Source organism: Engraulis encrasicolus, chromosome 24, assembly GCF_034702125.1.
Source record: "Engraulis encrasicolus isolate BLACKSEA-1 chromosome 24, IST_EnEncr_1.0, whole genome shotgun sequence".
Lineage (NCBI taxonomy): Eukaryota > Metazoa > Chordata > Actinopteri > Clupeiformes > Engraulidae > Engraulis > Engraulis encrasicolus.
Genome location: NC_085880.1, coordinates 1490108 through 1615107, shown reverse-complemented (window position 1 = coordinate 1615107; position 125000 = coordinate 1490108). Strand labels below are relative to the sequence as shown.

Below are 125000 nucleotides of genomic sequence, written 5' to 3'. Positions count from 1 at the left end.
CGTTTGAGAATCAGTGACCTAGATAAATGAGAATCTTCAGACACGTTGTTGTTTACCGTCCGTTTCTGTGTTAACCGTTTCTCCTGTGAATGTCTTCCAGCTGCTGAGAAGGTGGTGGTGGACTCCGTGGACTCTCCGCTGTACCTGCCCTACAAGGCCCTGGTCTCCACGGTGAAGAGCATGATGTTCAGCGAGCAGGAGGCCCAGCAGCTCATCGAGGTCCTGAGCGAGAAGGCCGGAGTCGGCACTTGGCATACGGTACGCAAGGAGCGCATCTCTTAACCCATTTCAGCCTTAGCCCTTTTTGGGAAAGGGTGCCCTCTGCCTTTTAAAACCTAAATATCTCAACCTCCGAAGCACATACAAACATGAAGTAAGTTGCATTTAAAAGCTAGGACCCTCATTTTGCATTAGAATTTGTTCATTCAGCCCCAACATACCCACATTTTTAATAAAAACCCCTCAAATCTCAAGAGTCTGAATGCCGCGTATACGTGTCTCCAGGCTAAAATGGGTTAAATGGCTAAAGTGTAGAGCAATGCTTCTCCCTTATCATCATAAGCCTGCCCCCAAGGAACCTGGAATACTTGTATGGAAGAAAGTCACAATCAATCAATCGATTGAATATGTTGCAGTGTTTGTTATCCTGCACACATATACTGTGTACAAAAGTACTTGTTTTACACACACACACACACACACACACACACACACACACACACACACACACACACACACACACACACACACACACACACACACACACACACACACACACACACACACACACACACACACACACACTCACACTATTGCCACAGAATAACTCTCCACAGAGTTACATTCTAAACTAGACGACCTACAGTACAGGGCTACACAAACTACCCAGTCTCCGCTAGGCCTGGGTCGGTACAGAAAAGTCACGGTTCGGTATGTGCCTCGGTACAGACCCCATGGTACGGTACATTTTCGGTACAGTACAGGGTAAAAAATAAATAAATAATAATAATTAAAAAAAAAAAAAAAAAAATATATATATATATATATATATATATATATATATATATTATAATTATTGTTATTGAGCGTAGTCCTTGAGTATCTTTTTATTGAAAGGTGCTTTAAATATTTTAGACTACAATTATTATTATTATTATTATTATTATTATTATTATTATTATTATTATTATTACACACAATCAAAAGCCTATTAAATGCTATTAAAACAACAATCATTATATAGAATTCCCACATCTTGAAAAGGCCAGAAACACTTGTTGTCAGTGTAGTTTTGACAAATTACTTCTTTGGTAGTCTTATATAGATCTTCAAGGACAGTCTTTACATAGCTTTAAGGACCTAGCCTTTCTGTCACAGCTATGAGCACAATTCCTGCATTTGGAACACGGCTAACATTTACATTGCAATGACGAACCAAATAAAAAAGTAGCCCATCACTTCGTTCTACTCGATTTTTCTGTCAAAATATTTTATATAGCGCAACAGCTTTGAGAGCAGCTTCAAGGACAGCGGGGATGCCCTCGCGCGACATTGAAGTTAATATTTTTCAGGCAGAGGATTCTTTCCCCGTGTCTTGTTAAATGTCAGGTAAGACTACTGCTATTTATTTCACAAGATTAAGGAACGACATACAGCTGAACTGATTAACTTGATTAGCAGTAAGACCGTGTTTTTGTTTGTTTTCCATTGCGCTGGCAGGCTTGTTTTAAAAGTAGTAGCTGATTAATTCGCTGTTATTAGGCTGTCGGCAACGTAGCCTATCGATTTAGATAGACTTTGAACTACTATTTAGCTTAACTGTCAAATACCAGTACACAAACTGCTCGACATGGCACAAGGTGTTGATAAACTGAAAATATACTACTTCAGTGACATATTACGCAGGTGGGTTTTCAAATCCCTGTCTCCCCATTCATGCTCACATGAAGCAGAATGCATAATGTAGGCTACCTTATGCGTAGCAAATTTGAAGGCGGGTTTTAGATGGCAAATCAATTGGGAGTGCACAGATGCAGTGGTTATATGTGTTCTTGCCATACACATTAAAGAACTCCGACGCAAAGTGCTTGCTTGCGCGGAACTCTTCTCTCACGCGCCACAAACAGCTGCTGCGCTTCCCATATAAATAATTTCATAGTGTACCGAATGTATTCTCCGTAGCAATGCGCGTACCGTTCCGTGACCCCCGTACCGAGGTCGGTTCGATACGAATACATGTACTGACCCAGGCCTAGTCTCCGCACAGCAGAGCACCCACTGGCTGTTCCCAGTCTCAACTCCACAACTCAACCCACAATGTCCACAGAACTACACTCCGCCTGTGTTCAAAATGTCAGTCTCACTCCCTTCCTCTCTCCCAGTCTGTATAGGCTGCATACTGTGCACTTCACATTTATGCCACAGGGGAGGGGGTTTCCAAGGACAACATGCCCATTTGTTCCCTTGTTTCCTGCTAAAAGCCGCAATTTTTTTTTTGCACAAAGAGTTGGTGAATAAACTTTATCACACATGTATACATTTCTCGTAGGCCGTCAAAATGGCTCGCTCATTGCGTGGTGGTTGTGTGGATATTTTTGGGTGTGACTATCGTGAAATGACTTGCTCTCTCCCCCCTCAGAACCACACCTATTTTCCATCCACTTTCCTTTGCTTGATAACATCTGCAGCAGTCTGTGGAAATGGGTTGCTGTTTTTCATTTTCCCCTCCGAGAATAGCATGGCACAAACTCAACTCGCAGAAATCCCTACATTGGCTGTCTAAATGAATGTGGGATTGATCAGAAAGCCAATCAATCACTTCAGTAGCTGTGTGTCTAATGGCGAGGCAGGAGAATGGTCTTTTGGTGAGCCAGTGGACATTTTAGTCACTCACAACACAGCCATTGATTGTATATTTATTGGTCACAACTCCAGTCAAATGTGTTTTAGAGGTCCTGTTGCATATAGTGTTCTGCATTGTAATACTTGGTGACTGACTCCATTTGCAGATCTTATGCTTATGCAAACGTCATCTGATGTTTTGACCAGTACAGTTTCAACCCCTTCGTTCGTCTCCATGACCAATGAAGGGCTAATTGCATTCTCTCACTCCCCCCCCCCCCCCCCCCCCCCAACAAAACATGCAACTGTTCTAGAATGACCCCACTCTCCCTCCTTAGGGCAGGGGTGTTGCTAGCATCTGTTGCTCCCCCCCCAATACACATTCAGGACATGGCCATTTGTAGTTATAGCACTTTGTGTGTCTGTCTGCGTGTGTGTGTGTGCGCGCGCGCGTGTGTGCGTTGTGTGTGTGTGTGTGCGTGTGGTGTGTAGGCATGTGTGAAGGGTGACCCGGTGGCGGTGCTGAAGAAGCAGCTGGAGGAGAAGGAGAGGCAGCTGGCCACCGAGCAACAAGACGCCGCCGCCGCCAAGAACCGCGTACGCGACCTCACCAAGGTACTATACTACACTATACTATACTACACTATACCATAATATATACTATACCCCTTCAGTGTAGTTACTGACCTCACCAAGTTACTGTACTATACTATACCATACCATACTATACTATACCCCTTTAGTGTAGTTACTGACCTCACCAAGTTACTGTACTACACTATACCCCTTTAGTATAGTTACTGATCTCAACAAGGTATACTATACCCTTTTATAGTTATCGACCTCACCAAGGTACTATACCATACCACACCATACCACACCATACCATACTACACCCTTACAGTTTTCTGATTGGACAAGTTGTTGGTCTGCAATGTAGCAAATCGTTCTGCAACAGACCTTTGCGTATATTTTGCTATGTTTTGGTAGGCATGCTCGACCAATTTTCCAATTGCGAGTGTTTTTGGGGTATGTCTTCTGAGAAAATGTGAAAATACGGTAATACGGTGTGATTTTACCTCAATATCAAAAAGCAAATTTAGAGTCTTGGCCTTCAGGGCCCCCTTGATTCTTGGGGCCCTGCGTCTGGATGTGGTAGGCCGTTGCAGTAATATTTCCCTGGGAGTATTGCCCTGGAAGGACTTCTTCATCATCAACTTTGGTTCACATGTTCACACAGGAGGCTTCTGACTCAGAGAGCTTGTTCGTTTTACATTCCCCATCATACATCATACTTGAGGTGAATCAACAGCTGCACAGAGTTTGTATCAGTCAATAGCACTGTTCAGTACTTTTCATCTTTGATCCTCCTACAGTTTATAGCGACCAAAATTATCAAGGTTTTCTGCATTATCATGGTAATTTTGAAAAGTTGTGTTAAATATGTTTAGAAAGCATTGATAGTCCAGCACAAACTGAAATAGTTCCATAAGCTACAAGAAGTGGTGATCATATTTAAAAATTAAAGCAAAATCATATCAAAATCCCATGTTCAAAGGCACAATGCATGAATCGCTTGTCATTCTGAAGTTGTGAGGAGGAAAAGGTTACAGTTTGTACTTTTCATTGTAGAAATTGATTGCTTCAGCAATTCACTATGATTCCAGCATTGATAGGTGTTGGGCGACAAAGATTGCCACTGTGGCAACATCAGCAGACTAGGATGAGAGGTCAGTAAGACTCACGGTATCACGGTGTACGGTATATTATTTTAATTCAAGCGGTAATTATTATTGTCAGCACTTTTTACCGTGGTTTGGCGGTATATCGGTTATCGTGACACCCCTACGATATTGTTTGGAGGACAAGAAGACAAACTTTCACAGTCATGTAGTTTTGTTGATACCATCCTCCTACAGAAAAGAAATGTAGATTGAACAGGTTACAACCACAGTAGGTTGCTCAGACCTACTTACGCTACATACATGCATGGCTGTTTGCATGCAGCAAAGTTTTTGTGTGTTACAAAGCTAGATTGCCACATACAAACTTTAAAATAAACTGGTGAAAAAAAGTGATCTTGTGTCTCATATATGAACAATAGAGCGATGGCTTCTTTTCACAGAATTCAGTCATAGCCTATGACTCGATTCGCGAAGTGAACTTTAGTGCTGATCGCCGACTTGGTGTTTCTTTGATCGCTGAACGTGTGGGGAGATTCTGTGTTTCTTTAACAGCAGTGACCGGTCACATGCCTTCAGACACGGCAAGCAAACCACAGAAAAGAGGAAGAGAATGTATGACCTGGGATCCACCCTCTGTTACGTAATCATTTACAGGCACCTGAAGTTTTATCCTCTCTGAAGCAATTCTGATTGCTTATTATGTCGATAGGCATCAGTAACGTGAGAAGATGAGAAGTTGAAGATGAATCTGTCAGAGTTTTGCCATTTGATATAATTGCACAAGAATTGAATAATGTTTAGACGTGTTTTTAGCAATCCTTGTTTAGCATAATTGCACACTTGGTGGTACAGATGGTTTTGATTTGGTGCTGTTAAGGCCTGCTCACTTTAGAACTACTACTCATTGGTATCCAAGTGGTAATTTTACTCTGTGTTTGTTTTAATCACACTTGGCAATAGTTGTCTACGTAGTTTATTAGTTCGTTTTTTTTTTGCTGGAGATGATTGCAGCTATTCGGTGACTTGAAAGCGTGCTCACTTTATGATGGCAATATCTGTCTACACATACACAGTTGTATTCAATGGGTAGTTCTGTTCATACTTGGTGGTTTATTTTAGGTTCAATGATGGGTTTTTTTGGGCTCAGATATCAGGTGGTTCAACCACTGCTAATGGCCATAAATTAATTATTAGTAATTGGTAATTAATGTACTCCAATGAATAGGCTTCTTAGATAATCCCCAAAAAACCAAAAACAATTTAATCCATACCATGGTGGCATTAGATATGGTTACACCACTCTAACGACTCACTGAAACGTCATTGACCTTTTATATCGTCTCTTGTTGTTTGGATGTCTTTCCGTCCGTCTGTCCTGCAGGAGATGAGTGCGGAGAAGTCCAAGGTGGCGTCCGTGGAGGCCAAGCTGAATGCCCAGCTGAGTTCCCGCGAGCAGGAGATGGTGGCGCTCCAGGCACGCATGCAGGCCAGTTACCAGGACCACGTCGCCGAGACGCACAAGTACAAGGCCAAGGTACCGTCCAGGCCCGATACCAGAGATGTTGTTTTGTCCTTTTGAAGTTTAACCCATTGACGCCTAAGGCACCTGCAAAAAAGGGTGCTGAATGCCTGAGCCCTTTTTAAGAAAAGCTGCCCTCAGCCTATAAAGACCTAAATATCTCAGCTTCTGAAGCACATAAAATGTGCACTAAGTTGCATTTAAATTCTAAGACCCGCGTCTTTCATTAGAATGTGTTCATTCATCTCAAACTAACAGATTTTTAATAAAGTTGTCTCAAATCTCATGAGCCTGAATGTTGCGTAATGCAGCTCCAGGCGCCAGGGCTAATGTTGCGCAACGCAACATCAGGCATCAATGGGTTAATACATGCAAAAATCAACTCTGCATACCAACATGGTGGCAAGAAGTCCTGGCGACACCAAAGTGCACGCATAGCACTTCAGAGATCTACACACATGCGTACCTCTCCAACCGATCTTTCTGGATTTCATTATAATTACAGCAGACACCCATTCATGTCCATACTGTAAGTGAGCGGCGAACGCACACACACACACACACACATACATTTAGACACTTAAACACGTAGACACTCACTTCCTGTTTAGGTTTGCTGCAATGGCCTGCCCTGTACATAGACCAGTTCAGTTGCAGCATCATGACTTTACATGTGGGATTGGGCCTCATCTATCGTGTGTCTGTGTCTGTGTCTAAGTATGGTCCTGTATTCCAAGTCAAGCCTTCTCTGTAGCGCATGTTGGCTAAATATTCCCTGGAAGGTGAAAAAGTGGATCGCACTCGGGTTCTTTTCTTCTTTTTTATTTTTTATTATTTACATAGCAGCAGAAGTGTAGACAAACGTTTCGGCTGTTGCCTTCGTCAGCTAAATATTACCGACAGTCTCTGTCTGCAAGAAAGGCCAAATTGTGCCTGCACACAGTCATACCAAAATTGCTCTATCCTTTTGCGGTACAAAAATATTGTGTGTCTGTTGTGTCTGCTGTGTCTGCTGTGTCTGTTGTTGTTGTTGTGTCTGTTGTGTCTGTTGTGTCTATGTTGTATTGTAATGTGTTGTATTGTAGTGGTGTGTGTTGTATTGTAATGCTACTATGTGCGTGTTGTCTTCTGTCCTCAGATCCAGGGTCTTCAGGATCAGCTGGATAAGGGCCCCAGTGCCCAGATGGCCCGTCTGCAGCAGGAGAACTCCATCCTCAGGGACGCACTCAACCAGGCCACCAGCCAGACCGAGAGCAAGTACGTCACATTCTCCGCCATCCACACACTCTAGCACAGTGGTTCTCAACCTCTTTTGAACAAACGCCCCCTTGGCCTCATCACAAGCCTCCCAACGCCCCCTTGACTTCATCATAAGCCTGACAACGCCCCTTTACTATTAAAAGATTAAATGGACTAATTCTCCCCAATGGCAACTAAGCACCGCCCCCTCTCAGCTGTATCCTTCTCAACGCTCCCCAATGCCCCCTGGGGGGCTGTACTGCCCCCTTTGAGAAACACTACTGTAGCATCTGTATTAAGACACTCTGGTGCCCCTGCTGGGCACTACACCTCGCATGTGCCCCCTTTATGAACAATATTAATTAATTGGAGCCAATTTTTGGTCCCCTAGGGGAAATTCTTTCTCTGCACTTTATCCCATTTGGACTAGTGAATCACCTTGAAGTACACACACTAGTCCGTAGCAGTGGGCTGCCTGCTGAGCGGCGCCCGGGGAGCAGTGTGGGGGTTAGGTGCCTTGCTCAAGGGCACTTCAGCCGTGGCTCGGTCGGGCATTGAACCGGGAACCCTTGGGTTGCCAACCCAGTGCTCTAACCACTGAGCCACGACTGCCCCACAGCCACGACTGCCCCGACTATTTGTTTGTGTTTGTGTCATGTGGTGCCCCCTAACTAGCTGTAAATGGTTGGTGTATGTGGGCAATATGCCATTGGCCCTTATGGATAATCCGTCCCTGCCGTGCTGCATGTCTACTGTGTAGTATATATATACCTGTGTGTCTTCATTCATAGTGTCTTTGCTATACGTTACTGTCTGCTACAGTAAGTTTGTGTAATGTATGTATAAGCTCTAACATCATTGAGATGAGGCTTTGGGTGTGTGCTTGCCTAACACTACCAATCCACACTCTAACCCCTTTACCCCTTCACCCCTTCTTTCTGTTTGGAATTGGTCTCACCCGCCCAGGCAAAATGCGGAGCTGGCCAAGCTGCGTCAGGAATGTGCCAAGCTGACCAAGGATGCGGGGGAGAAGAGCGAGGCTCTTCAGGCGGCCGAGCAGCTGAGGAAGGGCCTGGAGGCCAAGGCAGCCGCCGCCGAGGGCCAACTGGCCCAGCTGCAGGTGAGCAGAGCAGTGGAGCGCACCGCACCTTTGTGTGCGTGCGCGTGCGTGCGTGCGCGTGCGTGCGCGTGGAACCAACCGTGGAACACACAGGGGTTCGCTTGCATGCCTGCGCGTCTGTGTAAGCGGAACCAACCGTGGAACACGGGCGTTCGCCTCTGGGTGTGTGTGTGCGTATAAGCACTGGTATTGTTTTGGTGAAGTGTGTGAGTGATGGTATTTTGCTGAGGTGAGTGTGGTTTTATGGACCATACATGGCTGCAGTTGAGCAGAACAAAGAAATGAGCAGTGGAACCGTGGTACACAACTGTCGCCTCAGTGCGTGCGTGCGTGCGTGCGTGCGTGCGTGCGTGCGTGCGTGCGTGCGTGCGTGCGTGCGTGCGTCAAGCTGAGCGTGTTATATTAACTTGACAGTGCATTGAGGTATAATATTATAATGGGAGTCAAAGGGATGTCCTCACAAGCACAAGAAAACAAGTGTGTGTGTGTGCGCACCAAGGTGTGTGCTATTGTGGTATTGTGTTGGCAGGGGGTGTGTCTGGCTGCGTGCTTGTGTTTGTGTAGCTCACAGCTGTTTCTTTTCAGCTGATGGCACATCCTAGTTGGGGTTGGGTAACCAACTTCTTGGAAACGTTTGTGCTGTTAGTTCCGTGTGTGTGGTAATATTGCCATAACAGCACGTACACCTGAGGAACGGCCCTGCTTAAAGGAACAGTCCATCTTTTTTAGGAAATTCCTTATCTGTAGTTAAGCCCTGGTAAGATATTAGAAATTAGAATACATAGGATTGTTTCTCTCTGTTTGCAATCGCTAGTTTGACAGTATAGCCATATTTAGCGTTGCAATGGAAGTCTATGCTACCAACCTCATGAAATGTACTTATAAAGCACTTTAACATTAATGTAAAATTCACCAGAGTGCAAAACGGCTAATTCCATTCTGTTATCACTTGTGACTTCCAGTGATTGTGCTAAGCTATGCTAATAATGTCAATCTACTGTAAGTACTGAGAAGAAAATGATGTATACATTCATGTGTTGTACTTGGAAATTCTCACTGCAAATATGTCAAAATCAAAAGGGTGGACTGTTCATTTAAGAATTAACACACATGCAGCCAAATAGCTCAACCCAACTCACTTGACATGAAGCAACTGGAGTACAAAGTTAATTACAGCGATTAATTAGAATTCACTCTTAAAGTCTGTTCCTTGACAAATCCAACATTTTTCATTTGGAACTTAAACGTTTAAGGTTGTTTAATTCTTTAATGTAGTTTTGTTTTGTGTATTGCAACCTGTTAGAATGCAGCACAGAATAGCAGATTACCATTCAATTGACACAGTGCATGAAACAGTAAGCACTTTTACATACTTTAGAACTACGGTACTTTACATAGTTTACAAATACAGCATTCTTTACATAGTTGAACAGTTAAACCGAATGAATTGCATACTTCGCCAGCTAATCTGTAAATGCCACTCTTTTGACCTGGCTATAAAGAACACAAACAAAGCCCTTTTAACTGCAAGATGGGAATAGTCCCCGCAAATTATAGGTGCGTTGCAATATGCGACCTTACCTCCTCCACTTGCCTCCTCCACTTGCTTCTCTCCTCGTACCAGGAAGTAATATGTCATGATGACATCACTGACAACAGCATTATATTTAGGGGCCAAGCAGCGAAGCTGGCGAAGGCCCCTATAGAGTTAGTAGGTTTTCTTCATTATTATTATTCTCTAGTCACCATTCCTCTCCCTCTGCAAGTCTATGGCAGCCCATAGAACCGTACGTAGGAAAATGCTGTAAATCGGCACACACATTCGGGCCCGGCTCAGCATTACCCACAGCAATTTATAGGTCCCCAACCCCAACGCTCTAGCGCCACCAACAGGTCAAAGTTGCAGGTACATTTCTGCTTGTAACTTTTGAACCGCTGGGCCGATTTTCATAAACTTGGTATCCCTGGAATCCTTGGGCCAAGACGAATCCAACGCACCCTATGACGTCATTTTCCGCCAGGATAGTTTTCCCGCCATTTTGGATTTTGTAAAATTCAATAAAAATGCTATTTTTTCGGCAATTTTTGACCAATTCACCCGAAATTCGGTATATAGTATCTCTGTACTGAGCTACACATGAGGTCTTCAGGAATATTGGATATCTTTTATCGTTTAGCCGTGAGAGCCAATCAAAATTGTCGTAAACGTGGCAAAACAGGAAGTGAGGTCATATCTCAGCAACCGTTTGTCGAATTGGGCAGGGATTTTGTACACACATAGTAGTCCATCCCATGACCTACCACAAAAAAAATCAGATCCCCAGCTCAAACTCTGTAGCACCACCAGCAGGTCAAAATTTTAGCTACATTTTTGCATGTAGCTTTTGAACCGTACTCCCAATTTTCAAAATATTGGTACACAGGTCATCTTCACACTATGCTGCACCCAGGTATGGATTTTCGTAACGATTGAAAAAACTATCAGCTCTCAGCAGCCATTCAAAATTGTGGAAAGAATGGAGGGATTTTTCTCATCTCTCTGTCCCCTTTGCCAACGGCACCTGCGCACGTTCACTGACACCATTCTCGGCAGGGGGTCTCTGGACACACAAGAGACGAGAGCTTAGGTGTGTGCGTAGTCTGCTATTGCTCTAGTGTCAACCAAAGCCCCACTGCCCCAGCCCCTGCACATACCCCCCCACCTCCACCCCACACACACAGACAGAGGGAGAGGGAGAGGGAGGGGGAGAGGGAGAGAGAGGGAAGGAGGGAGGGAGAGAGAGAGAGACCATTGTTGTTCTCTCGGTTCCTCTGTCTCACACACACACACACACACACATACACACACACACACACATGTTGCTTCTATATACACCAATTCCTCAGACCAGTCTCTCAAAAGGCTGGCCAATATTACATTGCAGCCTATAGGATTCTTAGGTTTAGTATTTCAAGGACATATCTATTTTCAGTAGGCTCCCGATTCTTTTCCATAATATTGTATGTCATATAAACAATTTTACTAAATAGAATGATCACAGAGGATTATAATTGCTGTCCAAAAAGCAAGCCTCTCAAGTATAGAAATGACTTGCTGATATTTTATAGACTAATTTGAGAGGGAATGGAAATGTGTTACTCAATATAAATCAAGGGCAGCACAGGCCCTGCCATGGCCAACCGGTAGGGCACTCGTCTATCATGCGGCTGACCCGGCTTTGATTCCCAGCCCAGGTCCTTTGCCTACCCTCCCCGTCTCTCTCCCCATTTTCCCCTCCAAGGAATGCACCCCAACATTGGCGAGATTTGGGCCAAAGGGGGCGCTGCAGTTCCTTCTGTTGCCATGGCAACTTTGGCAAGTTTACTGCTTGGCCCCGCATTGCTGCTTGCAGCTATATTTACAATTGAGCTTTTGCAAGATATTGAGTCTTTTTCTCATTTGCAATTGCGATGGTGAATGAAAAACAGTCCCTCAGAAGTTGTTGTGGCTAGGCTGACAGCTGGGAAACTTTATCGTTTTCTCCACGGAGGAGGGGCCAGGAGGCGGGACGAGGAGACAAGCGCAAGTGGAGGAGGCGAGGTCGCATATTGCAACGCACTCAAAGATTACAGACCTGTTTGAAGACCTACTGCTTGGACCGTCCGGGCTGTTGCGTCACTAAAGAATGCCGCACTGCGTGTACCTTAACCTGCGCTGCCATAGTTCAATGTGGCCTTACTCTTCTGTATCAGATGAACAGCCCTGACAATGGGGCTGTCCCATGCACAGCTTGGATAGTGAGGCCGTTCGAAGCACACCTGAAGGTGTTGTTTGTGTTGGGTCTGATCAATGTCTGTGCTGTGACAGTTAGAGCTGGGAAACTATCCAAATTTTCTGGATCGATTTGATTCCGATCCAAAAGGTCACGATCCAATTCGATCCACGATCCGATCCTCCCATTTATTCCTAGAATTCTGAGTACGGCTATAAAAAACTAAATATCTCAGCCTTTGATGCCCACACAAACATGAAATACCACGATGGAGTACATGAATGTGGAAGAGAGCTACAGGATGTTCCTGAGAAAATGGCGCCTGTAATCATCTGCAAAAGATCGATCCACGAAGTTGTGAATCGATATCACACTTTTCGAACATGAATCGATCTTTTGAACACAGCCCTGGTGACAGTAAGGCTAGTGGGGCTGTTCCCAGCACTCTGTCTTGACATACACTGACCCTGGCCCTGCAGGCTGCAGTGAGGCACGAAGGGAAAGGTAGGGGAAGAGAAGTCCCCCTGCAGCTGTGGCCAGCAGTCTGCTGCATAACCGCACAAATACACCTACGGCGACAAGAGCGAGGCGAGCGACGGAAGTAATTGACTTTGTATTGAGTCGCGCGTCAAAAGCGATTCTGGAGACTAGAGCGATTTGCGCGACGAGCGCGACAGTTTGAAGTTGAAATCCTTTCAACTTTCTATGACTCGGTTCGGCGACAAGCCGCGACAGCCAATGACTGTATAGAGGTCAGTGACCATAGCCAATGGGAATGCTTGAATGCTTTGCCTTCTGCCTGTACGGACATACTCTAGTCTCTTCAATTGCTCGTATCGCTTGCTGCTGCACTCTGTCGCTTGAAACGCTTTGCGCGGTTAGACAGGCGGGGCACAGTGGGCGTGGTGGGGTGAAGTGTGATGGAGCCCTTTACTCTGAGGCTGCAGTCCAATATGTGACCTTGCGTCCTCCACTTGTGCTTGTGACCTCACATTTTGCTGATGCTCCGCCTCCGTGGAGAAAACAATTAAGTTTCCCCGCTGTCAGCGTAGCCACAACATTTTTTGGGGGACTATTCTTCATTCACCATCCAGTTTGCAAATGAGAAAATGACTTTACAATTGAGCTTTTGCGAGATATTGAAATATAATGCAGTTCTCAGTGATGTCATCACAACCTATTACTTCCTGTTACGAGGCCACAAGCACAAGGTCATATATTGGAACGCGCTCTGAGGCTCCAGGCAGGGTAGGTCTGGTGGGGTAGGGTGGGGATGAGCTGGAGAGCTCTACTCCGAGGCTGCATAAGACGGGGAAGGCAGATCAGATGTTGTGGATGAGGTGGTATTAAGTGCGGTGGACCACTCTTCTGAGGCCACATAAGGCGTGCAGGCCAGGCAGGGCAGGCGTACAGTGGCGTGGAGCCTCTACTCTGAGGCTGCATGAAGGCAGGGCAGATGTTGTGGGGTTATATGTGCGGTGGAGTGCTTTCTTCTGAGACTGTATCAGTCAAGCAGGTAGGCAGGCAGGCAGGCAGGCAGGCAGGCAGGCAGGCAGGCAGGCAGGCAGGCAGGCAGGCAGGCAGGCAGGCAGGCAGGCAGGCAGGCAGGCAGGTAGGCAGGCAGGCAGGCAGGTGGTGGGGGAGTGGTGGTGGGCTTGTGTGGCTGTGGTAGTGGTAGTGGTAGTGGGGTGTAGCGGGTGAGTACCTGAGTGTCTCTTCCACCTTCTCTCTTTCTCATTCTCTCTTTCTCCTCCTTCTCTCTTTCTCCTCCTTCTCTCTTCATCCTTCTCTCTTTCTCTGTCTATCTCTTTCTGTTTGTTTCTACTCTTCTTCTTGTTCGTTTGCGCTCTCTCTCTCTCTCTCTCTCTCTCTCTCTCTCTCTCTCTCTCTCTCTCTCTCTCTCTCTCTGTCTGTCTCTGTCTCTGTCTCTGTCTCTGTCTCTGTCTCTGTCTCTGTCTCTCTCTCTCTCTCTCTCTCTCTCTCTCTCTCTCTCTCTCTCTCTCTCTCTCTCTCTCTCTCTCTCTCTCTCTCCCCCTCCCCCCCCCTCTCTCTGCCCTAATGAGGTTGTCCAACATGATCTCAGTGTGCTGCATCGCTGGCGCTGCACTGATCTCTCAGCCCAATAGCCTGCAGCGTGGAGTGGAGGATGGTGGCGGGTGGTGGAGGTGTGGTGCCGCCTGGCCAGGCCATGGAGGAAAGGGGTGGGCAGATGGGGAAGGAAGAAAAACTAGAGGGAAAAACTGGCCTCTTTTCCTAAAAGGGTCCTGGAATGTCTGCATGCTGTAGCGGAAAGGAAGAGCCAGAATCCGTTTTTTCCACTTCTTTTATTTTTTATAGTTTGTAAATGCTGTCCCAAGTTCAAGGTGGACGGATCATTTGTCAGTAGAGTGTGTTTTGAAAATAAGGCCACCTCATCAGAATTCAGTAATTACCTCCGCCAGGAGGTTATGTGATCGCCCGAATTTGTGTGTGTTCGTCACGCTGCTATTACCTGTGTGTTCGTCACGCTGCTATTACATGGCCTGTGTGTTCGTCACGCTGCTATTACATGGCCTGCCACAGGGCGCGCAGGGCGCGCAAGGACCACTGAGGACGGCTCTGTGAGGAGGAGCCCTGAGCTGGCCTACCTTCACGCAGCCACACCGGGGCAGAGCATTGAAGTGAAATTCTTACCGCAGTCAAAATCGCTATCAAAAAGCAGCCTTAGCTACAGCCTCGCAGATCGTTTAAGTTCACAATGCTGTCACAAAACATTCATATGAAGCTCACAGAAAGGCGCGCGCGAATTGCGTTAGTCCGCGGTGATTTGCTGCTTCCCCAATCCCCGCGCACTGAAGCCATCAGCACTACAAAACATTCCATAGACTAGTTCCTAGACTTCATAACGAATGAACGCTGGAGATGCGGCGAACAGTGATTTTCAATACGAAATAGCGAGCAGGCCCGGGTGCCGATCATCTGCCCGCAGCGCCAAGACCAACTCGCCCTCATGAACGGATTCCCAGGTAGGAGGAACTTCTCCAACAAGTGTAGTGTCGGGGTAGGCATGATTACGCTAGCTGCGACCAGTCGAGTCGGCATGTCTCTCGCTAAGCAATTGCGTTTGTAGCACAACGTTGGTGTCACGGTATTGAAACAGCTAGAAATGATACAAGTGGATTTACCTCTCAAAAGTTTGTTTAGCCTTGCGAAATAGCCCAAAACAATAACTGACACTCCACAACCATCCATGCACTGCCACTGGATAAGGGGATTCTTGGACATTTCTGATTCAATAATTAGGCCTAAGTGAACGGCTCAAAGTAGCCCTACAGTATGTTGTCTTGTTGGGTTGGGGACCACTGCACTGCTGTAGAATATGTAGCCTACTATGGGTGTTGGCCAATGAAAATTGTGCTTTTAATTTTTTATTTTGTTTTAGATGGTAGCCTAATGAAAGGCATGCTGCCAATCATCAACAATGTGACTAATATGTAGCAATGAGCATTGGCAAATCACAGAAGGCATAGGCTATAGCATGAACAATCACTTTGCCAATATAAAATAATCAAAGGTGAACTAAACAGTCCACAGCTAGAGGACATGGAAATGATAAAAGAGACAGAGAGAACTGTAATTTGGTTACAACTTGACGGTTCAATTACCTGAACACAAATGCTATGTAGCCTATAGGCCTAAATACATGAAACCACATCATGTCTACCTATGTCCAAAACGAACTGAACTTCCTTGGCGGAGGTCTGCGTTCTCTGAATGCATTTCTAGTTGGTTGAATGTTTTCAGCGGCTGGGCCTTGACTTTGCTCATATGCCTACTTGGGACAGTGCCGTTTTGTGTTATTTTGTGTGTGTCTGACGATGTTGGAGTCGTCACAACTTGGCGTCACGTCCTGGATGCGTCTTCCTTGTGGCCGGAGGGAATGAGTCAGGAGGCACAGACGCTGGCTCGCCTCAAAAGGAGGAACTTTTGCTGAACAAAATGGCAGTTCTTCTGACACCGCGATTGTGCTGTGAAAATCTCTTCTTTTTTTGTCTCATGGTACACACTGCAAGATGATGACTATGAGTATGTCTACAGTGGTGCCATTGGAGTTTGTCTTTTGTATTAGGATTAAACCTTGATGGGTTTAACTTATTTGTGTGCATTTGTGTGTGTGCGTGTGCATGAATGTGTGGTTCATTGTGTGTCAAAGTGCATATGTGCAATGGTGGCATAGAGGAGAAGATGTGAACTGGGTTGTTTTGGATAGCTGTGTGTGTTGTGTATGCACTACTTAGTGTGTCTGTGTTTATCTGTCTGTCTATGTAATATGTGCAGAGTTTTATAAAGTAGTACTGTTACGGATGTGATTACAACACTGGTAGAGTGGCATTACACAGTTGCAGCTATGTAACATCATACTGCTTCTCTTGTAATTACATTTGTCGCAGTACTTCCACTCCCACTTTATTACAACTCTGTGTGTGTGTTTATGTGCCGTCATGTGTGCTGCATGTGCTCAACATGTGTTTAGCATGTGCACTGCATTCACTGCTCTGTCTGTCTGCCTCTCTACCTCCCCCTGCAGGCGAGCCGGGCGTCCAGCGAACAGGCGCTGCAGCGGCGTCTGGAGGAGGTGAGCGAGGAGCTGAGGGCCTCCCAGAGCACCAGCAGCAGCCTGCAGACACAGCTGGAGCAGACCAAGCAGGACGGCACCTCCCTCACAGGTATCCAATAGACTACTAACCTGTACTATACTCCACTATATAGACTTTGTAGTATAGTATAGCACATTATCACAGCTGGAGCAGACCAAGCAGGATGGGACCTCCCTCACAGGTACTAAAGGGCCCTGAGCAAACACGCAGCCATAGTAGCACACACACACACTTGACTTTATAGTAGATTATAGTACACTATCACTGTATAGCTTGTTGTTATTATATTATATTACATTACATAGCATTTAGCATACGCGTTTGACCAGAGCGACTTACAAAGGAGGTTATAGTATAGTAGAGGATCCTACCTGGAGCAGGCCGAGCAGGACGGGACCTCACTCACAGGTACTGACGAGCCCTCAATAAATGCACAGCCATAGTAGCACACAAACACACTTGAATTTATAGTAGATCACAGCTGCAGCCGGCCAAGCAGGATGGGGCCTCCCTCACAGGTATCCAATACATCCAATCCAATACACGGGTAGACTATACACTGTACTATACTCTGCTACAGTTAGGGCCAGAAATATTTGGACAGCAACACAATTATCATCATTTTCCACCCTATACCCCACCACGATGGATTTGAAATAAAACAAACAAGCTGTGCATTAACTGTAGACTCTTAGTGTTAATGTGAAGGTGTTAGCATCCATATCGCATTAACAGGAATGAAATAAGAACGTTTTTTGTGTGTGTTGCCCACTTTTCAAGGGATCAAAAGTAATTGGACAGTAGGCTTCTCAGCTATTCCCCAGTCAGTTGTGTGTTATTCTACACACCATCAACAAGATGTCAATACAAGGTCTTAGAGTTCATTTGAAGTGTTCCATTTCCATTTCCATATATTTTTACGGAATGTCCATGAGATCCAAAGTCCACCTGTCACCATCAGTGATGCAAGCCATCATAAGGTTGAAAAAAATCCAAACAAACCCATTTGAATGGGCAAACATTGAATATGATTAATTCAAGAGTTCAGAATGTTGGAAAAAAGAAATACCAGAGCAACACCAAATTACCTGGCAGACATGGAAGACAAATGCTGTGGATGACAGACAATATTCTGTATCTGGTGAGCAAAAACCCATCTCCCAACAGTTTGCCAGATGTAGAACACTGTCCAGGTAAACGGTGGATACATGTCCAAGGCAACAATCAAGAAAAAGATCAAGAACATTCAGGAATACTTCACCATAGGAAATACAGAGGGTTCACTAAAAGATGTAAATTATTGATTGCATCAGAAATAGCAATACCAGATTTGGCTTTGCCAAACAACGTCTTAAAAAGACAGTATAGGTCTTGAGCTACATCCTATGGACAGATGAGACAATAATAATCTTGTACAAGGGTAATGGGAAGGAAGGACTATAGAGAAGGGAAGGGATTGCTCATGATTCAAAGCATACCACCCAATCAGTGAATCATGGTGGTGGTAGTGTCATGGTGTGGGCATGCATATCTGTCAATACTATTTTCCCCTTATATTTATTGATGATGAGGACTACCGACAAAAGCCACAGGATGAATTCTGAAGATTTTCAGGCTATATTATCATGTCATATTAAACCTAATAGTTCTTGACGCATTGGACAATGCTTCACAGTGCAGATGGACAATGACCCAGAAAGCCACTAAGACATTTCTACCCCAAAAAAGTGGAATATTATTCAATGGCCCAGTCAATCACCTTACCTGAGTACGGTTGAGCAAGCATTTCACTTGCTGCTGGCAAAACTGAAGGGAAAATACCCTAAGTATAAGCAGGAACTGAAGACTGTTGCAATAGAGCTCACTATAGCATCACCAGGGATAAAACCCGGTGTCTATTGATGTCTATGTATTGCAAATTACAGGTTGTAACTGACTGGAAAGTATTTGCAACCAAATAATTAAAAATTGAAAGTTTGATGTATAAATACTAGACTGTCCAATTACTTTTGGTCCCTTAAAAAAGGGGTGGCACTGATAGAAAATGTCATAATACCTTCACAGTTCACTCGATTTGGACGCAAACACCTCCATATTAAAGCTAAAAGTCTGCTGTTAATGTACATCTAGTTTGTTTCATTTCAAATCCATGGGGATGGTGTACAGCACCAAAAAGATGGAAATTGTGCAGATGTCCAAATATTTATGGCCCTAACTGTATATAGACTTTGTAGTATAGTATAGTATAGTAGATTATCACAGCTGGAGGAGGCCAAGCAGGATGGGACCTCCCTCAGGCCGGCCGCACATTGGCTCCGACAGCACTGCGGCGCACTTTGCCTCCGACATAATTCGGACCCCCAAACCAAATTTCACACAAACATAGCATTGATAGTCAATGGGCGGCGCCGACAAAATAGAACTTGTCTCTAATTGCTATCCGACATCGGCGAATGTCCGCGGACATCGGCGCCAGTGTGCGGGGTTCAATTGAAAACGATGAAATCGAACTTTTGCCCAGCAGTGCTCAGCACTTTGTCGGAGCCGGTGTGCGGAAGCCCTCACAGGTACTGGAGGGCCCTGAGCAAATACACAGCCATAGTGCCACACAAACACACTTGACTTTATAGTAGATTACCACAGCTGGAACAGCAAGATGGGGCCTCACTCACAGGTATCCAATACATCCAATCCAATACACAGGAAGACTATTATACTGTACTACTATGTCTACTACTATGTAGACGCTATAGTAGAGCATTATAGCTGCAGCAGGCCAAGCAGGACGGGGCCTTCCTCACAACTTCTGCTCAACCTGGAGCCATCGTCCAACAGCAGTACCACATAGTACCGTAGTACCACCCAACACACACTTGACTAGTGTAGTAGAGTATCACAGCTGGAGCAGCTCTTGACTTGGATTGGTTAAACAGCTCATGAACTTTGCCACTGTCAAGTTGTATTGATATTGCCTCTTTCACTGACGATGTGCTGCTGGTGAAGTTTACATATCTATGTTTTACATAACTCACATCTTTGACAGGTGAGCAGGTGTTTTTTGGCCTTCTATGTTTTTATAGGGTTTTTTCTTCGACCTGTGGTCTGCAGTGCTTTGATTTGGGAAGTGGCTGACTCCTGGTGACATAATGGGAAGCTCCTATCATTTTGGGAACGTCAACGCACAAATAATCCATTGTAATGCAAACAATCACACAAAGGCAAACCACATCCATCAATAGTGATTATTACACAGCAAACCACAACACGGCTTAATCCAGTGTACAGTACATAACGGCACTGACACTGCATTCAACCCGATCCACACAGGGGAGTAGGCTTCCCACATGGAACATGGTGCAATGACTGTTAATTTTACCTAGCACTAGCTACCAATACACAAGTATTCCTCTCACTAAACAACAATAGCTTTGTTGTAGCACTTGAACATACACATTTCCTTCCTTATCTTCTGCCTGTGGTTTTGTGTAGGTTTCGATGTTGCCTAGGCCACGTCTATGTGCTGTATTTTTAAGCCTGTGGTCAGATTGCTATCTCCTGCTGCTCTGCAGTCATTTCTCACTGCTCACGGCCCCCACTGCTCAACTCTGCATTTCCAGGGCTGATGGTATTCAGGCTCCATGCCTGATTTCAGGCTTGACAGAGTTTGCAAAAATAAAAACATTGATTATAATTAGCCATTAGGTTATTCTTATCTCAGAAAGTGTTACAGGTTCAGGGTTTTCTTCTACTATCAGGCTTGAATAATGGTCATACACAGGCTATTAAATGTTTTAATAATGTGTCAAAATAGGCCTACGTTACGTCACTATGCAGTATCTTGTCGTCGTCGTTAGAGCAGGGGAAAAAGTTCAGGCTCAGGATTTTTTTTCAGTATCACCCCTGCATGACACACTCCAGTCCACACCCAAGGACGTGTCTCTTGTGACGCAAGTCGAGTGCATCTCCTTATGCTGTCACTGGTGTGTGACCCAAGTGCACACTTCATACTGTACAGTACGTCTTCACTGTAGTGGAAGCAGGGGATGAAATTGGGTTTGTGAAGCACATGACGCATCACCTATTAACCCATCGATGTCTACAACACCTGCTAGAATTTTTGGGAAAAGGCTCTGTCAGCCTATGAAAACTTGAAATATCTCAGCCTCTTAAGCACATAAAAACATGAAATAAATTGCATTTAAATGCGAAGACGCTCAACTTTCATCAGAACATGTTCATTCAGCTCTAACATACCATTAAAAAAAACATTTTAAATATAAAAAAAATCTCAACTCTCATGAACCTGAATGTTGTGTGTCATGCAGCTCCCGCCATTAGGGTCAATGGAATGCGCTATGCAGCATCTGGCATCAATGGGTTAACTAACTACTTCATTAACGAAATGGTTTCCACATTTGTGTGTCCTCTCTCCCGTATCAGATCTGCAGGCGCGGGTGGCGTCGGCGGAGGCGAGCCTTGCGGAGCGCGGGGAGCTGGTGGAGGCTTTGGAGGCGCGGCTGGCCCAGGCGGAGCTGGAGAAGAGCCAGCTGGAGGACCAGGTGGGGTCCATACACACCCTGCTGGAGGCCAGCCAGAGTCGGGAGGAGGACGACGGGGAGAAGGTAACCGCGTGAATAGACCAGGCGCGATTGATGCGATTCAAGCGACAGAACGATACGCGCGATTCAAGCGACTACAGTATGTCCGTTACAAGCAGAAGGCAAAGCATTCAAACATTCCCATTGGCTGTGGTCACTGACCTGCGGCTTGTCGCCGAACCGCGTCATAGAAAGTTGAAAGGATTTCAAGTTCAAACTGTCACGCTCGTCACGCAAATCACTCTAGTCTCCAGAGTCGTTTTTGTCGTGCGACTCAATACAAAGTCAATTAGAGGAGAGGGAGTGTGTGGATGGGAGAGGGGTGTGTGAGGGTGTGGATGGTAGAGGATGTGTGTGAGGGTGTGTTTGGGAAGGCCATATTATCGACAAGATGCCTGAACCAGAGCTGTGAGGAGGATGACTGGGAGAGCGAGCGAGCGAGTGCGCGTGCATGCATGTTTCAGGTGTCAACATTGAGCTGAGCTACAAACCACTCCTGGTTTCGGGTTTGGGCTAAGGGGTTTTTGGTAGCTCATTTTGACCAAAGCAGGTACTGTAACTTTAAGTGAGCATGTGCTTGTCCATGCATATGTGTGTTAGTGTGTTGGTTGATGGAGTAGTGCGTGGTGGTTGGGTTAGATCAGAGATGGGCAACTTTGATGATGAGGAGGGACACATTTTTTCATCGGCTCCATTGAAGGGCCATATGAACACAGGTCTGACGGCAACAGTGACTGATACCTTTTAAACAATATCGGCAGTGTTCTCCAGGGCTTGACATTAACTTTTTGTCTTGCCGGCCACTGTGGCTACTGGTTTTCCCGAGTCACTAGCCATCCAGCTATTCTAGCAGCCACAAATGTTTTTTTAAAAAAAAATCATGATGCACTACATCTAACCTCAGATGAGATACTTATAGCAAGAAGATGAGTGCATGGGTTTCTACATGGAAATAAAACAAATAGAAACAGTAACTGAGCTTTTTCATTGCTTTTTCATTTTTCATTTTTCAAACAATTGATACACAAGGGGCAAAGTGCAGAATGTACACTATTCTGATATGTCATACCATAGAATAAGTTACCTGCCAAATTGGCTAGTGACTCTGAAATTGTTACCAGCCACAGCCAAGTTTTACCAGCATTTGGCCGGTTGGCAGGTGTTAGTGTCAAGCCCTGGTGTTCTCCATAGGCCAGCGCTATAATTACAATAGATTGATTCAGTAGTGTTTTTTTTTAATCTGAGCATTATTATTTTTTTAAATTATATTTTATCTAAGGGCCGCACTGAGTGAGGAAGCGGGCCACATGTGGCCCCCAGGCCTCCAGTTGCCCATCCCTGGGTTAGATGGTGATGATGGGGGTTCTCCATGCTTAGCCAAACCATAACCCAGTACACCCCGTCTGGGAGCGAGCATGTTGTGGCAAGCCAAAGACTTCTACTTCTCGGAGGATATTTAGACAAACTCATTTTCCCCTCAAAGACTAGAGGAACAGTATGTTGACTGTTTGATGTGCTGGAAAAAACGTTGACACTGTTTGATCGTCTGATACACATGCTAAAAGGCTGAATTGCATCAGTGTATTTAGTTAGTGTGCACTTTTAAAAAATAAATAATTCATAAAAGCTTTAGGATTTTCACTTGTTCTTTGAAACATCAAACAGCATGAATAATCCACAAAATTACAAAGTGCATTAAAGCAGGCGTAACCACATATGTTCTCTCTCGCTCTCGCTCTCGCTCTCTCTCTCTCTCTCTCTCTCTCTCTCTCTCTCTCTCTCTCTCTCTCTCTCTCTCTCTCTCTCTCGCTCTCTCTCTCTCTCTCTCTCTCTCTCTCTCTCTCTCTCTCTCTCTCTCACTCTCTCGCTCTGTCTACCCCAGCAGGCTAACACAGACGCAGAGCTGGAACAAATGAAGAGCAGGTATGTGTTTGCCAGATATGATTCATTTTGAAACCAATTTATGAAACAAAATTAAATGGCTGCTTTTGAGGTGATTTAGTTTTTTAAATCTCCATTCTTCACATGCTGTTCATGTATAGGATTTAGAAAACATGGCCATAGCAATTGTTGATTATTCCATTGTATCCACTGCTTCATACTGACACATTTGTTTTCTGTGTTCTAGCTTTACATATTTATATGTCTTAATGTTTTATTCCAAGGATTTCATAATATAAATTCTTGAAGTATCGGGATATTAGTATTTCACTTTGTAAGTGTTACACTGTGTGTATTTGCCATTGATGATGTGAATGTGTAATTCCAGTCTGAAGGAGAAAGAAGTGCAGCTGGCAGCCCTTGAGGAACAACTGAAGCAGATGTCCACAGACACTATTACAAGCACTGTACGTATACATGAACAGATACAGATTACAGGAACGTGTGCGTGTGTGTGTGTGTGTGTGTGTGTGTGTGTGTGTGTGTGTGTGTGTGTGTGTGTGTGTGTGTGTGTGTGTGTGTGTGTGTGTGTGTGTGTGTGTGTGTGTGTGTGTGTGTGTGTGTGTGTGTGTGTGTGTGTGTCTGTCGCTCTGTCGCTCTGTATGCAGTAAGGGTCAATGATGTTTTTTTGGGCTCAGACGTTAGTTGGTACAACCACAGCTAATGCAGATAAATTAAAGTAATTGGTAATTAATGTACTGCAATCAATAGGCTTCTTGGATAATCCACTGAAAACAGAAAGAAGACATCCAATTCATACACTCAATGAATTCATACAATCATTTAATTCATACACTTATTGAATTCATATTATCATTTAATTCATTCAGTTTAGCTGTGGTTGCTCCATCCTGACTTGTGCGACAATAAAATGTCATTGACCCATAAACACATGAAGAGATTTAAAATAAGGGATGTGAAATGTTGAAGTGTGTGTGTGCGGTGCTGCACTACACTATCTATGTTGTTAATCATTGTTGTGTCTCCACATACAGGCTGCAAACACTACAGAGGCTGCACAGGCGCCCAGCGAGTATGTATCCCTTCTGAATCTACACATCCTACAGTTGAAACTTGGCCTCACGAAACATGATGACTAAATGTGCTTCTATACTGACGTAATATTTGTGCAGCCCAAGTATCAGATTAGCGTACTTGACATGTTGATAGTTGTAAAAATCTGAGTGGTGTCAAGTGTTCAAGTCCTGCACAAATATTCTTGAACAGTTCTATTTGCATAGCAACCTCTGGTCAACACCGCCTAAAGCTTCCTGCCAACCTGGGGTGCATTTCTCAAAAGAGAAGTTAGCCTGTTAGCAACTTCGGTATTTGCCAATGGGAAAATGCATTGAAAACAACTAAGTAGCTAATGTAGTAAGCAACTTTGGTTTCGAGAAGTGCACCCCTGGGTGTTTGTTTTTCTTCATGATTGTTAAGCATCTGTTTTCGTGTGTCTGTCCAAATGTAAATGGCAGTCTAAATCTAAATGTAGACATGGCCCCCTATTCATGGTGAAACTTTATTTTCTGCCTTGTGTGGGTCTTTTTTTTTCTTCATTTGGAGACCTTGGCGACTGCCTCACCGCATGCCAAACCACAAAATATGTTCTACATGGAAAAATATGCCCATTTTGAGTCTGAGTGTCTGAATGTTAACCTTGTGTCAGAACCCAATGCTAAAATATTTTCAGCAACATAATGTAAACCTTTCTTCCCCTGTCTCTGCTTTGTCTGTAGAGAGCTGAAATCTTTGAGAGAGGAGGTGGAGAAGAAAAATGCCAGCAACGTACGTCGCACACTCACTTGTGTCCTTTATATCATATCTACAAGTTATCAGGGAACGCAGAGCTTTGCTTTTTCAGCCCTTTTCCACAGAATGTTGACCTTATATGTCCAGTCATTTAGATTAGACGCGTGTTTGAGGCCTTTGCTCATGGTCTGTCTTGCTCTCTGCTCTCTGTTATGGTAGGCGGAGATGACGAGCGAGATGGAACAACTTAGAGTGAGGTAAGACGTGGGCCTTTTCCCCATTCCGTCAAAAAAAAAAAGTGTGTTTTGTCCGACACCAGCGTTTTTGGTTAAATTATTAAAATTATTACATTATTAAAATGATTTTATGCTGAAGTAATGGACTACCACTATGTAAATCTCCAATGCAGCCTCCAAGAACGTGAGATGCAATTGGCGTCAATGGAAGCTGAGCTTCAACAAGTGAAGGAGGAGAAAGCCAGCGTTCCCAACCAGGTGTGTGTGTGTGTGCGCGTGTGTTTGTGTGAGTGCATGCATATTACATACAGTACATATACAGTATGTACACAATAATGTGTCTTGTAATATAAGTGGCGGAGTTGCTTTGAAGACAAACATGACCAACTGATGAACTTGTGATTTTCCACTCTGCTTTTGTCTTTATGCTCTGCGAACAGGCCGACAACACAGCTGAGCTGGAAGCACTACAAAATGGGTACGTGCCTCTTTTTTTTGAGATCCTATCTCCAAAACGAGCAGATAAGAACACAATAGCCACAGTTCCCCATCCATCTGCCAAAGCCAAAAGAACACGAGTTCAGTTTTTCATTTCTCCTCTCTTGTTACTGTTGTGTTCACTGGCCTGTATCTGCAGATTAAGTTGCTTTCAGATTCTATTGTGATCAACCGCAGGTTCTAACTTCTCTGTGTGTGCGTGTGCTTGTGTGTGCGTGTGCGCGCGCTTGTGTGCGTGTGTGCGTGCACGTGTGTGCATGCTTGCATAGTTCAGATCATTACAGGGGTTGTAAATTAAGCTCACAAAATGTCTACTTCTATAAGCCACTGACCACTAACGGAGAACACTGTCAAACAATTAATAAAAATGGTTATTTATTTGACTGATTTATTTGATTTACCAATTCCAGCCTGTAGATGGTACACATTTCTGTCTCTGAGACTCTTCAGGCTGAGTTGGCCATCATGGTGTTCTTCTGTCTCATCCTCCTGGCTGAACACATGTCTCTTGTCTCCTCACGTGTGTGTGTGTGTACGTGTGTGTGTGTGTGTACGTGTGTGTGTGTGTACGTGTGTGTGTGTGTACGTGTGTGTGTGTACGTGTGTGTGTACGTGTGTGTACGTACGTGTGTGTACGTACGTGTGTGTGCGCGTGTGCGCGTGCGTGTGCGTGTGTGCGCGTGCGTGTGCGTGTGTGTGTGTGTGTGTGTGTGTGTGTGTGTGTGTGTGTGTGTGTGTGTGTGTGTGTGTGTGTGTGTGTGTGTGTGTGTGTGTGTGTGTGTGTGTGTGTGTGTGTGTGTGTGTTGCAGCCTGAGGGTACAGCAGGAGCAGGTGGCCTCTCTGGAAGAGGAACTAAAGCAAGCCAAGGCCAACGCTGACCTTGTGAGTCTAGACACCGATACACACATGTGCGCACACACACACAGTGTGTGCATGCGTGCGCGCACACACACATTATACGCCCAACACACGCACAACGTACGCCCAACTCAGTCTAGACACAGAAACACACACACCAATTCACCCACACACACACACACCGTGCACCTAATATACACACACTGTACCAATTCACCCACACACACACCGTGCACCTAATATACACACACTGTACCCCTAACTCATAAGCAGCCACCCCTCATTCCCCATGTCCACCTGTGTGTGTGTGTCCTGGCCACCATCATCTCATCCTCTCCTCCTCATGACACTGCTGTGCGGAGCTCCCTCCATCCCCTAATGCATGCTTCATCATCTTTTATTTCCTTCTTTTTGTTTTCTAGCGGCCTGACCACACAACAGAATTGGCCTCACTACAGAGCAGGTACATCTCCAATTGTTTGTTTGTTTGTTTGTTTGTTTGTTTGTTTTGTTGTTGTGTTTGTGTGTGTGTTTTTTGTTTTACACCTCTTGCTTCTTAACTCATTGATCATAACAGACATGACTGCACTTGTGGTTTTTTATTTATTTTTTTGTTGGCGGCTACATACTGTAGCCTGGTTCCTACCAGACCTCTGTGGGTGTAGCTCTGGAGCCCCTGGTGGCACGCCTACACACACACAGAGGTCTGGGAGAATGTAGCAGGATTGGCCAAAAAACAATCGGAGCATTTATTGCTTCAATATCAATGGCAGCTCGCATTGAGGAGTCACAGGACATTATAGACTAAATTGACGCTTTAGAGATCAACAGAAAATGTATTTGAAGGAATTTGTTGATATTGAAGTAATAAATGCCCCTGTTTTTTTGACTGGAGAAATGGAATCCTGCTACAGTCTCCCAGACCTAGTAGTGAAGCTCACAAAGCTGCACAGTACTACAAGTTGGGCGAGAGCCAAGCAATGCATACTGTACAATACTGGTCAATGCTGGAGGGTTCTTCTGCTTACCTTGCCAAGCGTCTTCAGGTCTGATTCTGAGCTGGTATTTCCTGTTTTGTTTGCCAGCCTATCGGAAAGAGACGCCCTGGTGACCTCACTACAACAGGAGCTACAGAGGATGTCCGCAGCAGCAGAACAATCAAAGGACGGTGACAACGTAAGCAAGTCAAACGTCTTCACTCGCTCGCCCGTAAACCTGGCGCTTGGCCATGATGAAAGCAGAGACTCTTGAAAAGGTGTCTCAGCAGTGAACCATTGAGGCAGCTGTCCTCTATCTGGGACTAGTCCTCCAGTGTCCTCACATGGTCTAGCTTAGTGATTATCAAGCTGTGGTAAGGGGGCCCACTGGTTGGCCCTTGAAGGAATTCCAAGTGGGCCTTGAAATCATTTTCTAAAAAAATCAAGATCGTTTTCTTCTGTGTGTTACTGTGGACTATTTGTAAAGTTGTATTGTTTTTTGAGTCAGAGGTGGGCCCCAAACCTGTAGTTGGAAAAGGTTGAGAACCCCTGCGCCTGCTCATCTTTTGTCAGTGGTGCAAAAAAAATCAGCCCAAACCACAAGCGGAAACCATATGAAGGAAGAAACCCTTGCCCCTATACCTGTCTTTTGTTGACTGCTTTTTAGCAGGAAACTGAAATGAAACTGAGCAGTGGATTTTTCCATTAACTGTATTTTCCTCTTCAACAGGCAACAGCATTTCAGTCGGAAACTAAAGAAGTCCTCCACTCACTCTTCCCACATATCGACATTCAAACAGAAGAGGTACCTAGACTTCTTTTACCCTTACACCAGGAGAGAAATTTAAAGTTTGGTGAATTATATTAATGGGTCATTAACTCAAACACACAATTCATGTCTTTTATCCTCAGACCCAATGGTTGCAAGACTTTGCACAGAAAGCAGCAGAGACGCTTAGCCAAATGCAACAGAGTCAGGAAACACAGCACAGTAAAGCAGAGCTGGAGGTAAGGGGCCAAGGGACGTTTGCACACTCAGGTGCTGTTTCCACATAGCCGGATATTTTTTTAGCAGGGTATTTTTTCTTCCTGTTGAGGTGTAAACGCAACATGTGGATACAAATAAATCCTCCATTGTAACAAATGCGTTTCAGCCCCCTAAAGCAGGATATTTTTTTCTCCTGCTTTTCATACCTGGATTTTAAATATCTGCTACGTGGAAACGGAAGGCCAAAACCAATGCAAAACCAATTCAACCAGGAGAACAAAATATCCACATATAAAAATATCCAGCTACGTGGAAACAGCACCTCAGACTAAATAACTCTGCCTTTCAGAACCGATGGCTGTCAGATTTCCATTCAACTAATTCATGTGTAAGACATTCCATTGAGCTAATAGTTATTTAAAATCATTTTAGTCGACAAAGTTTGTTTTCACGGGCAGACTTGTCCATAATTGGTTTCTGTATGTAACCGTGGTGGCCCTGAAATGTCACTGATATGGAAATGTATTAAAAAGGAAACGCACTGGTGTGCCTGTTTTTCCTTGCCATACATGAACTTTGCGTTTTGGCCGTGCACCTGACTAGAAGAAATTGGTTGAGTGCAAGATCTGACTGGGTTATGAGTGCCTTGTAATTTTTTTTAATAATAATAATAACAATAATAATAATAATAATAATAATAATAATAAAGCTCCATTCCCCTGTGTCCAGGAGGTGTCGGGGAAGCTGAAGGCAGCAGAGGAGGGCCAGGTCACACTACAGGCTGAGTGTGAACAGTACAGGACCGTCCTCGCAGAAACGGTCAGCATTTATCCCAGTGACACATGGACGGACACGCACGCACGCACGCACGCACGCACGCACGCACGCATGCACGCACTCACGCACGCACGCACACACACACACACACACACGTGCAGTATATGTGCACACACGTATACACAATTGCTGTTCATCCATTTCAAACTGAATAAGTTTCCTTAGTCCAAATTTGGGCCTATTTTTTATCCCGCAGCCCTGACCCATGGACGGCTGCCCTGGCTTCATAGCCTGTGTTCTCCATGCTAAAGTGTGTCTGTGTCTGTGTCTGTGTCTGTGTCTGTGTCTGTGTCTTTCTCTGTGTCTGTGTCTGTGTCTGTGTCTGTGTCTGTGTCTGTGTCTTTCTCTGTGTCTGTGTCTGTCACAGGAGGGCATGCTGAAGCATCTGCAGAGGAGTGTGGAGGAAGAGGAGCGAGGCTGGAAGACCAAGGTGGCAGAGCTACAGGAGCAGCTGAAGACGGTGAGTGCATTTCATCTACCCCCCTCTCCCACTGCACTTGCAGAAGTTAAACCAGAGATATGCCAATGTAATAGGTTGCTATGGGCACCTCACATGACCAGGTTCCGGTCTGCGTAAAGGGGCGTGTCCTAATACTGCTAGCATTGTCGGAACAGTCCTTAGGTCTGCCTAGGTCTGCCTAAAGGGGGATCCCCCCCCCTCCCCCTTGCAATAATAGAACCCGGAAACAATGGGCCAATGGAACCTCTCTCTCTACTCTCTCTGGGTAAACCTTATCGCCACCATACCAAACAAAATAACATCAATATGAAAATATGACTCCTCTATTGTTATTAAATAAAGGGAATATACAGCCCTGTAAATGTGAGTGCACAGCGAAATGAGTTCTCACTATAAAAGAGAAGTGAAAATAAAAGAGAGGGAAGGTTATCTGCTTTGTTGAGTGTCTTTCAAAGCAGAGTGATAGCCTGATCATTGCAACCCCTCTATTGGCTGTTGACTATTTATTTTAGTTATTGCTTATTGAGTCAGAGGTGGGCCACAAACATTTGTGAGATTTTCAAGTGGGCCCAAAATTGGAAAAGGTAGGGAACCTCCATGCTTAACTCTCTTCTCCATCTCCTCTCCTCCTCCTCTCCTCCTCCTCTCCTCCCCCTCTCCTCTCCCCACAGGCCAATGAGAAGGTGCAGAGTATGGAGCAGCTGGCAGACAGCCAGAACACAGATCAGGTGGGTGTCTCCTCCACACTTCGCATCATTGTGTAGCCAATGCAATCATTGTTTTTGACCCTGAGGTCTGCATATCTTGTGTTGCCAGTGCACATCAGCTCTGATGTAGCAGGTGGATGCTGCTTTTGGTGCTGATGCTGACTGTATATCTGTGTTGCCATGGCAGCTGAGGAAACGGGTGATGCGGTTGTAGGGATGAAATTGGTTCATGCGTGCATGTGCATGTGCTTGCGCGCGTATGTGCGCGCCTTTGTATGCCTTTGTATGCCTGTGTATGCCTGTGTGTGTGTATCCATGAGAGGGAGCAGGTGATGTTACTGGTTGTAGAGACGTGGCTATAGGTGATGTTGGTACTGATGCTGAGTGTGTCTTCTGTTGGCATGGCAGCTGAGGGAGCAGGTGATGCTGCTGGAGGCCCAGCTAGAAAAGCAGCTGGAGTCAGCCACCTCAGACAGCAACACGTACTCAGAGGAGATGAACCAGGTACGCACACGCACACGCACACGCACACGCACACACACACACACAGAAAATCTAACTTAACGTAAGAATAACAGTGAACAGTCAACCATAACTAGCATTGTACATATAGTATACATTATTTTCCCCCGACCTCATATAACTCATATAAATTAATTGATTCATTGAAGTAACACAATTTACAACCACAAACAATAGTAATAATACAATTACATTACATGTAATAATACAATTACATTACATTGAATTGTATCCACTTCACTGCTCAACTCCATGTTTTGCTTGCTCCATTTATTATCACAATCACTTATTGGTTCATTTGAACACACTCATTAATGTGTATTAATCCTTTGTATGATAGCTGTGTCAATCCTGTGTTACTTATTTGCCGTATTTCGAGTGGTGTGATCTGTGTTGTGACTCCCCTCAGCTGAAGCTGCTGCTAGCGGAAACCCAGGGTCAGCTGGAAGGGGCCCACAGGGAGGCTGAGGCTCAGAGGGAGGAGCTGGGACTGGTGAGTAGCTCCACCTGGTGGTGGCAAGGGGACATGACAGGTGGAGTTACAGGGAAGGAGGGCGTGGTTGGTGAACAAGACTGCAGGTGGACTGCAAACTGTCTGGGTTTGAGAGGACAAAGTTCTGCCACATAGATCTGAACGCCAGACACCGCGTTGACCAGTGCATGTATTCAGAGCAAATATCTCAAGTCAGATTGCTGCCATTTTTACCTGGTATATTGCTGCCATCAATTGATGACAATGTGATACACACAATAACTGTAATGAGCAAGTGATGTGGTGTGAGCTGCCTGTTTCCTGTTCCAAGATGGCTGCTGTAAGCATTGGCAGCAATCAATGTGGCGTCCATATCTATGGTGAGAGAGATGTTACTGTGAGTGGTGTGGTTTGAGTGAGTCAGCCATGGAAGTAAGAGTCAAGATAATCCCATTGACCTCCTTATTCCATTTTTACATTAAGATGGCATCTTATGGAGTCTTTGACACACAGATAGCCAATTACGCAGTTCCAAAATAGTTCCAGGAAATGAGCGTCGAAAGTGCAGTAAAGGTTAATGTAATTCATTTTATGTCATTTTTGCTTGTTTTATGTAATGGTTCTGTGTAAGTCTCTAGCGAAAAGAAAGCTGCTGCTTAGAATTATTTGAATCTACGTGAATCATGTCCCCAACCGACTTCCTGTACCCCACTTGTCACTACTCTGAATTCTATGGCTCCGGAGTGGGTGAGTGAGTGTTGTTCTGCGATGTGACATTCCGTTGCTGCGAGCATGTGGCTATAGTGAGTGAGGGAGTGAGTGTTGATACCGTGAGTGTGCACTGCTGAGGTGACTGGTTCCTCTTCCAGGTCAGAGAGCAGCTGGGCGAGATGACCGAGCACGCCCAGAGAGAGGACCAGACCACGGGGCCGCAGAACGGCCAATCAGAGCCTGAGGTCTGTCGGGGCGTAACCGGTGCTCCCGCCGACGTCTTGGGGCACCCATGCAGGGGCTGATGGGAAGGGTTGGACATCTTGGCCGAGGACGCTTACAATTTCAATAAAACCTAATCTTAATCATGAAAGACATTGACAGGCCGCGCCCTCCTAGTGACGCAACACCTTCGGCGTTGCAACTAGTCAGGTCAAGAGCAATGCAAGTACTTTCTGAGTTCCCGCAAATACGGGAACTCCTTTCACTTTGTCGGGAAGCAAACAACCATAAGCAAACCAAGGGAGGCGGGTCAACCATGCCGTTTGGGAAATGTTAATTGTTATGCTCTTGGTCAGACCAGGTCTCAAAGAGATTTGAAGGTCGATGATACTCAGGCTACAGTGACACTGTCCTACGAAGGCAAAGCAGTAACTGCGCTGTTGTAGCTGAGCAGTATTCCATCTTTTTTCCATTCCATCTTTTTTTCCATATTTTTGTGCTTTTCTGCACTCCTCTAATTAAAGCAGCAACATATTTAGGCAAGAGACAGAAGATGGAGTAATTATGTTTTTCAATGTCTAAATTGTGATTTCTGAGAAAGCGTGCAATTTACTGCAACTTGGCTTTGTAGGGTAGTATATGATGTGCGCTTACTTGACTTCATACATAAAAACAAAGCTCTACCAACCACTCTGTACAGCATAATGCAAAATAATCTACAGATATACAGAGTAATAATCCAGAATAACAGGTGTCCAATTCCAGGTGTCCAATGCTTCCCGTAGGCGGTGTCTCGACTCCTAGTGCTAACAGTCTTGTGTGTTTCACTAGTGTGGCGCCTTGCTGTCACCACTTCCCACTTTTCTCACTACTCTGTTTTGAAGAGCACACTCACTCACGTTTTATTTCAGTTTTTGCCAGAGACGGGGGGCATTGCTTTTTCTCTCACTAACCACATTTTCTTTCTTTTTGAGTTCAAGATTGCTGTGTTTCTCTTTTTGTGTTTTGTTTATTTCTTTTTTTAAAGTTTACTTTTGCTTTAGAGCCTTAACACCTGTTCACAACTTAAGCACTAACCACTCAATGAATACCTATGAATGCCAAAGAACAACCAAACCAAATCACGACACACACACACACTCTGATGGTGGCCTTACTAATGAACTTCTCTTTTTAACATTGTGTGTGTGTGTGCGTGCGTGTGTGTGTGTGAAAGGAGGGAAAATGGTATGTTCAATGGTGTGTGTATGAAAAGCAGGGGGTGTGTGTGTGTTAAACTCTGTATGTTTGTACTAAAAGCAGCGTGTGTGAGACATTGTGACCATGTTCCTTGTTGTATGAGACATTGTGACCGTGTTCCTTGTTGTGTGAGACATTGTGACGTTGTGTGTGTCCAGGTGCAGGCTAAGCTGTCGTCCACAGCAGGACAGCTGGAGGAGGAGGAGGGCCTGAGGCAACACCTGACTGACGAGTACCTACAGGTAACTAACCCACCTCCCACCCACATCACCTCTAGTCTGTATACTAGAGTAGACTACACCTACAGTATATACAGTTTTAAAGGGAGAGATAGGAGTTCCAACCGGTAACTAACCCACCTCCCACCACCTCCCACCCACATCACCACTAGTCTGTATAACAGAGTAGACTATACTACACTAGACCTTCCACCTCCCACCCCCATCACCTCTAGTCTGTGTAGACTCTAATCACTAGAGTATACTACACAGAGCCATCTAATAACAGAGTTGCGCAAACCGGGGACCAGGAAGTCGGTTGTTGATGTGATTTGCGTAGATTAAAATGTTTCTTAACAGTACACTTCTGTTCGTTGGAAACTAACACAGAACCATCACATACCAAACAAAGATTAAGTACAAACAAATTACATTACCTTTACCACATTTTCTGTGTTCTACCGCCACCTCCTGGAACTAAGTAACTTCTAATAGAACTAAAGTCAATGGGGATTTCCATGTTAACGCTCCGTGAGGCTCCATGAGAGCCGCCATTGCTGTGGAAAGATTGGTCCATAGAGGTCTATGGGAGTGGCGTAACTCTGATATTAGATGGCTCTGATACTACACCTTCCACCTCCCACCCACATAACCTCCAGTCTGTATACTCGAGTATACTACATCCATGTACCGTATTAAAAGGAGTCTTTGAGAGTTCTAACCTCCCACCTCCCACCCCACCGTCACCCTATACTCATGAACGGCCATCCGGGTACTTTGCTCTTAAATTTGCGTTACGCCCCTTTATGGGTGAAAACAAACGGAATGTCTCATTGACTTACATGCTACATCGGCTAGCCTAAATGAACACATTCCATGCTTCAGCCATGGCTGTTTGGCTATATTATTTGAACAGCCGGCAACACAACACGTTTTCGGCATGTTGCGCGTGAACAACGCTAGTCTACAGGTCCGTATCTTTCATTTATTAAAGGGGTATGCCACTATTTTGGGGCTTAATACAGTTAAAATCGTTGGCTGGGGTTTATAAAGGCGGTAAAGTGTCTTATTTTTCATGTTAAGCGTTGTCTTGCTTTAAGACAAGTTAAAAGAGGGAATATGTCGCTAAGCTAGTGAAAGTCAATGGATCCGTGTAGCATTGACATCACCAATTTACTTGCATGGGTTGTTTTCCCCCACAAATGGGCGTAACGCACATGGAATCATCACGCCGTTCATGAGTATGGTCTCTAGTCTGTACTGGTTTAAAAGGGTTTAAAAGCTAACCAGTAGACCCTAGTGAGAAACACTAACTTATACTTGATGTCTGTACTCTCTATCTGTACAGTCATGTCATTGTTTGCTTGCTTGGCAGACTGTCTTGTTTTCTTAAAATACGATTGTGAAACGAGAGTGTGCCTTGAAGCTTCTTTCTGTGGTATATCTAATGGATTAAATGATCTGTGTAATGTAATGTGATGTATTGTGATGTATTTCTCCCCACCATCCATTGCATCATGCTGTACAAATATATTTTTTTAAATCTTAAATGGCTGTCTTTGTTTTGTATGTTGTCTATGCTTCTTACTCTCACTCTCTCTCTCTCTCTCTCTCTCTCTCTCTCTCTCTTGACAGGCTCAGAGAACGGTGACAGAACTCCAAGCCCAGTTAGATCTCCTGAAGGGTGCAGGAGATGCGGAAACGGAGGATGTTGCAGAGCTAAAGGTAAGAAAGTACAATAGACGCAGACTATGATGCCATTGATGTCTACCACTAGACCGTTATGCCACGCCCGTCTACCATCAGGCCATCATGGCTGTCCATCATTAGCCTGATTATCATTGACTTTCAAATCTCTTCGAGAATTGGTCTGACTAAGAGCATAACAACTAACATCTCCCACATGGCATGGTTGACAAGCCTCTCTTGGTTTGCTACCGGTTGTTTGCTTCCCGACAAAGTGCGAGGAGTTCCCGATTTTTTTTGGGAGATCAGGAAGTACTTGCATTGCTCTTGGCCTGACTAGTAGCAATGCTGAAGATGTTTCGTCACTAGGAGGGCTAGTCCATCATGCTGTAGTTGTCCAATTCATTACCTCTTGCTCTGTAGCGTCATTGTTCAGACCTTAAACTATCACCATCAATATACGATATCCCAATGCAAATACAAATTTCTGACGAATGTGTGAGATCTTAAACAAAAAAAACCTTCTAATTGTTAGGGGACTAATGTCAGACTTCAAAAAAATGCATCGTATTTCAGCATGATTACTCTGAGTACATTTGGCTTTGGTAACAAGCAGCCATTATGTCTTATCATCTGCATCAGGAGCGTCTTGAGAAGGAGAAGAAGCTGTCTAAGGACCTGGGCCAGGCTGCCACCAAGCTCCAGCAGCTCCTGAAGGCCAGCCACGACCAACTCGCCAAAGAGAAGGACGCAGTCAAGGTCCTGAGGGACCAGCTTCTAGCAAAGGTAAAGCGCATCGCTGATGTTGTTGTAATGAGAGTAGGGGTGTTGAAACCCGGGTGCAGAGGTACAAGACCTGCCACTCTGTTTCTTTCCAACGCAGGAGACTTAACATTCCACTTAGCTGACACGTTTTTATCTAATGTGCCTTACAACAATAATCGATTCGGCAATGAATCACAATGCGGGGTAGGGCAATTCAATAATCGATTCAGCAAATGCCGTAATCGATGCAGCATATTTTTTCAAGTTTCAATTACTTCCATGGACATTTCCGAGCAAATGAACTTTACATTAAATTAAAACACCTCAAAGCATTGAAAGCTGCAGGACTGATACACACAACAGTGAAGCGTCCTTGGGTGTTTTGAAAGGCGCTATATAAAACGAAAGTATTATTATTATTAACAGTCAAAATGTTGTTCAGTATATGACTGCTTGTATTGCCTCATTACTGATTAAATGTTTTCCCTTGCTTTCAGTAGAAATGTAATGCTTTGCAATGCATCGTAGAATTGGACTGAATTGATTTGAATCAAACCGTTACCTCCCGAATCATAATCGAATCGAAGGGCTGTGCCAATGCTATCACTAGTGGCTTACCGTTATTATAGGATTCTGGTTACAGTCCCTGCAACAGTATAAGGTTTGGTGGTGCCTTGTTCAAGGGCACTTCAGCCATGGACGAAGGTGTTACATGTAGTAAGTAAGTAAGTTTAATTTATAAAGCACATTTAAACGGCAAGAACTGACCAAAGTGCTGTACAGTGTCAGACTAAAATACTAAAATTAAGCAATATTAATAATTTGATTAAAAACAAGACAAAGTCAGCAGTAAGAATAAAACACATAAGATACAAAAGGCCTTCAACAGTGATTAAGATAAAATTACATGGATAAAGAAAAATAAGTAAATAAAAATAAGGGGGAAAAACAGAGAGAGAAAAAAGATGAAACTAGGGAGCAAAGGCCAATATGTAGAAATGAGTTTTAAGTCTGGATTTAAAAGTAGTGGTTGTAGGAGCAGATCTGATGTCAGGGGGCAAAGTATTCCAGAGACGAGGAGCTGCCACAGCAAATGCACAGTCCCCCCTGGTTTTGAGGCGGGACCGGGGAACGTGGAGGAGACTTTTGTCGGCAGATCGAAGGAACGTGGGAGCGGTGGGAGCGTAGGGAGATGTAAGGGTGGGATTCGAACCTGCAACCCTCTGATCTAAAGGCAGCGGCCCTAACCAGCTCTCATGACCTACTGCCACAGTTCTCATTACTTATCTGGTCTTGAGTATACTAAATGCTCTGAATAAGTATACGCTGATTCAGACAGCTGGTGAAAGATTTTTTGTGGCAGGATTTTTACTTTCTGAACATGGGATTGACACCTGATTGTACATGCATTTTGATGTGATAAACATATTCTGATGTACTAAAGCTTTTGACACAAAACAATCGTAACATAATTGTGTGAATTATTTTTGTCTTTCAGGACGAGACTGGAGAGGTGAAAGAGGGAACGTCTGTCTGAAGCAGACACACACACTTACACACTACATAGTTCGCCAAAATGCCTTACAATGACCACAATATGCATTCCTGCAAGATGATTTTTTGTTGTTGTACTGTAGTTAAATTAAAAATTCAAAAAAAGGAAAAAAGACAAACTTTTCATGTTAAATGTAGGTAGATGTGATACAAATCTCCTTTTTTAATGTTGATATAAACATTCCAATAATGAACTTCTGACCATGTCAGAAAAGTATCCCTAATCTTACTTTTGTTCAAAGTCCCCAACGGTTCAGTGTTAAGGGAAAACGCATGTACGTTAAATGTACATCAACTAGTGCAATGACTTTATCGTTTGCTTTGTCAAAGGCTGAGAAAAGTTGGAACATGTTTAAGGTACAATGCTTTACATTTTATGCCCTCTACTTTTGGTAGTAGCCGGCTGGAAACAAAAATGTATGAATTTGATATTGAATAAACTACAATGTAGCTTTAAGACGGTGTGTTTGGGTGTTCAATAAATCAAAAGCGGTACTAAACTGGGGTTCATCATGCTAACATCTGCAATACCAATCATGTCTGTTTGTAGTGCGCTTCTCAGTGTCAGAGTGGATAATGTTTACAAATGGTTTTGTTAATAGCTTCATAGATAGCCAGTGGATGTGGTTTTGTAATCATGCTTGGGATTTCCCTGATTACCGGGACTTTCCCACATGAATATGCACATATAAAACCACTCACCATATAAAATATGAATATGCACATATAAAACCGGTCACCATCGACAGTTCTGCGTTGACATGGTGTGGCAATTGCACAATGACTGTGCTCCATTTCCCTGCCTCACAATCACACATCCAATTACAGCCCTCACTAGCGCATTACTAGCCAGGTCGCACCCTCCTAGTGACGCAACACCTTCGGCGTTGCAACTAGTCAGGTCAAGAGCAATGCACATACTTTCTCAGTTTCCCAAAATACGGGAACTCCTTTCACTTTGTCGGGAAGCAAACAACCATAAGCAAACCAAGGGAGGCGGGTCAACCATGCCGTTTGGGAAATGTTAATTGTTATGCTCTTGGTCAGACCAAGTCTCGAAGAGATTTGAACGTTGATGATAATCAGGCTAGCGCATTACAATTACATTACCCTTAGTAATGTCACAAATTAATTACATTATACTAGACCAACGCTCTAAAAAAATGTTATAGTTTGGGAATACCATGGGATTCACATATCGTCACCTTCTTAAAATAATCGCCTAAGTCATTTTTTTCCAGGTTTGTCAGGGAACACAAAAACTCCCTCAGATTGGGGGAGGACATGAGTTAGGCGAAAACGTGAACTTGACCAAAAAATGACTTAGGCGATTATTTTAAGAAGGTGACGATATGCAACTTCCCTATTTGAAGAAAAACCTCCCTTAAGCTATAACCATTGGGCACGGGCTGCCCTATACAGCAAATGTCTGAGGGGCAGAACGCGGTCCTGAAAGCTGGCATATGAGCTGCAGACCTCCTCTGCTTCCCCATCACAAATCTGATTCAGCTCATCAAGCTGTGCCAGAGACCCTAATGGGGAGGCAGGCCAGTTCCAGAGGTGAAAAGTAACGAATTACTTTACTCGCGTTACTGTAATTGAGTAGCTTTTTTGTGTACTTGTACTTTTTAAACTACTTTTTTTTTATTTTAAATTTTACTTTTACTTAAGTACATTTTCTTTCGAGTAATGTACTTCGGTACATTTTACAGCACAAGCATTAGAGTAAAAAAAACAAACAAACATTACAAACAACCTCTAGAATTCTAGCCTAGTTTATAAAGAGTTGGCGCGTGCGACCTGTCTCTCACTCAAACAATGTTGGCTGACATGGAGGCTGACGATGGAGATTCACTTAACTCAGAGGAGATCAACATTAGCTGTTCCTCCTCTAACCCAATGCACCCCTTGCACATCTAGAGGCATAAAACGCTAATTGTTAAAAAGTAACTTTTAAATTTAAATTATTTACTTTTTCTTGAGTAGATTTTTTGACTGGTAAATTTACTCGTACTTGAGTACATTTTCAACAGAGTAACAGTACTTGTACTTGAGTACAATATTTTAGTACTCTTTCCACTGGCCAGTTCAATTGAGTATGTTCACTGTCGCCTGCAGCTTGTCTTCAAAGCCCTCCTAATACACTACAAAGTTTTTTTTTGCCACATTGAAATATTGGCGGTAAATTCTCAGGAGAAAAGGGAAATATTTAATACACCTACATGACGTGTATTAACCCAACCCAATTTTGTTTTTCCAACCTCAAGATGTTCCCTAAATAATTTCCGTGATGAGGGCCTTCTTCATTTGCTTTGCGACCACCATAAAACATAACCACCCTAATAAAGGTGGCGGAAAGGGCCTTATTTGGATGTCGTACTTTGTTCATCGAATCAGTTACCGGTTTATTTGCATCTCTATGCAGTGGTGAGGGAGACTCATCTACCAAGAAAATTCAATTACTGGTCATTAAGGATTTTAGTATTTAGGTCCATATAGTATTAGGTCACACTGGTTGGATCCCTCAATGGAAAGATGATCGATAGCAGTAGTGCTGTAATATGATCTTAAAGTAATACCAAATCTAATGCAGCATGGACTATGTAGATCAGTGGTTCTTAACCTTTTTTCTTAAAGCACCCCCTTACCTCTGTCCAAAACAAGCCGCACACCCCCAACCCAAACTTCTACACGCGTAAACGCACAAAAAAATGATTTAAGTAAATAATTACAATGAATCTTGCTTAAGGTATTGGTAAATGTTAACATTTATCAATACCTTAATGGCTTTACATGGGGACCAAAACGTGTTTTCATTTGGTTTAATTTGGCCTTATTGTAATGTTTGCTAGCAGAATATTGGTCACAACCTCAACACAAACAAAATTCTGTGCACCCCTGGAATCTCTGGCGCACCCCCAGGGGAGTGGTTAAGAACCACTGAGGTCGATGATGGTAGAAGCATTTTATATGAAACTACCCGTAAATGGATGCCATCTCATATCTTGGGTGCCTACCTAGCAAGCATCATCTACCTACCAACCACCACCAACAAAGTCAGTTGAAGTGGAATGGCATGGTCAGGTGAAAAGAGCCTACAACTAAACTTCTAAATAAGAGCTGGATGAATGAGAATATTCCCACCCAGCTGGCATGAGGGTGGCGAGTTTGCGAAACATAGGGCGATGTTGCGTCAGCCCACGTTTCTCGTCTCCAATTGGCCACAGCGGCTCCCCTGTCTCCTTCTGATTGGCTTTCATTTAACAGCGCGCACGACTTAGATGTTTAAATGCCGTACCTGAAGATGGTTTTATCACGTTTTGCAACTTAGTGCAGTGTGAGAATGACACATTGTAAACAGCAGCGTTATTTGCAAAGTTAGGGGTGCTGTGGTCTGACCAACAAAGGCGTCTGGTAAGTACCGGTACATGGAAGTGATCCAATAGAGACCAAAGAAGGGAGTCAAAGACATTTGTATAGTTTAGATCTTATATCTTATTTTATTTATTATTTTCCCCCCATTGTGTCAAAGAATGAACAACGCGTAGACAAAGAGGTTGTTAATTAGCTTAATGGAATGTAAATCACAGCAGGTAAAACAGGAAATAGGAGTAAAAAGCCTAACTGGAGCGGACCGAACGCCCCTCTGAATACTGAGTGATAGAGAGAGAGAGAACGGTTCCTCACTGCAGTCTCACAAATCACAAACCGGATTCTGGGCATCATTGACGCCTAATGGACGCCAATGGCAGCAGACTCGTGTTTGCTGAATGGAGACTGAAGCCGAGTAGTAACGTAGTCTCCACTAGGGGGAGTAAGCAGCTTTGATATGCACTTTTTCCAAGGTAATGGCAAGAGCCACTCAAACGTCGCAGTGAATCAGACCGAGGGCACTAAAGTGAAAGCACGAGGAACAAAATGATTTCATAAAAATAAACTTACAAAAAGATATTTGAAACAAAACAGAAAAACATCATAAGCCATCATATGGACTGGTCAGGACATTTTGTTCCGTTGTAGGATCTCAAGCATTTGGGATGATCCCCAAACTCCACAACTTCTCTCCAAGGCAATTATGAATTTAACGACAAAAAAAAACAAAAACTCTTAAAAACAAAAAAAATTACACTTAAGCAATCCGTCTGCACTGTTGGACAATTCTGTCGGTACATCAACAGGAGTACTAGAGGGAATCCCAGAAAGAGGGTGTAGTGACTTACCTAGCGATGAGAACTAAGTGGTACTGCCATTAAAGCGATGGTTCGGAGTAGAATCACCCTAATGCCATTTGAACCGTGACACCCATCCACCTTTACACCCGAAGTGTTTTCTGCCGCAGACTTACATCAACAGAGTTGCCGTGTTATTCGATGTTTATTCCGGTTAGCTTGACTCAAGCGCATATGGATACTGGGCACCGTCTCCAAACTTTCCCCACAAAAATAACATGTCATTACACCAAACTTCTGCAGTAGCACAAATATGGTCTGTACTCACGAAACGAAGCATTTGGAAGTTTGGAAATAGTCCAGGAGTTAGTATTATCAACACAAGCTGAATAGCTTCTCTGCTGCTAAAGCTGTGCCAACGTTACTTCCGTCATATGAGACAAGCCCGTAAAAGTCTTCAACAAACTTCCAGACGAGAGTGTTAAAAAAGTTTTCACTGAATTGTGATTAAGGCTTATATTTTCAAGGCAATACTTAAAAGATATTTCAAATCTTACCTACTATCAATTAGACAAGGATTTTCGTTATCAATACTGATGCTGAATTCACTTTTCATTGTGCATATTATGAGCTTCGTTGAGGACTCTTACATGCTTGTCTTAGATGACGGAAGTAACGTTGGCGCAGCTTTAGCAGCAGAGAAGCTATTCGGCTTGTGTTGATAATAATAAACTTCTGGACTATTTCCAAACTTCCAAATGCTTCGTTTCGTGAGTACAGACCATATTTGTGCTACTGCAGAAGTTTGGTGTCATGACATGTTATTTTTGTGGGGAAAGTTTGGAGACGGTGCCCAGTATCCATATGCGCTTGAGTCAAGCTAACCGGAATAAACATCGAATAACACGGCAACTCTGTTGATGTAAGCCTGCGGCAGAAAACACTTCGGTTGTAAAGGTGGATGGGTGTCACGGTTCAAATGGCATTAGGGTGATTCTACTCCGAACCATCGCTTTAAACAAATGAGACCTATGGGTTTGTTTTTTTGATTTCTACAGAGAAAAATAAAGCCAACAGACCCTTGAACAAGGATTTTTTTTTTACCACTTACAGTAGTACAGTTAACTTTAGGTCAGTCACTACACAGTCACTTTGCAATCCCCCGTGAAGCGGTTGGTGGGTGGTTAGACAGTCTTGCCTTCCAGTTCCTTGATCGATCCCCTGCTGCCCAGTTTCTCTATTAGTGCAGAAGAGTCCTTGACGTCTGAGAGGTCGTTCACCTGCCACTCGATTTTGAGTCCTGTAGAAAAAGTGGGGGTGGGGGGAGACCATGTTTAGCCCATTTAGTAGAGAGTAGAGCAATCTTGCATGTACAACTCATTACAACGCTTACCAACCCTGCACATTTCCACGTTTTTCGTGGAACCCACAGGATATCCGGTCCAGGAATTACAAAATTTTCAAACAAATATGGCAGCCGCTCGCAGCGCTTCTACCGTTTTAAGTATTTACTCAATTTAGAGACCCACGGGGTCTATAAACATCATTGCAAACATCCATTCACCAGGATAACTTCTGCCAATTTGGACATGCAGTTGTAATGCTCACACTACACTGGACTTGTCAGTACCTGAGATTTTTTTTTTTCCCTTAGCCTTTTCCGAGATCCTGATCATTATTATGGGGGCAAGCGCTTCTTGACATTTTTAAAAAATATATAGATTTATTCCCAATAACATCCGGAAGGTTATGCAACATCAACGGACAACTAGCAAATTGCGATTTTTTTGGGATAATATTTTGAGAAGGCCTATGTTAAGAAAGTTGTTAATGTAAACAAAGTCTGACACCATTAGAATAGCTCAGATCTCGGAAAGGGCCGAGTCAAAAAATGCAGCATCCCCAGGTACTGACAACTCAAGGGTAATGTGACCATTACAACAGCACATTGAAATTTGCAGAAGTTATCCTTTAATGGTCCCATCATGCACATCAAACAAAGTATGGTGAAACTAATGAATCATGGAACCCTTTTGTGTGCACATAATCTTGTGTAAACGCAATCATGGAAAAAAACAGACCAATCCAAACACAAGGTGCAGACGTGTCATATTCAAACCATCCAAAAGGCAAAGCGGAGTACCACTATAGTCGCATATAGACTTGCTGCACACAACTTAAAAAAACACAATACTGAATTGTCCTGTTCAGGCACCCTGCAGGTTAAAAGCAGACCTGTCTGTCAGAACAGATGCTCTACTCCTTGAAACTCATTTGAAAAGGTAGATTGCGATCATTTCAGTACTTTTATTTCCAGAACATATGCTGTCCATTCTTTTTCATTAATATTTACAACCATCATCAAAGTCTACGTAATTATGGCTTGTAAATATACACTTTCAATACATAAAGTGGATCTTGTCTATGTAAATGGACACCATTTTGAATTTCCAGTCGTTGACATCGTAGGCACCTTCCGTCTGGCCAGACCTACTCTGATCAGATCAAATCTGTGAATGGGCAGCAAAAATTTTCGAAATAAACTACCACAATTACATACTGGGTCTTTAATGCCAGTCACTGGCCGTGAAGGAGAATTCTAACCTGATACAAGTGCTACAGATGCTGAACCACATTATGGCTTTGGAAACATTAAGGCTGGGAGAAACACACAACTCAGACGGTCCCTCTTCAGTATGATGCCGGTCATTCATTCTCAAATCACGTAGCCTCCAGGTAACCATTGCAGTGATGTTAGATTTAGGGCTAGACTAGAGAAACATGATGCATGGTGCATTTTTATGGAGGGGCGTGGCTCAACTCCTTTAAATCTGAACTCTGCTTGATGCATGCTTCCTTATTCCCAAAATAAATCACGGCAGACGGTTTCTTTTCTAGCGGTGGCGGGAGTCGAGATTAGGATTGGGTTTGGATTTTGGTGGATTGCAAGAAAGGAAGATCACTGTGGTGTTTGCTGATTTCATCATGAAGCAAAATACTTGACATTTCAGTCAACCAGTCACTGTTTGATGCAGAGACAAGCACGCCCACAGGTAAGCGATACACACTGTCTAGGGGATGGGCAGGGACTGGGAGCAAAGTCCAATAATATACTATGTGGTGAGGCATGGCGTCTCGTAAGGCCACACCATGCCCTCCTGTTTGTTGTGAATAGAACTTGTGCGCATCCCATGCAAAAGTGCAAGTGCACAATATAGTCAGAAGAAAAAATATAAATCTTTCATTTTAAATCCAAAACCGTTAAGTTATAATAGCCACAGACCATTTGGACTGGCTGGATATTGACCAATAATAAATAAAGTTCCCTGTATTGCACTGTTATGGTCAAAAGGCAAGTAGGAGGTGGGTGGGGTGAGGGAGTCGCATACTTCTAAAGCCATTGTAGCCCTCCCAAGCACTTTAGTATCTACTAAAGCAGTTACAGTTGATGTACAATGCAGTCGAACAGTGTGCTGACAGAGGTCAGAGGGGTTTGTGTGGAGCAGAGGGGGTGATGTACTGTACCTTGCAGCTTCTTCCTCAGGGCTCCCTTAGAGCTGGCGTACAACATCTTCTTCTTGATAGGAGCCTCATCAGGAACCCTGAAAACACACACACACACAAAAAAAAAGAAACATCAGCAAGGCACACCAATATGTGGCACCCAAGAATTGCAAACTCAGAATAACTTAAAAAGAGATGATGACACATGCACACAACAGCATAGTCACCGCATGACCAGTCAACGTGCTGCTGTAGCCCTTCACAATACACTTTTGTATTCTTTTTTTCCCCCCTCCACCATCCCCATTATGAATACAAGCTTGGAACTTGGAGCCTTGGAATGGTTGACCTAGGGGTGGCTAGACTTGTCTAAAAAGAGCCCGTTGTTGCCGCTGAGGGTCTTGCGTACTGCTCGGGCTATGTTGCCTGATGTGGCTAATCAATAGAGTGAAGGCCAGGATCAGGTGATTGAATTAGTGGAGTCACTGGCTGGCGGTGCTGAATAGCAGCAGCAGGCATAAGGTTCAGGCCCTTTAGTTCACAGCAGATAGCACAAGCCACCATTTTGTAAACTGAGGCAGAAAAGGAAACAGTCAGCCCCCGAGACATACAAACAGAACACAGCAAGGCATAGAGATATGTAGGTAGTGATTCGGTGACGTCAAGTCACGTGACGTCACAATTGAGTGCCTGCACCCAAAATGCATGTGATCCACCCTGCGTCTTTTTCAGGAAGATTATTGGAAGGCAGAATTTGCGCAAGAACTCAAAAATCGTACACTCAACAACAGCTCCTCTCCAAATTTTCTCACAGAAAAGCAACCGTGCGCCATCCGTACCGCAGTGCCTATACCTACCACAGGATGAAGACCAGGTCAGCCTTCTCTGTGTCCTTGTTTCTGTAAGAGCAGTCGTAGAGCGCGTATCGACAGTCCTCTTTGGGGAACTGCTTCATCAGCATGCTGAAGACGTCGTCCACGCTCTCGATCTCCCTCATCCGCACGCTCTTCTCCTCGTCCACGATGATGAACTTGTCGTCGTCGCTGAGGCGGAAGAGGATCAGCTTGTAGCGGTCCGCCACCACCTCGCCGGCGTGGTGCACCTTGATCTCATTGTAGGCGGTCACCACGCCATCATCAACGACTACTCCAGAGGCCTAGGAACCAAAACACAAAACACACACGACAGGTGACACACTAGTACCAGTACAATTACCACTGCCGAAGCCTAGGAACCAAACAACTACAAGACAGATTGGAACCTAGTATGGTTACAGCTAGGCCTAGGAGTACAACAAGACAGGAGATTTTGATTATGACAAAAATGGAAAATAACAATAAAATTGTGATTGGTTTCAAGTATTCATAGGCCTACCCTCTTATGTAACAGTAATCCAGCAAAAAACCTACAGTCTATGTAGCTAGTCCTAAGGGGACCAGCTGAAACCTGACATCAAGTGCAGCTCATGGTTTATTACCCGCCACCTTCAGTCACAATGAAGAGGCCTGGAATTCCTCAATAAGTGGTGGTTTTGGTCACCACAGCCTCTTTGGCAGAAGGGAATCGGACTCTTAAGTTCAGGGAGCATCTGCATGATCATAAAGCCCTGGACTTGAGCAGTAGTCATTGTGTCTCCATAGAAGCTTATGTATTGGCATAAGTGAGCACAGCACATAACTTCAGAACCAGTTTGACAAGCTTGGGATTTCAGCCCCTCCCTCTTCGCAGTTCTTTACTTTTCAGAGCTGACAGTGACCTTCAACGCCTGACTAAAAAAACAAAAAAACATTTCCACAGAAAATGACAAAACATCCTTCATTCAGAGATAGGTCTGGGCGTAGCATATTAGCCGGACGTCTAATAAAGTATAGGCCTGCTTCTGGACAGTTCTCATTCACTAATCATAAGTGAAGCAGACACCGCCATTTTTCATTAGGTCTTCTTCTGACACTTGCCTGAAGACAGGGAGTGTCACGATAAGACAGGTTGCATGACTCAACTTTAGAGTTTATATCTGCCAAGGCACTGGTAACTGAAACCTATTGCCTTTCAGTGACTTTTATGTATATTTGCTAGACCATAATAAATGAAGAGGATACATTAAGCTAATATGACATGTTGCCATAGTGGTAATGATACTGCAGATTTCACCTCACTTCAGGCCTTCTACATTCCTGCGCTAGCAGAACAAGTCCGCACTGGTAAGCACACCTGAAGACACGCATACGATGTGTCGGGAATTTCCACACATACATGCAGTCGGTGCCTAATATGCAATTGAAATCAAACGCTTAAAGGATGGTAACGCGATTAAACTGAAGGTTTTCACGAAAAACATCGCCAAATCTGTTGAAGTCACCGCCCAGAAACCGGATCATGATGCGACGAAATAGCCTAATTCCACTTAATGAGCGACACCATGTGCTAGCAAACGTCTAGATGCTTGCATTGCATAGTGTTCGAGAACATAGCAGGTTTACCTTCTAAAATAGAGGTAATATTGAATTTGATGTGAAACGGAAGGCGAGTCGCTAGGCTAGGAGAGATTTCTCAAGATGAATGAGGCATGCATCTTTACACACCGCAAATATGAACTGCCATAAAATGCAAATGTTAAAGCGGACCATTAGGTTCCGTCGAAAATGAATACAATCGCTAGTCATCATTAAATTGGCTTACCATGTCGACTGTACGTGCTCGTGGTATACAGCTCCTGCCACTGGATAGATGAGAGTAGAAGGCTTTTTCGCAGGACCTCCCCGCTTTAACTCTCCTATATGACGTTCCAGCGGGAGAGATTGACTTCCGGCTGACAGAGATCCATGAAGCCCATTGGTTCTCATATCTGACTGATTCACTCACCCTAGTTATATATTAAACCCTAATTACTTTGCATGAAAAAGACATTATAATCATATAGGTTATAATGTGAATTAATGCTGTGTCACTGCAGTTTTTTTTAACCAACTAGTGAATTATAACAATAGTGTCAGCCTCCACATCATTGGCCTACTTCACTAGCCTGTGATAGGGCATATGTTATTCTTTACACTTGGATTTGGTATTGGCTAGTGAGGTAAAGTAAAGTTAGATTGACCCAGTCCATTGTCTAATCAATGGATGTCAATAACAACACAACAGCCTACACTCTGGGTGAAAAACAGTCTACTGCAATCTTTTGAGCATAGGCCTACTGTATCCGTTACCTTACATTGCATTTAGCTGATGCTTTTATCCAAAGTGACTTGGGCTACAGTTATTAATAGGGTATTGTAACAGTCCATGGAGCAGTGGGGTTGGCTGGGTCTATTGCTCAAGGGCACTTCAGCCATGGATGGAGGTGTATTGAGGAGTAAGGGTGGGATGATACTTATAGACGTCTTTGGGTGGGATTCGAACCTGCAACCCTTTGGTCGCAAGACCATCTCCCTTATAGGCCACGGCTGCCATATCCATACAGATGTGCAGTAATGGGCCTATCGGTCCCCATTCTAAAATCTCAAGTTTCTATGGACTCAAAATGTTTCAGGCAATGTTTATTTGCTGGGAGGTAGTGTATTTGGCTCTGCTGTGGCCTGTAGCTCCAGCAGTCAAGAGGCCAGTCCACACTTGCATTTCCTAAACATGCAGATTTTTCCTCATAATGTCCTGGTGAACACAAGCCTATATTTTCAAGTGTTGGTTGCCAGGTAACCCAGAGCCAATGAGATCAGAGACTTACGGCAACTTCCTTATACGGGCAAAGCTACATGGCAGGTTTAACCTGACGAGAAGGAGGATAGAGAGGTCCTAATTTGGCAATAGAGCTCCTGTTACAAGGCAACACCTTCAGTTCTGACAGTCCCAGATTATCATTTTCTCAAGTCTCAAAATCATCCATGATTACGTTGTCAACACATATATGGCACATACGATTGGCGAGAATACTCAAATGAGCTTCCCAGCAGCACCAACCAATTAGTTCCTGATTACGTTCATAGTTCAAATCTCTGCATTTTGCAGAAAGCACATCAGCTTGAGATGAGAACAGAATGTCACACTTAAGACAAATGCACAGCAGCACACACAGCCTATCTATCTCGCCAGATGGATTCTTCACTTGTGTAAGAGTGTGTATGGTATGTCCACACCAGCAGGCTGGGGCAGGCCCAGAAGCAGCAGTGGAATGTGCATAGGCCTTGGCTGCATTGTCCTGTTATGCAGTGGGTGTGCCACACAGCAGTGACTGAGGCAGCGGTGGTGAGACAGAGTTCTTGAAATAGCAACGGAAATACAAGGCACTACTAATGGCTGGAGATATAGACTGAAAGTGAAAATGATATTGTGTGATAGTTCTTTATTTCTTTTCTTCATACACTGACAAAATGGAGAGCAATAGATACTCCATGTAAATCAGCAGGACTCATTTTTTTTTACATGCAGAGTGAATAGAACACAGCAATGTATTAAGAAGAGAGAGACCATACAAAGACACTCAATAGACATGACATAATGCTGTATCAGTTGTAGCATGACTGACAATTACAGTAAGGCATTGTGTGTTGTGGAGGAACCATCTTAACTATGATGAGAGAAGATATTAGAAGATGATGAAGAAGAAGAAGGATGAGACCCAGGGCTGCATAACCTGATACCACCACACAGTGCCTACAGTATTCTGTGGAAAAGGTTTGATTGGAGGTCTGTTCACTGGCCTCCAGTGTTCAAAAAGAGCTCTAGAGCATAGCCACTTCCAGCCACTGTGAAGAAAAAAAAAACAGTCACTCTCTTTAGCACTAATAAATGATACATTTTTATTATGCCATTTTCTTTCTCCGTTTCATTTAAGCCCATCACATATTTTACATGAATGAAAGTGTGTCAAGCTACTGCAGAAAGTGAACTCCTGGATTGCCGTGAATATAAAAACTGAATAAAGTAAAAAGTTAGAACAGTGCTCTTCTTACTTCAAAAAGGCTTAGTTCCACAGTTCCAGAATCATCCTTGTCCAGTACCTTGAATGTTTCTGTTGAGATAAAAAAATACGAAGTGTTATAATGCAAAGCCCAATAATAGCAAAAAAGATGAATTACATTAAAAAAAACTATGTCTAATGTACCAAAACATTCTGTAACACCTGTATGCAGTAATGTTTATAGGCCATACTTACTGAACAGTGATTCCAGGCGGACTAAGCAGCAAACAAAGTTGTCAAAGTCGATGGAGAGACTAGCTTCACTGTAGCGGGCTACAAGGATCTGATGCAGGGGGTTATTAAGAGTGAATCCTACAAAAAAAGACACAGAGAGGACAACCTGGTTAGGAGCAGCAGAATGACAAAGTATAAATGCTGGACAAGAATGGACATTCACATAGATAGATAGTTTGGTATTTGTCCTTTCGGAAAATTGTTCTGTGCCATTTTCAGTGCATCTGATACAATTACAAAGACATGACAATAAACAAGAACACAATAGACAAACACCCCCCCCCCTCCCTCTATAGGACAAGAAGACAGGTTGACAAAAACCCAACTTAAACACAGTAAAGTGCAGTTATTTAGTACCAAAGTGCAATGTGCTATTCAGTCTAAGTTACAGTTGTCTTAGGGCGGAATTCTCCCACCCGCTTAAGTCAAAAAAAGCGCGCAACAGCGCCTCCGAGCTTACTCAAGCCAGTGAGTAAGCGGGGCTTACGCGCAATTTCTTCAGTTGCGCACTTTGGGTGGGGCCAGGCCAAAATCAGGGAGTTTCCCATGTTAATCGATCCTAAGCGGATTCTCCCGTCCACTTACGCGGGTTTGCCTTTACGCGCATCAAAGGGCTGTAGTAAGGTCAAGCGCCACTATGAGGTAAAATGTAATATTGCATTTGATGCTCGCTTGACTGGCATTTTGAACATGTTACACGGTAGGCTATGCTTTGTTGATGTTCCTTACCGTCAGCGTAGTCCAAATCGAAATTCATTCACAGTTCCACATAAACATCCTACATTAATTGTGACAAAATATGACCAGCTGCCCAGAGCATGTTCTCATATCGGTGAACTTACAAACAAAAGCAGGCAATTAATTCATCATGTTGTCCCGACGGACGGTAAAACCAAAAACACCTCGTTGCACCATGCGCAAGTAAGTTGACAAGGCACGTCAGACTAAAAACCGCTGTTCCAGTCGTCCTAACAGCCAAAGTATGCCTATTCAAAAAACAACCGTCACCATTTTACTATGTTGTAGCCACGACGTTAAGTAGGCTAAATGTTTTTTATTGCAACTCCTCCACTTTTGTGATTTATTGGAACTCGTGCATATATGCACGTAGCCTATTAAACTTTCTGAACTGATGCCCGACCTACAAAACCACCACCTACTGAGGTAGGCTACAGGTTGTCCGATCTGTTTTTGTAAGGCAGAAAATATTTCCTGAATGTCATTACAGCTAAACGTAAAAGGGTAGGCCTACATATCAGAGTATGTCTTTGGCATTTCGCATCTGGTCTCTATTACACTCCATCAGCTGCGCGTTTAAGTCCTGGCTTGGCATCGCATGCCCATGTCCAATTAATTCCCATGTCTGCGACAAAATATAAAGTCTCCGTTTTTTCATTACGATCGATTTCCTTGTTCATTCTTCAGCATGCATGTAGCCCAAGTGTAATATGCTGACAGACAGCTGAGATCCACACATTTCCAATGATGTTAATGTCACGTTGCTGTACAGAGAAGCGGAGAAGCACTTTTAAAAGTCAGCAAATACAATGTGTTTGTTACTGTGGGAATTAACTGTGGGAATGATCAGCATTTTAAATCGGTTTTTGATTTCCGGAATTGTCCAGGCAACACGCCAAACTCCATTTTTAACAAAACGTTTCATCATGTTTATTATTTCAATCAACCTGTTGCGCACCATAACGCTCAGCGGAGTTCCCGCCAAAGGTACACATTGCGTTTCCATCTCAATATCTCACCTCCACTACTCGCCTTGTGTTTGTGAAAATGAGCTGAGGTTAGATTTTGAGATGCTTTTGCACGAGGACTTTTGGCACGTGGTTCTAAATTCAAAGTTAAAGTTCAGTTTTGGATCTCAATGGACTGCCGAGGTTTTCACATGGTTGATCTGAAAATCCATGCTCCGTGGTTTCTTTGAAACCACAACTGATGAAGTCGGGGAAGACTCATCCCCCCATTTAGCATATATCACGCCCATGTTGGGCTACGCGCTGTTTTTCGGAGTTAAGCGCGAGGGGTGTGGTAATCTTTCAGAGGGGAGAATGCACGCAGGATCGAAGCGCGTAAAATATGCGTGCGTAAAACAGACTTAAGTGGAGACGGGAGAATTCCGCCCTTATTGAACATGGATATTCTAGTAGGTATAAATGATCTGCGCGCCCTGTTTGTCTTAAATGAAGGCATCCTAAACCTCCTACCTGAGGGCAACAACTCATATGCTTGCTGTAAGGGGTGAACATGCGTTTCTGGTGTGCGGCAGTAAAGCCAGGTCTTTTATGCTCACTGAAATAAAGGCAGTAGTGGGTATAGGTTTAAGATTCAAGATTTTGAAATGGCTATTACTGTATAAGGAGGGGTTGACTCTCAACTGTCCTATCTTGAATAAAAAAAGACATTTAAAAAAAGACATGACTACATTACATTTGAATCTTGAATCTTATAGGCTAGCAAATTCTGATCAATAGGTATATGTTTATCTTTTATCTGTGTGTGTGTGTGTGTGTGTGTGTGTGTGTGTGTGTGTCTCCTTTCAAAGCTTGTGAGCAGCACCTGCTTCCTCCACAGCCACCCTCATCTCCGCAGAGCTCATACATCCAGAGTTGTCTGCATCATGTTCACGGTAGTAGTCCTTTGACACAGAGATCATTAAATCAACACATATTCGTCCATATTTAGTCATCATTAACGTCTTCCGCTATGTAAATGGTTGCCATTCACGTCTCACACAGCGAGTGTCATGTTGACATAAAGAATGCCCATATACAGTTAGAGTCTGCTTTTTTTTCAGTTTCTGCGTGGTCATAAAGGCGTGACTCATGCAGTGCGCAGGTAAACACGGGTCACAGGTGCTACAATAAAAGCCATGTTGCACAATTCTCATTTTGCGACTATACATGGTCTTTGTGTACTATCAGAGAGTCCATGTTTGGGCAGAATAGCAAACTGTTGATTTGTGAGGAAATGCGCGCTGCCCACCATTAGATAGCGTTTGGCCGTCACGGAACTCTTTATTGCAATGCCACCTCAGACACAGTGCGGCAAGACTGGATGGTCCAAGACTAGTCAGTTAATACTCTACTCTACTGTACCTCTGAAGAAGATCTCTAGCAATGCTGAGCATGTACTTTGCTGGACACTCAGATAGATAGGATTATTATTTCTTTGCACTCCACTATAGTTGATTGTGGCATGCATTACTACATTTGAAAATGACACTAATATTACATCTTGGGCCTTTAACAAAAATGTATTCATATTTCCATTTGTATTCATAATTATGAGCTCCACATCCCAGGAAATGGTGCGGGACAAAGGTTGACTGTAGTTTCAGAGAGAGAGGTTCGAAACGTAATCCATCCAGCCATGAAATAATAAAAGAAAACAAAAAAAGGATTTTAAGTGGGCGGACCTCTCTCTCTGAAACTTGTCGTGGGTATTCCTCATTTCTAGATTATACCAAAGATACTTTATATAGGAGGAAAGGACTTTTATTATACTGACTATTACATACAGTGTATGAGACCCTTGTAGCGGTCTCAGTGCAGCTTGGAGCCAATCTTTTTTGCCCCTCCCGAAGTGTGAATCTGCATCCCCATCTTTGCGGTCTGTTCCATCACACACAGGTTCAATAGTGGAACTTAATGAATACTAGCCTGGGAACTCCCATACTGCCTTTAGTTCTACACAATCGCTTCGATCAGAAATCTCACTTGTGATTAGGTCTGGTGTTAACCAGGCAACATGAATGCAACAGTGGCGATCAAGAACTCACCAGATACTTTTGGATTTTTGTCCACAGGATCTTGAATTCTACGATTCCTAGTTTGCCAGATCCATCTTTCTGTAAGAGGCGGGTCAAGGAGTCACACTGATTGAGTTCATAACCATATAGGGCGATCAGTGTGCATCACTACCAACTGTTTTGATATGTGTGTTTTTCAGATGGAAAAAGGATACATCCAGAAGGTTGACCATGTTCCGGCAGGTGGCCAGACTGAACCCACTAGTCTTAATATCCTTACCTGAAAATAAATAAAGATTTAGTTACATGCTATCCCTTTCCTTCAGGTATCTCATTTGTTAAAGAGGAGTGAGTTGCATATCAGACATATTTTATCAGCAAAATCCAGCGGTTCCCAAACTTTTCCCCCTGCGCACCCCCTTGTACATTTCAATGTGGTTCGCGGACCCCCTGAGCGAATATTTTGGTGTGCTGATGACCGCGGAAGTATGGATTCACTGCTTATTCACAGCATATTAAGCACAGTCGTTTTGGGGAATCCTCTTTTCCAATAGTCTTGGAATTAACTACAGAACACTTCAGATGGACCCTTCCAGCATATAATGCACCATAATATTAAAAACTACTTAATGTTCATTAATGCAAGATAAAAACTGACATATCCGCCATTGCTCTACTCAGCTCGCACACCCCCTTATGGCAGGCCGCGCACCCCCAGGGGTGCATGCACCCCAGTTTGGGAAACCCTGCATTAGCCTATAAACAGTCAGCTGTGTGAAGGTTAATGGTTCTTGGTCTTTTGCTTTCCTGGCGTTGACAATCCCAGTCCCAAAGCAGAATTTGACCCCAGTTCTGAATTTGAGTTTGATTTCAATCTCCTGATGACACTACTAGAAAATATCAGTTGTAAAATGTATTGAAAATACTTCATAAAGCAGCACACTTTGACTCACGTTTGGTCACCACCCTATTCAGGATCCTCTGAAGCTCAAAGGCAGAAATCTCACAATCCTGTGAGGACAAGCACAACAAACAAAGTAACCATTTCAAAATATGATTGAGATTGTGAAGAGATCAAGACAAAACAGGAATATATTGTATGAAACATACAAAGTGATTCAAAGGTTGTACGTAGGTCTTGTATGAGGAAAATCACAAATTATGGTATGCGCCATATGACTTGTATATTGGACTTGTATGATGTAGTTTTTTGACCATATATAAAAAAAATCTTTTTTGTATGGGCACCAGAATTATCTATTACAGTGTGTTGTTACATGCAAAGATTTTTGACATTGAAAGTCGTACATGTCCTGCCAGTTGATCAAACAGATTGGAGAATCTGTCGTCGATGTCATCCTCATCAACATGAATCTGGAAATGAAGATTAACAGCATGTGAGAATGTAGCAAGATAGATTTGACCATACCGTAATTTTGACCAGTAAAAACCTGCACATTCAAGAATAAAACCTGTTGTGTAGAAACCTACCTCCTCCACATGGCAATCAATGGGGTCATCAAGCTCCCTATTTACACAAAAACATCAATTTCAGTACAAAATAATTCACATTACTTTGGCTATAACGCTCAACTCAATTAGTCTGTAAAGATTCTCATTCATCCAGGTCTTGCTGTCAAATGATCTATCTGTAAGCAACTAGACTACTTTGAACTTAGAGACATTTCCCTCCTCATTCCAAAGGACCTCAACCAGAAGTGAGTATGCTCCTTGGATGGGGAGTGAAACATATTCACACCTCCTGTTGCTTACAGCTAAATTCTTAGTCATCACAACAGTACAGAGACCACAATGACTCCAGCTATTATTGAATCAGTCTTTCGGAAAGGTAAGCAATGACATAATGACTGATAACCATGACTCCCTCTTGAAGAGGGTTACTGGGCATGTCTGCTGCATGAAAACAAAGGCCACATACTCAAATTCAGCATGCTTCTCAGAGAAGACGCGCACGGCGAAGTCTCCGTTCTTGTTGGGCTCGAAGGTGGAGGGGAGGACGAGGTACTCGCCGGGAGGAAGGCAGAAGCGGCTGCACACCTCCCTCAGGTTGATGAAAGTCTCCGAGCGCGCCTTCGAAGCGTTACGCAAGAAGAAGTTCTTGTGCAGGTGAACCTGCCTCCTTCCTACATACTGGAAGACAAAGAGGGGATGTCAAACTCAGGCTTGGGGGCCACATTTGGCCCGTGGAGTCATTTTATTTAGTAAGCCACTGATTCTTGAGAAAGTGGCTAAAACAGGTTGTAATCTTGAAAGAAAAAAACGAAATGAATTACAAAATAATATGGTATATCCTCGTAGACAAAGGTCTTGGCTTTTCAGAAATGCACAAGGCCAATCTCCCCATTTTCCATTTTTTTCAGAAATCAGGTTTTTCTCCGATCATACCTTGTTTTTTGTCAACACCGTCAGACACAATTAAAAGCAATAAAAAGTGTATTGATTTGGTTGCATATGTATCTGTTTTTTAAGTGATTGTGTGTGTTTTTTGGTTCACACATACGCCTTTAAATGTTGAAAATTCACTTTCATTCTATTTTAATACTGCTTCATGTGTTCTAATTTAAAAATATGTGCTGTCAGACAATGCTTACTTAATGGCTAAATAGATCAAACAATTTTTTGTAATTTCAAAAATATTCGTGTAGGCTTAAATTTGCTATTACTTTGATAATTCAACAACTACAAAGGAAAATGTTGTAAGCACATTCATTTAGAATGTCCAAAACTCCTTCTTACGGTGGTGAATTAAGAACTGATGGCGGTGACAGTAATCTGAAGTTGGTGAAAGTGACCTAATTATTACCTACATTTAGCAAAATAAATAGCCCTCTCAAGTCAATGACATCTAGCATAAACACTTTATTTCTGTGTGTGCACAGTATGTTTGTGCATGTGTTTTTTCTTCATTTGTTAGATACTCTAGGAAGTAGGCCTAGATTATTGAAAATGTGGCATAAACAGGTTTTAAGTTGTTCAAATCCAAAATATAGAGGTGTATTATCATAGATGAACGTCTTGGCTGTGCAGTGAATGTATTGGCCAAGCTCCCCATGTTTTACATTTTTCATAAAATGGGCTCTTTCCTGGTTTTGTCACCAGCGTCAGACAGAATTAGAAGTAAAAAAATAAGTTTACTGTATTTAAGTGAATTACTTTTACAATTCAACATAATTGTAGATACTTATTGGAAGCATATTCTTAAAACTAGTCAAAAACCTGTAAAACACATGCTTTTTTGTGAAGTACATCAGATGTCACCACCGTCAGGTTTTGTGACAAAAAACCCTCCAAATGCACCTCAGTGGAGGCTGGAGTATAAGTTTGGGTCACAATTATTACTAACATGTCTGGTAATGTTTCATTAATTTAGCAATTTAGTAAAATATGGAACAAGATGATGAGCGGAACAAAATCTGACGGTGGTGACATCTGACGGTGTGAGACAAAAAAACACTCTTTTACATATTGTGCATTTTTTGCTCACATTAGCCACTTCGTTTTCGCTCTGTTTCTTAGGGGCTTCATGACGCTTCTGAAAAAGTATATATAATTAACATTAATGTAACAATAATACTATTAAAACCGCCGACGGTGTTGACAGTTTATGGTTGGGACAGTACCAGTGTCCAAACAAATTATCAAATTGAGGAGAAATTAGTAAACTTACAGGAGCTTCAGTGATGGTGAAGTACTCAGTAGATCTAAAGGTTTGAAAAGGGGTCCTAAGTAATGACAATGACCTTGCGCATACCTGATTTTATTGTCTTTTTAAAAAAATCTGACGGTGGTGACTAATATGCTGGACACACTTTGAGCAATCAGAAAATAGTAGTAAATATTGCTTTACACGCACTATGTGCATATCTGCAGAACCACTTCAATATGGACTTTCACATCATGGTGATATTATTCAATAATATCAGTGATTTTTACATTTTAAGTCAATTGAAATGATGATGTCTGTCCTTGGGACAGCTGTTTTTACAGGGTGTGGGCAGGTTTATAGCCATGAAAAGTAATAAAATTACACTTAAATATTTCAAACGACTGTACATTTATGTAACAGACCCCTGTGTCTTTACCTGGATTCATTTTGTTCATGAAAATGTAGTTTATTTTCAACAGAATTGGCAGTTTATTGCAGAGACATGTTTTAGCCGCTTTCTCAAGAATCAGTGAAGCACAAACATTCAAAATGTGTATTACAGTTGACTCATATACACCATTAATACAAGTGAACCAAGAACACCTCACACACATGCACAATTTTAGCCTATTTAAAAAAAAAAAAAAAAAAAGTTCAGCCCCCTAACTTTACTGAATTTGAGTTTGACTACCCTGACATGAACGAAGAAAAAAAACTTTAACTTTGTGACTTTTGCCAACAGAGGGTGCCATTGGTCCAAAGACTTGACATCCTCTCAATGGGTCTGCTGGTTGGTTCGCACAAAAGAGAAGGCTATGATTGTAACAAGACTGTAAAAGATATATCCCTTGGGCCAAGAACCTGACGTATAGCATAAAAGTCTTGCTTGTTGTATGATTGTATGAAATTGAGGTTGTTATCGTTTTAAAGGGTATATCTAAGGTTTTCATTCACAGGCACATTATTGAAAGTCATCCCTCTTAATTCTGTGGTGAACAGTGACCCCTGTGGTTGGTACTGGTCTCTGGTCTAGCCCATGCAGTGTATTTTTACCTTCGCCAAGACAAAGTCGGCGAAGGTTATGTTTTGACCGCTGTGTATTTATTTATTTATTTATTTATTTATTTATTTATTTGTTAATATGTTTGTATGTACTTCGTATAACTCCGACAGAACTGAGACGATTTGTATTAAATTTGGTGGGATGATTGGTCATGACCCAAGGAACAATCAATTAGTTTTTGGGAGTGATTGGGTCAAAGGTCAAAGGTCAAGGTCAAAATGTTTGTTTGTACATCGTATAACTCAGACAGAACTGAGCCGATTTTTATGAAATTTGGTGGGATAATTGGTCATGACCCAAGGAACAATCGATTAGTTTTTGGCAGTGATTGGGTCAAAGGTCAAAGGTCAAAGGTCAAGGTCAAAAACGTAAATTGAGCCGATTTTTATGAAATTTAGTGGGATGATTGGTCATGACCCAAGGAACAATCGATTACTTTTTGGGAGTGATTGGGTCAAGGGTCAAAGGTCAAAGGTCAAGGTCACGAAAAGGTCAAAAAACGTACATTGAGCCGATTTATATGAAATTTACTGGGATGATTGGTCATGACCCAAGGAACAATCGATTACTTTTTGGGAGTGATTGCGTCAAAGGTCAAAGGTCACGAAAAGGTCAAAAACGTAAATTCAGCCGATTTATATGAAATTTACTGGCATGATTGGTCATGACCCAAGGAACAATTGATTACTTTTTGGGAGTGATTGGGTCAAAGGTCAAGGTCAAGGTCACGAAAAGGTCAAAAACGTTTTTCTTTGCCAAGCACTATATGCCAGAACAACGCTCTGAAGATGGCCAGAAAAAAATAAGTGGCGTAGGCGAAGGTTTGCGCTCTACCGAATGCCCATTCTAGTTTTTCTTATGCATCCATCGCAAGCACACCTTGACTTCCTTCTGAATTGGAACCACTCGCAAAAAAAGAATGTCTAAACAACCCACATGACACCACACGTTCTCTTCACCAAAATACCAAGAACCAAATTGAGGGGCAAGGGGGAGGGGGACACAGACCCCCCTGTGTGGACCTGATACCCCGAGGGCACAGTCGAGTCACTGACAAGAGATTGAAAGACATCTCTTTTTTTATTTACCTCCGCCAAGGAGGTTAGGTTTTCGGTCGTGTTGGTTTGTCTTTTTGTTTGTTTGTCTGTCTGTCTGTCTGTCTGTCAGCAGGATTTGGGAAAAAAAATGTCATTGAAAATGACAAAAGAAACAAGCGATTAAATTTTGGTGGTAATTCGAATCACAATGTGGATCCAGGAATTTTTAAAAAGATTCTACATCATTGCGGGATATGGCGAATTTTGACATCCCAGATTCTAACTCCACAAAAGAAGCAGAAAGGTCAGCACTCTGAGTGCATTTCTAGTTTCTGTTTGTTTAACCATTAATCTATTTTTAATAACTACCTTGCTGTTACTCTATTATTTGTTCTTGTTTTATCAACCCCTTTTGGTTTATATTCCTCTTCTCACTATCTTCACTGAGTTCAGTAGATTGCTTTCTCTTAATTCCCGCAGAAGGTATTCAGATGTGGCCTGGCCTGGGCCTGCCCATTCCTCCTGTGATGCTGCTGTCATTCCTTGTCCCGATAGCCAGGCTAATCAAGGGATACTTACACGGCACTATCATTTGTCATGCCAGTTCACTTTCACAAACCAACTTCCTTATGTAAATGCTCTTCATAATAATTATCAGCCTCCGTTTTTATACACACCTCGTCTGGCACCTGGAAAGAGAAGAAGAAAAAAGACCATAAGCAAATGGATATACAGTGCCCTCCATAATTATTGGCACCCCTGGTTGAGATGTGTTAAAAGCCTTAAAATAAATTCAGTGTTTATTGCAGAAGAATACTGTCACACTGAAAATTGTAGAAAAATGTAGCCTTCAACTCAAATGAATTGTAAGAAAATAAAAAAATCCCTGACTAAAAAATAATTATTTTTTCATTAAATCACCTGTTCCACAATTATTGGCACCCTTAACAATTCCCAGGAAATAAATATAATTGAAGCATTTCTGTCATTTCTACAGTAGTTTACAAAGTTTACCAGAGTATGTTGGAACATTTAATTAGTAATTCATCACTTCCTGTTTCCCTGGGGTGTAAATATGACGTGACACCGAGGCCATTTCTCTTATCCACTCTTAAACATGGGAAAGACAAAGGAACACAGCATACAAGTGAGGCAGATGTGCGTCGACCTTCACAGGTCAGGCAGAGGCTACAAGAAGATTGCCACTCAACTGCAGCTGCCCATATCCACTGTGAGAGGAATAATTAAGAAGTTCAAAACAACTGGAACAGTGGTAAACAAGCCTGGACGAGGACCCAAGTTTATTTTGCCACCACGCACAGTGATGAGGATGGTAAGAGAAATCAAAAGATCTCCAAAGCTCACTGTTACAGAATTACAACAAATGGTAGCATCCTGGGGTCACAAAGTCTCCAAATCAACCATCAGGCGCTGTCTACACGCCAACAAGCTGTTTGGGAGGCATGCACGGAGAAAACCTTTCCTCACTCACAATCATAAACGCAAGCGTCTGGAGTTCGCCAAGCGGTATTGGGGCTTCAACTGGGACCGTGTGCTTTGGTCAGATGAGACCAAGATTGAGCTTTTTGGCAACAAACACTCTAAGTGGGTCTGGCGTACCACGAAAGATGTGCATGCTGAAAAGCACCTCATACCCACTGTGAAGTATGGGGGTGGGTCAGTGATGCTGTGGGGCTGTTTCGCTTCCAAAGGCCCTGGGAACCTTGTTAGGGTGCATGGCATCATGAATGCTTTGAAATACCAGGACATTTTAAATCAAAATCTGTTGCCCTCTGCCCGAAAGCTGAAGCTGGGTCGTCACTGGGTCTTTCAGCAAGACAATGACCCTAAACATATGGCCAAATCTACACAGAAATGGTTCACTAGACACAAAATCAAGCTCCTCCCATGGCCATCTCAGTCCCCTGACCTCAACCCCATTGAGAACCTGTGGGGTGAGCTGAAGAGGAGAGTACAGAGGAGAGGACCCAGGTCTCTGGATGATTTAGAGAGATTCTGCAAAGAGGAATGGCTGAAGATCCCTCTTTCTGTCTTTTCCCATCTTGTGAAACATTATAGGAGAAGATTAGGTGCTGTTTTGTTGGCAAAAGGGGGTTGTACAAAATATTAACACCAGGGGTGCTAATAATTGTGACACACATTATTTGATGTCAAATAATTATTTCTTTATGTGGGATTTTTTCCCCACTGAATAAATGCACTTGTATTGAAGGTTGGATTTTTCTCTTTTTTTCCATTAAGGTCCCATATTATTTAGAAAAAAAAATAAAATAATTGGAAGCTAAAAAACACATCTCAACCAGGGGTGCCAATAATTATGGAGGGCACTGTATTGATGCAGAATGATTGTTAAATGGCTTGTTTACGTTAAACATCCAATTAACCATTTAAATCCTAATTTCTTATATCAAGGAAATTTAATTTTCTGAACCTTAAACTAATGTTTCTGGAGTTATCCCAGTGGTTTAACTACTTCTTAAAGAGTGAATTAATTTCTTCTGCCATTTAGGTGCTATGTTTGGAGGAGCCATCTCTCTCTGCAGTTTGACTGAGAGATTGTTCTGTGTCTATTGTAGTCCTACCTCGTAGATGGCGAAGCCGATGGTGTGCATGTCCTCGCCCATCTTCCTCATCTTCCTCCTGTTCTTCTGGATGAGGCCCACGATGAAGGTGCAGCCGGCCTCGTTGTCGTCCGGGTCGTCATCCTCCTCCTCCAGCTTAATCACAAACTGTGGATTCTGCCAGAAGGTGTCTGAAGTACGGTAGGATGGCATAAAAAAAACTTGAGGAAGGCCATACGGGCCGAAACATTGTTTTCTAAATAAATTGCAGCACGATGGACAAGAGTGTGCGGTATCTTCTTCTCAAAAACTGATCTTGCACCCGCTACCTGCACCTCGAAACCTCTGGTGTGCGTTGGTTTCCTCCTTCAAAAGGATGGCATCACAACACATTTTAGTTAAAGTCAGCAATAACCTCAGACGACTGCTGAGATTGAAGTCAGTAAGGGTTCATAAAGGTTGGAGCAGGCTTCACTTAAATGTTTTTTCTTCTTCTTTCAGGGTGCTGCTGACCAAAATAACCTATAGCAGCCTTCCTCAGTCACACTGTAGTAACAGTGTGGTAAAAATGTTAAAAAGTTGATGCATGGTGCAACCTTTCCTTCTAAATTTTCAAAGTTAGTTAGCTAGTTTAAAGCTCAAGTCAGCAAATACCGTAGTTCTCTTTTTAAAATAATCCCTGGGACTTTCGGTGGTGCCATGATAAGAGATGACAGACAGGGCTTTAAACTGAGGAGCCGCGGCCCTACCGTGGCCTAACGGTGGGGCACTGGGCCACCGTGCCGCCGACCCGGGTTCGATTCCAGCCTAGGTCATTAGCCATCCTTCTCTACTCTCTCTACTCACTCATCTAATGTCCATATCTCAACTGTCCTGTCTCCAAAAATAATAAAGGCTTAACATTTTTTTGTATGGATTAAATGTTTTTATTTTTTTGTTTTTCGTGGATTCTCTAAGAAGCATTTTCATTGGAATACATGAATTACCAATTACTAATTCATTAATTAATTTATGGGCATTAGCGTGGTTATACCCCCTGACATCTGAGCTAAAAAAAATGTCATTGACCCATATGCTCTTGAATATCCTCACTCATTTCGAGCAAGATAAATAAGGCATCTCTGCTCTCCTCCACTTCTGCTACTACTCACTTGGATAGTTCCTGCAGCCTCCGGCAGTGGAGCCCCTCCTCCAGGTGCCCTCGTACTTGGACAGGGACCACTTCTCAAACCCATCATCCGTCAGAGCATCGGGAGTGAGATTACAGATCTCAATACGAGAGTAGTGGCGCTTCCAGTCAGAGAAAGACATCCTGACATGCACACATACCGAAAGAGATCATTAGATCAAAGCTAAAATCCGTTCTGTTGTGGAGTACATGGCCGTAACTACCATTGAGGACACAGTGGTCATGTCCTCTGTATTTGTTTTCAGAATTCAGAAATGTAAAATTTATCCACAATGAAAATCGATCTATGATCAACAATGGTAAATTCAATCTGTAAACGCAACCCCCTATTCACATTTATTTGCCTCAAACACAACCCATATTTTTTAATCCACAAGTTGAAATACCCGAACTATAGACTATTATTAGAATATTAGGAAACTTCACAACAGTCAGTGGTGCGTGAGTCATGGATACACATTGCAAGGAAAGGGTTCTTTGCAAACATTACGGAGCGCATTCTCATGGTAGTGATTAATGAAATCAAACTCAGGAGTTTGAGGCTTTCTTAATGTACCGTATGCAGTACAGCGTGCAGTATTTGACCTCAGTATTTGAAAATGTCTCGTTATGGCGCTGGTGCAATATACTATATGCTTTATTTTTTATTTTTTATCTGACACAGCTTTACTTCCTGTCTCTCCACGTGGGTTTGACCAATAAGGATGCACCTACCAGAACTCCCCATCCTCTGAGGCGTTCTTCAGTCTGGAGCGGTCCTCATCACTAACAGACCGCCATTCAGAAGACCTGCAGGAGGAGAGAGAGAGAGAGAGAGAGAGAGAGAGTGAGAGAGAGAGAGAGAAAAATCAGTATCAGCGTCAGTGTCAGTGATTTGTCTCTACCCTATGGTCAAATGACATAGGAGAGGGCAGGTCAGCTAATACCGGTAGTTCTTTTCATGTATTATGTTTTCACTTCTCCTTTTCAGCAGGTGAAGTTCGATTGAGATGCTGAATCTATTTTCACATGGCATCTCGACTTCACTGGAAAGCTGCCCAGATGGCTGATTGAGAGCTGGTTGGGTGATTTTATCTTTGTGTAACTTGGTATGATGCGCCCTGTCCTTACATGCTGTTCTCTGTGTAAGCCCCAGTAGACAAGTGTACACATTTATCCACGGGAATGTATGCAGAGCATTAATGAAGATGTTCACAACCAAACGCAAAATGCAACAAAGGAACAAAGGAACACCCAGATTAGTCATTTCAGTGGTTCCCCATATATTAAGTGAAACACCCATCCCTTGCACAGTTTTGTCAGTTGTACAAAGCTATGCAAATGCTATGGGTGTTTTCTGTCCTGGACGGTATGTGGGTGGAGCACTCGTCATACAGGTTTACACAATACGATTCTCATGCATACTCTATGGCAACGAACACATGCACTTACTCACCAGCCAATTATGCAAGGCATGCGTCATATTCAGAGCAGGCCATAACAACCATGCTACACAATATTTTAGACAATCCTGTGGCACAAATAATGTCTGCCTACAATACATTTGCCTTTTTGCTTTCATTATATGTGGCCTTTGGATTGTACAACAACAACAAGACCTTAACATAATACTGGAGGCTTGGAAGAGGTCTGCAGTCTACGAGTGTTCACGTTACTATTCGTTCTTATTGTTACTGGAGCCAAATAGCTGCTCTGTGCATTGTGTAGAGCAGTGGTTCTAAACCTTTTTTTCTTAAAGCACGCCCTTACATGTGCTTGAGACAAACTGTGCACCCCCCACTCAAACGTCTACACATACGTGCTAAAAATTGATGAAAGTGATTCATTACAATGACTCTTGCTCAAGACAATAAATAACGTAATGAATTTACATTGTGACCAAAGCGTGTTTTAATTTGGCCTAAATACAGCATGTTAACAAGCAGAATTTTGGTCACAACCTCAAAGCAGGCAAAATTCCACAGACAATATCTGCCGCACCCCGCCGGGTTAAGAACTAGAACCTCTACTGTTGTAGTAGACAAATAAAAAAATCTTGAATCTTGAGTACCTGTCACTTAATTATTATTATTTTTTTATTTTATTTTATTATTATTATTATATTTTATTTACCATCCAATACAGCACAGAGCAGTTGCAATCCCCATTTCACTGCCAATTGTGCTTGCATAAGGAAGCATGTGACAAATAAAAAAAATCTTGAATCTTGAATCTTGAGTACCTGTCACTCCAGGCCCCAGTCCACTCCACCTGGCCCCAGGGGTTACGTATGCGGATGAGTTGTACTCTCTCACCTCTGTAATCCACCTGGACATCAAAACACACACACACGCACACACGGTTACTCACATAGCCTATATGCATTGCACGCACAAACACATTGAGGTACTGTATATATCACTTTGTCACCATCACAAAATGTGACTGTACACAAAGCTATTGCAAATTATTTCCTGTTTCTCTGTTTCTGTTTTTTTCATAGATTCTGGTCTGGATTAGTTTACATAGTTAACGAGTTCCCAGAGGGCAGGTTTATCCCATGTCTTGTGATGTGGGAAGACATTTGGCTGACCATTTTGTCTCTGATGCAAATGTAGGAACGTTGAAATATTTAAAACTTTAATACAGGGCGTGTGATGTGTGCTCACCTCATCCGCTCCAGTCACAGAATATGCGTGTCCCTTCACCAGCTTCTGGGACGTGATGGCTTCTGAGTCATGTTGGCTGGTGATCTGTGTAGAAGGAAGACGGACAGTGTGGATCAACAAAACAAAGTCATAAAATAATCATGTAAAAAAACGGCAACCATCTTTTTAAGAAATACCAAAAGTAATCCATCAAGGATTTAAAATTGGTTTTCAAATTATACAGAAGAAAGAAATAAAGAAATAAAGGAAGAAAGGAAGAAAGAAAGAAAGAAAGAAAGAAAGAAAGAAAGAAAGAAAGAAAGAAAGAAAGAAAGAAAGAAAGAAAGAAAGAAAGAAAGAAATATGGAACATACATCAATGGAACAGCCAAGTAAGGAGCCTCGGTTCAGTGCTTTCTTGATGATCTTGAAGAGGTTCGGTCCAGCTTTCCTGAGCTCATGGACCTCCGCTATGCCCCCGGTGAAGTCCTCAAACCCTTCAGTGGTGGAGCCTCCAGACAGGGCCTCATAGCAGCCATTCAGCCTGGAGAGCAAAAAAAACACATCTCACTCTGTGTTTCTACACTTTTCACTTTTCAAGTCAATCCAGTCGACTTCATAATGTCCGTTTCTTCATATGCACAGTGACAGGACATACAAGGATACTGAAATCACGTTTCTCTCTATCCCATGCAAGGACATAGACATATACAGGACCGAAATTAACAGGTCAGACATTGAAGTGCAAGACGGGACCAATAACAGAGTGTAACAAGTAATACACAGTTTGGAGTAGTTCAGTCCAGGGCAGTCCTATGGGTCAGATCATAGCAGCAGCAACAAGAAGCAGCATATTGTGAATTGTGGTCTTCTATGGGGCAGCCGTGGCCTAGTGGTTAGAGAGTTGGTCTTTCAATCTAGGGGTTGCCGGTTCGAATCCCCCCTGACCTCTCCCTACACCTCCATCCATGGCTGAAGTGCCCTTGAGCAAGGAACCTAACCCCACATTGCTCCAGGGACTGTAACCAATACCCTGAAAAATAATAGTTGTGAGTCGCTTTGAACAAATGAAAGCGTCAGCTAAGTGAAATGTAATGTAATGTGAATTGTATATTTCAGGGCCCAAGACAGTGCAAGGTTTTTAGTTCAGAATCAGATTGAAGTTGCAAAGTCACATAGCGCAGTTTCCGAGTGCATTTTTTACATATTTTTTCCTTAAGTTAAGGACATAATTCATGATACTGTACTGGGTTTGTTCGTGATGAAGCAGTGATGCTTTTGCTATGCTGCGCGGCATGCACACTTTTCCAGTTTGATGCATTCTGGTTAGAAACTAACCAGAATGCACCAAACTGACAAAGTGTGCATTCGCATCACGAATTAACCCACAGTATGTTAATGATGTAATAACGCAGTATTCATGGACCAATCTGGGGTTAGGCACACTTCTGCCATGAAATATCCAGTGCATGTGAAGAAATCATAAACACTTTGACTTTTTGACTTTGAGTGGGGCTGGGGCACCAGCAGTATGGCCTCCACAAAATCATTTTAGAGGGGCAGCTGTGGCTTAATGGTTCAGGAAGGTGGACTCGGTGGTGGCCATACTGCTGGATTAGGGGGTTGCAAGTTCGAATCCCACCCTTACCTCTCCCTACGATTCATCCATGGCATCCTTGACCAAGGCACATACCCGCAAGTTGCTCTACAGTAGGGACTAATGAATACAGTGTAAATAACTGTAAGTCGCTTTGGATAAACGTCAGTCAACTGTAATGTAATGTAATTTTGAATCAGATATTTTTGGGCTTTTTATGCCTTTATTGTGACAGGACAGTTACAAACCCAGGCTGGAATCGAACCCAGGTCAGCGTATAGTAACCCAGTGCCCTACCGTTAGGACACAGCAGGGCCATGTCATTTTTAATCAGGACAGGAGTAAACCATACAATCCCAAGAGCACCACCCTAACCAAGACCAAAGATGCCTCAACTAAAGTATGGGTCCATCTAATTATCTCTAAACTCCCATCCTCGGCTTGTGCTTGTGGCCTCATGCTTCAGTGACACTCTGCCTCCATAGAGAAAACAGTAGTTTCTCTGCTGTCAGCCTAGGCCTAACAACTTTTGGGAGAATTTCTCCCATTCAACATCTAAATTTCAAAGGATAAAATTACCTTTGAATTGTGCTTTTGCAAGACATTGATAAATAATATAATCAATGATGTCTGTTGTCGTATTGCAAGAGGCTCACAAGCAGAAGGGGAGGACGTAAGGTAGATATTAAAATGGACCCCTTGTCTTTTTATGGATTGCTCTCGATATCAACCAAAGGAAGTAGATTGAATAAGACAGTGGTTCTTAACCTGGGATGCGGGCACCCCCTGGGGGTGCACCAGAGATTTCTGGGGGTGCGCAGAATTTTCTTCGTGTTTAGGTTGTGACCAAAATTCTGCTCGCAAACATTATAATTAGGCCAAATTAAAACATGTTTTGGTCCCCATGTAAAGTCATAAAAGTATTGATAAATGTCTCAAGCAAGAATCATTGTAATTAATCCTTAAATATATTTTTTATGGCATATACACATGTAGAAGTTTGGGTTGGTGGTGTGGTGCGCGGCTTGTCTTGGGCATGGGTAAAAGGGTGCGTGAAGAAAAAAAGCTTAAGAACCACTGGAATAAGACATTCCCGGAAAATGCATTGGGCACGGTGTAGTACAGAAAATCGGAGGCGAGTCCTGAGGACACGAGCAGTGTCATGGTGGATGAAAAGGTGATTCCGATGCACTTGGGCAGTACAGTGCCATAAAATGGACCAACTTTGGTTAACTCATCATTAACATCCGGACATCCTCTTTCGACTGGAGCCGGAACTCACTTTGCCCACAGTGCAATTCCAATTTTGGACATCCAGAGTCACCACAGTAGTCACTTTTTTTTATCCATCATGGCATTGCACTTTATCGTGTACTGACAGTAGTAGAAGAAAGTGAGCAGAGTCAGAGGAGCGTCCGTGGCCATACTACACATTTATGACTTCCTTGTTTTGTCTTATTCTGTACGGTGTTTGATATCAACTCACTTGGCATAGGCCTTCTCCAACAGGGCGCTCCAGAACTCTGAATTGGCCGCTGAGTGAACGAACAACAGTTCTCCATCTCTGGCGGGCAGACGGTCGTCAATCACCACGTCCACCCATTCTCCAAATTGCCAGAACTGCAACAACACGCCAGACAAGGCAGATTATGATAGGTGGTGATTTTCAGCTCACCACCATGGTACAGTTATACACATGTACACTCACAGTAGACATGTCATACAACTCTTGGTGTTAAAAAAAAAACATGAAGGATGGAAAAGCAGAAGAGGAAGCGTGCTAGTGTTTTGAACAAACGCATACCTCAAAATGGAATATTCCGGCGTATCCATCCTCAAAGCTCTGGTCATGAGGGACGACCCGTGCCAACACCTGCTTGTTGAGGGTCAGAGAAGCAATGGCGGCTAGGAGCCAGCAATCACCTGAGGAAGGGGGAGAGGAACGTCTCAGTAAATGCAATTCAAGGCAAGTATTGCATTACACTTAGCCACTTTATCAAAAGCGACTTACAGTTACATATTTAGGTACAGACTATGGATTAGATTGGGTCCCTGGGCCCAGCCGTGGCTGAAACGGTTGGGCACTGCACTGTCACATCAGGGACCCGGGTTGGATTCTGACCTGAGGTCATTTCCCGAACCACCCATTTCTCTCACGTCGCCCACTCATTTCCTGCCCCACTCTTCACTGTACTGTCCTAATAAAGGTGACCCCCCCAAACACACACACACACGAAAGCATAAACAAACAAACAAATTCTATACAGTATAGACTGTATATTTATATACAGTATATAAAGATGGAGCAATGTGAGGTTAGGTTCCTTGATCAAGTTCACTTCAGCCATGGATGACGATGGAGGAGACCACCCACATTACTTTTTAATGGTATGACCTGCCTCAAGCAACTTCTATGAACTGAACAACCTGTTAAAGCTTCAAACATTTCCTCTGTAAAAACCAAACTCATAGCAAGCAAGTGCATGCATGCCTTGCAACTGTGCAGCACACAGTTGCTTTACTGGATCTCTAAGATACTATTGAAATTTGTGAATGCAAATGATAGGCCAGTAGGACTGGGAGTGACACACAAGCAGACTATTCCACCAATGCGTCATGACTGGGCTTTAAAACAAACAATTAACATGACCGATAACTGACAATGTTTGAACAGAATGTTCAAGCTCAGCTATTCGAATGATATTTGTGGAATCATCTGCAAAAACACATGAATTGCCTGTAAAATGCAACGGGCTGTAAATGCTAATGTTAATTGGTCTAATTCATACAATGTTGGCACCACCTGACTTCAGCTAACATGTGCATGTCAGTGACCCAAACACTGACCAGCACAAATAAAAATACATACAGTATGTTTTCTAAAAATTCGACAATATCATACACTATTTAATGTGTCATTTGTGTGTCTTTTTTCAGAAGAAACAGTTTGCCCAAAAAGTGATTCTAAATAAGTGAATTCAAATAATTCAAATTTCTTCTTGGCTCATCAAGACAAGTTCATCCTATGGAAAATTCCATCCCCACCCCAACTTAAGTCTCGCTGTGACTGCCTATAGCAGTGACCCACACGGCTTATTATGACAACCAGAGTGCAGTTGTGTGTTCCAGGTGAGGAGGTGGCTGCAGTATGAATGAATGGCTTCACAAAAGAAACTGGAGAACGAACACACACACACACACACAGGCACACACACACACACACACACACACACACACACACACACACACACACACACACACACACACACACACACACACACACACACACACAACACAAGAGACTAGAGGGTGGAGTAAGCAACTGAGTCTCTCAATATAATGTACCCAGGAGATGTAAAAACCTTGCCCTTCTTGTTATTGTCCAATTTGACATTAACTTAAATATTTGCTTTACGATGAACACAAAGTGATGGATAAAGAAACAAGAGAAGTTAAGTTAAACAAAAAAAGTAAAAGAGGGAGGCTTGCTCTTTTGGCGAATCCGCTTTCAAAAGGCTTTTGTCGGCACAGAATCACCTGTCAGAGAAACCTGAGGAACCTGCATGTGGCATTCCTAGCTTATTTACACAATAGGTAACTGGGCTATTCAGCAGAGCTAAGGAGCCTCTTCAGAGCCAGGTTTACCAATAAGCAGGCTAGGCAGTTGCCTCAGGCCCCACCAAATTTGCCCCGTTGCATTATTATTATTTTTTTAAATTATACTACAATCCAGTAAGTGTTTTTTGGGAGATTATTGACATGTGACAGTTTTGTTACTTTATATTATCACATTTTTTGCAGATCAATCATTTTATTTAGCTTTAGACTTTGATATATATGGCATTAAAGTCATAGTAACTCATTTTCAACAGCAATGCAGTTACTGCCTTTTTGCCTTGTAGGGCAGCGCTGCTGAGCTGAGGCTCCTGATGGCCTGTGGCGTTCCTCAGCTCCCACTCATGCTCATTCCACTCTGCTGAGCTCATGACACTGCCCGACTAGACAGTCTTCAGCTGGGTGTGACAGCCAGGTATGGCGCACCGCCCCAGGCTGTCAACAATGACACAAACAAGATCAGCTGCATGAATGTGGTGTAGTTTGTGCACGCATTACTGGTATGAGTGGAGTAAAGTGTCCTCACCTTACACAAAAGACTTAACTTTTGGAAGTTCAGCAGCAGAAAGCATTATGCTTGTTTACAGGGCTATTCCATAGGTTGATCCATGAAAAAAAACATTGGGCTAGCAAGTCAAAACTATCTTTTTGCTGGGGTTTTGCAAAGGAAAATCGGTGTGAAAGGAAAATTACTTGGATGAGACATCAGTGGCCCTTCTGGTGTTTGTGGATATCCCCTTGCAGAGTTTATCGTGTCTCAGACTACAGACTAAAAACACTACATGTGACATATACAGGCAGCCTGAATATTAGTCCTAGAGCTACAAAGAAAACCTGATGCCACATTAGCATTAGATGGCCTAGTCGTAATAATCCTTACCAAGGGCTCCCTGGCAGATGTCTGTCCTGGTGGCATCTTCCTGGATAAATTTTGGGTTGCGGGTAAGCTCCTGGGCAACAAATAATGAACGTAAAATAGACAATTAAACACATAGCATAGAATGGAAATCCACACAAGATGCCAACTCCATACTGTAGCATAAGATTCCATCTTCCTGGTGCAAACAGGTACAAATCCACCTGAAATAGATAGCCTACTCGACTGTGGGGGTGGCAGCCTTATCAGCAATGTATCAAAGCGCCAGGAAACAAATGCCAAACTTGTCCTTGTCCTAAAACTTGTCCTACCGTTGGTCGCTGCCAGGTCACGCCACGAATTTTATATGACCCTGGTCCAAGCTCGTTAAATCCAAGAGAAGAGGCTTCCGCTTCAAAAGTTTCATCCTCGAACAGGCGCCCTGTCTCAAGGCAGTGCCTTCTCAGCGCTTCGTAATCCTGGTTCAGGTATTTGACCGCATGGGCATTCGTCCCGATGCCTTGAGCCTTCTCCCGGTCGTGTTGGAGCTTCGATGCCACCCCTGACATGGTTGTCGCTGTTATCATTATGTCAGGATAATTGTTGTTGTTGGTGCCTATGTAGTTGTCGGAGCAGCTCGTTAGACAGCACAACAAAAGGTGTAATCAGCAAGGTGGCGGAAACAAGTGACACCGCCTCCGCTGTCGCGCTGTCCTGTGCGCAGGTGAACAGGTGTGCATTTCTCTGCAAATACCTCACCCTCCTGTTCCCAGCCTCACCTTTCAGCTGCTGGCGACTCTGTTCATCACTCGCAGGCGAAATAACATTTTAAAAAACGGGCTTTTATTTTCACTGCACTGCTTTTTATTCTGCAGTAACCAAAAATATGCAGTTTTGATAGTGAAACACAAAAGGTAGTAGCCTTAGCCTATAGCCCATTTTTTCACAGTGATTCACAGTTTAGTGAGCAGGTCAGGTGAAGGTAGGCCTACTGTATATTTCTGAAAATTCCCATCCCTCCTTTTGTGTGCTCACAACTCTGTTCCTCACTTCCCAGATAATGGTCTTAACAATATTTCAGGTGTGACAAAATAATAGGCCTAGGCTATTTGTTCAGGCTTTGTCATAAAAATGAGAATAGCATACAAATATTATTACTTTTGAAATTGCTCTCTTTCCTTCTCTCTCTCTCTCTCTGGGATGATGTGTGCAGATGATGGTGGCCCTCCTCCTAAGGTATATCTGCTTCTTTGATGATGATGGTGGAAAGAGCTCTCCTCCTAAGGTGTGCATCTTTGGGAGTGTAGCCCAATGTGCCTCTGAGTCTGCCCAGCAGAATCCCCTCAATCCCTCAGAATGTCCATGCATGACCCCTCAAGGTGTTTTCCATTCCCCCTACTCTGTGTCCCCTCTTGTTACGTGATGGTAAAATTATGGTATTTATGCAAATAAGGCCAATACACTAGTGTCCCTTTCTTTGGGATGAATGAATTGACTCTATGAAGGCAATATCTATTGTACCCTGCTACTCTTGTTTGCTACTCAAACTGCCCCCCCTACCTAGTACAGATCCAGCTCCTGTCCTGACTACACATGAGGTGAGATGTGCACTTAGCACCATTAACACCAGGAAGGCACCTGGACCAGATGGAGTGCTGGGCCGGGTTCTCAAAGAGTGTGCTGCAGAACTCACAGACATTTTTACCTCCATTTTTAACACCTCACTGTCCACTGGTTGGGTCCCAGCCTGTTTCAAAGCCGCCACAGTAGTTCCCCTTCCCAAACAGTCCCACATCACAGGTCTCAATGACTACAGGCCTGTTGCTCTCACCCCTATTCCTGCTAAATGCATGGAGAGACTGGTCATGAAACATATTAAAGCGGCCACTATACCATCACAAGACCCCTTTCAGTTCGCATACAGGGAAAACCGCTCCACAGAGGACGCCATCGCCATTGTGCTTCACACACTCCTGGAACATCTGGAGCAAAAGAACACCTATGCACGTCTCCTCTTTGTGGACTACAGCTCGGCCTTCAATACCATCCGGCCTTACAGTCTTCGTTCCAAAATACACCAGCTGGGACTAAACACCACCTTGTGCAACTGGATTGTGGATTTTCTGACTGATCGCACACAGAGGGTCAGAGTAGGTGATCACATGTCATCCACTATTACCATCAACACCGGCGCGCCCCAAGGATGTGTTCTAAGCCCTCTGCTCTACACCCTGTTCACCCATGACTGCTCTGCCTCTTTCCCCTCCAACCTCATAGTCAAGTTCGCTGACGACACCACCGTTCTTGGACTGATAACAAACAACGATGAGACGGACTACAGGAAGGAGGTACAACATCTGGCATCATGGTGTGACAACAATAACCTGGCCCTAAACACCAAAAAGACCAAGGAAATTATTGTAGACTTTCGGAGGAACAAGACCCCTCACAGACCCCTCTCCATCGGCTCAGAGGTGGTGGAGAGGGTCAACAGCTTTAAATTCCTGGGGGTGACTGTGGCTGATGATCTGTCCTGGGGTACACAGATAGCCTCAGCCGTGGGTAAGGCCCAGCAAAGACTTTACTTCTTGAGGAAGTTAAGAGGCTATCACATCCCCAGACCGCTGCTGGTGAACTTTTATAACTGTGCGATCAGCAGCGTTCTGATGTATGGGTCTTTGGTGTGGTACTCTGGCTCCACAAAAGCAGACCAGCAGGCACTCCAGCGTGTGGTAAAAACAGCACAGAGAATCACTGGGACACCTCTCCCAGAGATAGGTACAATCTACACCACACGCTGTCTACGAAGAGTGCAAAACATCTTGCAAGACTGTCACCACCCTGCTTACCACCTGTTCCAACTGCTTCCCTCAGGCAGAAGATACAGGTCATTACAGGCACGAACTACAAGACTTTCTAATAGCCTGTACCCTGAAGCCATTAGACTGCTTAATTCTAGTGCTCTTACATAGGTCTCTGGACTGGTGTTCTGTGATTTTTCTTTTAAGGGATGGCACTTAGGCCTACTGTAACATCCTATTGATTTTGTGTATTCATACATGTGTGCATACATGTGTGTGTGTGTGTGTGTGTGTGTGTGTGTGTGTGTGTGTGTGTGTGTGTGTGTGTGTGTGTGTGTGTGTGTGTGTGTGTGTGTGTGTGTGTGTGTGTGTTGTGTGCACCTTAAAAATATCAACAGCACTAGGTTATTAACTTTGAATTGTAGGGAAAGGATCACAGTTTTTTATTTTACTGTTTTTGATTTACTTGATTAATTTGTTAATACTCATATTATTACTATTATTTACTTTAATTTATTATACTTCATGATATACTTCATGAATTTAGACTTTATTTGACTACTTCTTTTTGGTTACTTCTATAGGCCTACTTCAAACTACGCAGTGTTGTTGCTCCACTCACAATTTCGTTGACTTCATTGACAATGACAATAAACTCCTTGAATCTTGAATCTTGAATCTTGAATCAAACAATCACCAATCAGCGTGAAATAAATAGAATTCCAACAGATAACACATTTTATTGTCTTCAAAGAATTTCAACAACAAAAGGTAAAAAGAGAACAAAAATACATTGTAGACAAAAAAACCCTGCAAGTGTGGAGCAAGATTTTGACCAAACTTTAGTGGTGTGGGAAGGGGGCGCACTGCACAGAGCTGGACCCATAGACGTGCTATAGACATACTGTATACCTGGACCACAAAGCACTCAGCAACTTGGTTGCTCATTGTGGAGACAGACACGCACCCCTGGTGCCCAGTAGTCTTAGGAGTTAAAGTTTACAGGGGCACTGTCCTCCCAACTGAAATGCATGGCTAGTACAGGTGTAGGTGGTTAGTGGTGGTAAGAAGAAAGTCGGTACTTATTGATTAAAAATATATATATATTGGGATTTTTATGCCTTTGTTTAGGCTAGGACAATGTGAGAGTGTGACATGGAATGAGCGGAAGAAAGAGAGACGGGAATGACTGGCAAAGGACTCGCCAGAGGACTGATCTAGTGTCTTAGCTGATTGAGTCACCACACCCCCAGTTTTTTTATTTTGATTGTGTAGGGGGTGCTGTGGCACAGTGCACTAAGACCCCCACATTTGCGCTTACATTACCCACGAGGACCCCGGTTCGAGTCCGAGCCTATCTCTCTCTCCCAGTCATTTCCTGTCTAGTCTCACACTGTCCTATAATCATAGAGTCCAAAAAGCCCCCCCCCCAAAAAAAATACTTAAAACAAAATAATAATTTTGATTGTGATTACAATTTCATGTGAATGATCTCTATACCCATGGAAGCCATTTTTGAAATAAATAGATGCACCTGTGTGTGCAACACATTTTTCCTTTCCATGTAGCCCTGCCTTCCTTTACCTGCTTAACAAATTTCGAAACATTTCTTTTTGCTTTTACCCAGTCGTTACATGTTGTACAAGTAGTAGGCCAAAGTTCAGTTCATTCAGGTGGTGACAATTGATCAGAATGAGATATACAAAGTGTGTGGTGTGAGTATGTGTATCCAAGGCATCTACTGTTAAAGTGGCTGAAATGTCTTGCACCCTAGTTGATCGCGAGGCACAACCACTGCAAAGACAAAAAAACAGCAAAGTAATAAAAAACACATTGTACATACAAGGGAATTAGAAGGAATGACTGTAATATCAAAACTAGCAATGGGCGAAGTTTCAACTGTTACTCTGTGTACAAAAACTCTTTACCTGCTGAATGTCCAGCTCGATTTTTCCCGACCCATTGGACTCCAGTGTTTTAAACATCTCTGTTTTCAAAAGAAATTACAATTATTAATATGACATCACAGTTATTTTCACAATCCTGTATAAACAAAGCATCCATGGGTTCGTACGTATAGGCTAGGCTAGTTGCATGGCAGTTTCAATATTAATTCATTACTATTCAGTGAAAGACACATTCGAGATGTGTGTATCAGTTCAATATGAAGACTCACTGAATAACATCTCCAGTTTAATCAGGCAACCCACGTAGCTGTCAAAGTCTATGGTATAACGAGCGTCGGCATAGTGGTCCACAATGACCTCCAGCACTGCACTGTTGACCTTGAAACCTGCGGGATGAAGCAAACACAACCAGATAAAGTTCCATTTGGATAGCCCACAGGGAGAAGCCAGCCAGCCTGAAGACTACATAACACATCACATAGCCTACATACTGTACACACAGTAACCTACGAAGGTACAAAAATGGGAAACAAATGTGCTTAAAAGTTCGACTGTGTTGCCTGACGAAGGAATTCAAAGCAGCATCAACCTACTGTAAACTACACCAAGTAATAACCAGGGAGCTGATATCATTTATGACCTGTGACCGAGGCGGCAAATACTCTTTGAAGGGTTCGCTAGGCTACATGGAGCATGACCTATAACCAGAGGGGAACTGGGAACTGGCTCAGCCAGTTTGGCTGACACTGGTTTGCCTAAATGGTTACCATGGCAGCAGCAGCAGTGGCAGTTGCGTGTTTGGGAAGAGGTTGTGGGTGGCAGGGGACTACATGTACATACTAGTATACAACCGTACTATACACAGGGCCGCTGACAGCTTTGACTGGGCCTGGGACAAAGTCATCTAAAAGGGCCTCCCCACCCAGTACACACAATGTAATGAGGATACGTTTCTGCCCCCCAACTTCACCCCCTTTCCCTTGGCCCAGGGCAATGGGCGCCAGCGCCCCCACCCTGTCTTCAGCTGTACTGTACACACCTGCCATAGTCAGAGCTTCCCTCATCTCATGAGAGCTCATGGTGCCAGACCCATCAGAGTCAAGTGTCTTAAAGATCACCTGTTGGAGCATAGAATTGAATTGAATTGAATTGAATTGAATTGAATTGGATAGGATAGGATAGGATAGGATAGGATAGAAGAATGGAATAGAATAGAATTGAATTGAATTAGATAAGATAGGATAGAAGAATAGAATAGAATAGAATAGAATAGAATAGAATAGAATAGAATAGAATAGAATAGAATAGAATAGAATAGAATAGAATAGAATAGAATAGAATAGAATAGAATAGAATAGAATGGAATAGAATAGAATAGAGAATGCAATAGAAAGCCTTTATTGTCATCATTCCAGTGCACACATAAAACATAAACATAGAAATATATGTACAATGTGGGAGGAGCCACGTGCATTTGGGTGTGTCAGGGGATTAGATTGGTCAGACAAAGCTCAGCAGATAGATTCCATTCCATTGCAAAATAATGGTTGTCTTAGTGGCTGGCGCACACAGCTATGTGTTCTCATACTTGACATACCGTAGTTGTTGTTTTAGTTACTGTTTTCTTGTCTGAATATTATGACTGTACAGTATTGCATGGATCAGTGGGTATATTTTGGCACAGTACAATTCGACCTACTGCTTGTGCAATATTCAAAGAAATAGGCGTGGTTTCAAAGTCCACAATGTGCTCAGTAAAGCCCAGTTAGCTAACATTACAGGTACACTGTGTGAGATTTTTAGTTATTTATTTCCAGAATTCATGCTGCCCATTCACTAATGTTACCTTTTTCATGAATACTTACCACCACCATCAAATTCTAAGTATTCATTATGACTGGAAAAATTGCACTTTTCATACATGAAAAGGGGGGATCTTCTCCATGGTCCACCATTTTGAATTTCCAAAAATAGCCATTTTTAGCTGCAAAAATGACTGTACTTGGACCATACTAGAAAATATTTGTTTATTACTTAGTAAACTTTCATGTAAAGATCAAATTTGGCAATAGGCAGCCCAGTTTCAATGAACAGCATAGTTGCAGTACCTTTTTTGACCATTTCCTGCACAGTGTCCCTTTAAGTATTCCCAAGCTTACACGGCCCTCCTCCCGTACACAGTTATTAGTGTCAATAATACTAATAAAATACTGGACTATATATTATCTTTGAGTCAATAAGATACAAATGTGTACACTACGCAAATGGAATAAACCGTATAACAGTACCTGTATTAGGGGTGTAAATAATATTGAAATGTATCGATATATTGCAAAATATTCTGATAATTGAATCGAATCGCATCGTATTGTGGGGCATTCTTAAGTATCGAAAATAATCGAATCTCTGGCCCCTGCCCAATAAATTCATAGAAATGGAAAAGTAATTGGGGAAAAAATCGAATCGAATCATATCGTAGGGCATTCTTAAGTATCGAAAATAATCGCATCGTATCGCATAGAATAATAAGATATCGATATTGAATCGTATCATAATGGAGCCTGTGATTTACACCCCTAAACAGTATACTGTAGCTAAATCTCAAGATTATGCAAGCACTCAAGAGGTAAACAAACATCAACACAACACACTAACCATATGATACACTAGTAACAGTAACAGCAAGTGTCAGCAAAACATTAAATCTTTTATCGTACCAAGTATTTCTGAATCTTCATCCAAAGAGTGTGGAATTCAACCAGGCCCAGTGTGGTACTTCCATCTTGCTTCATATAGTATAGTTAAAGTATTTCCCAATGCAGTGTGATATTTATCTTACCTTCATGTGAGACATTTATTTCCTCACATGGTCAGATCAATAAGAGTACAGTACATCATGACTATATCAGGTACAGTACTGTATCCCACATCTTCATACAAAGACGATGCTATAGGGCCTTGGCCGTGGCTCACACAGCTAAGGCACCGTGCTGTCACATCGGGGACCAGAGTTTGATTCCAGCTCGAGGTAATTTCCTCTTAAAAAAAGACAATGTGATTTGAAAGGACATTTGCAATTACTTGAGGACAAAATTTAAGATTAAAGGATACATCCAGAAGGCTGACAATCTGGCGGCCAGTCTCCAGACTGAATCCATCTGTCTTCACACCTAAAGATTCTAAAAACCCAAGAGGCCAGTAAGAGCCTATTCTTTCACTCAAATTATATTAGTTGATCAAATTAACACATGTTTGTACTGCAGTTTGATTTACTGATGTGTGTATTTTACTTATCCAATAGACTTATCCAATAGACTTACTTTGAGAAATGACTTCATTCAGGACACGGACCAGTTCAAAGACAGACACCTCTGAATCCTGATGAGAGAAAAAAGGATATAGTCTTGAGTTCATGTCAGTAAATTAAGTTAATTCTTGGAATGACAAGCGAAACATCATTCAAATCCAAAAAAAGCAGTCTGGTTCTTACAGCTAAAGTCTTAAGATAATTAGTGATGAGGAGCTCAATGATTAAGATGATTAAGATAGTTGTAAGATGGTGAGTACTAATCTAGGGTCTCCTAGTAGTGTGCCCTCTTGGAAGGGATTTCATCCAGGTTAGCGCAGGAAGCTACCTCTTCAGCTGGTTGAGTTCTGGACAAAAGCCTCTGTGCAAGTCCAAATAATACAATACAAATAAATCTGGTGGTTAGTAAGGGATAATGGAGGTGATTGGTAATTGAATTGACGGGTTCTATGGATGAAAAGGGGATGGAAAGATCTGCACAGCAGAGTTGCCACTGCTACAGTAAGTCATTGTTTCAAGGGAACCAGAGTCATCTTCATTGAATCAGGTAACCAGTCAGAATCCCTTGGAAGAATCCACTTCCAGTTTGACTACCCAGGTGTGCCTTTAGGTATCCACTATCAATTATTAGACCTTTGAAAGTACATATGGAATCTGGGAGGTTGCAATACTTACATTACCAGCGACCCGTCTGAACAGTGGTTTGAATCGAGGGTCCACATCACTCTCTGAGATTTCAGTCTGTTAAATAGAAAATAAAGAAAACATTCTATTCCATCATCCAGATTAGCTGGACTAGACAGGTAAGGGTAAAACTCTCGGGTGTTAGATTGTGGTGCCATGTGGGTTGTGTTTTATAATTATGAAATGGATTAAAATACATTGAAATACCCTATCGGGGTGCAGTTGTCAAGTGTAGAATCTTACCTCCTCCACAGTGACATCAATGTCCTCTTCCATTTCTCTGTAATGATATCGTAACATTGATGAGATAGTATTGAGAGGCTTGGATGCCAAAAAAAAAATCACTGTTGTGCTTTAAATTGATCCTTTTGAAGTGTCACATTGGATTTTGAATCCGTTTCTTGTTAAATCCTTCAAGAATGTATTTTTTTATGCACTCGGTTATAGTTTTATAAGTTTGTCCGCAGATTTCTTTGTGACCTTACAAATATGCTTGCACCACACTTTGAGCGGAAATTTAAAAAAGAAGACACATAAACATAGTATAGGCCTAATATTCCATTTTCATCAGTATGGAACTCTACCCACCTGGTGGGCGCGTCCTTCTCAGAGAAGATGCGCAGGACGAAGCTCCCCCTCTTGTGGGGCTCGAAGGTGGAGGGGATGATGACGTACTCTCCAGGGGGCAGGTTGTAGCGCTCGCACACCTCCCGGGAGTCGATGAAGGTGGTCATGGCCACCGAGCGCGTCCTCAGTAGCACGTCTCGTCCCAAGTGGACATCGGTCTGACCCTTGTGCTTTGGGAGACAGAGAGCATAGGCAGAGAGAGTAGAGAGAGAGAGAGGTTCCATTGGCCCATTGTTTCCTGGTTCTATTATGGCCCCCCTTAGGCAGACCTAGGCAGACCTAAGGACTGTTCTATTCATTGTAGGAGCATTATGACACGCCCCTTTAGGCAGACCGGAACCTGGTCGCGTTAGGTGCCCATAGAAACCTATTAGGTTGGCATATCTCTATTAAAGAATCTCTGGCATAGGCGTGCACAGATAGGGATGAGGTCGTGCTAAAGCACCAGACCCTGTACCTCACTGCGGTAGCCTAAGTAAGGACAAAAAGTGCCTTTTGAAAGTTATTTTTTCACAATATACTGTGTTCAATATAATAATATAATATAATATAATATAATATAATATAATATAATATAATATAATATAATATAATATAGCTTCATAGCTTCTATAGCCCAATAAGGAAGTTTCACATGCCCTTGTGTTTCAAATGTGGCCTCTTCATGAGCACCAACCTTTTCAGGAACCTGTAAATAGAGAGAGAACACAAACAACGTTTTAGCAATAATTTACACTCCTGAAAATTCACGCACAATAAGTGGCTGACTGTATCTTAAAGCTATTATACAGATACAAGTAGACTACATTATATCTTAACCACATAGATGGTCAAGGCGAGGCACGATACAGTATACGTATAGACTGTACAATACATTACACCTATACAGTAGAGTAGAAGCTATACTACAGACCAGGGCTGCTGACAGCTTTGGCTAGGCTTGGGACAAAGTCATCAGGAGGGGCCCTCCACCCAAAACATATGTAATGAGTGCCCAATTCTGGGGCCCCTCTTTTCTAGTGCCCGGGAAAACTGATCTGTTTGTCTACCTCACCTCTGCCTCCCCCCTCGTCACTTCTCTGCTACAGACACACACACGAGTAGTAATCAGGGCAGCTGACAGCTTTTGCTGGGCCCAGGCCAAAGTCATCTGAAAGGCCCCCCATCCAATACATACAATGTAATAATAAAACCCCAATTCAGGCCCCCTATCTGCCTGGGCCTGGGACAACTGACCCCTCTGCCCCCCCCCTGTCAGCGGCCCTGGTAGTAATACTAATACAGTATCCTGAACCTCATAGATGGTGAAGCCGATGGTGTTGAGCTCCCGGCCCAGTCGGAGTCCGCGGCGGCCATCTTTCTGCATGAGTCCCACGATCAGGGTGCAGCCGTCCTGTCCGTCCAGAGGGTCATCGTCCACGTCCTCAAGACGCACCGCAAACTGGGGGTTGGAGTGGAAGGTGGCTGAAATACACACAGGCATGCACACACACACACACAGTTAAGGCAGGAGAAGAGAACATTTAGGGGGATAGCAGCAGTAAGACATGAAAAGTACTCTCACCTCTGCACACATGTCTATGATGGCAAAATTTAGCTAGCCTGGCGCACATCGTCAATAGTCGCTTTCGCCCAGGCTAACATTTAGCAACATTAGTGTGCAAAGAAAGTGTTTTGCTTGCATATGTGTAACAGAGTTGAAAATGCTGTTAAGATAAATATAGTTTTTGTGAGTTTTGCCTTTATTGAGCAGAATATTGTTCTTTTGGAGACACCTTGTGGCACTTTGTAGTACTGCAGGTCTGCTGTGTATTGACCCTCTGTGGTTCCCGTAGCCGAGCCAGAAAAACGATTCCCTGGCTCGGGTAGGTTTACTGTGTTAATGTGCTCTGTTTCAATTTCTTGTTTCCACCTCGTAAAATGTAATGTAAATGGTCTACGCGATATATCTTATTAATGATGCAATTGTGTACACATTGTGGAGATGTGCAGGAAAATAACTAAGTGTTAAGAAAGTTATTTACATTTTCTATGAACCACGAGGCTCTATTAGGATATTAGCTTGTTCCCACACCTGCATTAGATGGGTTAGCATGGTGTTCGTTTTGTGGGTGAATTATGCAAGTATGCATGAGAATCCCCATTATAATTACATCTACTATGTATTACTATTATGTTCCACTGTATATGCATGTATTCTGACGGCATGGGTGCTTAAGAATTCCGAATGTTTGATCGGTTTTCCGAACGTAATGGTTCCATGCCTGAGGATTCCGCTTGCCCCTCTGTCCCACTCTGGGACGATGATGTTGCAATGTTGCAAAGATGACGATCCATGAATGTAATGCCATTTTTATTTTAATTGTACAGATGCTGCAGTAATGCCAATTCTCATGTGTTAAGGTATGTCTCCAGTTGGAAATTGTATTTTGTTATATTGCTGTTAAAATGTTGCCAGAAAAACGATTCCCTGGCTCGGATGCTGCAGTAATGCCAATTCTCATGTGTTAAGGAAATAAACTGCCGTCCAACGAAGGTCCGCCTCCTGCTGCTTTATTGAGTCCGTTACACATGTCGTAGATCCACAAGAGTCGTCCCAGCAGAACAAGTTTGGGAAGCAGCACTGCCGTACATATTTGCATGGTTCCGGTACACACACAGCACACACACAAACACATACACACACACACACACACACACACACACACACACACACACACACACAAAACTAAACTAAACTAAACTAAACTAAACTAAACTAAACTAAACTAAACTAAACTAAACTAAACTAAACTAAACTAAACTAAACTAAGCATCATGTCAAGAGTCGTACATACTTTCATAGTTCCGGCAGCCTCCGGCAGTAGAGCCCACTCTCCACGTCCCGTCGCACTGCTGGCTGTTCCACCGGCCCTTCTCATCACTGCTCAACTCGTCTGGCGTCAGGTTGCAAATTTCCACTTTGGAGAAGTTCTTCATGAAGTCTGAGTAGGACATCCTGCACAGAGCAAGGAGACATATGTAGCGTGGCTGGAGGTCCGATTGCAGACAAAGCTGAAAGATTTTTTAGGGGGTGCAAGGGATGAATGTGGATGCGGTTTGGTTTTGGCTTACCAGAACTCTCCATCTTCAGAGGCATGGCTCAGTTTAGCTCTGTCATCAGCACTGATACGGTCCCACTCATCCGACCTGAGAAAAATCATCATCCTCATCCTCATCATCATCATCATCATCAGCAGCAGCAGCAGCAGCAGCAGCAGCAGTAGCATCACCACTAGCACCATCATCATCATCATCATCATCCTCATCATCATCATCATCATCATGGCCATCATCATTAGTGTCATCATCATCACCATCCTCATCACCACTATCACCATCATCACCAGCACCACCATCATCATCATCATCAGCATCACCACTAGCACCATCACCATCATCATCATCGTCGTCATCATCACCCCCACCATCATCATCGTCGTCATCACCACTGTTACCACGGCCACTACTCTCATCATCATCATCATCATCATCATCATCATCATCATCATCATCATCATCATCATAACTTTTAATTCAGAAATACATATAAAGATGTTGCTGAATGGGTTTAATCCAGATCCTCTAGTCTATTGCAGGCTTGTTGTTACCAAAATGGTAATGACCAATGCCGTTCTACAGATGCAGTTCTTGCTATCCACCCACCCATCACTCCAGGCCCCGTTCCACTCCACCTTGCCCCAGGGGTTCCTAATACGGATCAGCTCCACGTCTCGGCCAGAGACCTGGTGCACCTGTTAAGCAGAACAGGAGAGCAGACACTTGTAAGGTGGGCTTTCACTAATATCTGTACAGTCCAATGGAGTCAGAGAGCTGTGTAAGTTAAAGGATAACTTCAGTCAATTTCAACATGCAGTTGTAATGCTCACACTACTCTGGACTTGTCAGTACGTGAGTTTTTTTTCCCCCAGCCTTTTCCAAGATTCTGGTCATTGTAACATCAGCTGACAACTTGCAAACAGCGGTACCTTTTGGGAAAATATTTGGAGTAGGCCTATGTTAATTAAAAAAAAATGCGATCAAACGCCCCCATTAGAATAGCTCATCTCTCGGCCATAGCTCATCTGAGCCGAAAAATGCGGCATCACCGGGTAGTGTGAGCAATACAACAGCATATTGAAATTAACTGAAGTGGTCCTTTAAGTTGCTGTCCTCAAGTGGAGAATACAAACACTACGTTATGTAAAACAATTGTATATTGTCATGTCAAAGATAGCATATCTTAACACATAGCTCTGACGGTGCGTGTAAAATATTTCTAAGACACCTTGACTGGAAGACTGCTTAAATTGCTTATACTGTAAAACAAGGAACACTTTTGTAAAAAAGACCAAAATAAGACCAAAAAATAATGCTAACACACAGTATGAACCCACATTGAATGTTCCAACAGACATTTTATTCTTCTCAGTTTTGTCAAATGTTTTGTGAAATGTGCAATGGTTGTAAACATACCACTTGCGCCCCGGTGACAGAGTAGGAATGTCTTTTGACCAGCTTCTGTGCGGTGACTGCCTCAGTCTTTTGACCCTAAAAAATATGGTTGCATAGGAAAATCCCAGAGTTGTTTAAATTAGAACTAGAAGTACTCGTACTAATGTAATTACAACACTAGTGGAATGATATTACATGGTTTCATGCCGCACCTTGCATAAACTGTGTTTTTATTGCACAAACTCGTTTCAGCGCGTGCCTTCTTCAGTCTGCCTAAAAATTGTTTCAACTTTGTAATATCAAACTACTATTGTTGTAATTACATCTGTAAGAGTAAGTACTTCTATCTACCTTATACAACTCTGGAAAAGCCAGAGAGAAAACTGCATAATGGAAGATGGCTTTGGAGCAATTGTGAGTCTGGGGTGGGGCACTAACCACCATGGCCCACCTGTGGTTAACCCCTGTCTCGCAGGAACAACAGTGGTTGAGCAACCCTCAAACAGCATGGGGTGGTGTGGGCACATGCAGTTCAACTTGTACCATGTAACCCCTAGAGGCCAATATATCTCCTACAGCATCACAAATAGTGTGGAAAAAATAACATTAGATTTGACGACTCTACAGGGAAAACAGACACAGTCGCTTCTAGTTCACATGTAGAATGAAAACAACAGCATCTTCAAAAATAACGTTCTTGTTAGACAAATCATAGTCTTGAGCTAGAACCATTTACATACATATAGCAGCTACATGAACCTGAACATTAACCTGAAGATGAACAAAACATTGCATTAGAATTACTGGCAGGTGAAATGGATAGTGTGCGAGCCCTTTCTAATTTGAATGACCTCGCCTGGGGTAATATACGTAGCCTATATGCAGAGATGTGCAGGAAACACATCAAGTTTGTTTCATTTCAATCTCATTTTAAGACTCAGCTTTTAAAAATGTCCCTTTTATGCGGCTAAAATGAACCTGTCACTTGATTTTTTTTTACAGGATGTTTCTTTCTTTTTGGGGGCTTTTGTTGTGCTTTATTTGAGACAGGATAGTGACAGAGGGACAGGAAATGAGTGGGGAGAGAAAGACTGGACTGGCAAATGACCCGGGCCAGAATAAAGCCGGGTCACCAGCGTAGTAAACTTGTGCCCTACCGTTAGGCCACGGTAGCATAGGGCTTGGAGTTTTATTTTTATCCACATGTGGTGTGTATAGGTAAACGGATAAAAAATATCCACATTTAAAAACATCCTCATAATGTGTAACCAGCGTCCAAGTCTTCATCACAAACGTGAATGTGTCATGTCAATATTAATATATATAATAATATATACTTTAATAATATTATAATATATATAATAATATATACTTACATCAATGGCGCAGCCCAGCAGTGAGTCGAGGTTCAGGGCCTTCTGGATGATTTTGAAGAGGTGCGCTGGGGCTTTGCTGAGGTCGTAGATCTCCGCTATGCCTCCAGTGAAGTCCTCAAAGGCCTCTGTGGTGGTTCCTCCAGACAAGGCCTCATAGCAGCTGTTCACCCTGTGGGAGACAAGATGCTTACAATTTTAACCCATTGTGTCCTGGAGCGACATATAGCCCTAGAAGTTCTACCAAGTTCTACTAAGTTCTACAATATACTCCACACTACTCTACACTAAATACAGAGGTCACTTGCTGCAGTAGAAACCCCTGTGGGAGACAAGATGCTTACAATTTTAACCCATTGTGTCCTGGAGCGACATATATGCTGCATGGAAGTTCTTGAGATTTGAGCTGTTTTATTAACAATGTGGGTATGTTAGAGCTGAATGAAAACATTCTAGTGCAAAATGAAGATTCTAGCTTTTAAATGCAACTTATTTCATGTTTTTATTTGCTTCGGAGGCTGAGATATTTTTTGGTTTTAATAGGGAGAGGGCACCTTTTCCCAAAAAGGGCTTAGGCTAAAATGGGTTAATTGAGTAAATCATCATGTGTCCAGCATTTGTCCCCTGAAGGGATCCTTATGTGTTTTCTTGTGTGTTTTCTTCCCCTCCTCCTTCCTGTCCCCTCTTGCCCTGGGGTTAAGTACAGGTACTTAGAGATGGGGGTTAAGTGTTCAGTGAAGATATGTATGCAAATAGCCCATATGCAGGAGTGTACAGGCCCGTAGCCAGGAGAGGTTCGAGGGAACCCCCCCTCCCGTCCCCCACCCCCACTCGAACCCCCAACACTGTGCCAACAATGAAAATAACTGTCAGATAGCAGTCGTTTGAAGCAATTCATGTTAGTCTAGGCAGGATTTCTGAAAAGGTGCTTATTTAAGGTCCTGAAGGCAAATCATGTTAATTTTCGGCATACAACTGATTTAGGGGTATTCAAGGGTGCTGAATCCAAATCTGCCGTATGCCGGACGCAAAAATGTACCGAAATGCCTCTAACGGGCAAAATCCAATATGGCCGCCGCCACCGTGTTGAAATCCTGCAATCACTTTTCTTTTGGACTAAATAAGGTATGAATTTGAAAATAGCACTTATTTTCATGTTTTCAGACATGGGGAAAGCCATTATGTCATCAGATTTAAGCTCAGATTGGAAGAAAATGCTTATGTCATTGGCTGGCAGCCATTTTAAAAGCAGAGAGCCTCATATTGTCAACGATTTTTAACATTTTTACTAATCTTTCAAGATCCTCAGAAAAAAATGCTCTTTGTCTCTGTGAACACAAATACTACAGAAAACTACACTGAACTGTCTACTTTCACCTGAAAAAAGAAGTTTGTGTCTACCTTTTTCCATTCTTTAGTTATGGGCAGTAGAACATGGGATGACACCACAAAAAAACACTGATTTTTGACCCCAAAATACTGCACTTCTCACTGCCCATATTTTTGCTTTAAGGACATATTGTCTTTGATAGTGTTCATGTTTGATATACAACATTTTCAGGGGGTTTGAAGGGTGCTTAATGCCTTTAATTCCCATAGTACATGAAAATGAAGGAATCCAATATGGCCGCCGTCACCAGTCTACAGTGTACATTTCTTTGATTACACAAGGTAAACTCTTAAGTACATTATGTAGCATCAGGTTTTCATACAAGGAGAATTAATTTCCATACTCAGATTTAAGATAGATATCAAAGGAAATTATTTCAGTGTAGACTGAATTCATGTTTGCAACAGATTACCTTTTCCATAAATTGACCATTTGTATTTAAATCTCTCCCTATTTCAATTACACTTTTAATGCATTATACCATGAAAAATGTTCCCACCTCAAACCACCACACAATGTTTCCACACCTCTTCACCCATAAAAAATAAATGCACACAAGAGTCTGAAAGTCCCTAAATCGAATATTTTCTAATATTATCCTTTGTACAATGGGAATTACTTCATGTTTGCCGGTTTAATTGCTGTGCTCAGATCACTGTATATCTAGGCCTATAAAGGGGATCAAGAGGCAGACTGATGTGAATAATATATAGAATAGAATAGAATAGAATAGAATAGAATAGAGTGTACAGATAAGGGAGTGGCATTGTGTGTGTGTGTGTGTGAAAGGTAGAGTGTCGAGGGGTCTTGGAATGGCACCAAAAATGCTCCAACAGGCAAAAACTGCGTCGACTGAATTTTTATTTTTCTTCACACCAGGAGTGATATTTACAAGAGTGTCCAAAGAATCCAAAAAGGTAAGTATTCAATAAAGAAAAATATTTACAAAAATATATTTACAAAAATAATAACAAAAAGGTCAAAATCAAAATGTCTCTTCAGCAGAGAAAAATGCTTTGGCATAGCATATGACTATTCACAGGTAAGGTAACCTTCACCTACCGACCTCCTCGAGTAAATGAAGAGTCGGACCTTTTAAGCAAAAGTTTTCCCGCCCTGGCTACTGGACTAATCCATTACAAAACACAAGCCAGGGGGGACTTACAAACAGAACTGAAAATAACTAAATAAACTCTATAAAACGGTACCAAACATATAATAACTAAATCAGGCCTTTAACACAAATGATAACAAATGAATGCATAAAGAAATAAAGCAACAAAAAGCAAAACTAAAGATAATTGATTTCGCAGCGCACAGCGCTGCCAATGAGCGAACGCGCCCATGGATATATGCGCACCGAATCATGCCCTCGGTTTCTCTCACCAGACCCGGAAGAGCTGCAACACTGCAGGTAAGTTTAAAAGCTACAGAAAACCTTGGTGAAAACTAACAGGCTTAAACAGTAAACACAAAACATTTAGGAGGTGGTATGCTTTGCAAACATGATGAAAGGGAGTTATGACAAATAAGCGTTTCACGGACAACACTGTGTTTGTGTTCGATGTCGCTGTGCGAGGTGTATGGCGTGTATGACTATGTGGAAGCGCTTAGCGTGTGTAAAGTGTTTGTCATGTCGCGGTTATCATGTGTGCACCCATGAGCCTGCAAACATTAAAACTACACATCGCAAGATATTAATAACAATGTCCCGACACATAAATGAATGTCCAATGCGCGGCGTTCCAGCCGCGCGCTTAGGAGAGGTGAGAGAGGGGAAAGCGCTTAGGCGCCAATAAAGTTTAAAAGCGTCTGTCAGGACGCGGTGGTGACGCGCCCATAAGCCGCGTCATCACACACCCCCCTCCTTAAGATTGCCCCTCCTCCTCGGGGCGGGACAAGAAGTCAGCGGAAACATTTTCTTTTCCGGCCTTATACCGGATGGTGAAGTTGTACGGCTGCAATGACAGGTACCACCGCGTGACTCTGGCATTACTGTCTCTCATGTGGTGGAGCCACTGCAGCGCACGGTGGTCTGTCTCCAAGTCAAACCGTTTCCCCAGCAGATAGTACCGGAGACTGTCCAAGGCCCACTTGATGGCCAGGCACTCTTTTTCAACCGTAGAGTACCGGGTCTCACGGTCGAACAGCTTACGGCTGATGTACTGCACCGGATGTCGGTCTGCCCCTTCCCCCTGCAGTAGCACAGCACCAAGCCCCAGCCCAGAGGCGTCGGTCTGCACCGTGAAGGGGAGATCAAAGTCGGGGCTCTGTAGCACAGGTGAGTCACAAAGACAATCCTTCAGGTCCTGGAAGGCTGCCTGACAGTCATCTGTCCAAACAACCTTGTTGGGGCTGTTTTTGCGGGTCAAGTCAGTGAGCTTGGAGGCACGTGTGGAGAAGTTGGGGATAAACCGCCTGTACCACCCCACGAGACCCAGGAAGGATCTCACACCCTTCTTGGTTGTGGGTCGTGGGCGGTCACGGACAGCCTCCACCTTGCTCACTTGTGGCTTGATGTTGCCACTACCCAGCACGTAGCCTAGGTAACAGACCTCCGGCCTAGCCAGCTGGCATTTGCTGGCATTCACGACCAGGCCGGCGTTGCTGATCCGGCTGAACACGTCAGCCAGATGGGTCACATGCTCCTCCCAGGAGGAGCTGTAGATGATGACGTCGTCGATGTAGGCGGCGGCATAAGTCTCCGCCCCCCGCAGCACTTGATCCATGAGCCGCTGGAATGTGGCGGCCGCTCCATGTAGTCCGAAGGGCATGGTGGTGAACTGGTAAAGTCCACTCGGGGCTCGAAAGGCTGTCAGTTCTTGGGCCTCTGGCGTGAGTGGCACTTGCCAGTACCCCTTGCAAAGATCAAGGGTACTGAGGTACTGGGCTTTGCCCAGCCGTTCCACCATCTCATCTACCCTTGGCATTGGGTAGGGGTCAAAGGCTGAGATTGAGTTCAGTTTTGAAAAGTCAACACAAAAGCGCAGCTCGCCGTCCTTTTTGGGGACGAGCACGACGGGGCTGCACCATTCGCTGCGCGATGGCACTATCACGCCCATGTCCAGCATTGCCTGGACCTCCGCCTTCAAAGCGGGGATGAGCCTCGCGGGGACCCGGCAAGCAGTCTGTCGGACCGGACCTGGTCCTGTCAGACGGATGTGGTGCTGCATCAGCGAAGTCCGTCCAGGCTCCTCTCTGAACAGGCCATCGGGAATGACCTGCCGCACATCGTCCTGCTGGCGGCTGGACAGATGCTGCAGCGGTGGAGAAGTCTCACCTCCCCCCGTGGGGAAGTACTGCTCCTTGGTCTCCTCCTCTTCTTCCACCACCCGAGCCCAGTTCAGGTGGCTGGTGGTGTCTGGTCGAGGTACCCACTCTTTGAGCAGGTTGATGTGGAACCTTTGTCTTGGCTTTCGACGATCTGGCATGGCGAGTTCGTACGTCACCGGACCCACTTTCGCCAGCACCTCGAACGGCCCCTGCCATCTCGCCAGGAGACTGCTGGTGGATGAGGGCAGTAGCAGGAGGACCTTCTGGCCCGGGTTGAAGGTGCGGCTCCGCGCTGTCCGGTCGTACGTGGTCTTCTGGCGTGACTGGGCCTTGACCATGTTGTCGTGGGCCAGGCTGCTGAGCTCCTCAAGCTTGGCTCTCATCTTCAGCACGTACTCTGCGATGCTGGTCTGTTGTGGTGCCCCCTCTCCGGTCCACGCCTCTTTGAGCACATCCAGGGGTCCTCTCACCTGGCGGCCGAAGAGGAGCTCGAACGGGGAGTAGCCAGTTGAAGCTTGGGGGACCTCCCTGTACGCGAACAGGAGGTATGGCAGCCATTGGTCCCAGTCTGCGCCGGTATCACACACAAACTTCCTCAGCATGGATTTGAGGGTCTGGTTGAAGCGCTCAACCAATCCATCAGTCTGTGGGTGGTACGGTGTGGTTCTAATGGGCCTAATGCCCAGGAGGGAGTAAACCTGTCTCATGAAACGGGAGTTAAAGTTGGTTCCCTGGTCTGTAAGAATTTCTCTCGGGATGCCTACTCTAGAGAACAACTGTATGAGACAGTTAGCCACTTGTCTGGACTTGACATTTCTGAGGGGGTACGCTTCGGGATATCGAGTGGCATAGTCGCAAATGACTAAGATGTAACGGTGGCCTCCTCTACTCTTCTCCAAAGGGCCTACAATATCCATAGCAATTCTTGTGAATGGTGTGTCGATTATGGGCATGCTCATGAGTGGTGCTTTTTGGCCTCTGTGTGTTTTGCATCTGAGTTGGCATGTGGGGCAAGACTTGCAGTAATCGATCACCTCTTGATACCACTTGGGCCAGTAAAAGCGCTTAGCAACTCTGTCAAGTGTCTTCTGCTGCCCTAAGTGTCCTGACCAGGGGATACTGTGAGCAAGGTGAAGAACTTTGGACCTCAGTGACTCAGGGACTACAATATGCTCTGCTTCCTCAAACACACACATCAGCACACCATCTCTCACAACAAAGCATTCTTTTCCACACACGGTAGCCTTCATGACATCCTCCTCACTCACAACTTTCTCAAAACAAGACTTAAGTGTGGGGTCAGCTTTCTGAAGGTCTTTGAAATCTGCACTGTCGATTACATCACCATCTATTGGTGGAAGGGGCAACTGCTCCTGTACTGGAGTACCTAAAAACTTGTCCCTTCTCTTCAGTGACCTCGACTTCTTAGGCTTAGCAACAGGCTCTGTGACTGGAAATGGTAACTCCGCCAACTCAGCTTGAGCTTGTAATCGTGTCGTAACAAAAGCAGATGGTACAGGTACAGACTTCTCCAGCAACTCAATCAACACAGGCACATCCTGGCCTAACACAATGGGATACGGCAGTGAATCCATTATGCCAACATTTAGCAGGTACCTCTGGCCATCAATCTCCATGTCTACGTTAGCTGTCTGGTGCTCAGTTTCATGACCGTGGATACACCTCACCCTCACTCTGCCAACAGTAGCATAATCTGCAGGGTCAAGACAAGCGCTCCTTACGAATGTCTGGCTACTACCAGTGTCTACAAGGGCCTGCAAAGTCCTACCCCTGATGGTGACGGGAACTAGCGTGTCAGTGGAGCTAGGTGTAGGCATGGATGTGTGAGATGGTGTGTAACACAAGCTGGCATTGCTAACAGAGAGTAAGGGGCAGTCTGGCTTGATATGATTGGGTTGATGACAGTTATGGCAAACTATGTTGGGCCTGGGCTTAGACTGTGTGCTGGGCTGGGAATTGGGGTTATGGGAGCTATAGGACCTATTGAACACACGACCGCCACCCACAGACTTACTGGAAGGCTGACGCGTTGGTTGCCTCGGTGGTGGTTGGCCCCGCCTCGCCGTGGTGTCGTGGGCGCCGAGCTGGTAGGTCCCTCTGTGGCGTCGAGCAGCGACGAAGGCTTCTGCCAGATCCGCGGCTTCTTTCGACGTCACCGGGTTGCGCTCCTTGACCCATATCCTCAGCTCCGGGTTCAGCATACGCAGGAACTGCTCCAGTACAATGGCGTCCCCGACTTGAGCTTTGGTCTTCTGCGTCGGGCACATCCACTTGGTGTACAGGTCACTAAGACGTGCCTGCAGCTCTTTGGCAGTCTCTCCGTCCAGTAGCGTCATGGACCGGAACCTGTGTCGGTAGGTGTCGTTGTTGATTTCGAACTTGGCCAATATGGCCTCTTTGACTTTTGTATAGTCCATGGTGTTGTCAATATCCATTGCGACATATGCCGCACGGGCTTTCCCTGTCAGCAGGGGCACAAGGTAAACAGCCCAACTGTGTCTTGGCCATTGGTTAGCCAAAGCGAGTCTTTCAAAAGTTGTTAAATAATGTTCGATATCTTCGTCTTCTTGGTATGGTGTCATCTTGGGACGACTCCAGCCATAAAACTCAGATGGGGTTACGCTCACCGACCTTGGAAGATCTGGCATAGGGGTGACTGAGCGTGTGTAGAGCTGGCCCCGCCCTGGTGAGACGTCATCTGGCGTAGCGGGCTCCTGAGATCGACCCGTCGCTAACCTTGGTGCATCAGATGCGCCGTGGGCTGGACTCTGTTGCTGCTCCTCCCGTCTTTGGTTGTGGTCTTCTGGTACACCGGGCTCTCGTGCGACTGGATCTGGTAACTGGCTCGTGGCTCCCTCTGCTGGACGTTGGTCGAAGAGCTCTCCTTTCACAAGCACCTGGAGTTGCTGGAACTGATGTTGCATTGCTCGCCAATTCTGGTCCTGGCGCTCCTCTCTGGCTTGCTGTGATTGGATGAATGAGCGTAGCGTCTCCTCCAGTCTGGACGTCCGGTCATCCGGGGGTGCAGAATGGGGCCTGGAAGCCATGTTGTCCTCTGTCGCCGTCTGGTGTGCAGTCGACTCTGCTGATCTGCTTCTCACAGCATTTGGTTGCAGGCTGGCCTGCTGTGACATCGTTGGGTGCCACCCTCTTTTGACACTGGAAAAACACCGCTGCCACCACTTGTGAAAGGTAGAGTGTCGAGGGGTCTTGGAATGGCACCAAAAATGCTCCAACAGGCAAAAACTGCGTCGACTGAATTTTTATTTTTCTTCACACCAGGAGTGATATTTACAAGAGTGTCCAAAGAATCCAAAAAGGTAAGTATTCAATAAAGAAAAATATTTACAAAAAATATATTTACAAAAATAATAACGAAAAGGTCAAAATCAAAATGTCTCTTCAGCAGAGAAAAATGCTTTGGCATAGCATATGACTATTCACAGGTAAGGTAACCTTCACCTACCGACCTCCTCGAGCAAATGAAGAGTCGGACCTTTTGAGCAAAAGTTTTCCCGCCCTGGCCACTGGACTAATCCATTATACAACACAAGCCAGGGGGGATTTACAAACAGAACTGAAAATAACTAAATAAACTCTATAAAACGGTACCAAACATATAATAACTAAATCAGGCCTTTAACACAAATGATAACAAATGAATGCATAAAGAAATAAAGCAACAAAAAGCAAAACTAAAGATAATTGATTTCGCAGCGCACAGCGCTGCCAATGAGCGAACGCGCCCATGGATATATGCGCACAGAATCATGCCCTCGGTTTCCCTCACCAGACCCGGAAGAGCTGCAACACTGCAGGTAAGTTTTAAACATTACAGAAACACTTGGTGAAAGCTAACAGGCTTAAACAGTGAACACAAAACATTTAGGAGGTGGTATGCTTTGCAAACTTGATGAAAGGGAGTTGTGACAAATAAGCATTTCGCGGTAAACACCGTGTTTGTGTTTGATGTCGCTGTGCGAGGTGTATGGAGTGTGTGACTATGTGGAAGCGCTTAGCGTGTGTAAAGTGTTTGTCATGTCGCGGTTATCATGTGTGCACCCATGAGCCTGCAAACATTAAAACTACACATCGCAAGATATTAATAACAATGTCCCGACACATAAATGAATGTCCAATGCGCGGCGTTCCAGCCGCGCGCTTAGGAGAGGTGAGAGAGGGGAAAGCGCTTAGGCGCCAAAAATGTTTAAAAGCGTCCGCCTGGACGCGGTGGTGACGCGCCCATAAGCCGCGTCATCACAGTGTGTGTGTGTGTGTGTGTGTGTGTGTGTGTGTGTGTGTGTGTGTGTGTGTGTGTGTGTGTGTGTGTGTGTGTGTGAATATATACACAAACGACAGTCTCAGGCTGGTATTGCACATCAGTCATCCAAAGTTATTGCATAGATTGTCTTGCTTAATGTACATATTTCAGCTGAGATGGCCACTCTGTGACAATTATAACCATTAATTACAAGGCTGGCCTTTGTTCTGTAGTACGGCAAGAATTCAGCTCAACACATTGCACTGTATCAATTATTGCACAACAACCGGAGGATGGAAGGAGATCAGGGGGAACAAGAGATTGTTATGAACAGTCAGACAGTCCATGTGTGTGAAATGTGGTTTTAGTCTTTGGTCCTTACTTTGATGATACATCTGTAGTGCCAATGATACATCTGTAGAGACCCAAGAACTCAGAACCAGGATAATGTCCAAGACAATGTTTTAGCTCTGTGACAGTGGGAAGTTCAGAGAGGGCTAGGTCTATTCTCGCTATAGGTGTGCCTCCTGAAGGCAGCAATGATCTCTTTGGTTTTCTTTTCATTCAGAGCTAGAGAAATTTGTCTCGGTCTCTGTACACCAGGCTGCCACCTTCAGTCCCTTTTGCTGGCCATGCTGCAGTCATGGACGGATAGACTTTAGATGGGGGCTCAGCATGCAGCCATGTGGGGATCCAGCCCTGCTGAACAGGGGAGCAGGAGGAAAAGAGAGTCTGTCTGTTATCTTCTGTTGGTAGAATTGTGCAAGTATAGACTTTAAATTTGCCTTGTTAAAATATACAGCAATTATACTGTATGGACACTTTTGGAATGTATCAATAATGGTGTTTAGCTGGAGAGAGAGAGCCAATGGCAGGCAGAAGAGCAAGTGGTAGTTTTAAGGTGCCTAGGCACAGAAATGGGCACTTCCCTGTCTTTCTCACAGCACATGAACACAATATTCAAAAATGGACTGCTAATTAACCCATTTTGTCCTAAGCCCTTTTTGGGAAAGGGTGCCCTCTTCCTATTAAATCCGCAATGTCTCAGCCTCCGAAGCACATACAAACATGAAATGAGTTACATTTAAAAGCCAATACCCTCCCCTTGCATTGCAATGTGTTCATTCAGCTCTAACATACCCACATAGTAAAACATAATAAAACAGCTAAAATCTCAAGATCCTGAAAAACCTATATGTGTTTCCAGGACACAATGGGCTAAGTTATACGAGGAGGAGGTATCAAAAATCAGAATGTCCTTGCTGACTTGGAATGACCTTTTTTGAATATTGTGTTCATGTGCTGCCTGTGAGAAAGACAGGAGGGTGCCCATTTCTATTAGCCTTGCACACCATCCTACGTATTTCCGCCAAGAGACTTGACTCCACACTACTTCTGATACCAGTTTATATATATACCAAATACGTATATATGCACATACAGTCACCCTCCTCTACTCTAACCAAAATTGTTTACTTGGTATACTAAGTTAACCTATTCCTAATCACCCCTCCTGGAGTTGCTGAATTGCAGCAACTGCTTGACTCCATGTACTCCATGCCACTTCTTGCAGATGCAGTGTTGGATGAGGCAAGCACAAGTTGTGATGTCTTTGTGTGCCTTGAGAATACATGGGTTCTAAATTTTGTTTATAACCTGACAGCGAACCTAGCCGCGCACAACTCAGCCTCTGATTGTTGGAAACCGCTGTCTGTCAAAAAAAATTAGCTCACGTGGTTGGCTGCCAGTGTCTTGCCCCTCTTCATAACATTGTGTTGATAAACAATGAGAACCCATGTATAAGTGGCAGATACAGGAGCAGTGGGACTAAAGCCCTGTTCAATACCACCCATCCCACTTCGGTGACTGGCAGGAGGATAGGAAGGGGTATGTGGGCCTGACTCAATATAGAGATTTGATAATATGGGGAATTTTATGTAACCATGTGACATCTGAATTAGATAGGACTGATCATTGCAAAACGTCATACTTTGCTTTTGTTGCATTTGCAGCAAAAGTGCCATGCAGTGCATGATATTGTGTGTCCTGCCAAATCACTGGAGAGGAGGAGGTTGATAGGCCTAATGGTTGGGAATGAGTTAACATATATCAAGTAAATTCCTCACAATAACATAAACTGTTTTGATCCACGTTTCACCTTTCCACCATTCAAAGATAATGTAAGCCCCGCAATAAAATCGGAAAACAATGGATTCCTAATGCACAAAATGTAGATGTGCATATTATATTTAGGCACATTCAGACTTATGTGTATAAATTAGTCTCATAATGGAAGAGGTGGACATATTGCATCATGTTATAATAAGCATTAAAATAAAAGTGGAAGTAGAGAAAACATTTTCATTCAAAAGAACAGCTTATTGACATGAAAGTCAACTGTCACTTGTAAACATGAATTCAACCTATGAAATCATGTCCTTTGATTCTAATCTTTAATCTGAGTATGGAGATGAATTCTCCATGTATGACAACTTATAGCTACAATGTAATTAAGAGTCCACCTTGTCTGGTGATGGCGTCCATATTCGATTAATTCATTTTGAGGTAGGCCTATTAAAGAGGTTTTGAGCCTAATACACAGCATATTTGAATATTTGAATTAAGCACCCTTCAAGACCCCTGAAAATGCTGCATATCAAACATGAACACTATCAAAGACACTTTGTCCTTAAAGCAAAAATGTGGGTTGAGACAAGTGCAGTATTTTGGGGTCAAAAAATATTGTTTTTTGTGGTGTCACCCTATGTTCCTGTTGCAATCATGAATTCAGACTACACTGAAATAATTTCCTTTGATATCTATCTTAAATCTGAGTATGGAAATTAATTCTCCCTGTATGAAAACCTAATGCTACATAATGTACTTAAGAGTTAACCTTGTGAAAGAAATGTACACTGTAGACTGGTGACGGCGGCCATATTGGATTCCTTCATTTTGATGTACTATGGGAATATACATTTATTTATACATCATATTGGCATTAAGCACCCTTTAAACCCCCTGAAAATGTTGCACATCAAACATGAACACTATCAAAGACAATATGTCCTTAAAGCAAAAATATGGACAGAGAGAAGTGCAGTATTTTGGGGTCAAAAATCAGTGTTTTTTTGTGGTGTCATCCCATGTTCTACTGCCCATAACTAAAGAATGGAAAAAGGTAGACACAAACTTCTTTTTTCAGGTGACCGTTCAGTGTAGGTTTCTGTAGTATTTGTGTTCACAGAGACAAAGAGCATTTTTTTCTGTGAATCTTGAAAGATTAGTAAAAATGTTAAAAATCGCTGACAATATGAGGCTCTCTGCTTTTAAAATGGCTGCCAGCCAATGACATAAGCATTTTCTTCCAATCTGAGCTTAAATCTGATGACATAATGGCTTTCCCCATGTCTGAAAACATACAAATAAGTGCTATTTTCAAATTCATACCTTATTTAGTCCAAAAGAAAAGTGATTGCAGGATTTTAACATGGTGGCGGCGGCCATATTGGATTTTGCCCGTTTGAGGCATTTCGGTACATTTTTGCGTCCGGCATACGGCAGATTTGGATTCAGCACCCTTGAATACCCCTAAATCAGTTGTATGCCGAAAATTAACATGATTTGCCTTCAGGTGTCAACTTTTTGGAAAAATGACCCTGACTATGTCCATTTATGTTAAGGGGAGCAACAGACAAACAATTAAGACACAGCAACGGACTCACAGCAAACTCATAATGAATAAAATATGTCTAAATTAAAATATTTGAAGTGTGCTCGTGTATTTGGGGACATTGGAATAGGGAGCCAAATGAAGTCCACTTTCGGGGGAAAAAGATCCCCCCCCCCTACCACAAGGCTGGCTACGGGCCTGAGTGTATGATATACTGCTGGACCCCTTCATTTTCTTGGGAATCAACAAAGTTCTACCAAGTTCTACTAAGTTCTACAATATACTCCACACTACTCTACACTAAATACAGAGGTCACTTGCTGCAGTAGAAACTCCTGAGGAATCATATGGGATCAGATGGGGAAGCCCACTTGGAAACACTCACTTGGCATTAGCCTTTTGTAACAGGGCACTAAACTGGTCTATATCAACTTACTTGGCATTGGCTTTCTGTAACAGGGTCTATATCAACTCACTTGGCATAGGCTTTCTCCAACAGGGCGCTCCAGAACTCTGAGTCGGTCTCAGAGTGAACGAACAGCAGCTCTCCATCTCTGGTGGGCAGACGGTCGTCAACCACCACATCCACCCACTCCCCATACTGCCAGAACTGTGGAATTTAGAACAAGTAGGCTAATTTTATATTCTAGGTGACGATCAATCCACAATACAGAATGGTGATTGGAGTGTTACAACTATGATAATAAATGGTCGGAATGACATGATCTGAACATTAAATAGTATCATGAGTAGCGAAGTAATAGTTCCAATGCATTGAAGTAATAGTTCCAATGCATTGAAGTAATAGTTCCAATGCATTGTGCTCCCCGTTGGTGCGTCTAAAGTTCAAGATCGGCAAGATCGCTTTTCTGTGTAGGTAATTGTATTATTATTATTTTTAACATAGCAGCAGAAAAACTAACACTATGACATTCTAGAAATCGAAAGATGTAGTGCTTCCAACTGTTGAGTCACTTTTACTTTCATGTTGTTGACGCATGCTGTAGGCTATCAATCAGAGATGTATAGTAACGAAGTAAAAGTAACAAAGTACTGTACTTAAGTACTAAACAGCAATATCTGCACTTTTTTGAGTAATATTTTTTTCCTCATACTTGTACTTTTACTGCAGCACTACATTTTTCTGATGAAATTAATACTTTTACTCCGATATATTTTTCATGTGCTGCTTTCGTTACTCCTTTCTATGCCCGAGCGCTAGATGGCTCTGTCATCACCAGATATGATGGAACGTGTTCACGGTCAGTGGGCGATGCAATGGTAGGGAAAGGAAAGCAGATCGCATTCTCGCGCATGTCCATAGAGGTAGAAAATCTACCTCTATGCGCATGTCTTTTGGCGCGGTCAGTGACGCTCAGTTGGCATTGACACTGGCATGTTGGCAAGATGGATGAGGTAGACGAGGTATCGCCATCAACATCAACGACACCAACCACCTCACATTGCAGCGAGGAGGAGGAGGATGACGGCTGCCATCCCTGGCCCTATTTAGATTCAATGTTCTCTTTTGAGGAACAAAAAGAGAATTCATTTTTAATAACAAACCATAATGGTATTTGCACTTCATAAGAGACTTATTGTACAGAGCTCTAATAAACCAAATGGTATTCAAACTTTTGACTGACTTTTTTCCCCCCATTTTTTTTAATGCAGTACTTTTACTTCTACTTCTACTTTTTACTCAAGTAGCAAAACTTGCAATACTTCTACTTGCTTTACTTAAGTACAACACATTTTGAATACTTTTGTCCTTCTACTTGATTAAGGTAAGGAAAGGTTACACTGTAAACAAAAAACTGTTGTTTTTACGGTAAATTGCTGGCAGCAGTGGTTGCCAAAGTCTACCTTTAAATAAATAACGTTATATTTCCTTTTTACATTTTACGGTAAATTGCTGGCAGCAGTGGTTGCCGAAGCCTACCGTTAAATAAATAACGGTATTATTATTTTTGACATTTTACGGTAAAATTATGGCAGCAATGGTTGCCAAAACGTACCGTTAAATAAATTACGGTAAAAAATTATATGATATTTTTACGGTGAAATAATGGTAGTAGTAGATATCAAAACTATACCGTTAAATTACGCTAAAAGTTTCCCCTCAAGTACGGCAAAAACGTGTTTACATTTTAAAACGCTGTGATTTTTGCATAATTTTACCGTTAAAAAAACCATTGTACCGTTAAGGGGGGGGGGTATGGGGCTAAGTGAATGTGTGTGTGTGGGTGTGAGTGTGTGTGTCTGCGTGAGGGGGGCTAATAAGGTGAGTGAAGGTGTGTCTGTGTGTGTATGGGGTGGGGGGTGGGGGGGGATTGGACAGATTATATTCAGGTCAGTCCAATTATAGAGTTACAATCAGATGACTGATTGGACTGATTCTACTCAGGTGAGTCCAATTAGAGAGTTGCAATCACAGACAACTGATTGGACTGATTCAACTCACTGGAGTCTGATAAACATCAACCTAATTAGATACCTAAATAAATGCCCAATTGCCAGATTGTCTAGTGCTGGCAGGTGGACTAGTCCAGTATCATCAATGAAGGGTATGCAAATGCATTCTTTATTTTGAAAAGGCCTGGAAATAACCTTAAGGAAAATGAAGGCCACAGCTAGCAGGGCAAGCAAGCTAACAAACAAGCTAGTTAGCAAGCCATACAGCCACCCTTACAACGTGACCTGCTAGCCGGGCCGGCCAGGCCAGGCCAGGCTAGGCCAGGTGAGGGCAGCCGGCCGGCCGGCCTTACAGCCAACCAGCCAGCCAGCTACAGTATATCACAAAAGTGAATACACCCCTCACAGTTTTGCAGATTTGTGAGTATCACTGATTCTTGAGAAAGTGGCTAAAACAGGTTGTAATCTTGAAAGAAAAAAACGAAGTGAATTACAAAATAATATGGTATATCCTCGTAGACAAAGGTCTTGGCTTTTCAGAAATGCACAAGGCCAATCTCCCCATTTTGATTTTTTTTCAGAAATCAGGTTTTCCTCCGATCATACCTTGTTTTTTGTCAACACCGTCAGACACAATTAAAAGCAATAAAAAGTGTATTGATTTGGTTGCATATGTATCTGGAGTTCTTAAGTGATTGTGTGTGTTTTTTGGTTCACACATACGCCTTTAAATGTTGAAAATTCACTTTCATTCTATTTTAATACTGCTTCATGTGTTCTAATTTAAAAATATGTGCTGTCAGACAATGCTTACTTAATGCCTAAATAGATCAAACATTTTTTTGTAATTTCACAAATATTTGTGTAGGCTTAAAGTTGCTATTACTTTGATAATTCAACAACTCCAAAGGAAAATTTTGTAAGCACATTCATTTAAAATGTCCAAAACTCCTTCTTACGGTGGTGATTTAAGAACTGACGGTGGTGACAGTAATCTGAAGGTGGTGAAAGTGACCTAATTATTACCTACATTTAGCAAAATAAATACCCCTCTCAAGTCAATGACATCTAGTATAAACACTTTATTTTTGTGTGTGCACAGTATGTTTGTGCATGTGTTTTTTCTTCATTTATTAGATACTCTAGGAAGTAGACCTAGATTTTTGAAAATGTGGCATAAACAGGTTTTAAGTTGTTCAAATCCAAAATATAGAGGTGTATTATCATAGATGAAGGTCTTGGCTGTGCAGTGAATGTATTGGCCAAGCTCCCCATGTTTTACATTTTTCATAAAATGGGCTCGCTCTTCGTTTTGTCACCAGCGTCAGACAGAATTAGAAATTAAAAAATATGTTACTGTATTGAAGTGAATTACTTTTGCAATTCAACATAATTGTAGATACTTATTGGAAGCATATTCTTAAAACTTGTTAAAAACATGTAAAACACATGCTTTTTTGTGAACTACATAAGATGTCACCACCGTCAGGTTTTGTGACAAAAAACCCTCCAAATGCACCTCAGTGGAGGCTGGAGTGTAAGTTTGGGTCACAATTATTACTAACATGTCTGGTAATGTTTCATTAACCAGCACAATTTAGTAAAATATGGAACAAGATGATGAGCGGAACAAAATCTGACGGTGGTGACATCTGACGGTGTGAGACAAAAAAACACTCTTTTACATATTGTGCATTTTTTGCTCACATTAGCCACTTCCTTTTCACTCTGTTTCTTAGGGGCTTCATGCCGCTTCTGAAAAAGTATATATAATTAACATTAATGTAACATAATAGTATTAAAACCCCCGACGGTGTTGACAGTTTATAGTTGGGACAGTACCAGTGTCCAAACAAATTAAGAAATTGAGGAGAAATTAGTAAACTTACAGGAGCTTCAGTGATGGTGAAGTATTCAGTAGAGCTAAAGGTTTGAAAAGGGGTCCTAAGTAATGACAATGACCTTGTGCATACCTGATTTTATTGTCTTTTTTAAAAAATCTGACGGTGGTGACTAATATGCTGGACAGACTTTGAGCAATCAGAAAATAGTAGTAAATATTGCTTTACACACACTATGTGCATATCTGCAGAACCACTTCAATATGGACTTTCACATCATGGTGATATTATTCAATAATATCAGTGATTTTTACATTTTAAGTCAATTGAAATGATGATGTCTGTCCTTGGGACATCTGTTTTTACAGGGTGTGGGCAGGTTTATAGCCATGAAAAGTAATAAAATTACACTTAAATATTTCAAACGACTGTACATTTGTGTAACAGACCCCTGGGTCTTTACCTGGATTCATTTTGTTCATGAAAATATAATTTATTTTCATCAGAATTGGCAGTTTATTGCAGAGACATGTTTTAGCCGCTTTCTCAAGAATCAGTGGTATATCTTTTCATAGGAAAGCATTACAGAAATGTAACTTTGACACAATGATTAGTGACCTTTTAACAACATATTTAACCGCTTAAATTTCTTGTTCACTCAGGAAAAAACAAAATACAGCCATTAATGTTTGAACATGTACTCACAAAAGTGAGTACACCCCAGATTAAAATCCGGTAGAGAAGGGGCTATGTTGGCTCGAAACGTCTCGAAATGAAACAAAATGAAAAGGGATGAGAAGGGAGGTCATCAGTGTGCGTTTCAACCTTTCTTTGCATTGAACTTTTACATTTTGAGTCTGCATCTGGCTTAAATAGATTGGTGTGAGATTTGAATGCAATCCTATGGAGAATATCATGTTCTGCTTCAGTAGTCACAGTGCATGTTGACATGCATGTTTCTTTTAGGTGTATTTCAGATTGCCAATGTTGACAGCATTCATGCATCCCCAAACCATGTCAGTCCCACTACCATGCTTGGCTATTGAGAGGATACACCTTTTTTGTAAAACTCACATGTTTACCACCACACATGCTTGACACCATCTAAAGCAAATTTGTTTATCTTGGTCTCTTCAGATCACATGACATGGTTCCAGTGATCCATATCCTTGGTCTGTTCATCTCTCTTGAGACCAAGATAAACAAATTTGCTTTAGATGGTGTCAAGCATGTGTGGCGGTAAACAAGTGAGTTTTACAAAAAATGTGTATCCTCTCAATAGCCAAGCATGGTATAAGGATTGACATGGTGTGGGGATGCATGAATGCTGTCAACATTGGCAATCTGAAATACATCTAAAAGAAACTGTGACTACTGAAACAGATCATGATATTCTCTAGGATTGCATTCAAATCTCACACCAATCTATTTAAGCCAGATGCAGACTCAAAATTTAAAAGTTCAATGCAAAGAAAGGTTGCAACGCACACTGATGACCTCCCTTGTCATCCCTTTTCATTTCGTTTCATTTCGAGACGATTCGAGCCAACATAGCCCCTTCTCTACCGGATTTTAATCTGGGGTGTACTCACTTTTGTCAGTACATGTTCAAACATTAATGGCTGTATTTTGTTTTTTTCTGAGTGAACAAGAAATGTAAGCGGTTAAATATGTTGTTAAAAGGTCACTAATCATTGTGTCAAAGTTAAATATCTGTAATGCTTTCCTATGAAAAGATATACTCAAAAATCTGCAAAACTGTGAGGGGTGTACTCACTTTCGTGATATACTGTAGCTAGCAACCAGTGAGCAGTACAATGCAAGTCCCGGTTTAAATACATATTCAAGTGAACCATGTGACCCGAGTGATGAAGCATTTGGCAGGTGTAGGCAGTAAGTTAATCATTGCATGACAGCCCTTAGCACTCAGGTGAGGTCAGGAATTGATTGACAGATTGATTTGGACCGTTTCAAATAGACTGGGCTACCTCTAAGAGACTGAATCAAGGGTTTACTGTCCCAGCTAGACTTTTTCAAATCGTACTAGCCTATAGGTATATTTTACACATTAACCCTTTGAGGAGTACCATCACAAATATGTGATTAGAATTTTGCCCAAATTTTGAGTTCTCATTATGATGTCATAATGTCTTTGTGAGATCTTTAACACAGACGTCTATGGGAGCTGTAGAGTGTTCCAGTAAAATTCTAGAAGAACCTCTAGAAATTCCCTACTCCTCAAAGGGTTAAATGAGGCTAAACTGTAGGCTGTTAATATATAAGTTACAGTGAATTACTGCAAAATGTGCAAACTGTTGCCATTTGCAGTCCTTAACTGTTGCGCAGTTTATTCAGTTGCCAGCTTCACTGTTGTCAAATCTACAACGTGGAGGCACCTGGAGCCAAGCAGACAGGCAATCAGTTTTCTGTGGAGTAATTAATATTTAATTCATTATAACCTCCATTGCTTTCTGTTGGGTAGGAGGAATGTAAAAAAGGATATTCTGAATTTTGAAGACGTTTACTGTGTCAATTTGCCTCTCAAACGAAAAATCTGATGGCAAAGCCTCAAAGTCCAATAAGGGAAAAAATGATTGCGGTGGAGAATTTTAGATTTTGGCTGAACACTAGTCTAACTCTGATCAATCTAACTCTGACAAATTTCCCGTGTACATATGACACCAGTGAAAAATAAAGTCATGTACCGTTTCTTGACTACTTCATCTTCACTTAACGGTATTTTCCAATATTTTCTTTTCAGTGAACAGTTCAGTATTTCATACATATGACACCAGTGAAAAATAAAGTTATGTGCCGTTTCTTGACTACTTCATCCCACTTAACGGTATTTTCCAATATTTTCGTTTACAGAGAACAGTCCAGTATTTTCTACATATGACACCTGTCAAAAATAAAGTTATGTAGCGCTTTTTGACTTAATAGTAGCTTGCCGTATTTAGTACAGAGATAAACTGTTTTACATTTTACGGTCACTGACTGTTGCAATTTGACAGTTTTTTGCCGTAATTTCAACGGGTATTTTTTTACTTTTACTCAAGTCATTTGACAAGATGATACTGGTACTTCTACTCCACTACTTTTCTCCAGTACTTTATACATCTCTGCTATCAATCGTGCTACACACACAAGCATTATGATTAGGCCTGTTAATAATGATTATCACTATCATGATTTTATTATGTTTTTTTTACCTGGAAGTGAAAGATCCCTGCATAGCCCTCATCAAACGTCTGTCCACCAGGAACCACTCTGGCCAGGATCTTCTGCTCCAGGGTCAGAGAAGCAATAGCAGCTAGTAGCCAGCAGTCCCCTTTGGTGGTGGAAATACAAAAAGACGAATATTACGGACATTCAGACGCAAAAGGTGCGTAGCCTATGTACATTCATTTGAGTGTTGTGTGGTTGATAGCTACTGCCGTTTAACCATTAGTAACTTTTTTTTCAAAACAATGTACAAAATGGAAAGTAGGCCTACAATCTTAGTAATCTAAAGCAACAAGAGCAATAGAAAAATAATATTTTCTGACCAAGAGCCCCCTGGCAGATGTCTGTTCTGGTCGCGCCTCCATGGATAAATGTTGGCTTTGAGCACAGCTCCTGTTAAAAAAAGAACCAGAATGAGAAGTACACCTCTTGGTTATTGTGTCTAGGGGGAAATCATGAACGCACAGAATCAGTGTAAAAGAAAGACGGGTTCAGTAGTGTTGGAATGGTAGAAGCACATGGCATATGCATTTCTTCTCTCGTCATTTTCTTGCCATTCTTTACTCTAATTTTCTACATTACACCTTTTTTGTTTTACTACTTTTGTTTACCTGCCTCGGGACTCAGGAGCAGTGGCTCCTGCTAACTGCCTTTTCTTTCACAATAAAATAGAATCTTGCAACATAACTCTGATACAGTAATAATGATTATGACCTCAATTAACCAGTTTAAGCCTTAAGCCGTGTGTTGTTTGACCTTTGGCGCCTGGTGCGACATATATGCTGCATTCAGGCTCTTGAGGTTTTAGTAAAAATGTGTGTTAGAGTTTAATGAACACATTCTAATTCAAGATTATGGTTCTAGCTTTTAAATGCAACTTATTCCATTTTTATGTGCTTCGGAGGCTGAAATATTTAGGTTTTTATAGGCAGAGGGCACCTTTTCCCAAAAAGGACTTAGGCATTCAGCAAGCGTTTATTTTGCAGGTGCCTTAGGCTAAAATAGGTTAAGGAAAAGGCAGCAATGTAATATAAATATTTACTGTAATTAATGTTTAATGTAAACAATGTTGCTTTAGTCACCTGATGTGCATGTCAAACTAATACTGAATAAATATTTAGAAAGTGAGTGTGACAATACTGTCATTAGCATGTCTTGCATGTCTTACCAGGGGTGGAAAGTAACTAATTACATGTACTCAAATTACTGTAATTAAGTAATTTTATGAGTAACTTGTAATTGTTTAAGTAGTTTTTAAAATGTGTCATTTTACTCTTACTCAAATTACATTTTGGCCCAAGTAGTTCTACTCAATTACATTTGAACCTGCCTTGAGTACTGAGTAAATTCTGATAGGTAGAGAAAAATGAAATTAAGGAAAACATCTGCCAGAAATGAGGGAACCTGTGCGTATTTATCATTTCACATACAGTAAAAGATCTATTTTGGACTAATCCATTGCATGATTATCCAGCGCCCATCATGTCACTGGTTCGACAGCCCAATAGTCGGCAATGAGCAGACCCTGGGCCTGCTTATTATTTTGGTTCTGCTCAAAATTCCATGACCAAGTCAGTCTGGCAAACATGGGTATTTGACGTTCATATCCGTCTCATTTTTGAAGACAATAAAAGTTTAGTTTTTAAACTTCCCCACTGCAAAATAAGCCAGAGGCAAGAGTGGCCTGATTGATTGTTTCAACCATAACGAGGCATTTGATACATGTAGAGGCAGGTTGAGGGCCCTCTGGGAATACGGTGCTCAGGGTCAGGTCAACGCGTCGCTCGCAGGGTTTTGTTGTCACAATAGCCAGGTTATTGAAAGATGACTGGTGCCGAAATAGACATAGGTCACAGAGGGCGCTATTCAAGAAGAAAAATGGAATTCCTCCATAGAAAAGCTAACTGAAAGCAACTAAGTAACTTTTACTCAAATTACATTTTGAAAGAAGTAATTTTGTACTTTTACTCGAGTAGATTTTCAAAGAGGTAATTTTACTTTTACTCTGAGTAGATTTCAAAACAAGTAATGATACTTTTACTCAATTACATTTTTTCTGTACTCTTTCCACCTCTGTGTCCATCTGTAGCAAGATAAGACTCAAACACAGCATAAAAGGGCAGTAACATTAAATATGAAAAAACGTAGTGTTAAAAAAAGCCAATACAAGCATGTACGTAGCCAAGGTAAGGACAAGTTCAGTAGTTAATAGGTTTGTAACGATATTATGTTGAACCGAGAAATCCTGATACGCAGAGTTACGATACTGTATCACAGTGCAAGAAGGCAGTATTGTGATATGCCCTTTCAAAGTTCTGTTACCCTTCAGTCCAGAAAACAACCACATGATATGATGTGATAGTGCTTCCAAGCTCATTATTATTTCTAAACCTTTTAAAAATTATTAGTGACCTATTCTACCTAAAAACCATCATCATTTGTATGTTATATGTTTTATATTTTCATGTTTATGTTTTGTATTATAATTGTATTATGTAATGTTGGCAAATGTGAAAAAAACTCATTTAAAAAGATACTTTTGTATCGAACCGTGGGTCAAAAGTTGTGATATGAACCAAATTGTGAGTTGAGTATCATTACAGCCCTAGTAGTCCAGTAGCATCCTTACCGTTGGCCTTTTCCAAACCACCCCGTGGGTCTTGTGGGATCCTGGCCCCAACTTATTGTAGCCTAGTGATCGGCTCGAGGCAGGGAACTTGTCGTCCTCAAAGAGCTTGCCAGTCTCCAGACACCGCTTCTTCAAGGCCTCGTAGTCCTGCTGTTGGAACTGCACAGCTTGTTGCTTGGTGCCCACGCCCTGATCTCTCTCCTTTTGGTGGGCTAGCTTACCTAGAGTCACAACAAAAAGAAACACAGGAAAATCCAGGGCAAAATTGGCAATATATCAAATGGAGAGATATTCATTTCACCTTTTGTAAACTTAATTTGACCCATCAAACCACTCCTTATCGCACACTGTTCCACCAGTGTAACACTGTAATTGCCACTGAAAAAACTTAACTACCACAGTGCTACACCACTATGACAGTGCACAGGGCCTTTAGTAATACATTACAACTTGGTAATTGCCATTCTGATAACAGCTCATTCATAACAAGGGCTGTGTGTTACTGAGTTAATCTGATTCAACAAGACTAGGGACTTGAATAGAGACTTGACAGAACTAAACATGAACAGAAATGTGTCTGCAAAAGCTAATATCTTTTTTGTAGTAGTAGTAGTAGTTGTTGTTGTAGAAGTAGTAGTAGTAGTAGTAGTAGTAGTAGTAGTAGTAGTAGTAGTAGTGTCTTTATTGTTCCCCATGGGGGACATTTCTTCCAGTAAGTGGCACTTTGGACATGAGGATAAGTCAATACATACAATCAGAACCCCCACCCCCATTCAAAATTTACCCCTAAGACACACATTTGTACCAAAACGTAACAAATTACACAGACATGGACATTGGGCATAGACAGGTATCAACCATTATCAATCATCAGCAGTTCCTGTCTACCCCATAGCATTCCCATAGCATAGGATAAATGTCCATAGCATAGGATAAGTGTCTGTTGTTGTCTTGCACTTAAGGACCAAAAAAGCTTTTAGAGATTGCAGACACATTTTCTTCAGCTAGTTTTACTGACCTGCCATAGACGTCATCTTGACTTGGAGGAAGTACTGTGCACACAGCTGAAGATGAAGGTGGTCAGTTCAGGAAGGCTTGGAGCTCAGTGTCCTCTGGCAGGAGGGATGGATGCCCGGAGATGGTCCTGGCCTTATATAGTGGTCATGTGAGGTCAGACAGGGGGGATATTGGAGAGGAGAGGAGGAGGAGGAGGAGGAGGAGGTGGAGCTGCCTGGGGCCAGAAAGATGCAGAGATAAATGGAGGAGGCCACCCAAGACAGACGGTAGCCCCACCTCCCACCTGTAGGCTACCACATCAAGATAAAGGGGCTCTGTGAATGGCTGACAGACAGGGGTACCAAGTTTTTGTGTGTCCAGAGCAAAGTATTGTTTGTTTTGGGATGGGCTGCTGGATAGCAAGAATTGTTTGTTATGGGAAGGTTGGGTGTAACGTATCCAATTGCGCTTTGCATTATTCCCATTACCGTGAGAGGCATTGCAGGTTGACTAGCTAGCACTCAGTCACTCACAGAATCACTGACACATAGTACTTTGTATAGGCCTACCAATAATATGTAGGCAATACATATAAATGGAAAATAAATTTAATTGAATTAATTTATTGTGTTAAACTGTTGTCTTGACTTAAGTCATCTTGTGATCTCAGTATAGCTGCGTCTGTGCAGGGAACAAAGTTAAAAAGAGAAAAAAACGCACATCCGTCGGGAACAAAGTTAGACACATATTATTTATATATATATAATTGTTGGGCTTTTATGGTCTTCATTAGATAGTACAGTGAAGATGGTGACAGGGATGTAATGTTGGATAGGCTAAGCTTGTCACTTGGTGTCACGCCCCCAAGGGGCGTGGTTTCCTCCCTGTCCTTGTTCCCCTCAATTGTGGTTCACAGGTGTGCTGAATCCATCATGCTGATCAGGGGAGATGAGTGGCAGGTGTCGCCATTTACCATCGCTCCTTAAAAGCTGCTGTCCTGGCATTCCAGAGGAGTCAGCGAGCCGGAGACTTGACGCTCTTGTTGCTCCTGCTCACCTGAGCTGCGTGTCCCCTGAGGGACTTCAAAGCTCATGGTTTTTGATTTGTTTGACTTGTTTACTTTGTTTGATTTGTTTGTTTGGTTTGTTTGTTTGGTTTGCTTCCGTTTGATTAATGTTAGTTTGCACTGCTGACTTTTGGCCTAAGTAAAGTTTAAGAACTCTGACTCTGCCCTCCTTGGTGTTATTTCTCCCTTCGAGCGTAACACTTGGACCACACATCTGTAAAAAGGACTTTTCTCTAACAAGCTAAATATTTAATCATTCAATATGAACATGAGTGTAAACATTGCAGAACTGGTTGGAAGGAACATTAACCTGATGACTGGCTTTTGCATGCTGCTATAAATTGAAATTATTCTGTGGTATACTGTGGTCCTTAAGTCGTGTATGCTGTGCTGATCTGTTGTTTATTGAAAATCACACTCTTGTGTCCACAAATAATTTCTCTCCCCTAGGCACTAAAGGCCAATCTTCGAATTCTTCGACCTGCATGATCTTGTCAGTAAATTCCAGGTGTTGACCTAGACCCTAGGCCCTACAGCTATCTTCGTCTTAGCCTAAGCCCTTTTTGGGAAAAGGTGCCCTCTCCTTATTGAAACCTAAATATCTCAGCCTCCGAAGCACATAAAAACATTAAATAAGTTCCATTTAAAATCTTGAACCTTCATTTTACATTAGAATAGTTTTCATTCAGCTCTAATCTCAAGAACTTGAATGCAGCGTCTATGTCACTCCAGGACACAATGGGTTAAGTAGGGCTGGGGAACCTGGAGGGCCATTTACGGCCCTTGAAGCCGTCTTATTCAGCCCCCGATGTCATTTTAATGTTATGCAGTCTCACATGAAATGTGACATGTTTTGTAAAGAAATCTTAGAAATTACATTTGCAATACAATTAAGTTACATTTTCAGGGGATCTCGTGAAGGTGGGTTCTGTTATAAAGGTGCCCACCTTCAGTATAGGCCTAAAGGACAGGGGGGAAATCCTGGTTTGAGTTCAAAGTATGGCCCTTGGAGGACATTATAAAATTTGAAGTACTCCTTGAATGAAAACGGTTCCTCACCCCCGTCTCGTAATGGAACTTGATGGACACAAGTCCATATGATGGCCTAATTATGTCAATTTACCCATGTAATTACAGCTTGCCGCAAGTCATTTTCTGCAAGTCAAGCCCATGCATTGGCCATCTGATGCTAACTTTTCTGATGTTAACCTTTATATGACTTGGCCTACATATGTATGCTACAGCTATGTCAATGGTTTCGCAAGGTGAACCTTCTTTTCCAAGTAAACTACTCTTATTATTATTTGTTTTCGAAAAGGTACACACTTGGAGACAGCAGCACCCCCTCCTGTCCAGGGAAGGACTTGGGAGTTGCGAGGTGAGCGGTTGAGGAGTCGGCGCCCATGTCTTTGAGAATGTTGTTAGAGCAGAGGGCTTGAGGATATACTGCTCTGAGATCATGGTGAAGTGGCGGCATCTGCTGGGATATGTGAGATTTTTTAAAGACATTTTTAGGGCTCTTTTGTCTTTATTTTGTGACAGGACAGTGAAGGAGAGACAGGAAACGAGTATAGAGAGAGAGAGATGGGGGGAAGGACTCTCAAATGACCTGGGCCGGAATTGAACCCGGGTCGCTGGCGTATAACCCAGTGCTCTACCGCCAGGGCCAGATATGTGATATTCAAGTGGGTAGGGTGCGCATATGTGATATATGAAGTGGGCAGATTTTCAAGTGGGTAGGGTGCGCACATCCAAAAACACTTTTTGCAGACAAAAGTGTCAGACAGTTGAGGAAAGTAAGTCTGCACACTGTCAATAAGCTCCAAAAAATAAACTTTAAATTATTTAAAAAGCAACGTTTTGATCATCCTGGATCTGTATCAGGCATATGCTTTTTAAATAATAAAGTTTATTTTTTGGAGCTTGGCAGTGTGCAGAACTACCTTCATCAAGAGATTTTCAAGTGGCCTACGTCAAATATATTGTGGTGCGTGCAGCTGATGGAAACGTGTTTTACTTCACACACACACACAGCAGCAGAATGTGAGTACAAATTTCTGCAGAAGATGCCAGGAGGAGGGCAAAATTTACTGTCCAAGTACAGACAGTATGAGCAAAGAGCAGTGAGAAGAATGTTATATAGAATGTTATATAGCTTTTTTTCGTTGTGCATCGGAACATCGTTGGCATTCAAGTGCCTGTTTGTTACACAAGTTCTGTACAAAGTTCTGTCTATACGCAATATAGTTTGTTTGTGTGTGTGTGTGTAGGCCTATGCGTGTTTAATGTTTATAAACATTTTAATACACTTATGAAAATGAAATGTTCTCCTTCTCTTTACTAATACTCATTTACTAATAGAGTGCGCTATAGTTAATATCCATATTTGAAATTATTTATTAAAATGCTAACTTATTAACAATATAATATACTATTTATTAATATATTGCTTCATATTATTGAACATGCAAGGCCTTGCAATATATTTCTTGTGGGCTATATAAAGTATAAGCCTGTATTACCATGTGAATAACATGAAGATAAGAAACAAGGGTGACAGATTCCTTGCCGCTTTAAAATGTAAATAAAGCATTTGGGACCTAAAGGTGTACTGTGTAGGATGTGGCCAGAGTAGGTAGGCCTACTGCAACTATGCTGCTCATTGAAACTGTGCTGCTTATTGCCAAATATGATCTTTTCATGAATATTTACAAAGTAATATACCAATATTTACTACTATGGCCAAAGTACAGTCATTTGTGCAGCTAAAAATTCAAAATGGCGGACCATGGAGAAGAACCCCTTTTTATGTATGAAAAGTGTAATTTTCCCAGTCATAATGAATACTTAAAATGTGATGGTGGTAAGTATTAATGAAAAAGGTAACATTAGTGAATGGGTAACATGGATTCTGGAAATAAACAACTAAATATTTATTTATCATAACAAGGAAAAAGAACCACAATATATTTGATTCTCTGTTGCTTCGAGCGGGATTGGCGAATTCCTTCCCCTTTTCTCCCCCTTTCTTATACGGACAAATGTTCCCCAGCTTGCAGGTCAGGTGAATAGGCCTACAGTATATTTCTGAAAATTCCCATCCCTCCTCTTATGTGTTCACGACTCTGTTTCTCACTTCCCAGATAATATTTCCCTGACTAAACAGGTGTGACAAAATAATAGGCCTATTTGTTCATGCTTTGTCATACTCAGCAACTATAGCAAAATGAAAATAAAATACAAATATTATTCCTATTGAAATTGCTCTCTCTCTCTCTCTCTCTGAGATGATGTGTGCAGATGATGGTGGAAGGAGCCCTCCTCCTAAGGTATATCTGCTTCTTTGATGATGGTGGAAAGAGCTCCCCTCCTAAGGTGTGCATCTTTGGAGTGTGGCCCAATGTGCCTCTGAGTCTGCCCATCAGAATCCCCTCAATCCCTCAGAATGTCCATGCATGACCCCTCAAGGTGTTTTCCATTCCCCCTACTCTGTGTCCCCTCTTGTTACGTGATGGGATTACGGGTAAAATTATGCTATTTATGCAAATAAGGCCTATACACACAGTATGTCGTTATACAACCTTTCTTTAGGATGAATGAATTGACTCTATGAAGGCAATATCTATTGTACCCTGCTACTCTTGTTTGCTACTCAAACAATCACCAATCAGCGTGAAATAAATACCAACAGACTTAACGAAATAACATATCTTTATTGTTTTCAAAGAATTTCAACAACAAAAGGTAACTTAAGTTGTGATAGGCCACCGCTCATCTGTTTAGAAGGTGCAGGATTCAGTAGAAATTTCAGTATAAAAAGAAGACAATCCGCACACTTCAGGTCTATTTTTGTGCAAAGAAGCTTTTCTTGACTTGCAAGCTTTCGGTCCTTAGACCTCTCTGCCTGATGAAGGTCTAAGGACCGAAAGCTTGCAAGTCAAGTAAAGCTTCTTTGCACAAAATAGACCTGAAGTGTGCGGATTGTCTTCTTTTAATACTGAAACAACAAAAGGTAAAAAGAGAACAATAATACATTGTAGAAAAAAAACCCTGCAAGTGTGGAGCAAGATTTTGACCAAACTTTAGTGGTGTGTGAAGGGGGCGCACTGCACAGAGCTGGACCCATAGACGCGCTATAGACATACTGTATACCTGGACCACAAAGCACTCAGCAACTTGGTTGCTCATTGTGGAGACAGACACGCACCCCTGGTGCCCAGTAGTCTTAGTAGGAGTTAAAGTTTACAGGGGCACTGTCCTCCCAACTGAAAAAAAGTGCATGGCTAGTACAGGTGTAGGTGGTTAGTGGTGGTAAGAAGAAAGTCGGTACTTATTGATTTAAAAAATATATATATATTGGGATATATATTGGGATTTTTATGCCTTTGTTTAGGCTAGGACAATGTGAGAGTGTGACATGGAATGAGCGGAAGAAAGAGAGACGGGAATGACTGGCAAAGGACTCGCCAGAGGACTGATCTAGTGTCTTATCTAATTGAGTCACCACACCCCCAGTTTTTTTTATTTTGATTGTGTAGGAGGTGCTGTGGCACAGTGCACTAAGACCCCCACATTTGCGCTTACATTACCCACGAGGACCCCGGTTCGAGTCCGACCCTACCCTGAGTGCATTTTAATATGTGACCTTGCCTCCTCCACTTGCCTCCTCCACTTGGTTCTCGTCATGATGACATCACTGTGACAACAGCATTATATTTCAATATCTGGCAAAAGCTCAATTGTAAAGTCTTTTTCTCATTTGCAATTGGGATGGTGAATGAAAAACAGTCCCTCAAAAGTTGTTGTGGCGAGGCTGACTGCTGGGAAACTTTATCGTTTTCTCCACGGAGGAGGGGCCAGGAGGCGGGACGAGGAGACAAGCACAAGTGGAGGAGGCAAGGTCACATATTGGGATGCACCCATTATCTCTCTCTCCCAGTCATTTCCTGTCTAGTCTCACACTGTCCTATAATCATAAAGTCCAACCCCCCCCCCAAAAAAATACTTAAAGCAAAATAATAATTTTGATTGTGATTCCAATTTCATGTGAATGATCTCCATACCAATGTAAGCCATTTTTGAAATAAATAGATGCACCTGTGTGCAACACATTTTTCCTCTCCATGTAGCCCTGCCTTCCTTTACCTGCTTAACACATTTCGAAACCTTCCTTTTTGCTTTTACCCAGTCGTTACATGTTGTACAAGTAGTAGGCCAAAGTTCAGTTCATTCAGGTGGTGACAATTGATCAGAATGATATATAGAAAGAGTGTGGTGTGAGTATGTGTATCCAAGGCATCTACTGTTAAAGTGGCTGAAATGTCTTGCACCCTAGTTGATCGCGAGGCACAACCACTGCAAAGACAAAAAAACAGCAAAGTAATACAAAAACACATTGTACATACAAGGGAATTACTGTAATATCAAAACTAGCAATGGGCGAAGTTTCAACTGTTACTCTGTGTACAAAAACTCTTTACCTGCTGAATGTCCAGCTCGATTTTTCCCGACCCATTGGCCTCCAGTGTTTTAAACATCTCTGTTTTCAAAATAAATTACAATTATTAATATGACTTCACAGTTATTTTTACAATCCTGTATAAACAAATCATCCATGAGTCCTATGTATGTATACGCCTGGGCTAGTTGCATGGCAGTTTCAATATGAATTCATTAATATTCACTGAAAAACACATTCGAGATGTGTATATCGATTTAATATGAAGACTCACTGAATAACATCTCCAGTTTAATCAGGCAACCCACGAAGCTGTCAAAGTCTATGGCGTAACGCGCGTCGGCATAGTGGTCTACAATGACCTCCAGCACTGCACTGTTGACCTTGAAACCTGCGGGATGAAGCAAACACGACCAGATAAAGTTGAATTTGGATAGCCCACAGGGAGAAGCCAGCCTGACACCACCTATTGTAAAAACAACACTACACAACACATCACATAGCCTACATATTGTACATACAGTACGTAGGTACAAAAATGGAAATCAAATATGCTTAAAAGTTCGACTGCTGCCTGGCGAAGAAACACAAAACTGCATCAACCTGTAAACTACACCAAGTAATAATCAGGGATCTGATATCCCTTACGGCCTGTGACCGAGGCGGCTAATATTCTTTGAAGGGTTCGCTAGGCTACATGGAGCATGACCTATAACCAGAGGGGAACTGGGAACTGGCTCAGCCAGTTTGGCTGACACTGGTTTGACTAAATGGTTACCATGGCAGCAGCAGCAGTGGCAGTTGCGTGTTTGGGAAGAGGTTGTGGGTGGCAGAGGACTACATGTACATACTAGTATACAACTGTACTATACAGAGGGCCACTGACAGCTTTGACTGGGCCTGGGACAAAGTCATCTAAAAGGGCATCCCTACCCAGTACAGACATTATTGCATTTGTGCATTTATGTAAGATGACAGACACCTTAATTTCCTTCGGGATTAATAAAAGTACTCTACTCTACTCTACTCTACGACAATGTAATGAGGATACATTTCTGCCCCCCCACTTCACCCCCTTTCCCTTGGCCCAGGGCAATGGGCGCCAGCGCCCCCACCCTGTGTTCAGCTGTACTGTACACACCTGCCATAGTCAGAGCTTCCCTCATCTCATGAGAGCTCATGGTGCCAGACCCATCAGAGTCATGTTTCTTGAAGATCTCCTGTTGGAGCATAGAATAGAATAGAATAGAATTGGATAGGATAGGATATAAGAATAGAATAGAATAGAATAGAATAGAATAGAATAGAGAATGCAATAGAAAGCCTTTATTGTCATCATTTCAGTGCACACATAAAACATAAACATAGAAATATATGTACAATGTGGGAGGAGCCACGTGCATTTGGGTGTGTCAGGGGATTAGATTGGTCAGACAAAGCTCAGCAGATAGATTCCATTCCATTGCAAAATAATGGTTGTCTTAGTGGCTGGCGCACACAGCTATGTGTTCTCATACTTGACATACCGTAGTTGTTGTTTTAGTTACTGTTTTCTTGTCTGAATATTATGACTGTACAGTATTGCATGGGTCAGTGGGTATATTTTGGCACAGTACTATTCGACCTACTGCTTGTGCAATATTCAAAGAAATACAGTGCAGGCGTGGTTTCAAAGTCCACAATGTGGTCAGTAAGGCAACCAAAAAGCCCAGTTAGCTAACATTAAACATTTCCAAGCTTACACGCCCCTCCTACCGTACACAGTTATTAGTGTCAATAATACTAATAAAATACTGGACTATATATTATCTTTGAGTCAATAAGATACAAATTTGTACACTACGCAAATGGAATAAACCGTATAACAGTATTAGGGGTGTAAATAATATTGAAATGTATCGATATATTGCAAAATATTCTGATGATTGAATCGAATCGCATCGTATCGTGGGGCATTCTTAAGTACCGAAAATAATCGAATCGCTGGCCCCTGCCCAATAAATTCATAGAAATGGAAAAGTAATTGGGAAAAAATCGAATCGTATCGTATCGTATCGTATCGTATCATAGGGCATTCTTAAGTATCGGAAATAATCGCATCGTATCGCATCGAATAATAAGATGTCGATATTGAATCGTATCGTCATGGAGCCTGTGATTTACACCCCTAAACAGTATACTGTTGCTAAAACTCAAGATTATGCAAGCACTCAAGAGGTAAACAAACATCAACACAACACACTAACCATATGATACACTAGTATCAGTAACAGCAAGTGTCAGCAAAACATTAAATCTTTTATCTTACCAAGTATTTCTGAATCTTCATCCAAAGAATGTGGAATTCAGTCAGGCCCAGTTTGGTACTTCCATCTTGCTTCATATAGTATAGTTAAAGTATTTCCCAATGCAGTGTGATATTTATCTTACCTTCACGTGAGGCATTCATTTCCTCACATGCTAAGATCAATAAAAATACAGTCCACCATGACTATATCACACCACACAAGGTACTGTATCTCACATCTTCATTCAAAGACGATGCCAGGGCCTTGGCCATAGCTCACTCGGCCAAGGCACCATACTGTTACACTGGGGACTGGAGTTCGATTCCAGCCCAAGGTAATTTCCTGATCCTCTTAAAAAGACGATTTGATTTGAAAGGACATTTGCAATTATTTGAGGACAAAATTTAGTATTAAAGGATACATCCAGAAGGCTAACAATATGGCGGCCAGTCTCCAGACTGAATCCATCTGTCTTCAGATCAGCTCCTAAAAACCGAAGAGGACAGTAAGATCCTTTTCTTTCACTCAAATTATATTAGTTGATCAAATTAACACATGTTTGTACTGCAGTTTAACTGTGTATTTTACTTATGTAATAGACTTATCCAATAGACTTACTTTGAGAAACGACTAGATTCAGGACACGGACCAGTTCAAAGACAGACACCTCTGAATCCTGATGAGAGAAAAAAGGATTTAGTTTTGAGTTCATGTCAGTAAATTAAGTTGATTCTTGGAATGACAAGCGAAACATCATTCAAATCCAAAAAAGCATTCTGGTTCTTACAGCTAAAGTCTTAAGATAATTAGTGATGAGGAGCTCAATGATTAAGATGATTAAGATAGTTGTAAGATGGTGAGTACTAATCTAGGGTCTCCTAGTAGTGTGCCCTCTTGGAAGGGATTTCATCCAGGTTAGCGCAGGAAGCTACCTCTTCAGCTGGTTGAGTTCTGGACAAAACCCTCTGTGCAAGTCCAAATAATACAATAAAAATAAATCTGGTGGTTAGTAAGGGATAATGGAGGCAATTGGTAATTGCAGTGACGGGTTCTATGGATGGAAAGGGGATGGAAAGATCGGCACAGCAGAAAGCAAAGTGGAGTTCCCACTGTCATTGTTTCAAGGGAACCAGTCATCTTCATTGAATCAGGTAACCAGTCAGAATCCCTTGGAAGGATCCACTTCCAGTTTGACTACCCTTTAGGTATCCACTATCAATTATTAGACCTTTGAAAGTACATATGGAATCTGTGAGGTTGCAATACTTACATTACCAGCGATCTGTCTGAACAGTTGTTTGAAATGAGGGTCCACATCACTCTCTGAGATTTCAGTCTGTTAAATAGAAAATAAAGAAAACATTATATTCCATCATCCAGATTAGCTGGACTAGACAGGTAAGGGTAAAACTCTTGGGTGTTAGATTGTGGTGCCATGTGGGTTGTGTTTTATAATTATGAAATGGATTAAAATACATTGAAATACCCTATCGGGGTGCAGTTGTAGAATCTTACCTCCTCCACAGTGACATCAATGTCCTCTTCCATTTCTCTGTAATGATATCGTAACATTGGTGAGATAAGTTTGAGAGGCTTGGATGCCAAAAAAAAACTGTTGCGCTTGAAACTGCTCCTTTTGAAGTGTCACATTGGATTTTGTATCCATTTCTTGTTAAATCCTTCAAGAAGTTCTTTCTTTTTTTATGCACTCGGTTATAGTTTTATAAGTTTGTCCGCAGATTTATTTTGTAACCTTACAAATATGCTTGCTCCACACTTTGAGCAGAAAAAGAAAAAAGACACATAAACATAGTATAGGCCTAATAGCCTATTCCATTTTCATCAGTATGGAACTCTAAGAGTGGTGTAGTCTACGTAGAACGCAGGTATACGGAGTATACCCACTTCTACATTTTAGGGGCTTCAGTATACCCACTTAAAATAGATTGATCCATTGTTTAGAATAGCATAAACATACACAGTATACCCACTTCAAGAAATGCTTGAATATACAGTTACAGTATACCCACTTCAACAAAGTAGACTACACCTCTGAACTCTACCCACCTGGTGGGCGCGTCCTTCTCAGAGAAGATGCGCAGGACGAAGCTCCCCCTCTTGTGGGGCTCGAAGGTGGAGGGGATGATGACGTACTCTCCAGGGGGCAGGTTGTAGCGCTCGCACACCTCCCGGGAGTTGATGAAGGTGCTCGTGGCCACCGAGCGCGTCCTCAGTAGCACGTCTCGTCCCAAGTGGACATCGGTCTGACCCTTGTGCTTTGGGAGACAGAGAGCATAGGCGTGCACAGATAGGGATGAGGTCGTGCTAAAGCACCAGCCCCTGTACCTCACTGCGGTAGCCTAAGTAAGGACAAAAAGTGCCTTTTGAAAGTAATTTTTTCACAATGTATATACTGTGTTCAATATAATATAATATAATATAATATAATATAATATAATATAATATAATATAATATAATATAATATAGCCTCTATAGCCCAATAAGGAAGTTTCACATGCCCTTGTGTTTCAAATGTGGCCTCTTCATGAGCACCAACCTTTTCAGGAACCTGTAAATACAGAGAGAACACAAACAACGTTTTAGCAATAATTTACACTCCTGAAAATTCACGCACAATATGTGGCTGACTGCATCTTAAAGCTATTATACAGATACAAGTAGGCTACTATACATTATCTCTTAACCACATAGATCAGGGATGTCAAACTCAGGCCCAGGGGCCAAATTTGGCCTGCGAAGCCATTTTATTCGGCCCGCGAGATCATTTCAAATATCTATTACAGTTGGCCCACATACACCTTAATGTACAGCGTAACATGACTTGGACATGAAATTTGCTGTGTCACAGGATGTGCAGACACATTTGAACTAACAAATATGATGGGAAAGAGTGTGTGTGAAATGTAACTATGAATATGAAGTGCGTGTACACACAATTTTAGTCCATTTTTAAAAATAAATGTTGAGTTCAGCCAGTGACTTCGTTCCATATTTTGATTTTGGCCCTCAGTCAATTTGAGTTTGACACCCCTGACATAGATGGTCAAGGCCAGGCATGATAGGCCTACAGTATGCAGGTACAGTATAGCCTACTGTACAATACATTACACCTATACAGTTAGGGCCAGAAATATTTGGACAGCAACACAATTATCATCATTTTCCACCCTATACCCCACCACAATGGATTTGAAATAAAACAAATAAGCTGTGCATTAACTGTAGACTCTTAGCGTTAATGTGAAGGTGTTAACATCCATATCGCATTAACAGGAAATAGCAACGTTTTTTGTCTGTGTTGCCCACTTTTCAAGGGATCAAAAGTAATTGGACAGTAGGCTTCTCAGCTATTCTCCAGTCAGATGTGTGTTATTCCCTTACTACACCATCACCAAGATGTCAATACAAGGTCTTAGAGTTCATTTGAAGTGTTCAATTTACATTTCCATATATTTTTACGGAATGTCCATGAGATCCAAAGTCCACCTGTCACCATCAGTGATGCAAGCCATCATAAGGTTGAAAAAAAATCAAAACAAACCCATTTGAGAGATGGGGAAACATTGAATATGATTAATTCAAGAGTTCAGAATGTTGGAAAAAAGAAATACCAGAGCAACACCAAATTACCTGGCAGACATGGAAGACAAATGCTGTGGATGACAGACAATATTCTGTATCTGGTGAGCAAAAACCCATCTCCCAACAGTTTGCCAGATGTAGAACACTGTCCAGGTAAACGGTGGATACATGTCCAAGGCAACAATCAAGAAAAAGATCAAGAACATTCAGGAATACTTCACCATAGGAAATACAGAGGGTTCACTAAAAGATGTAAATTATTGATTGCATCAGAAATAGCAATACCAGATTTGGCTTTGCCAAACAACGTCTTAAAAAGACAGTATAGGTCTTGAGCTACATCCTATGGACAGAGGAGACAATAATCATCTTGTACAAGGGTAATGGGAAGGAAGGACTATAGAGAAGGGAAGGGATTGCTCATGATTCAAAGCATACCACCCAATCAGTGAATCATGGTGGTGGTAGTGTCATGGTGTGGGCATGCATATCTGTCAATACTATTTTCCCCTTATATTTATTGATGATGAGGACTACCGACAAAAGCCACAGGATGAATTCTGAAGATTTTCAGGCTATATTATCATGTCATATTAAACCTAATGGTTCTGAACTCATTGGGCAATGCTTCACAGTGCAGATGGACAATGACCCAAAGCTTCATCTGAAAGCCACTAAGCCATTTCTACCCCAAAAAAGTGGAATATTATTCAATGGCCCAGTCAATCACCTCACCTGAGTACGGTTGAGCAAGCATTTCACTTGCTGCTGGCAAAACTGAAG

The 125000-nt window shown here is 42.6% G+C and overlaps 5 protein-coding genes across 5 annotated transcripts in view; 1 reads left to right on the top strand and 4 right to left on the bottom strand.

The window, feature by feature from the left end:
* rrbp1a (ribosome binding protein 1a) overlaps nucleotides 1–38488 on the top strand; it is a 49224-nt gene extending 10736 nt beyond the window's left edge. Inside the window, exons 3-31 of the mRNA XM_063191590.1 lie at nucleotides 101–258; nucleotides 3334–3456; nucleotides 5908–6060; nucleotides 7184–7302; nucleotides 8251–8404; nucleotides 16724–16862; nucleotides 21234–21415; nucleotides 23274–23314; nucleotides 23661–23739; nucleotides 24328–24365; nucleotides 25069–25117; nucleotides 25301–25338; nucleotides 25491–25575; nucleotides 25758–25795; nucleotides 26625–26697; nucleotides 27096–27136; nucleotides 27759–27849; nucleotides 28381–28455; nucleotides 28563–28658; nucleotides 29368–29457; nucleotides 29843–29935; nucleotides 30607–30663; nucleotides 31051–31146; nucleotides 31574–31657; nucleotides 32506–32592; nucleotides 33967–34050; nucleotides 35662–35751; nucleotides 36355–36498; nucleotides 37976–38488. Of these exons, the coding sequence (XP_063047660.1) occupies nucleotides 101–258; nucleotides 3334–3456; nucleotides 5908–6060; nucleotides 7184–7302; nucleotides 8251–8404; nucleotides 16724–16862; nucleotides 21234–21415; nucleotides 23274–23314; nucleotides 23661–23739; nucleotides 24328–24365; nucleotides 25069–25117; nucleotides 25301–25338; nucleotides 25491–25575; nucleotides 25758–25795; nucleotides 26625–26697; nucleotides 27096–27136; nucleotides 27759–27849; nucleotides 28381–28455; nucleotides 28563–28658; nucleotides 29368–29457; nucleotides 29843–29935; nucleotides 30607–30663; nucleotides 31051–31146; nucleotides 31574–31657; nucleotides 32506–32592; nucleotides 33967–34050; nucleotides 35662–35751; nucleotides 36355–36498; nucleotides 37976–38014 (2636 nt within the window). The 3' untranslated portion in view covers nucleotides 38015–38488. The remainder of the gene's footprint in view (nucleotides 1–100; nucleotides 259–3333; nucleotides 3457–5907; nucleotides 6061–7183; nucleotides 7303–8250; nucleotides 8405–16723; nucleotides 16863–21233; nucleotides 21416–23273; nucleotides 23315–23660; nucleotides 23740–24327; nucleotides 24366–25068; nucleotides 25118–25300; nucleotides 25339–25490; nucleotides 25576–25757; nucleotides 25796–26624; nucleotides 26698–27095; nucleotides 27137–27758; nucleotides 27850–28380; nucleotides 28456–28562; nucleotides 28659–29367; nucleotides 29458–29842; nucleotides 29936–30606; nucleotides 30664–31050; nucleotides 31147–31573; nucleotides 31658–32505; nucleotides 32593–33966; nucleotides 34051–35661; nucleotides 35752–36354; nucleotides 36499–37975) is intronic.
* A 4701-nt stretch (nucleotides 38489–43189) lies between these two features.
* cfl1l (cofilin 1 (non-muscle), like) lies at nucleotides 43190–48507 on the bottom strand. Its single transcript, XM_063192063.1, has 4 exons — nucleotides 48384–48507; nucleotides 46562–46860; nucleotides 45726–45802; nucleotides 43190–43500 (listed from the first exon to the last, which is right to left on the bottom strand). The coding sequence occupies exons 1-4, from the start codon at nucleotides 48384–48386 to the stop codon at nucleotides 43385–43387; spliced, it is 495 nt and encodes a 164-aa protein (XP_063048133.1). The 5' UTR covers nucleotides 48387–48507; the 3' UTR covers nucleotides 43190–43384.
* Nucleotides 48508–50025: 1518 nt separating this feature from the next.
* On the bottom strand, nucleotides 50026–73608 carry LOC134441221 (calpain-2 catalytic subunit-like). Its single transcript, XM_063191419.1, has 21 exons — nucleotides 73217–73608; nucleotides 72909–72978; nucleotides 70218–70336; nucleotides 69900–70033; nucleotides 67192–67360; nucleotides 66839–66922; nucleotides 66412–66497; nucleotides 64905–64979; nucleotides 64153–64313; nucleotides 63023–63192; nucleotides 61097–61108; nucleotides 56592–56803; nucleotides 56144–56180; nucleotides 55961–56026; nucleotides 55606–55663; nucleotides 54868–54932; nucleotides 54683–54751; nucleotides 53461–53539; nucleotides 50854–50970; nucleotides 50651–50709; nucleotides 50026–50443 (listed from the first exon to the last, which is right to left on the bottom strand). Exons 1-21 carry the CDS (start codon nucleotides 73469–73471, stop codon nucleotides 50420–50422), a joined length of 2121 nt encoding a protein of 706 aa, XP_063047489.1. The 5' UTR covers nucleotides 73472–73608; the 3' UTR covers nucleotides 50026–50419.
* A 3571-nt stretch (nucleotides 73609–77179) lies between these two features.
* On the bottom strand, nucleotides 77180–111900 carry LOC134441222 (calpain-2 catalytic subunit-like). The gene is made up of 21 exons (XM_063191422.1): nucleotides 111824–111900; nucleotides 110806–111026; nucleotides 108500–108569; nucleotides 108164–108282; nucleotides 101172–101305; nucleotides 88081–88249; nucleotides 86726–86800; nucleotides 85916–86004; nucleotides 85325–85399; nucleotides 85048–85208; nucleotides 83493–83674; nucleotides 82172–82380; nucleotides 81827–81863; nucleotides 81575–81640; nucleotides 80913–80970; nucleotides 80704–80771; nucleotides 80310–80378; nucleotides 78632–78710; nucleotides 77862–77978; nucleotides 77614–77672; nucleotides 77180–77479 (listed from the first exon to the last, which is right to left on the bottom strand). The coding sequence occupies exons 1-21, from the start codon at nucleotides 111837–111839 to the stop codon at nucleotides 77456–77458; spliced, it is 2097 nt and encodes a 698-aa protein (XP_063047492.1). The 5' UTR covers nucleotides 111840–111900; the 3' UTR covers nucleotides 77180–77455.
* Nucleotides 111901–117997: 6097 nt separating this feature from the next.
* LOC134441544 (calpain-2 catalytic subunit-like) overlaps nucleotides 117998–125000 on the bottom strand; it is a 16442-nt gene continuing 9439 nt past the window's right edge. The window contains exons 12-21 of the mRNA XM_063191904.1: nucleotides 122681–122889; nucleotides 122129–122165; nucleotides 121884–121949; nucleotides 121232–121289; nucleotides 121035–121099; nucleotides 120634–120702; nucleotides 119467–119545; nucleotides 118600–118716; nucleotides 118348–118406; nucleotides 117998–118222 (exon numbers count right to left, since the gene is read on the bottom strand). Of these exons, the coding sequence (XP_063047974.1) occupies nucleotides 118199–118222; nucleotides 118348–118406; nucleotides 118600–118716; nucleotides 119467–119545; nucleotides 120634–120702; nucleotides 121035–121099; nucleotides 121232–121289; nucleotides 121884–121949; nucleotides 122129–122165; nucleotides 122681–122889 (783 nt within the window). The 3' untranslated portion in view covers nucleotides 117998–118198. The remainder of the gene's footprint in view (nucleotides 118223–118347; nucleotides 118407–118599; nucleotides 118717–119466; nucleotides 119546–120633; nucleotides 120703–121034; nucleotides 121100–121231; nucleotides 121290–121883; nucleotides 121950–122128; nucleotides 122166–122680; nucleotides 122890–125000) is intronic.

Bases quoted from the DNA above. Each gene is read 5' to 3' on its own strand.
- cfl1l (XM_063192063.1), bottom strand. The intron at 45,803-46,561 runs GTAGGTATAGGC...GTGTGTTTTCAG, and splicing joins GACCTGGTCTTCATCCTGTG to GGTTCCTGATGAGGCTCCTA. The intron at 43,501-45,725 runs GTACAGTACATC...CTTTTTCTACAG, and splicing joins CCTGAGGAAGAAGCTGCAAG to GACTCAAAATCGAGTGGCAG.
- LOC134441222 (XM_063191422.1), bottom strand. The intron at 83,675-85,047 runs GTATGTACGACT...TGTGTATTTCAG, and splicing joins AGGCTGCCGGAACTATGAAA to CCACCTTCCACTCCAACCCC. The intron at 77,673-77,861 runs GTGAGTCTTCAT...TTTTGAAAACAG, and splicing joins TAAACTGGAGATGTTATTCA to AGATGTTTAAAACACTGGAG.
- LOC134441221 (XM_063191419.1), bottom strand. From the start codon at position 73,471: ATGATAACAGCGACAACCATGTCAGGGGTGGCATCGAAGCTCCAACAC. The intron at 56,181-56,591 runs GTATGTGGCCTT...TTGTGTAAATAG, and splicing joins GAGAAGCATGCTGAATTTGA to GGAGCTTGATGACCCCATTG. The intron at 50,710-50,853 runs GTAAGTATGGCC...TTATCTCAACAG, and splicing joins CCGCCTGGAATCACTGTTCA to AAACATTCAAGGTACTGGAC.